Source organism: Schistocerca nitens, chromosome 2, assembly GCF_023898315.1.
Source record: "Schistocerca nitens isolate TAMUIC-IGC-003100 chromosome 2, iqSchNite1.1, whole genome shotgun sequence".
Taxonomy (NCBI): Eukaryota; Metazoa; Arthropoda; class Insecta; order Orthoptera; family Acrididae; genus Schistocerca; species Schistocerca nitens.
In genome coordinates this window covers 1,051,876,267-1,052,020,445 of record NC_064615.1, presented here as the reverse complement: position 1 = coordinate 1,052,020,445, position 144,179 = coordinate 1,051,876,267, and the positions used below count along the sequence as shown (strand labels likewise).

The 144,179-nt window shown below is 44.3% G+C and overlaps 1 protein-coding gene across 2 annotated transcripts; it reads left to right on the top strand.

Annotated features, from left to right (window-relative positions):
* The first annotated feature begins 32,591 nt into the window (after positions 1–32,591).
* LOC126234785 (elastase-1-like) lies at positions 32,592–137,505 on the top strand. 2 transcript variants are annotated; one of them, XM_049943533.1, is made up of 7 exons: positions 32,592–32,705; positions 37,308–37,406; positions 60,312–60,442; positions 76,513–76,604; positions 84,907–85,019; positions 105,897–106,090; positions 137,320–137,505. In XM_049943533.1, exons 1-7 carry the CDS (start codon positions 32,657–32,659, stop codon positions 137,458–137,460), a joined length of 819 nt encoding a protein of 272 aa, XP_049799490.1. In that variant the 5' UTR covers positions 32,592–32,656; the 3' UTR covers positions 137,461–137,505. The 2 variants fall into 2 exon arrangements, with proteins under 2 accessions (XP_049799490.1, XP_049799491.1); XM_049943534.1 differs by lacking the exons at positions 32,592–32,705; positions 37,308–37,406 and adding an exon at positions 59,174–59,253.
* The last annotated feature ends 6,674 nt before the right edge of the window (positions 137,506–144,179 follow it).

The window sequence follows — 144,179 nt, the reverse complement described above, 5'->3', positions numbered from 1 at the left end:
ACCTGCGACCGCAGCAGCCGCATGGTTCCGGCCTGAAGTGCCTAAAACCGCTCGGCCACAGCGGCCGGCTCTGTGTAAATATAACGTAACATTTAAAAAATGATTCAAATGGCTCTGAGCACTATGGGACTTAACTTCTGAGGTCATCAGTCCCCTAAAACTTAGAACTACCAAAACCTAACTAACCTAAGAACATCACACACATCCATGCCCGAGGCAGGATTCGAACCTGCGACCGTAGCGGTCGCGCGGTTCCAGACTGTAGGGCCTAGAACCGCTCGGTCACTCCGGCCGGCCTAACGTAACATTTACAATACAAATGTGTTCGTTTCTTAATCCTTTACGTCTGTATCCTATTTGTGGCCATGAAAGTAGAACGTGTTACAGTGGTTCTAAACTGTGTTTCATCCGTACACGGCCAACCGTTGCATGGCACAGGATACCCAGACTTCTGGTAAGCAGGTTTTACACTTGCGTCCCACACACGCATGTTGTGCCACATGTGACTGGCCTCCTGATAACCGTGTACCGGCGCCGAGTTCACGAACGCCATATGAGCGTGAAACGACCTCGGACGTATGTGTGTTCCATCAGCACTACTTACGTTATCTTGTCCATACTCAGCTGTGTGCGCGAAGCGCTCTAACAGCGGCACGGCTGCCGCCCGTGAAGTGTGCATATCCAAGCGGCGAGCCACATATTTCTGAAACTACCAACCGAAGCAAAGTGGTCTGGAAACTGGTTAACTAGCACAGAGAAAGACCCACTGTCCCATTAAATTCTTGCATCCCTGATGATTTTAACAATTATTTTATTGGTGTTGTTGGGAATGACGTAGCTGAAGTATCAGATTTAGAAATTGATATCACAAACAACATAAGCAATAGCAATAGTTGCACCTTGAGCAGGTGGAAGAAAATGCTTCTTGAGGACATAGCTATAATTCTGGAAGGTTTTCAACCCTCTGTTAGCTCAGATATACACGGCATGTAATGCGCTGTTCTGAAGGGAATTGTATCTGATATTGCTGAAACTTTGGATTCTGTCATTAACCGACGCCTTGACGTTGGTACTTCTCCAGACATCTTAAAAGTGGCAAAAACAATGCCAGTCTATAAAAAAGATGATGATAACAGCTGTAGATCAATTTCTGTAATACCTGCACTAGCAAAAGTGATTGAAACTATAATGAAGAACCAACTGCGACGTTATTTCGAAGAAAATAATCTCTTCTTGGATAACCAATATAGATTTAGAAAAGGTTGGTTCAAATTGCTCTGAGCATTATGGGACTCAACATCTGAGGTCATCAGTCGCCTAGAACCTAGAACTACTTAAACCTAACTAACCGAAGGACATCACAGACATTCATGCCCGAGGCAGGATTTGAACCTGCGACCGTAGCAGTCGCGCGGTTCCGGAATGATGCGCCTAGAACCGCTCGGCACCGCGGCCGGCTTTAGAAGAGGAAAATCTACCGTCTGTGCAATGCTTGATCTGATTGCATTTCTCGTAAAACACTGTTGGAAAAGTTAAAATCTTATGGAATGAAGATTAACGTTTTTGAGACTGTCGTATTACATAAGAGACAGGCGGTAGTGTATTTGTATCAAGGGGACGATGTCTCGTGAAATGGCACTCGAACATGGTGTACCATAGGGCTCCATACTTGGCCCTCTGCTCTTTTTAATATCTGTGAAATGCCTTAAGTTTGATGGTCATACCCTGCTCTTTGCAGATGATACAGTATTAATGACTGAGGGTAGAAATTTATCTGAGGCACTAAAGACCGCTGCTATTGTGTTTGGAGTTGCCAAAAAGTGGTTCAAAAAAGCAAAATGAAATTACATAAAGATAAAACCCAGGAAACATTATGCAACCTTGGTGTTTGTGGACTCATACGCAAATATTAATAGTGCCAAAGTTCTGGGAATCACGACTGACAATAAGCTGACGTTGTCCGAACACACTGCACATACGTGTTACAAGCTCTCAAGAGAAGTTAGCTCCCCAAGAAACACAAATGTGTTATAACAGATCAGTACTTAATCACAATATAATATGCGCTTTTCCACAGCAACGTCGCATCTGGATTGCTGCTATGTGGACACTCTATTGGAAGTAAAAATATATCGCTCGTACAAAATAATACTGCAAGAATAATATCTTCCAGCAAGAAATATGACCACTGCAGACCTATTTTCAAGCATTTGGGAACAATGACAATATTTAGCCAGTACGTTCTCAAATCACTTCTCTATATGAAAGAAGATCAAGGATCCTTCTGCAAGAGGCAAGAGATTCACAACCACGACGCACGAAATGAGGCCGATATTGATATTCCAACCTGTCCCGTAGGTAAGACACTGGACAGTTTTCCTACAGCAGCTCTGAAGATGTTCACGCACCTACCACTGGATGCTCTAACATTATCACTGGCGATGTTCAGCGCTAGACCGACGTTTGCGCTCAAGTAGCAGCCACTATATTCTGTAAACGTGTTTTTCTCTGCAAGTGGAATTGTAGACTGGTCAACATGATACCATCACGTGTGAAGCCACTAACCGGAAACATTAAAGAATTGCAAATTGTCGTTTATAACCATTATAACATCAATGTTGTGTAGTGCTTCTTGTCTGTTATTTTGCAAGGGGAGGCCATGGCGTTGGGATCACAGATTTGCTTCAGACTTTGTAAACCCTTAGTAGGGCATTAAAACAACATAATGTGCAATTGGTAAACTGCACTACTGAGGCATTTACGGGAAAGTCGCAGGAGAAGTTTTACGCGTTTATTATGGGGCTTATGTATCCGTAGGTTGCTGCTGGACGTTAGAGTTCATGGTGGTCAAGTGAATAGCGTTCGAGTTTCGTAACATGAATGTGTATGAGGCGAAGGTTCAACCCCTACTCCGCCTGTATTATTGATCTCTTTTACCCGCCTTTGGCACTGTAACGGCTTGGACGTGCCTAGCGCACCGGCCGCGCCCCGTTTAGCGCGAGCTTTGTTTACTTCCGTGAGGCTTCGCATAGCGGTGCATCGATTACTACAGATGACGGTGGCTCTTTCCTACCGGAAGGCGAGTATCAAGTTCACGATCGACGCACAATACACAAGACGAAAGGTACACCAAATCGAACGTTTCAGGCGCGAAATGTGGAACTAGATCCCCTGGAGCTGATGGAATTCACCTGTCCGTACCGGCCAGTGTCGTATACGTAAATCTCATAGACGGTGCAGCATGCGACAGGCTGATTCGACTCCATCCACCGACGTTTCCTTTTTTTTGCCAGGCCTACGGGAACGTGGGAATGTACGTGTATTCGAACATTCGTTCGAATTTCCTGTGGACATGGTTATTGCAGCACTTCGCCCCTATGTCACGGCCCTTAGTCATGCTGCGGAGGCCGGCCGAAGTGGCCGTGCGGTTCTCGGCGCTTCAGTCTGGAACCGCGAGACCGCTACGGCCGCAGGTTCGAATCCTGCTTCGGGCATGGATGTGTGTGATGTCCGTAGGTTAGTTAGGTTTAACTAGTTCTAAGTTCTAGGGGACTAATGACCTCGGAAGTTGACTCCCATAGTGCTCAGAGCCATGCTGCGGAGAAATGGACCAGCTTCGAGCCGTATCCCGTACTCAGCGGAGTGCGCCAAATAAGAACTGAACTCCGGAAGCACATAACATCTTACGTGATAATAGGTGGCTGCGGAGACATCGTTCTATGCGATGGTCAACTGAAAACCTGCTCTGGCTGCGGGCAGGAAGGCCATGTACCAACTGAATATCTTTGGCGACGTCTCTTACAGCTACCTGGGCACACCCAGCACCCGCCACAGCACATGACATCGATGCCTATTACGTACTTGAAAGCGCTACGGAACGACGGGGGCGACGCTTATGACAGGCCTTTCCCCATAGAGTCTACGAGTATCGCTCCCGATCCCACGTCACTGACGGCGGAAATGACCTCTTCACACGACCAGCCAGACACTCGACAACAACTGGGAGCCATGTTCCTTCCACGCTCAGGCGAACCCATCTTCAGATATGGAAGCGGTTTCGCAAGAGTATCGCACTGAACAGTATCCCTTAGCAGGCTTGGAGGCTCCACTACGAAAACATCGCTCTAAGAAGACGAGCAGCACAACCGAGGCGATGATCAAGACAGTGGGGAAAATCATGATTCGTTTCCACCAACTGGCCAGGCGACGTCAGACCCACAGCGTCTGTGCTACAGACCGTGGAAAAACTGCCACATCAAAGAGATGCGATGGATACAATTATGCAACAGGATGATGTCCCACTTGCAGATGAATGCCCGTCAACAGCGGGAGTTCTCGTCAACTCATTAGGAGATTCGGCACCAGAAATGGGCCAAACTGATGAGATGCAGGAGGTCGACATTCAATCATTGGCTCCCACTGACAAAGAGTCGCGAGGGAACCTTATCCATGGTGGCCAATGAGGCGGTGTCGTGTGGTCTCCATCCAGGAAGAATGCTCCGTAGACAGCCGGTTCGTTGGTGCGCGACTTTCTAGCAACGCACACCCAATACGGTGTCACACGTCTACCGTTTTGGTACAGTTAACATTAACGGTATTGGCACCGCAGTAAAGATCCAAATGCTGCCAGATATTCTGCGGACATCGGACGTCGACATAGTTTTTATGCAGGAGGTACGAAATGATACCCCAATAGAGTTTTACGGTTATGACGTCTATCGTTTGACTGGTTACCACGGCAGCGGTGGCACAGAAAAACTGTGACGAGAAGGAATAGTAGCGACCCGTAGTGTTTTGTCCGCTCAGTGAATATTTACGCACCGTCTGACTCGACGAAGAGACACGAACACACAGCCTTTTACACAGAGGAAGTGTCGTAGCTATTTCGAGGACGTCAGGAGAATTAAACTGTCGGCGTAGACTGTAGCTGTGATCTCCGGCCCGAGGGGCAACGTCCGCACTTTGTCCCTTGACCCGGCGTTACAGATGCTGGTCCGGGACCTTGCACTGCATGGGATATGGGAAATGACGCACGGCAACAGCCCAGATGTACGTAATTTACAAGCCACCCAGCCAGTCGGCTAGACACGGTATATGCGTTATGTGGGCAACAGACCACTAGGCTTACATCTACACTATCGCTCTGCCACGACAAAAGACAAGGCGCAGTAGGGGCCCATGGAAGCTTAGCGTTACCCACCTGTGGAAAGAGAACTGTTTATGGGAGGTTGAAGACACATGGCGTCAATGTCAACGACGTCACCGTGCGTACCGTTCAATGCTTAAATGGTTGTTCTGCTGTGTCAAACGGTCTTTAAGCAGATCGTTCACACGATATGGTCAAGATATGACACACTGGCAACGGCCGACTTCCGAATTTTATTTCACAGACCTACGTGAGGTGGCGACGGAACCACCGTCACACTATCGTCAGCAGGCTGTCCAACGTATCAAAGCACAACTGCGCTGTCTTACGGCAGAGATGATTGAAGGAGTTAAAGAACGTGGGAGGATACTCAATGGATTACGCAACGAACGGCCGTCATTACACTAGATAGTGAGAGAAAGAAGGCAGCGGCGACGTACACTTATACGGGATGTCGAAATGGCCGATGGATCGCGGGCCACGTTTCAGAAGGATGTCGCACGTGCTTTCACTCACCACTATCGCTGTTTCTATGCGGAGGACCAGCTGGACAGAGTAGGACTCGCAGACGAACTTCGCGAAATGCCAGCGGCGGGGCATCCCACTGAAGTGGACAGCCTTATGGCCGAAATCACCATAGATCATCTGGACGCTGCCCTAAAGTGTGGTGCGTTAAACAAATCTCCTGGACTGGGTGGGCTCCCTCTTGAGTTCTACCGCACCTTTGCTACTCTGACGGGACCGACGTGGCTACAGACTACAAAGAACTCTTAACACATACCTTACGTGTCCCTGCCGAGATCACAGAGCGTATCATGATACCCGTTCCAAAACACAGTGTTGGTCGTAGACCACAGGACTACCGGCCTTTGACATTGTTGAATCGAGACTACAAAATCTTTGCACGTACCCTTCGTGCCAGCCGTCAGGCGGTGATAAAGGACAAAATGCATTAAGATCAAACGTGTCTAGGTGGGGACAGCAATATACAAGTAGCGCTAGGAACACGCAGAGGTCTCATATCACTGATATCGGCATGTAGACGACGAGGAGCCCTAGTGGCAGTCGATTACGATCCGACTTTTGAGTAGACCATGTGTTACTACGCCAGATCGTGGACCGCGTGGGAATCTCTCCTACGTTTGTAGACATTCGAGAGCCTTGGTGAGCGGTGCTAGCTCAGAACCTATCAAGATTCAGCAATCAGTGTGCCAAGGTTTTCCCCTTTCGGCCATCTTGTTTGCAGTCGCTCTTCAACCTGCAAAACACGGCCTCCGACGATGCCTTGAAGGCGTTCAACTACGGACCGCATCTTTCCAACACCGCGCATACGCCGAATTCGTCGTTCTCTTGGTCAAGTCAGGAGGTGAAGTGCTGGAATGGCTTCAGCAACATGGAACAGTGACGGGTAGTGTTATTAACCTACAAAAGACCAGATGGATAAAAGTGGGCAGAGAGCTGCCACCAGAGACAGCAGTGCCCATCACCGAGGTCCCAACTCTCAAGTGTTTGGGAGAGGTGTTCCACGGAAACATGCGGCGGATAATTACCGGTGGCTACTACGACAGATTCGCGCATTAGTACGAAAACACTAACTGCGTGCCACAGATATGTTCCAGCGCGCACATTATGTCAACGTCTACATGGCACCAACAATAAGTTACTTTGCAAACATACTACCGTAGCCTACCACGAGCGCGTCAAGACTACAGTCGGCCTTCGGACATTTTGTGAGTTCTGACCTTCTCATTCAGATCCGCTACGATACCTTGGCGCTGCCACCTAGAATAGGAAGCATCGGACTCGTAAATTTGAGGAATAGGGTGCGTGCGGTATATCTTAGTCCGGTGGAACACTATTGGAGAACTGAGTACGTCACCTTAATGGGCGCTGTGATCAACGAAGTAGTCCCCCATTCACTCCGTCCACGAGTCAATGTTGGCCACATCACGGCACCGCTCGCACACCTTCGGGACTTCTTCGTCGATTACAGTTACGTTCAGGACAGTTTGCCGGAGACCAAGCTGCCCACAACGAAAGACGTGTATCGAAGCTTCCTTCAGCAACAATCTCGCAATGTGGTCTACCAGAAGTACTCGCCGATACAGTGGCACAGAATATGGACAGCGTTTCATTTTCCCTCTCTCCCTGTACAGGTACGTGCATTGTGGTATGTAGTAGTGAAAGTGAAAGTCCCGAACCGTCAACGACTGCACACTGACCTGGTCGACACGCCGATGTGCCTCCACTGCGCGGTCGTCGACTCTGACAAGCACCGTTTGGTTTGTGGCAAGGCAATCGACTGTTGGTTTCTAACAAGCCAAATTCTGGTCCTTTTACTGCGTACGACGCACACGGCGATCAAAGCTGACGACCTGTTCCTGGAGGAAGGATACTTTCCCACCGCCAGGACAAACGCCGTAGATTGGATAAGGCGGATGTGATTTATTATCTGTAGTCCACCGATGACAAGAACGTCATCTGGTACATACTGCAAGGGCAACACGTGATCTTGTGGCAACAAGGGAAATATAGAATTTGTTTTCCCAATTACTTGGCTTCGTTATTCACGGACCCTACAGTTCACTGGGGTGTTCGGTGTGAGAAGTGAAATGAGAAGATAGCTCAACGTTCAGGAACTTACAGTCATGCCTGATGGACTCACGGGTCTACATTGTATCGTTTTTACGTTAGCGAGAAGCCGACATGGATACACCACAACTGGGCCGTTGCATGGCGCCGTCTTCCTTAGATGTCGTTGGGAGCCGTTACCGCGTTTGGCAGTGTTGAATGGCACCTGCAGCTTCTGCATGTTGTGTTCTGCACTTATAAAAGGCAAAAACCTCAATAAACACAAAAACTCAAATAAAAATTAAAAATGAAAATAAATAAACAATACAAAAACATTTCATCCCTTGGCCCACATGCCCAGAAAATGAAGGGAGGAGACACTGTGGCCAGGCCTCAGGCAGCGACTCCTGCGCGCCCTGCCTCTGCCAACCCATGACCTGATCCCTTGAGGGGGGGAAAAACTGTTGTGATCTACAATTTTTGTTCGGTTTAGAAGAAAGACATAACAACAAAAACAGAGCTTCGTAGCACGAACGTGTATGAAGCGACGGTTCGACTCCCGTTCAGCCTTTATTATTAATCTATTTTTCCATCACTGGTTGTATTATTTAATTTGTATGACATTTGAGAGGTAATGTAATGAAAAAACACGTCTATTTGTATGACGTTTCAATTTATGTTTTACATGTCTGTATGACGCATACCATCCTGTGATGTGTGATATCAAGAGCATATCCGACGAGCAATTGTACATTACTCTTGTATTCTGGTACAGTGTGGCTTACTACATTACTTATTGTGTATAATAACGTCATTTGCATCATTATTTATCGAGGTTGACTTGGGCTTCCCAAGCGTGTCCCACGTCAATGAAAATTTATTTATAAATAGTAAATAGTCAAATAACATATGAAATTCACTACAACTCCATGAGAATCTACGTGTTTACCTCTCAAATGTGATATAATTAAAGAAAGGGACTAGTGACGAAAAAATGTAGATTAAGAAATAAGTGTTTTAGCTCTTCCTCGAGCATATTGCATAGCGCAAACGCTAACCACTTTTTTCCCTTCATATTGTTCTTTACTGTTCATTGCGTTTGTTCTTGGCGTCTCCCATGACAACCGATCAAATTCGTCGTTGATTGAGTCACTCAGTTATTTTAAGGCAGCTAAACATTTGACCGAACACGCTGAGCTACATTGCCGCCTCCACTTGACCGCAGTGACTTCTTGCACTTTGCGCAGACGTTATGTACATGGCAGACGCGTAAAACTTCTCTTTGCGATTGTCTCTGAACTGCCAGAGTAGTGCACCTTGCTACTTGCACGTTATGTTGTTCTAATGGCCTACTAAAGGTGTACAAAGCTTGAAGTAAACCCGTGATCCCAACGTCGTGGCATCCCCTTGTTAGTTTCAGTAAAGGTTTTAACATACAATCGCTAAGATGCGACGCAGTCGTCTGGCCATGGCCAGTGAACGATGTTGACTTAGCAATAGCAATATGTTCTAGTACTGGTCGCCTTATTTTTGTTTTACAGTATCCATTTCAGTATGGTAGTTCAAATTGTAATATTGCATTCATTTTACATATTATATATTATTTACTATTGTAAACGTCCTCTGTCTGTCCAGCCATGGCTTGTGAATGACACAGAACTGGTATTTTAAAGGTAATGTTTTAAATCTCTTGCCTTTAATGTGCAGTTTTATAGTCGATTTCCTCAGAGCGTGTCTCAGGTACAGCATGCAGTACGGAATCTGACTGTGAAATAATCATGTGGAGGTACTCGTGAAAGCTGGATCAAACATGGTAATCAGAAGCCTTTATAGTCCACCTACATGAGCCGTAGAGTCAGACTGCTTCACCGAAAATTGGAGAAAATCGTAAGTTTCCCGATCATGCTGTTGCAGTAGGGGGAGACATCCATTTGCCATGATCTGCAGAGTGGGACCGTTATTCAGTTAAAACTGTTGCCAGAACCAATGATTCGTGTATAACCCTTTTGAATGTCTTGTCCGGAAATTCCTTCGAGCACTAAAAAAATAGAGTCATGAGTGTAACGCCTTAGATCTCTCAGTAACTAATATGCCCAAACTTTTCGAATCACTTCATGTAAGGGACGGTAGTGTCTGTCGGTCGTATGGGTGTTGTAGCATCGGTGACGAGGCCTTACAAGGAACGTTATGAAAGGTAGGAGAATATTCGTGCTTAGCAAGAGTGACAGGAAACAAACTGCAGAGTGTTTGAGTAGTCAACATCAAACATCCAACTTTTGGGAATGAAGATGTGAATGACAAATGAATATAATTCAAAGGCATTGTGCAGTTTCGTCTTCAACTGACATCTAGCCACTTTTAAAACATGAAAATCACTCGTAAACCATCGCCTAGCTTTACGTTTCCTCCCAAAAAGCCGTCCGCAGTATTCTGACAGTTTCTGCTGCTGATTTCCCTAACCTAACAAGAAACAGAATCGGATGGTAGCACGTTGGTATTTGACGTCCGCTGTTGAAAATTCGCCGAGCAGGTGAAACAGCTCTTCCAAAAACAGTCGCACTGATCACCATAGTGTTTCCACACCAACGCCGGTAGTGCAACTAATACAAAATGGTGTCTAGCGAAGTCAAGGAGAGGCTGAATTAGTAACTACTTTTCTGGTAACTGATGGAAAAAGCTTCACATTACGTTTTGGTCACCCCTTGTATTCGAACAAAGGTCTTTACCTTTGACGACGAGAGAGAAAGTATTTATCTTCATGGGGGAAAAGTAAAGAAGTGAAAATAAAATATCCTTTCTGTGAAGAAATGCTGAAGTAAGGAATGATGAAAGTGAAGTATGAAGTTAAGTCGGGAGACACATCGGACAACTCAGCTGGGAGAAGACATAGCTCTGGATTCGGGTCAATGCTTTGCATACGATTTCAGCTTGTCGAGCGTATCGCTGCACAGCGATGGATTCCGTGTTGAAATAGCATCAGAAGTTTACACACTGCTCACAATCTGTTGCATAAGATATACAAAATTCCTGCCTTTTGTAATCACTTAGTGTGGTGTCACCGCTAGACACCACACTTGCTAGGTGGTAACTTAAATCGGCCGCGGTCCTGTAGTACATGTCGGACCCGCGTGTCGCCACTGTGTAATCGCAAACCTAGCGCCACCACATGGCAGGTCACAAGACACGGACATGACCTCGTCCCAGTTGTACGGACGACATAGCTTGCGACCAGACGTACGAAGCTTTCCTCTCATTTGCCGAGAGACAGATTGAATAGCCTTCAGCTTAGTCCATAGCTACTACCTAGCAAGGCGCCATTTGTATCAGTGCTTGTAGCTTACTACTATTCAAGAGATGTATTCCAACAAGAGAATAAAAGTTAAGTAACATCTACGTACTTTTCTTCTTATTCATTAATAAGTCTCATGTTCCAGAACTTCAAGCCCGTCTGCGTTAGTTTAGCGTGCACCTAGCTACCTCATTGTGTCTATGCTGTATGAGCTAGACACAACACTTAGCACGTGCACCAATGTGTTAAATTGGAGTTACCAGTTATGTAAAATAAGCACGTATCACTACTATTGACATATCACGTATCACTAAATACAAAAACTTAGATTTCTATAAAACGAGTGATAATCGGCATAATACGTGGAACATATCCTGATACAGTATTTTAACAACACGACGCCCATCAAATATACAGGGCTATTACAAATGATTGAAGCGATTTCATAAATTCACTGTAGCTCCATTCATTGACATATGGTCACGACACACTATAGATACGTAGAAAAACTCATAAAGTTTTGTTCGGCTGAAGCCGCACTTCAGGTTTCTGCCGCCAGAGCGCTTGAGAGCGCAGTCAGACAAAATGGCGACAGGAGCCGAGAAAGCGTATGTCGTGCTTGAAATGCACTCACATCAGTCAGTCATAACAGTGCAACGACACTTCAGGACGAAGTTCAACAAAGATCCACCAACTGATAACTCCATTCGGCGATGGTATGCGCAGTTTAAAGCTTCTGGATGTCTCTGTAAGGGTAAATCAACGGGTCGGCCTGCAGTGAGCGAAGAAACGGTTGAACGCGTGCGGGCAAGTTTCTCGCGTAGCCGCGGAAGTCGACGAATAAAGCAACCAGGGAGCTAAACGTACCACAGCCGACGATTTGGAAAATCTTACGGAAAAGGCTAAAGCAGAAGCCTTACCGTTTACAATTGCTACAAGCCCTGACACCCGATGACAAAGTCAAACGCTTTGAATTTTCGGCGCGGTTGCAACAGCTCATGGAAGAGGATGCGTTCAGTGCGAAACTTGTTTTCAATGATGAAGCAACATTTTTTCTTAATGGTGGAGTGAACAGACACAATGTGCGAATCAGGGCGGTAGAGAATCCTCACGCATTCGTGCAGCAAATTCGCAATTCACCAAAAGTTAACATGTTTTGTGCAATCTCACGGTTTAAAGTTTACGGCCCCTTTTTCTTCTGCGAAAAAAACGTTACAGGACACGTGTATCTGGACATGCTCGAAAATTAGCTCATGCCACAACTGGAGACCGACAGCGCCGACTTCGTCTTTCAACAGGATGGTGCTCCACCGCACTTCCATCATGATGTTCGGCATTTCTTAAACAGGAGATTGGAAAACCGATGGATCGGTCGTGGTGGAGATTATGATCAGCAATTCATGTCATGGCCTCCACGCTCTCCCGACTTAACCCCATGCTATTTCTTTCTGTGGGGTTATGTGAAAGATTCAGTGTTTAAACCTCCTCTATCAAGAAACGTGCCAGAACTGCGAGCTCGCATCAACGATGCTTTCAAACTCATTGATGGGGACATGCTGCGCAGAGTGTGGGAGGAACTTAATTATCGGCTTGATGTCTGCCGAATCACTAAAGGGGCACATATCGAACATTTGTGAATGCCTAAAAAAACTTTTTGAGTTTTTGTATGTGTGTGCAAAGCATTGTGAAAATATCTCAAATAATAAAGTTATTGTAGAGCTGTGAAATCGCTTCAATCATTTGTAATAACCCTGTACTTAACATTCAGAAAATTCCATTTAAGTAGACAGAACGCTAAGAAACGTGGTGCATGGTAATTTTCAAATGGTTAGATGGTACACGCAGCAACCACTGATGGTGCGAAATGAATGGTTTGGAAAACTGCTCTCATAGCTGGTACTTTAACTTGGATCACTAGAAGGAATTTGTTAAATCCATTAAGTGCTTCTCAAGGGACTCAACTTCTTAAGAAAGAAAGTATTGTACGTTTGATTGAACAGCTGACATCACAGCGCTGAGCAATGGTGGGGTATAGCGCACACCCACAGAAGAACAGCATTGCGTGGATATATAAATTCTGCGAAAAGATGGCGATGGCCCACTTACATGTTCCTCAACAGAATCCCGTCTGTACTGGCTTTCTGTCTTCTTGCTAGAGCTCGAGAAAGTTCAGGCACTCTTCGAAAGCAAGTATCACTTTAAGATGTTAGTTAAACAGCAAGCAACACTTAACGAAGCACAAGCAGCCACTCAGAACGAGTTCACACGTCGCGAATAAGTATCGCAATGGTGCCAGGCAACTGCTCGTGACGTATCGCTTGTTATTTAATTGTTAGGAGTGTCTTCCAGGCCTATTACAGAAAGTGACAATCGCTTTGACTGTACCACAGCTTTACATGGATCATACGAAATACGCAACTGATTTACCGCTACAGGGATTCTTCAGATTATTAACAACAGCAGATTACTAAACCATCAGAGTTGGAATTTATCTCTTCAAACACTGAACAAGCTAATAATGAATATAAACGTTGCAGTAAAAACTATCATTTTCCATTTTTTTATATAGCTGAAACGTCTCACTTTACAAGTTTCTTGAAATGGAGATAAAAAACTGCAGTGCAACAAAAGTAGAATCGACACCTGTAGCCTTAACGATATTTTTAAATGACTGCAGCACTTCACTTTGTCTAGAAATGTACGATCATGCTCAAACGTATCTGAACAAGCCGAACTGCATTCAGCTGATTTCTATGTATTCCACGTAACGTAACGTTCTTGCACGCCTTCTAATCTCTCCTCAGTACAGTCGTTTGACTATGCAAAATGGTTATTATACGAGAGCATTCCTTATGGCAATCAGGCCCTATCCACATTAATGCCTCGATAACGCAAATATCAGGAAACAAGTTATTAGAGACGATGCAGTCTTCACAGCTTGTAAAATCAAATGTAATACAATATATCTCGCGTAAAATTGATCCTACCCACAAATACAAGCTCTTGATGGGTTGGAATGAGTTTGGTGCATTAAAGACTCTCATAGCATTTACCAATCATGACACAGACAACAGGATCTGAAGGACTGGTCTCCTAGAAAGAAATGCGGTCCTACGACAAACGATGCCGTCAACTCGCACCACACAGTCACGGTTGCAGAATGAAGTGGTTCATGAGCATGCGGATTTTATGCTGCCCGTTTTCTGCAATTCTGCATGCAGACATGTCATTGGAGATGGAAAGGGGCTTCGTCTGTCCAAAACGACGATCCATGGCTATTCATGGACCACTTAAATGCGAGCAATATATTCCAGAGCGAACGTTTGTCTCGCTGGCTCGTCCAGGAAGCAGCTCCTGAGCATGGGCGATTTTGTGTGGATAGCAATGATGGCTGTTTCGTAGGACTTTGTGCACCATATTCGCAGATATATCCCACGTTAAGGCGATTCCCTATGCGGTGCATGTTTGCACACCACTCCTCGACCTCTGCTGCAATGCTGTGTCAGCATCTTCGACGTCGAATCAGCTGCTTTCCTCCGTCTGGCACACGGCACTCCAAACAATCTGTCTTTTCGAGTTTTGTAATCATTTCCTCCAGAGCCGTAGCAGACATCAGACCATTGCCTTTTTCATAGCCTCGAGTGTTCGAAGTTTCCGCAGGGCTAATGGAGCAGAGTCGCTGTTCTTGTAAAATAGCTCTTCCACTAGTGCACGATCCTTAATGCAGAGAGTCATGCAAGGCGTTTCGGATGCAAACTGAGGAACAACCGTATGCCGCGCGTCTGTTGGTGAGCATATTTGATGCTTACAGAGCCATCTATTGGTCAAATTTTCTTTAGTTTTTTCTGCTCCATGACGCTTCCCCCTGGAGTAATATGCTGTTCAAATTTGACGTAATTCTGAGCAGTGGCTCTCCTCCTACAGAGTTTTGAAACTGGAACCTTAATTATGGACATTTTTATACGAAATGGTTACCAGAACGACAACTGGAGAAGTTTCCTCTCTACGGCAATCAGTGCTAATAAAAATTAATTATACGATAATGCAAACATGAAGAAACAAGTTATTAGTGATGGTGTAGTCTTCACAGCTTATAAAATCAAATTTAATACAGTAAATGACATTTCTGAAAGCAAGTCCGCAACTAAATTAAATGACGAAAAATTTTATAAAGTGTGGGGATCCCAGATTCGTACTCAGTAAATATTGTCCCCCTTAACTTACCGCGAAAGGTCTTAAATATGGTTTCATTCACAAGTAACAAAATGTGCGCACGTTTTAACTTGAAATGGTGCCGCGTGAACTTTCGTCTTGGGCAGGGATTCGAACGCGAAACCAAATCGATTATCAACCAAGCACAGGCAGAGGTGAATATTAAAAAATGTTTTACATTAAATGGATTTGAGCCCTGCACATATAATCATTATTTTCTAGCCACGAATAGATGTTAAATATCGGTTTATTTAATCAGTAGCGAGACGTTTGCGTTTATAGCGTTGTGAAAAGTTTTGTTCTGACTCGGAGTCGAACATGTACATATCATCGTTGTTGAGTACACAAGAAGAGAAGTTAACTATCGAATTCTTTGCTATCAGTAGCTAGGCGTGTTATGATTAAAACTGAAATGTTGCAATGGAAAGTTTTGTATCTGATCGGGAGTTGAAACAAGCACCATTCGTTATTGTTCACAAAACATGGAAAGATGTTAAAAATCATTATTTTTCACCAGTAGTTTGGTATTCTCATGCTTCATCTTGAAATGACATGATGAAAATGTTTGTGCCATACTAGTATTCAAACCTTTACATGCGTCTTTCGTGAGGACACTGAGGAGTTTGGAATCTTCGGAAAACAGCGGCATGATGAAACTGTATCTTCCCAAAGGGGAGCTTCGGTTAAGAAGAGATCTGAGTCTGACTACCAGACCAGTACCAATATTTTCAGTATCTGGAGTTCACATACAATGAGAAATGAATAACCTGTGACCACACATGACGATTGGTTCACTAATAAAATGAAATCTCTGGTGTAAGAAAGCTCTCTGGTTACAGAGTTTCTACTTGCGACATCCACCTCTGTCATGGTTCGACCTATACTGACTCTCCTTCAGTCGGTAGCAAAGAGACATTATGTGTCACGTTTAACGTGGTTCTGGAACCACGGTGGAATCCTACGTTGTTCAGCTGGCGATACCAGAGGTGAGGAGCGTATGTTTGTGCCTATTAAAAATGTTTGCCTGAGGTGTGGACTAAACCCAGCGCTTAGGAGCGTAGCATGGGGTTTACCTTAAGTGAAGTTCAGGCTGGAGACTGTGTAGATGTAGAGCCCAACATTTTATGAACATTTTATTTACCCGTTTAAATTAACCAGTTTAACAAGATCGAAATCACTATTGTAAAATCAAAGATTCTTTGCGGGCCAAACCTGAAATGTGCATGAATAACACAAAACATCATCTTACAATAGCAACAATAATTAATACACGTAATTCAGTCTAGGCCCCTCACAGGCAACCCAAATGCGACGTAACAGATTACAATATACGGTCTTTGGCCTTCATTTATTATGGCAATAGTGACTTACTATAGCAGAAAATGTTCGCATATCTATAATAAAAAACAGTAAAATCACTACTAGCTACTGCAGGCCTGGCTTGTACTAGCTCCACCAATAGCATAGACATCAACTACCAATACACAAGTCAGCTACCCATGCTTATATCTAAGTGATTAGGAATTTACTGGCCTTGAGAGTAATCACCTCTAGTCTCAACACACTTCTCACATCGGCTGTAAAACTATTGGAAACTCTCAGCAAACACTTCTTGTGGAATGGCTCGAAGCACCGTGGTCACGCAATCTTGGATATCCGCTTCGTTACACCTGGTGCGACAAATACGCTCCTGAGACCAAGTGACAGTCAATCGTACATTGGCGGATTATTTTCCAAACTTCAGGACCTTCAAAATACTGTCCATCAGACATAACACACTTGTTCCAACGTTTTTCCCGTTGGCGCAAAAGTAATTCGCCTGAAGTTATGCTGTTTAGGGCGATTTTTTTCACTTTTTCTACATTTTGAAACTGCATCCCTTTGACGTTTATTTTCATTTTCGGAAATAAAAAAATTGCACAGGGAGCTATTTCCGGGAATTATGGTGTGTGAAAAGCGTTGTCATTTGGTTCTTATCAAAACACGGCCTGACACATAACGCTTTATATGCAGGGACGTTGTATTGTTGAAAAAGCCAATCTTATAATAGTACAATGAGCGTCCTTTTACCCTCCATGCTTTACACAATCGTTTTATCTCTTCAAGGTAGTAATGTTTGTTTACTGAGGTACCGTGGGGAACTAATTCATGGTGGACGAGCCTCTTGATGTCGAAAAACAAACCATCATCTTCCTCACAAAGCATCTCTCCTGCCTTGCTTTTCTTGGTTTTGGTGATGAAGGAGTCTTCCACTGGCTGGACTGTTGCTTGGTTTCTGGGTCGTATCCATAATACTATGATTCGTCATCTGTGATAACTTATGAGTCAAAACCTGCAACGATTTCTAACTGTTCTTCCAGTTCGCGGCATACACGTAAAACGTTGGCTCTCTGGGTGTCAGAAAGCACATACACACAAACGGAAAAGCTTTTACAGTAATACTTTTCATCTTCTGATCTTCAGTCACAATTCGTTGGCATGAGCTCCATTTCCTGGAAGTTGAGGGACGTCCCGGTCGTGATTCGTCTTTCAACTGATATCTAGCCACTTTTAAAATGTGAAAATCACTAGTAAACCATCGCTTGGCACTGAGGTTCTTCCCCAAAAGTAGTCCGAAGTATTCTGGCAGTGTTTGCTGCTGATTTTCCTGATAGGACACAGAATATTATGGTAGTACGTTGGTATTTAATGTCAGCCGCTGAAAATTCGTCAAATACTTTAAACAGCGCTTCCAAGAACAGTGAGATTGTCCACAATAATGTTTCCACACAGTACCGGTTGAGCAGCTGATACAAAATGGTGTCTTGTGAAGGCAAAGAGAGGCTGAATTAGTAACCTTTGTCCTGTTAACTGATGGCGAAAGATTCGTGTTACTTTTTGGTCACCCGTAGTATTCGAACAAAGGTCTTTACCATTGGCGACGACGGAGGAAGTAATTATCTTCTTGGGGGGGAAAAGTAAAGAAGTGACAATAAAATATTATTTCTGTGAGAAAATGCTGGAGCGAAGAAGGATGAAACTAAAGTATGATGTTTAGCTAGGAGAGACACTCGGACAACCCAGCTGGTCGCGTTGCCAGAGAAGACACAGCTCTGGTTTCGAGTCAACGCTTTCCACACGATTTCAGCTTGACTGGGAGTTCTATTACAGCAAACATGTCGCTGCAGAGAGACGATTCATTCATGAAAGAGAATGAGAAGTTTACACATTTGATTGACTCTAGGTTGCATAAGACGTTTAAAGTTATGTCTGTTGTAATCACTTCGCACACACAACGATGACTTAAATCACAGTTATATAGCCAGTTACTTGTTATGCAAATTATGCATGTATCACTACAACTAATAAAACACCTAGCACAAAATAAAAAAAAAAAGAACATTACATTTCTGTAAAATGAGTGATAATCGGCATAATAGGCGAAACGTAACCTGATACAGGTTTGCAACAGCATGACGACCGCCAAAAGCACTATTAAGCCAAAAGCATTATGACCACTGTCCGCTGTGAGGTTGGATGTCGCCTGGTCGCGTTGCGGTAAGTAAAGTATGTCAGTAGCTCAACGACTGTACCTGCGACACAGGCCGCAAATGGAGAAATCTGATGACATAAGCGGCTTTGGCAAAGATGATATTACTATACCCAGAGCCTGTGAACGAGTATTTCTAAAACGGCGTAGCTGGTCGAATGTTCGCTTGCTGCTGTACTGAGCATCCATGGAAAGTGGTACAAGGACGAAATCGGATAGTTTTTAAAACCGCTCACGTAGCTTGTACTTAAAGTTGGATCACTGCAGGGAATTGGTAAAACCAGTTAAACAGATTTGAAACGGCTCAATTGCTTTAAAAAAAGGTATTATACTTTCGATTAAACAACTGACGTGACAGCGATCAGTCGTAAAGTACAGCGCACGCCCACAGCAGAACATCATTGCATGGATATATATAAATTCTGAGTGAAGGTGGTGACCGCCCACTTACTTGTTTCTCAACAGAGTCCCGTCTGATATTACCTTTCTGTCTTCTTTGTAGAACTCGAGAAAGTTCAGGCACTCTTCGAAAACAAGTATCTCTGTAAGATGTTAGTTAAATAGCACGCAACACTTAATAAAGCACAAGCAACCACTCAGAACGAGTTGACGCGTCGCGAATAAGTATCGCAGTGATGCCAGGCAACCGCACGTGACGTATCGCGCGTTATTTTATTGTTGGAAGCGTCGTCAGCGGCCTGTTATAAAACCTGGCAACCGCTTTGACTGTACCACCGCATTTTATAGATCATATGTAATACGTAACCGATTTACGACGATCGTGATTCTTGAAATTATCAGTAACAGAAGGTTATTAATCCATCAACATGGGAACTTACCACTTCAAGTACAGAACAAGCTAGTAATGATCGTAAACTTTGCCCTAAAATCTATCTCTTTCCATTTCTGTAACGTAAATGATACGTCTCACTTTACAAGTTTATTGAAATCCAGATAAAAAAACCACAGCACAACAACGGTAGAACTGAATGTTTTTAAATAACTACAACACATCACTTTGTCTAGGAATTTACTGGCATGCTCAAACGTATCTGAACAAACCGAACTGCATCCAACTGATTTCTATGCAACCCACATGACGTAACGTTCTTGCACGCCTTCTAATTTCTCTTCGGTACTGTCGTTTCACTATGCACGAGAACATTCCTTATCCAGATTAATACTTCGATAATGCAGATATTAGGAAACAAATTTTTGGTGATGATGCTGTCTTCACAGCTTGTAAAATCAAATTTAATTCAATAAATCACGCTTCAAAGAGCAAGTTTGAAATTTAAATTACATCACAAAAGTTTTACAAAGGACTGGAACCTTGGACTCCTGTCCAGCAACTATTGACTCTGTTAACTAACCACGGAAGATCTTAAATATGCTTCCGTTCACAAGGAACAAAATGTACTCATGTTTAAAACTGAAATGACGTGGCGTAAATCTTTGTATTGGACAGGGTTTCGAACCCATAACCTAATCTATTGTTAACCAAGCACAATGAAAAGTTAAATTTTAAAACTTTTCACCAGTATCGAGATGACTAAAGCTGAAATGATGAGACTAGAAAGTTTTGCCTTACTGGAATTTGAACCTTGGACCCACTGCCGTTATTTTCTAGCAAGGATAGGCTTCAAATATCTGTTTACTTAGTCATTAGCGAGGGGAGGGTGCGTTTGAACTTATTGCGTTACGTCCTGACTCGGAGTCGAACCCGTATATACCATCACTGTTGAGTCCATACGAAGAGGCGTCAACTATCGAATTCATTTTCATCAGCAGCAAAGTGAGTCGTGTTCAAAACTTGAATCTGTCAAGAAGTCGAAACTAGCCTCGATCACTATTGTTGACAACACATGGAGAGACATTAAAATTCATAATTATTTTCACCGGTAGGTTAGTATGTTCAGGCAACAGCTTGAAACCACACGATGAAAATGTCTGTGCCATACCAGTATTCGCACCTAGAACACGCCTTTCGTCGTGCCCTTGATACGTTTGGGAATCTTGGGGCAACAGTGAAATGATGAAACTGTATGTTTTCAAAGGGATCAGTCCCAGTGAAAGAAACCTCTGTGGTGACAAAATTTCTACATGTCGTGACATCCGCCTCTGTCATGGCCCAAACTACACTGAATCTCCTCCTCGGTAGCAAAGGCACATCACGTTTAATCTGGATTTGCAACACTACATTGTTTGGCTGGTGTTGTCGGAGGCGAAGAGCGTCTGTTTCTGCCTGTTGTAAAAGGTTGCTTAAAGCGTGAAATGAACCCGCCCCTTAAGGATCTAGCATGGGATTTAGGTTGCATGGGATTCAAGCTGAGGGTTGTGTAGACGTAAGACTCGATATTTTTATCAACACTTTGTTTATCAAGCAAAAGACCAATTTAACAACATGAAAAACGTTATCGTAAAACTAAAAATTCTTTGTCGGACTATAAACTTAAACCAGGCTTAAACAAAAATTAATACAAACGACTCAGTCCAGCCCCACACAGGCAACTCAAATGCGATGTGACGCTTTAGAATAGGGTCTATGGCCAGCAATAATTGTGGGAATACTTATTATACCAGAAAATATTCACGTACCTATAATAGAAAACTAAGTAAAATTGCTTGTGTCTGAAATTTCTTCCTGATGTCAACATTCTCTGAAGAGGTCAATTTAGCTCGAATTTTTACCTTTCTGGACTTCACACCGTTATGTCGTTGCTTAGTATCAGTAGTAAACCGCCCTTTAAAAAATTAGTACAAATGAGTTGACTATTTTAGATTAAATTTCATATTAATATGTTAGCCGATTTCAATTAGCAACTGAGGGGAGTAAGCGGTTCATTAATAATTCAAATTAGAAATATCGTTATATGAAGTGTGCAATCATGTTGCACAACAAATTGTTGAAAATTTTCTTATCTCCTGTTTTCGAAAAGTTACGACATTTATTCGTCATGATTATTTAAAATGATAGCTTTACTTCAAAACTATCCTAGACATCAATAAAAATACCTAATTCTAAGTAATTTGTTCGTAATTAACTAAAATTAATTTAAGTTTTTGTGCTCACTGAAATTTTGTATGAAATTAAGTAAACTCTTCCAAAGTGGATATCAAAATATGTAGGGCAATATGTGGCCCATTTTTTGGTGTAGTAACTGAAAACATATGCTCACTGTTAATTGTTATTTTGTAGATCTTACATTTAACGATGTATTCAACTGTTTAGTTTTATATAAAAGGGAAGTGGCACATGAACCACGTGGGCAGAGGCCGAGTCAGTAAGGACGTAGTACTCGAACTACGGGGCAGCTAGTGAGAGAGTCAGTCAGTGAGTCTGCATTCCAGAATGACATTTTCACTCTGCAGCAGAGTGTGCGCTGATATGAAACTTCCTGGCAGATTAAAACTGTGTGCCCGACCGAGACTCGAACTCGGGACCTTTGCCTTTCGCGGGCAAGTGCTCTACCATCTGAGCTACCGAAGCACGACTCACGCCCGGTACTCACAGCAAAGGTCCCGAGTTCGAGTCTCGGTCGGGCGCACAGTTTTAATCTGCCAGGAAGTTTCATATGAGTCTGCATTGTTGTCTTTCGGACGTTGTTTGTGTGAGACTCTTCCGGAGGCTCTCAGACTATATTTCTACATCAATGTGTATACTGTCTCGTTATAATATAAAACAAGGAAAGTGTTATCCACTGTGTTTCTATTAAAAATTAGTACATCAGCGACGACGGACTCTGGACTTTCTGAAGCATAAAACCCCGCGACTATCAAAGTTGAGTATCTCATCACATGGAGCAGCTAAGTTATTACGTGAACTTTTATTAACTGTTCTTGATATTTTCTAGTTTTCACTCGTCTTCGTACTTGTGAATGATGGAGGCCCAAACTACTAAGTTGCTCCGATGGTAGGATTGAGAATTCACTATTTCCGCTGTCCAGTTACAGACAGAACTAAAAAATGTATATTTTATTCACACTCAGCGTCTGTGATAATTAAAATTCTTCCCTTATCTCACACATGTGGCATTTTATGTAGTGGTACAAAATCCAAGAACGCGTGACCACGGTGCTTCGATTCTACAAGAAACGTTTGCTGACAGTTTCCAACAGATTTACAACTGACGTCACAAGTGTGTTGCAATTACTGGTTTTTGCTCTAAAGATCAGCAAAGGTATTTTGTTTGTGACTCTTGTTTTCTTTATTTTCCGAGACAGTTCCCCGAATATTTCAGACGCACCTTGTATAAATAATTCATTCAAGTAAGAGAATCTAACAATTAACAATACACATGAACGAACCACTGGTACATTTTTTTAATTCAAATACTAGCTTTAGTCAGCGAGATAATGTTGTGGAGGTTACAGCTTGTGAAACGAATGTGTGAACATCTTCCTTCTTCCTCACATAGGCACCTACTGCAAGTATACTTGGTACCATACATTTGTGAAAGTAAACTTGATACACATATCCTTAAACATCTCATGAAAATGCCTCCTCCGAAATGGAGCAGAAACTGCTTCATTATTTACTTCGCTACAATAAACAATCTAACTGAGATGACAGTACATCTGTAATTACGTAATGGCTACTACACTGGAGCGCCAAAGGAACTGGTATAGGCATGCGTATTCGAACACCCGATATACGCAAACACGCAGAATACGGTCCCGCGTTCGGCAGCGCCTATATAAGGCAACAAACAAGTGTCTGGTGCAGTTGTTAGATCGGTTACTGCTGCTACAATGGCAGATTGTTATAGTTTAAGTGAATTTGAACTGGAGTGATAGTCGGCACATGAGCGATGGGAGACAGCATCTCCGATGTAGCAATGAAGTGGGGATTTTCCCGTAAGATAATTGCACGACTTTATCGTGGGTATCAGGAAGCCGGTAAAACATCATCCCCGACATCGCTGCGCCCGCAAAAAGATCCTGCAAGAACGGGACCAACGACGACTGCAGAGAATCGTTCAACGTGACAAAAGTGCAACCCTTCTCCAAATCGCTGCAGATTTCAGTGCTGGACCATCAACAAGTGTCAGGGTGCGAACCATTCAACGAAACATCATCGATAAGGGCTTTCGGAGCCGATGGCCCGCTAGTGTACTCTTGATGACTGCACGACACAAAGCTTTACGCTTCGCCTGGTCCCGGCCAACCCGACACTGGACTGTTGGTAACTGGAAACATGTTGCCTGGTCGAACGAGTCTCGTTTCAAATTGTATCGAGCGGATGGAAGTGTACCGTTATGGAGACAACCTCATGAATCCGTGGACCCTGCATGCCAGAAGGGGACTGTTCAAGCTGGTGGAGGCTCTGTAGAGTGTGAGGCGCGTGCAGTTGGAGTGATATGGGAACCCCGATACTTGTAGATACGACTCTGACAGGTGACACGTACACTGTATGATCACCAACATCCATTCATGTGCAGTGTTTATTCCGACGGACTTCGGCAACTCCAGCAGGACAGCGATACCCCACACGTCCAGAATTGCTACAGATTAGCTCCACGAACACTCTTCTGAGTTTAAAGACTTCCGCTGGTCCTCAAACTCCCGACACATAACATTATTGAGCATATCAGGGATGCCTTGCAAAGTGCTGTTCAGAAGAGATCTCCACCCCTGTACTCTTACCGATTTATGGAAACCCTGCAGCATTCATGATGATAATTCCCTCTAGCACTACTTCAGACGTTAGTCGAGTCCGCCACGTCGTGTTGCGGCCGTTCTGTGTGCTCGCGGTGGTCCTACACGATATTAGGCAGGTGTACAGTTTCCTTAGCTCTTCAGTGTACATTGTGGTACGGCAGTGGTCAGACGCAAAACACTGGCAGCCTAAAGTCTTCCAATCTCTACTGTTTCTTGGGTAAGGAGTCTACCAATCTAGTGGTACGTAAGCAGTAGGTATAGTGTACACCCTTTGACTTGGTTGATTTTATAATGGGTTTCAGGATATGAGTGAAGCAAATGTCAGTAGGGAGAGGAATGGTGCAGGGGAAGCACATTTTGTAACAATTATCTACCATCAATATGGATAATTAGCTTTCTTTTCTGAGGAGGAGTTGTAGGTAGCACTCACGATGCGCTGAGAACGACTTCATCTTTCTAGAAATATAAATGAAACGTTGTTAGAATTAAGTGGTACCAGTTGTCTCATTCGTTCACAATTTCGGGGTTTAATAAGTCACTTGCTATAACTAGCGACGGCCAGAGGGGGCCCTCCCGTGGCAGGCGGGCCCCTCCCCACTACCGCTGACGTCACACGCGCCAATTAACGCGCCGCGCTCAAGCGACGCGCCAGCGGAGCATTAATGAAAGCATTTTTTTTTAATGGTAGGATTAAGGTGTAGGAAAAGATACTTTATTGTCTGTAATAGAACACACAGTCTCCATTGATCTTTATTTTACAATTATCATGGCCAACTTTGGCCAATATAAATAGGTACTCCTCGGAATTGAGTTTCATCTTTCTTCTTTCAGAAAGAGTAAATGGCTTATCTGGAACAAGAGTCCCGTAGGGACCTTTAGCAAGTAAGCCTGTAGACTCTGCTATACTCCACGTCTTCCAAGCCAATATGTTAGCATCAGGGAAAGCTTCAAGGCCACCCACCATAAGCAGTTTGATTGCACAACAACAGGTATAGCACACAAAAATTTGGCAATTAGCAAATTAAAACTTAACAGTTGGAAACTATGAAATCATCCTTGCTTTTGCTTACCGACACGGAAATTCACTTGCAATTACATAGAGCAAACTCTCGAATCATGTCTTCTTTCTTCAGCTGAAGCGCCTTGTCGCTTTCGATTGAAAGAATAGCGAGCCCGTTAAGGTTCAAATGGCTCGGAACTGTATGGGACTTAACATCTGAGGTCATCAATCATCTAGAACTTAGAACTACTTAAACCTAACTAACCTAAGGACGTCACACACATCCATGGCTGAGGCAGCATTCGAACCTGTGACCATAACGGTGGCGTGATTCCAGACTGTAGCGCCTAGAACCGCTCGGCCACCACGGCCGGCGAGCCCGTTAAGGGAGTCCCGCGAAATGGTAGATCTTAGATAGTTGTTAGTAAGATTTAATTTTGAGAAACATCTCTCTCCAGACGCTACGGTAACAGGTAACGCCAGAAAAATACGACAGGCTGTGGTGGGCCTAAGGTCTTCACTGTAGGAGGAATCGTAAACCGCAGCAGTTTTAATTCTGACACGAGTTCAAATAAACCTACATGAGCTAGTTCTATCAACTTCAGGTAATATCCATTGTCAGGTTGGTAAATTGTTGACGAAGATACTCGAAACAATGAATTCGTTTGTGCTATTTCCACCACTGTAATTATTCTTGTTAAAACATCTCGCCTATGTTTTTTTCTAGACTTATTAGCACTTCGCTCATGTCGTCAATGGCGCAGTTATTTTTAGCCTGTGTTTCAGTTCCATCCATTTTCTGAAGGACGAAATGTGACCCTCTGAATTTCCATGTTTTCGAAGGTCATTACTGCAATTGCTCCATGAATTAAATCCTTCAGGTTTCCTGAGTTTTCTTTCCCTATATTGTGGGAATATAACGTTGAAAATTCGGCAACAGAAGCTGTAGGCGACATCTTTAGATTTAGAGTAAATGAGTGAAGTTCTTGAACTAATTTCACCGTTTGGTAATAATTTATAGAAGCAAAAATATTTGGAAAAGCGCTTTCCATCTTCGTTTCTTGGGAATGTGACAGATAAAGGAATTTACGCAGGACCCTTTTGTACCATAATTTCCGTCACTGAAGCATTAATAATGTTTCGCCATTTTCCCGGATCATTCAGATCAATTGCTAGTCCCCAAGGTTCGCCTAGATTTGATTCGGAGGGCGCAAGTGAAATTTTTTTCGAATCTAATGCTGCAGTTTCAGATGATGAAAACAGTACCAGTGGCTGAAACTCGTCATCAGAAGAAATAGACTGCTCGTCGTCTTTACTCAGAACATCTCATTCTGAAGTTTCTTCCACTCTGCTTTCACCCATCGTTGGGCTAATCGACTCCGCCTTCGATGTTTGGTCAAACGACTGCGATGAACAGGTGCACAAAAATTTTTCTAGGTCACCTTTTCGTGGTTGTTGGAATTTTTCGCGGAATTTTCTTTCACGCCTTTTTTTCCAGCTCCACCTTCGAATTTACGTCCTATGTCTTTATCACAGCTTGCGATGATGCATAATCGGTTAACTTAATAAAACAGAAATAAATTACACTAAAACTTCTAGAGTGCCTCTCAGACGTTTCAACCTTATATAAGCAGACAATAACCAAAGAAAAACCCACCTCTTTTATGCTGATGTTCACAAAACCAAAAACTCTGCACACCATCAACCTGTACACAAAGAGGCTTACAAACATTTCGAATGCGACTGGTGTCCCTTCGCAATCGCCAACAGTCCGTTCGGTTTGGATGAGGAACAAAGCCGAAGAGAGCAGCAGTCTTACAGAAACGCACAAAGCGGCAATGTGTGCTTCTCAGTTTTAGCTGACTGTAGCGCTGATTCAAGCGTTGCCAGATTTCGCCCAACAAAAGACTGGCATACTATGTTTGCGCTTGTCCCTCTGCTCCTCTGCTCACCAATGGATGTAGTAATACATCCATGATTAGACCAGAGAAAATCTCGGTTAGCACCATAGTGCAAGCAAAAATTCGTTTGCACATTTTCCTTGCATTCATGAAATTTTTTCCTTGCTCTGTCTAACAACGCCCTTCGCACGTTCGACGCGTGGCCATTCCAAGTGTGAGGCCACTTCAAGTGCGATGCCTATAGCGACTGCTACAGTCAATATACCTACGCAGTGGCCCTGTGTGTATGTGTTTTGTTTATTAAATTTTTGGAAAAAACTACTTACTTATGAAACGGCCTAATACAATTAACTTCATTTAATGCGTTCTTGCATATAACAGTGTGACTCAACTTGAACACCAGACTAACAGAATGCCAACCTTGACTCCAGAAGTACTGTGATTGTGCTCCTTGCGGTCTGCTGAAACCATTCCTGGCCCTCCAGCAATGCTGTGTGGGCGACCGGAGAATACAGCATCCACTCCAACAGATTGTAGTCCACACACCACATCGGCCCATGCTGACCATGCCCATACGGTGTTGATGTACACGCCAGTTCGGTGAGGATGTTCGACTTCCCACAGAACTGCCTTCCTTGGCGTCTCTCTAGCAACACCTGTCACTGCAAAGGCGAACCTGCAGTGTAGTGTCCTGCGGGCGGCAGGAAAGAACTAACAGTCAACTTTGAACAAACTTTATTGTACTTAAAAAACCACCTTCTTGACATGCACTAACTTTTAACCACAAGAACAACAGAAAAACTCCACAATTCTTGTGGTAGCAAAACCAGATAAGAATACAAGATAATGAAAGAAAATAATGAGCAAAATCTACTCTACCAATTTCAAGATGCAACATGATACTGAATGCTACGGCGGGTGTATACTATGCTAGAGCTTCCAAAGTACTGGCTGGAGCTGTTCTAGTGGGTGGTGAGCACTGGCAGTCCGTCCGGGAATGCTTATAACACCGACTTGGCGGAGTGCTACATGATCTGGCGAAGTAGATCCGTGTTTATTCAGGAAGCCTGTTATGGTTTACATCCATTGGCGATGTTTCGATCTGAGCTCTTGGAAGGAAGTCGGCAGCTTATCTCGCTTGCCTGTTGTGCAGGCCCTCTAACAGATAAGGGGCCGCTACGACATGCAACCTCGGCCGCCACCACAGCCTTCCGCACCCCGCACTGAATGTCCACAGAGCACCGCTCGCCTGCGCATGACTCTAAATGAATAGCTCGATAAAGGCTAGGGTCATGCCACACATGTCTGCTTTCATGCTCAGCAGCTAACCTTACGTTGTGATTCTGCAGTCAAACCGCCTCTGTATTGGCTACAACTGCAAATTAACAAAATAAATATAAACATTAAATAAAATACACATCAAGAATTAACAAAAAGGGTTCTATCCTAATGTCAGTAACTGACGTAGATGACATAAGAGAAATCTGTTATATAATGTCTTTTCAAGAAAGTGGATCTCAAATAGGCGGAAAGTGGTCCTACGATAACCAGTTATTAGAGACAGAATGATAACCTTATTAAAAACAGTGAAGCTGAGTAGAGAGCGTTTCGCTGGCTGAAGTGGCCGAGCAGTTCTAGGCGCTACAGTCTGGAACAGCGCGACTGCTTCGATCGCAGGTTCGAATCCTGCCTCAGGCATGGATGTGTGTGCTGTCCTTAGGTTAGTTAGGTTTAAGTAGTTCTGAGTTCTAGGGGACTGATGACCTCAGACGTTAAGTCCCATAGTGCTCAGAGCCATTTGAACCATTTTGACAGCGTTTCGAGATTGGTAGCAAAACCCCGTAACTAAACAGTCATCAAAGAGATGCGAAGAAGTAGGACCATTTGGTGGTCACTACACACGAAGCATTTGCTATCTCCAAATTATTCCGAATTCAGTATGATAGTTTGCATAATACCACACGAGGGATAACGAGCAGAAACTGATATTACGTCCGTTCCCAATTTCATAATACAGTCCGTAAGTGATAATGAGTAGATACGGATGTTATGTCTATTCCCAACTTCATAATACAGTCGGATAAGTTAGGGTTCTGCCCTGGAGCACATTCAGATCTCGTGAGAGTTAGTCCCTTTGAAACGTAAAATATTGTAGTGGCCGTACACCTCCCAGAAACCATCACCGACACGGCCGAATGACGCACGCTGCCACAGGCAGGGCTGCAGTCTTCCAGATCTAACATAAAAGTTTCTTCTTCCGGACTCCACTTAAGATGTCCCTTCGCTCCCTAGAACGCACCCAGGTGGAAGCATGCCGACTCCATTGCCGTGGCCTGCCGCGCTACCTTTCTCTGTGAAGGATTCGTGGTGCGAACAGACCGATCGTAGTGGTCCCACAGATTCTCGACTGGGTTTACGTCCGGGGAGTCTGATGAGCGATGGAGTAAACGCATCCCGGAACTCTTCGAACCAGGCACGTGCACCGCAGTCTGTGAAACACATTGCTCGGTAGATGCCATCCTGCCGAGGAATAACAAACTGTATGTTGGGCTGGACATGGTCCACAAGGAGGCATGCCTGTACTGATTCAGTCTGTCTTCCAGAAACACAGTTACCCACACCATTGGGCTCCCTCTTTCTTCCTGGACCATTCACACTGTTGTCGCAATGTGTGTGCTTTGAGGTGTTTCAAGGCTTGAACACCAACGGCCATCTGTCCATAAAACGTTATTCATCTCAGAAGGCCACCTGTTGCCACTCAATGGACGTCCAGTTCCGGTACTCGCGTGCAAATTCCAGCCTCCGTCGATGATGAACAGCAGTCAGTATGGGTGTATGAACCAGGCGCCTGCTGCGGAGGCCCATATGCAGTAACATTCGCTGAACGAGAGTTGAGGAGACACTGTTAGTAAACCCTTGGTTCAGCTGGGCTGCCAGCTGCACCGCAGTTGCACGTCTAGCCGCACTGTCTCAGGCGCCTTGCCACGGTCCGTACGGCTGCCCCTCTCGGAGGTTCGAGTCCTCCCTCGGGCATGGGTGTGTGTATGTGTCGTCCTTAGCGTAAGTCAGTTTGAGTTACATTAAGTAGTGTGTAAGCTTAGGGACCGATGACCTCAGCAGTAAGGTGCCATAAGACCTTACCACAAATTTCCAAAAAAAGTTGCACGTCTCTTCGCTCGTACAAACCTCTGTAGCCATCTTTCACACTTGTCACCTATGGCCCATGGTGCACATCAGCCTCGGCACAGGTTTTGAAATGAGTCTTTTTGCCACGCACTGTATACTTTAACGACTGTGGCACGCTAAATGTGTACGAACTTAGGCGTTCCGGAAATACTTCCACCCTTGGCCCAAAGGCCAATGATCATGCCCTGTTGGCGTCAGATGTATCTCTCCCCTTTCACACAACGACTGCACTGTTCTTCGCGTCCTCCAGATTCTCTTTACACACTACTGGCCATTAAAATTGCCACACCACGAAGATGACACCTACAACGTGCTGACATGAGGAAAGTTTCCGACCGATTTCTCATACACGAACAGCAGTTGACCGGCGTTGCCTGGTGAAACGTTGTTGTGATGCCCCGTGTAAGGAGGAGAAATGCGTACCACCACGTTTCCGACTTTGATAAAGGTCGGATTGTAGCCTATCGCGATTGCGGTTTATCGTATCGCGACATTGCTGCTTGCGATGGTCGAGATCCAATGACTGTTAGCAGAATGTGGAATAGGTGTGTTGAGGAGGGTAATACGTAACGCCGTGCTGGGTCCCAACCGCCTCGTATCACTAGCAGTCGAGATGACAGGCATCTTATCCGCATGGCTGTAACGGATCATGCAGCCACGTCTCGATCCCTCAGTCAACAGATGGGGACGTTTCCGAGACAACAACCATCTGCACGAACAGTTCGACGACGTTTGCAGCAGCATGGACTATGATCTCGGAGACCATGGCTGCGGTTACCCTTGACGCTGCATCACAGACAGGAGCGCCTGCGATGGTGTACTAACGACGAACCCGAGTGCACGAACGGCAAAACGTCATTTTTTCGGATGAATCCAGTTTCTGTTTGCAGCATCATGATGGTCGCATCAGTGTTTGGCGACATCGCGGTGAACCCACATTCGAAGCGTGTATTCGTCATCGCCGTACTGGCGTATCATCCGGCGTGATGGTATGGGGTGCCATTGGTTACACTTCTCGGTCACCTCTTGTTCACATTGACGGCACTTTGAACAGTGGACTTTACATTTCAGATGTGTTACGACCCGTGGCTCTACCCTTCATTCGATGCCTGCGAAACCACACATTTCAGCAGGATAATGCACGACCGCATGTTACATGACCTGTACGGGTCTTTCTGGATACAGAAAATGTTCGACTGCTGCCCTGGCCAGCACATTCTCCAGATCTCTCACCAACTGAAAGCGTCTGGTCAATGGTGGCCGAGAAACTGGCTCGTTACAAATCGCCAGTCACTACTCTTGATGAACTGTGGTATCGTGTTGTAGCTGCATGGCCAGCTGTACCTGTACATGCCATCCAAGCTCTGTTTAACTCAATGCGCAGGCGCATCAAGACCGTTATTATGGCCAGAGGTGGTTGTTCTGGGTGCTGATTTGGTCAGGAGATATGCACCCAAATTGCGTGAAAATGTAATCACAATCAGTTCTAGTATAATATATTTGTCCAATGAATACCCGTTCATCATCAGCATTTCTTCTTGGTGTAGCAATTTTAATGGCCAGTAGTGTATATCCTCCATTGCTTGTGTTGCCACATACCGTTAGTGGGTGGTTAACAAACGTTGACGTCGAACATATGTGGTGTTCACATGAATGTGGCTGCACCGTGAATAAGTACAAGGAAGTTAACTGCGTCGAATCATGGGCTGACGAAAGATATACAACCGATTGACGAAAGAAGGAATTATAAAGACGTTCAGTAAAAGACAGGAATACGGCAATACGTGTAACTTGGGAATGAGGCAAGGAGGAAATGCGCGGAAGCGAATTCACACTAGCTATCTGAAGTCGAAAAGGAATGGTCATCGAAAGAAATGATTCAGCGTATGGAACAACAACCTTCGGTGAAATTAAAAGCAAATGCATCGGTATCTTGAATAGGAACTTACTTATGCAATTAAGATTGAGCAACCATTAATGACTTTTTGGTTATCTCGTCAATAAAGCGTAATTTCTATATGGAACTGAGATTACCTGTCGATAACGAAACTAATGTGAATTGTTATTAGGGGGACTTTGACTTCTCAGTAACGTCTCATCTCGAGTTGCCGAGGCCAGTGTATAAGAGAACTGTCAGACGACGTTTGTCAGCCTTCTCAAGATGCTACGAGACTTTCTGCTGCTGTCCGCCGTCGCCGTTTGCGTGCTAGGTAAGTCTGGGTAGACGCGATCAGCTGCATAGTGGAGGCTCGCGGAGTTTCTGCAGCACACTTATCACTGAATAGTTACGATATTGTTGGTGTTTATTTACATTTTCAAAGAGAGGAAAAGTTCCGTTTTGATTATATTTGTAATGGAGAGATGTAGCTCTTGACTTTGTGCCACAAGTTCAAATGGTTCAAATGCCTCTGAGCACTATGGGACTTAACATCTGAGGTCATCAGTCCCTAGAACTTAGAACGACTTAAACCTAAGTAACCTAAGGACATCACACACATCCATGCCCAAAACAGGATTCTAACCTGCGACCGTAGTGGTCGCGCGGTTCCAGACTGAAGCGCCTAGAACCACTCGGCCACATTGGTCGGCGTGCCACAAGTGTATTTTGTTTGTTTCTTAGTTTCTAAGCTGTTGAACGGTGTAATTTTTACCAGCGGTTTATACTTTTAAAGGTAAAGAGTAACGTTATCATACTATAGTTCGATTAAAATTACGTGGCAGATGTCTTCTGTCATTTGCCGTTACAGTGTTGCCACATCGGGTGCCAGCTACCTCTCGGTTATAGCCGACACACAAACACGGCGGGTCACTTCACAAATGCTGTGAATGTGTAACGCGGAGCAATGTTAGAAGTGACCGCTGCGAGGTATGCCGGAAATGAAAGATGTTGAGTCGACAACTGATTTTTAGTGACCAGTGACTGAACTGTAGCAGATGATGCGTTTTGTAGCCCTGAATTTTAAACTCATGTCCTAAGCTAACCAGAAACTCGTGAGGTGTAATGTATCCCAGATAACGGCAGTCAGCAATCTGAGGCACAGCTAAAATGACTATCGCTTCGTTCACGGCGATTAAAGACATCCTCTACGGCCAAGCTCAAGGCAGAAAATATTCAGTTTCAGCGCTAAAAGCAAACCGTAATACCTCTTATCATTGGTTACCTGAAACTATCCTCTGGCTACTTGAGCTTTCATGTTACCCACCGATGAGCAGTCCTCAGACGTATTTGATTACAGATTACAGGCGACATAGACAGATTCCAAACGAAAAACAAATGATAGGAAGTAAAATATGCGTAAATAAAAATGTCAATACTATGATGATAATGACGAGGCAGATAATTATAAATAAGAAATTACATGTAAACGCCGGCCGGTGTGGCCGTGCGGTTCTAGGCGCTTCAGTCTGGAACCGCGTGACCGCTAGGATCGCAGGTTCGAATCCTGCCTCGGACATGGATGTGTGTGATGTCCTTAGGTTAGTTAGGTTTAATTAGTTCTAAATTCTAGACGAATGATGACCTCAGAAGTTAAGTCGCATAGTGCCCAGAGCCATTTGAACCATTACAATTAAACCATTTAGACGAATGAAAATAGTAACAAAACTCTGCTGATTAGATTTAGAAATATAAAAATTTCATTACGTTTAACGAGATTCTAACCTACGATTTTCCTTGCATCAGGCTTACAAGCATTGCGCTACGCCACGCTGCTGAGCTAACTAGCCGCATTCTTCAGTACAAAGGGAAACCAGTCCAAAGTTGCAAATGTTACTTTTTTTATACGCTCGATGACTACACAGGTATCTACTGTAACAGTTGTGCCAATAACAGAAGTTGCTGACCCACAACTACTCCAGCATGCTGGAAGTTCGCAGCTTTATTTATGGTTTTGGTAACCCAGTGGCAACGATGAATTGCACCCTTCAAAAATTAGACTTCGCGCAAAGTCGTGAGAAGCTTACCTAACGTAAGCCGAAACATCCGTGGTTATGATAGCTGTATATGTTATGTTGAATGGAATCTTGTGGGGGAGTGTCCGGTAGTATTCGGTTATTGCTATGTACGAAACGAGGGTGTTTCATCAGCATCGTTGTTTGTGTTTGTTGTTTTTAGTATGGTTGTCATGTGTGATGAAATAAAAGCGCCGGAACCGTGATTTGGGATCCAAAAAAATCAAGATAGAATACCGGACAAAAGGAACTGGACATGACCTGACCAGTTGTTGTGGCAGTTTGTCAGAGCGAACGGTGCGGCCGTACTGTTGAGCGCTCTGATTGAAGGAAACCAGCTTCAATGCCTTAAGTACCAACTACCAAGTAATTTTAATCGGGCTATAGTATTAATATTTAGGTAATCTAATGTAGATTGGACCGTAGTAACGAATTCCGCTCACTCAAGACGGTCCCTGTTCCATCATGTTTTATCGTGCAGTGTCAGTCGGATAGTATGGACCGTACTAAAGCTGGGTAATAAAGGACTTACAAGTAAAATTTTTTTGCTTGTTTTTAAGGCAGGATACTAAGGTCGACGAAGAAGCTCCCTGGGGAGTGACGAAGGGAATGGTCGAAGACTGCATACAGCAAGCCATTTCAAGTGTTTTCGAAGATGTGGTCGGTAGGGCTGCGCCCTATCGGTTTAATGTTTCTAGATCTACACTACACAGGGGATTGAAATACGTTGAAGGGAGTCAGTAGACAGCTATGAATCTTTACAAGGGGTTTCTCAAAACAACATTTGAAGGAAGTTACGAAGAAATGGTTGTAGTAAACACGAGAGATTTAGACTGCCAGTGAATGCCGTGAGCAAAGATTTGGTTTCAAAAGTTGGCTTACGAGACGGCATAAAGTTTGAAAGTGCCTCACAGAATTACCAGAGAAAAGAAATTAGCAGGTAAAGTGTTGTGGGTTGGCAGGCGCCAACCCACGGGGTTTGAAGGAAGCCGAAAGGCACGCGTTTAAGCTTACGCAGGCTGACGCGAGGTCTGGAACAGGACAACGTATTATGACTTCAGAAAAAAAGGTGGTACTTGGTGGAATACATAACTTTAGTCCATTAATGTTGAACGTAGCTCTTGTCTGTACATTCTTTACAATACCAATAGCAACTGATAATGGCGCCTTGCTAGGTCGTAGCAAATGACGTAGCTGAAGGCTATGCTAACTATCGTCTCGGCAAATGAGAGCGTATTTTGTCAGTGAACCATCGCTAGCAAAGTCGGCCGTACAACTGGGGCGAGTGCTAGGAAATCTCTCTAGACCTGCCGTGTGGCGGCGCTCGGTCTGCAATCACTGATAGTGGCGACACGCGGGTCCGACGTATACTAACGGACCGCGGCCGATTTAAAGGCTACCACCTAGCAAGTGTGGTGTCTGGCGGTGACACCACATAAAGCTTTCTACGAAAACTTTGGGGAAGAACCCAGAACTGTATTACAGAACATGGCAGTCTATAAGTTTAATGCATTGTGTCGGGTTCAATGGACCACAGGTTGAAAACCTTTTAAACCAACTGTTCTTAATTGTCTTTCACTTCCGATATAAAAAGAGGTTATTTTGTTTATGAACTACGAAAGCACCTTTTTTATTTCAAGGAATCTGGATTTTCTTGTATGGCCTGTACTACCCGACAGTTTTATTATCACTTAGAAACGAAAGTCTCGGACTATTTTTTCTTGCTGTCTGTCATTTTCGTTAGAATCATTCCTTCAGCATTTAGATCGAAACAACTGTTCAAGTAAAGGTTACATGCAGTTATACCTTATTTCAAAACAACAGCGGCCGTTCCTTCATTCTAAGGAATACCAGCTGAGGATTTAATGTCGTCTGTGTGCGACTGTCTGCTACCAAGCACTACCCGTAGGAGGTTTAACGATGGACTACTTCTTGCAATGATCACTGCTGAGGAATCAGCCCAAGTCCTGCACCGTTGCAACAGACTAAAGCATCAGCCAACAGCTGTTTGGCGACAGAAAATAGGAAGGCACAGACGACCGTCTTTGCATGAGCTACTTCCTTTCAAAGGAACTTTTAATGCTCACACTGTTCTCTCTATGAGAAATTCCATAGTTAATAATGGCTGTTTTACATTTTTTTTCAAATTGCTTATACACACGCCTCTGCTCAAAGTTTATATTCACTTTGATTTTAAAACTGGTTTAATTCTAGTATAAAATCAGGTACTAAACTGTAACGGTTTCACGACAAAACTCAACATTTTACATGTATCAGTTCATTGAAGTTTTGACATTACCTCGATGTTCCTTAAGCTGACCAAAGCTTCGACTGTTGATATTCTGTTTTTAGGATTTCCACTGGCTATCTATACATTTTTCCCAAACTTTGTTTACCTATTTCTACCGCTTTTCCTTTCATACAATACATGTTTCCTACTGAGTACAGGTTCTTTGACTGTTGCCAAGTGGCTAATATTTTCCGGTGTCCAATAATACTCTTTACAATAATAAAATATATGATGGGCTCACCAAATACTATTTACCGTACCGGAAAGGAAACGAGTTCAGAAGTTTGCTGTATTTCACTAATCCGGGAAGTTACAGTGATCGGGCCGGCCGCTGTGGCCGAGCCGTTCTAGGTGCTTCATTCTGGAACAGCGCAGATTCGAATCCTGCCTCGGGCATGGATCTGTGTGATGTACTTAGGTTCGTTAAGTTTAAGTGGTTCTAAGTGTAGGGGACTGATGAACTCAGAAGTTATGTCTCATAGTGCTTAGAGCCATTTTGACCTTTTTTTTCTTTTTTTTACAGTGATCGGCAACTGCGAGGTGTGCACTAGTTGTCTTTCCTTTGTTACAGGCATGAGGCTGCCCCTGCATCGCGTGGTACACACTGGACCCACGAGGGGTCTGGGTGTGGGTGCCGGTCGTATCTATGGAGGTCAGGAAGCTGCCAGCGGTGAGTACTGGAACCAGATGAACAGTGACTGTAAACTAAAATGTAGACTTTCACGGCCGGAAGCGTCATGTCCATTATTATTATCCGGGCTGTTATGCCGTAGTCGGTTGACAAATTTTGTCTCAATTCCCAAAGTTTCGGCCCGTATGCGGGAGACATCTTCAAGGGGGTCAGTAGGTCGATGGAAGGTCCAACACACCCACTGGATCGCTACTGACTGCCGCTAAATTCCGTGTCCGCGCTCTCCCGCGCCGCGGCGTGACGTCACGTGTTTTGAAAACGTCAGTGTAATTGGCCGCTGTGCGCTGCCGCCGATCGTCGTTGCCCTCACCCAGTATTGGACGGGTGGTACACATCTTCTTTAACACCGGCATCCATACACCGTTTAATTTCACGCCCTCCTCCTTTAGATTGAAATTATTCGGGTGTTTAGCGATTTCCATTGCTTCCCTGTAGAGCATTTCGTAATATGCGCTTGTGGCAGCTAGTACTTGCGTCTCCTAGAAACGAATATGGTGGTTCCCCGGCTGGAAAGCATGCTCCGCAACAGCTGATCGTTCCGTTTCAACTCTTCTAAATTGCCCTTGTGCTCTTCCAAACGTTTTGAAACAGTTCTTTTAGTGGTACCCACATAAACATCTTCACAGCTGCATGGGACCCTATACACTCCAGCTTTTTCCAATGGTTTGCGAGCGTCCTTGGCAGGCTTAAGGTATTCCTGTATCTTCCTGGTGGGCTTGTAAGTTACGGTAATATTCCGCTTCGTCAAGATCCTCCCTATTCGTTCCGTTACATTTTTAACAAACGGCAGGAAAACCTTAGATTTTGCAGTAGCCTGTACGTCACTATGATTTCTGCGTGGCTGTCTCAACGCACGTTTTATTTCGGCGGGCGAATATCCGTTCTTCATTAGTGCATTGTGGAGATGTTCCATCTCCGCGTCGAGCAACTCAGGTTCACAAATATTTCTAGCTCTGTCCGCTAACATCTTGATAACACCCCGCTTCTGTTGTGGGTGGTGGTTCGAATCCCGGTGCAAATAACGGTTCGTGTGCATGGGTTTACTGTATACTGAGTGGCCCAAACTACCATTTTCGTTTCTAAAAACCAGCACATCGAGGAAATGTTATTTGCCGTCTACCTCCTCCTCCATTGTAAACTGAATTCTCGAGTTTATACTATTCAGATGTTCGTGGAACCGACTTTGTTCCTCCCTGCCATGTCTCCACAGCACAAACCTGTCACCCACGTATCGGAACCATACATTTGGTTTTTTGCTGGCAGTACCTAATGTCTGTTCTTCGAATTACTCCATAAAGAAGTTTTCAATTACAGGACTTAGGGGGCTTCCCATAGCCACGCCATCCGTTTGCTCAAAAAAAAAAAATGTTCATTCCACTTGAAGTATGTGGTCGTCAAACAACAATTAAACAGTTCTGATATATCGGCAGGAAAAATTCGATCCAGCTGTTCCAATACATCATTAAGTGGAACCATGGTAAACAGCGATACCACATCGAAGCTGACCAATATGTCCTCCGGCTGGACCACTATGCCTTTCAAGCTGCTGATGAAATGTGTCGAATTCTTTATATAAGAGCCCGAACGGCCCACATGGGGTTTTAACAGCGTAGTCAAAAACTTGGCTACGAGTAGGTGGGCGAACCAATGGCACTTACAAGGGAACATCGCCATCGCACCCCCCTCAGATTTAGTTATAAGTTGGCACAGTGGATAGGCCTTGAAAAACTGAACACAGATCAATCGAGAAAACGGGAAGAAGTTGTGTGGAACCATGAAAAAATAAGCAAAATATACAAACTGGGTCGTCCATGCGTAAGATAGGCAATATTAAGGGGAATGTGAGGCGAAGAGCGCCGTGGTCACGTGGTTAGCGTGAACCGCTGTGGAGCGAGAGGTCTTTAGTTCAAATCTGCCCTCGAGTGAAAATTTGCTTTCTTTATTTTCGCAAAGTTATGATCTGTCCGTTCGTTCATTGACGTCTCTGTTCACTGTAATAAGTTTATTGTCTGTGTTTTGCGACCGCACCGCAAAACCGTGCGATTAGTTGACGAAAGGACGTGCCTCTCCAATGGGAACCGAAAACATTTGATCACAAGGTCATAAGTCAACCGATTCCTCCACAGGAAAACACGTCTGATATATTCTATACGACACTGGTGACAGCATGTGCGTCACATGACAAGAATATGTTGTCGACCCACCTAACTACACTCCTGGAAATTGAAATAAGAACACCGTGAATTCATTGTCCCAGGAAGGGGAAACTTTATTGACACATTCCTGGGGTCAGATACAGCACATGATCACACTGACAGAACCACAGGCACATAGACACAGGCAACAGAGCATGCACAATGGCGGCACTAGTACAGTGTATATCCACCTTTCGCAGCAATGCAGGCTGCTATTCTCCCATGGAGACGATCGTAGAGATGCTGGATGTAGTCCTGTGGAACGGCTTGCCATGCCATTTCCACCTGGCGCCTCAGTTGGACCAGCGTTCGTGCTGGACGTGCAGACCGCGTGAGACGACGCTTCATCCAGTCCCAAACATGCTCAATGGGGGACAGATCCGGAGATCTTGCTGGCCAGGGTAGTTGACTTACACCTTCTAGAGCACGTTGGGTGGCACGGGATACATGCGGACGTGCATTGTCCTGTTAGAACAGCAAGTTCCCTTGCCGGTCTAGGAATGGTAGAACGATGGGTTCGATGACGGTTTGGATGTACCGTGCACTATTCAGTGTCCCCTCGACGATCACCAGTGGTGTACGGCCAGTGTAGGAGATCGCTCCCCACACCATGATGCCGGGTGTTGGTCCTGTGTGCCTCGGTCGTATGCAGTCCTGATTGTGGCGCTCACCTGCACGGCGCCAAACACGCATACGACCATCATTGGCACCAAGGCAGAAGCGACTCTCATCGCTGAAGACGACACGTCTCCATTCGTCCCTCCATTCACGCCTGTCGCGACACCACTGGAGGCGGGCTGCACGATGTTGGGGCGTGAGCGGAAGACGGCCTAACGGTGTGCGGGACCGTAGCCCAGCTTCATGGAGACGGTTGCGAATGGTCCTCGCCGATTCCCCAGGAGCAACAGTGTCCCTAATTTGCTGGGAAGTGGCGGTGCGGTCCCCTACGGCACTGCGTAGGATCCTACGGTCTTGGCGTGCATCCGTGCGTCGCTGCGGTTCGGTCCCAGGTCGACGGGCACGTGCACCTTCCGCCGACCACTGGCGACAACATCGATGTACTGTGGAGACCTCACGCCCCACGTGTTGAGCAATTCGGCGGTACGTCCACCCGGCCTCCCGCATGCCCACTATACGCCCTCGCTCAAAGTCCGTCAACTGCACATATGGTTCACGTCCACGCTGTCGCGGCATGCTACCAGTGTTAAAGACTGCGATGGAGATCCATATGCCACGGCAAACTGGCTGACACTGACGGCGGCGGTGCACATATGCTGCGCAGCTAGCGCCATTCGACGGCCAACACCGCGGTTCCTGGTGTGTCCGCTGTGCCGTGCGTGTGATCATTGCTTGTACAGCCGTCTCGCAGTGTCCGGAGCAAGTATGGTAGGTCTGACACACCGGTGTCAATGTGTTCTTTTTTCCATTTCCAGGAGTGTAGTACACTTGACGAATGGGTAAAAAGATTCTTCTACCTTGCCCGATTTAGGTTTTCTTGTGGATGTAATAATCACTCCAAAAAAGTGATGAAAACATAAGAGTTTTTCACATAAACTGAAAATAAAAAGTTAAATTTTTCGGTTGAGAGAAGATTCGAACTAAACACCCCTCGTTTCGCAGCTGTTCACGCTAACCACGGAACCACGGCGCTCCTCGCTTCACAGTGCCCTTAATATTGCGTATATTACACATTGACGACCCAGTTTGTATATTTTGCTTTTTTTTTCATAGTTCCACACAACTTCTTCCTGTTTTCTCGATCGATCTGTGTTCAGTTTTTCAAGGCCTATCCACGATGCCAACTTATAACTAAATCTGAGGGGGGTGCGATGCGGAGGTTCCCTTGTTAGTATCGGTCTTAACGGTACATTTTCTTTATGAATTTTGGGCAATCCATAAAGCCGCGGTGGTAGCGCAACCGAATTGCACAGACCTTTCTGTACACTCTCCTCAATGGAGGACTTTTTTTATTAACCTCGACACATTTCTAACAAGGGAACTTCCCCATCGCACCCCCCTCAGATTTAATTACAAGTTGGCACAGTGGATAGGTCTTGAAAAACTGAACACAGATCAATCGAGAAAACAGGAAGAAGTCGTGTGGAACTATGAAAAAAAATAAGCAAAATATACAAACTGAGTAGTTCATGCGCAATATAAGCAACATCAAGGACACTGTGAACTATGAAGTGCTGTGGTCCCGTGGTCAGCGTGAGCAGCTGCGAAGCGAAAGGTCATAGGTTCAAGCCTCCGTCCGGTGAAAAACTTTTTAGTTTCAGACAATTATCAAAGTTTAGGCACTCACACATAATCAACTTCGCTCTCCAAAATTCCGGGACTTGTTCAGATTTGCTTGGACACAAGCAGGATTTGACGGTCTACACACGGTAAAATTTGAAAACGTTAAAAACATGTTTTGACAGAGCACAGGGAAAATTGTGCTACTGTGAAACTGTTGCATTCATTTGTTGCAGTTCATGTGACAAACTCTTATGTTTTCATCACTTTTTTTGGAGTGATTATCACATCCACAAGAAAACCTAAATCGGGCAAGGTAGAAGAATCTTTTTACCCATTCGCCAAGTGTACAAGTTAGATGTGTCGACAACATATTTCTGTCAGGTGACGCATATGCCGTCACCAGTGTCGTATAGAATATATCAGACGTGTTGTCCTGTGGAAGAATCGGTTGACCTATGACCTTGCGAGCAAATGTTTTCGGTGCCCATTGGAGAGGCACGTCCTTTCGTCTACTTATCGCACGGTTTTGCGGCGCGGTGGCAAAACACAGGCACTAAACTTATTACAGTGAACAGAGACGTCAATGAACGAACGGACGGATCATAACTTTGCGAGAGTAAAGAAAGTAAAATTTTCACTCGATGGAATACTTGAGCCAAGGACCTCTCATTCCGGAGCTGCTCGCGCTAACCACGGGACCATGGCGCTCGTGAGATCACAATATCCTTAATGTTTCTTATGTTGCGCATGGACTACTCAGTTCGTATATTTTGCTTATTTTTTTCATAGTTTCACACAACTTCTTCCTGTTTTCTCGACTGATCTGTGTCCAGTTTCTCAAGGCCTATCTACTGTGCCAACTTAAAACAAAATCTGAGGGGGGTGCGATGGGGAGGTTTCCTTGTAAGAATGTTGTTAGTGGGGTCCTTATTCAGCTTCCTATATGCTTGCGGGTCCAGTAGATCAGTAATTTTACTCTGATAGTCGGCCACATCCATAACCACCGTTGCGCTTCCTTTGTCAGCTGGGAGAATCAAAATACTATCGTCGTCATTCAGGAGTTTTAAAGCTCTTCTCTGACCCACAGTTATATTACTCTTCGGCGGTTTTGCATTGGCTAATATTCTCACTGTTACTATACGGATTTCTTCAGCTGTTACAGAATCCACACTGCGAATTCCTGCTTCTACACTGGCTATAATTTCTTCCGTGGGCACAAAACGCGGACTAACAGCAAAATTTCCTCCCTTGGCAAGCACAGATGTCTCATAGTCAGATAACGAACGTTTGGATAAACTGATGACGGTTCGGGAAATGTCTAAATAGGTCTGAATAGGTACCAAAGTATCAAACTTCTTCTTCTCTCTACTAGACGTTGTCAACACACGCTTCCACATGGTATCGTGCAGTAGTCTATCAATTTTATCCCAGTCACCGCTGCACAGTTTATTACTGATAGTAATATGGAGAGACATTAACTTACAGTTTGTGCTTTTCAAGTGTCGTCGGGTCTGCTGAATGCGCTCTCGTAGTAAGGCCTCCTCAGTCCGTTTGAAAATGCGTTGTGCCTTTCCCGAATAGAACAGTCGCTTTATCTTCAGAAACTTCGGTATAACGCCGACGGCTCTGCAACGAGACAGGAATGTGAGGGAACACAAAAGCTGCACTCTCTTCTTCTGGAGTCTTTTCAGGCGTCGCACTTCTCTTGACATCTCCTCCCCGTAGAGGCGTCTGATACTAAAATGTAGACTTTCACGGCCGGAAATGTCATGTCCATTACGATTATCCGAGCTGTTATGCCGTGGTCGGTTGATGAATTTTGTCTCAATTCTCAGCCCCCTTGAAGATGTTCCCGCAGACGGGGACGAAACGTTGGAAATTGAGACAAAATTCATCAACCGACCACGGCATATTAGCCAGGATAATCATAATGGACAGTGACTGTAAAGTTAGTGGCAGCTGTGTAATATGGCAGCTGCGTTATCAGTGTTAATTGGCTAGAACAGTTAATCGGGTCTGTCAACATAAACTGGTATCTCTGAAGTATTACATGTGGCGAGTGTAGGGCTTAATGTTGCCAGAAGGAGAGGAACAAGGCCTCTCTGTTGTGGTTGGAACACTTCTGCGGAGAGATGTTTGTGCAGAATCTCGGGCTCATGTTGGGATAAGCGGCTTTTTCCAGACAGAATCAGATACATTCATAAAACCTGATTGTGGCGTCAGACCGACCTGTAGGTTATCCCGAGTTTTAGGCGACGTTGGAACGTGACAGTCTGGCTTTGAGCTAGCGAAGCCAACGAAGGTAAGAACTAAATCCTCCCTAAAGTGCACTGGACTCCACAGTAGGGCTGTTGATAAAATATCGATATTTCAAGAGCGGATAATGATATTTCTTAAATATCAATATATCGAATTCCTGATATTTTTAAAAACATCAACAGTCCTACTCCACAGAAATGTCAACACAGACCTTCTTCGCACAAGTGCCATTCGGCCCCACTGCCACAGCTTCACTCCACTTTCCGTGAAATGTGAACTAGACACTTAATAAATACAGCCTCGCCCAAGAGTTGAAGGCTTGGTAGTAGTGTGATGCTATTGTTCATTTCGAATCAATCAAAACTGGTACTGCGTAAATGTCTGGACTACAAAATCTGGGGTATAACGAGCTACTCGTTGAGTAGAAGATGCTAAGTCAAAGTTTCCATTAACAGTTATTATTAACAAAGCAGAATATGTTGTAACACGAGAACTAGAGTCACTTATAAATGTAACTCAGTCTTTTGTTACTAGACAAGTGGAATGAATACAGAATGTTAAGTATTTTGGCATATGTGGTGTCACCGCCAGACACCACACTTGCTAGGTAGTAGCCTTTAAATCGGCCGCGGTCCGGTAGTATACGTCGGACCCGCGTGTCGCCACTGTCAGTAATTGCAGACCGAGCGCCACCACACGGCAGGTCTAGAGAGACGTCCTGGCACTCGCCCCAATTGTACAGCCGACGTAGCTAGCAACAGACACTGACGAAGACTCTCTCATTTGCCGAAAAGATAGTTAGCATAGCCTTCAGCTAAGTCAATTGCTACGACCTAGCAAGGCGCCGTATTCAATTGCTATAATACTTCTGTATCATCAAGAGCGATGTTCTACAATTATGAACTAAAGTTAAGTATTCCAGAAGCTACGTACTTTTCTTTATAGCATTCATTACGTATCCTGTTTCAGACCTCACGCCAGCCTGCGTGAGCTTATAGCGTGCATTTCGGTCTCCTCTAACCACACGGTGTTGGCACTTCTGCCGACACTTCAGCATATGGCTCCCTGAATACTTGCATTCAGATATAGACAGTGAAAACCCTCCCCCTTTGAGACCAGGAAGGACCGGAGTGGGGTAATACCTTGGATCTGGTAGCTTTGATGGACTCACGGGTTCGGGAGTGGAAAACCACTGAACAGTTTCTAGCTAAGAGATTTAATTGACAAACAAGGTATACACAGCTTATTACTGAGCAATAAAATATCCCAAGAATTTTGATGGATAGTCAGCTCGTGGGCAATAACTCTCTGAAAATGCGCGATAATTTATGACATAAATTATCTAATGGGCGGTAGGCCACTTGAAAATACTCAGTCGATTTATAGATCAAAATACTTATGAAACAGCAACGACAGAATTGAACATATACAACCACTAGTTTTTTAAGCAACCAATACAGCAGTGACTCAAGATGTCAGGTAGGGGTCCGCGTTTAAAACTTGAACCGGCAAATTTCAAATGGCTTACGGGCACTAACTCACATATAAACGGTTTTAGTTTTATTATTAAAATACCGAACTTTCGCTCATTTGCAAATAATTGACTCCTACGAGCACTGTCTCACTAAAAAAAGGAAATTACTCAAAACGCCGGGTGGGAGGTCGTTACTGAAAACTGATTAACAAAAAAATGGTTCAAATGGCTCTGAGCACTATGGGACTTAACATCTATGGTCATCAGTCCCCGAGAACTTAGAACTACTTAAACCTAACTAACCTAAGGACATCACACAACACCCAGTCATCACGACTGATTAACAACAAGTAAATAGATCACAGGCGCTAGCCCATTCAAACATAATTAAATCTGTTATTCAAATACCTGGCTCTTGCCCATTTGCAAATTACCGATTCCTATGAGCAATAGCTCATTTAAACAAACACAGAAGTAAATTATTCAATATGTCGGGAACTAAGGTGCTCTTGAAAATTACACCAGCAACAAGTAAATAGGTGACAGGTACTAGCCCATTCCAACACAGCTTAATTTGTTACTGAAATTCCGCGCTGGAGCTGGTTTGCAAACAATCAGTTCCCAATAGCGCTAACTCATTTAAAAAAAAGAAAAAAAATGAATGAAGGATCTGCTTTTTACTACCCTAGTACGACTGACATTCATCTGTGTCTACACATCTGTGCCCAGTGACCCAGCGGATGCTACCATGACGCCACACAAGGCAACATCTACGCCCAGGCTGCCACTGGCATCCCAGCCCGGAATAAACAATTCTGAGTCAACTGAACACTGTTTGTATTAAAGCTATCTCAATGGGGCCTGGAACCTAAAAATGATGAAATTTTGGATTTTCAGTTTACTGTGAAACAAAATGCTACAGCATTTCCTCTTTAAAATGATATATTAATCTTCCCTGTAGCTCAACCCCAAGTATTAAAGATATTATTTTCAGTAATGTGCTATAGTGGGTTTGTCGCGAGCTGTCATTTCTGAGGATTCGTGGTCATTGAAAACATCCTTATTCAAAACTCCCCGCCTTTCCAAAGAGTTTGTATTATGTACGTGGCGCAAAATTCTTGTGCTGGCAATTGCTTTGTCTGCATATCACATTCTTTGGATACTGTTGTTTACATTCAGCATTTGCTGGTTAGTTCACGATTTCTATTGCATTTCTACTGGGTAACAGGAACTTATCAAACATGCCTCGATTTAGTAGCAGGAAGAAGCCTGCTGGGAAGTGTACCAGTGGAACTGTAACAAGGGAAATAATTCTGAAAGTAGAAAAGTTATTCACAAAGAGAAATCTACTTCTGTATCCAATACTATCAAGACGTTGTATGGAACAGCTGCAGTTTATTGAAGGAGTGTAGTGAGGATAATGTGAACAAAATACGAAATTAACACTCATAACTCTCAAAGGTGATAGAAAGTTCAGTATTGTGTTAGGAACGTTGGAAATTGAGTATGTCAATAAATTTCAAGTGACACATGGGAGGCCGGCGGTGGTGGCAGAGCGGATGTAGGCGCTACAGTCTGGAACCGCGCGACCGCTGCGGTCGCAGGTTCGAATCCTGCCTCGGGCATGGATGTATGTGATGTCCTTAGGTCTTTTTTTTTTTTGGTCATCAGTCTACTGACTGGTTTGATGCGGTCCGCCACGAATTCCTTTCCTGTGCTAACCTCTTCATCTCAGAGTAGCACTTGCAACCTACGTCCTCAATTATTTGCTTGACGTATTCCAATCTCTGTCTTCCTCTACAGTTCTTGCCCTCTACAGCTCCCTCTAGTACCATGGAAGTCATTCCCTCATGTCTTAGCAGACGTCCTATCATCCTGTCCCTTCTCCTTATCAGTGTTTTCCACATATTCCTTTCCTCTCCGATTCTGCGTAGAACCTCCTCATTCCTTACCTTATCAGTCCACCGAACATTCGTCTATAGCACCACATCTCAAATGCTTCGATTCTCTTCTGTTCCGGTTTTCCCACAGTCCATGTTTCACTACCATACAATGCTGTACTCCAGACGTACATCCTCAGAAATTTCTTCCTCAAATTAAGGTCGGTATTTGATATTAGTAGACTTCTCTTGGCCAGAAATGCCTTTTTTTGCCTTAGCGAGTCTACTTTTGATGTCCTCCTTGCTCCGTCCGTCATTGGTTATTTTACTGCCTAGGTAGCAGAATTCCTTAACTTCATTGACTTCGTGACCATCAATCCTGATGTTAAGTTTCTCGCTTTTCTCATTTCTACTACTTCTCATTACCTTCGTCTTTCTCCGATTTACTCTCAAACCATACTGTGTACTCATTAGACTGTTCATTCCGTTCAGCAGATCATTTAATTCTTCTTCACTTTCACTCAGGATAGCAATGTCATCAGCGAATCGTATCATTGATATCCTTTCGCCTTGTATTTTAATTCCACTCCTGAACCTTTCTTTTATTTCCATCATTGCTTCCTCGATGTACAGATTGAATAGTAGGTGCGAAAGGCTACAGCCTTGTCTTACACCCTTCTTAATACGAGCACTTCGTTCTTGATCGTCCACTCTTATTATTCCCTCTTGGTTGTTGTACATATTGTGTATGACCCGTCTCTCCCTATAGCTTACCCCTACTTTTTTCAGAATCTCGAACAGCTTGCACCATTTTATATTGTCGAACGCTTTTTCCAGGTCGACAAATCCTATGAAAGTGTCCTGATTATTCTTTAGTCTTGCTTCCATTATTAGCCGTAACGTCAGAATTGCCTCTCTCGTAGCTTTACTTTTCCTAAAGCCAAACTGATCGTCACCTAGCGCATTCTCAATTTTCTTCTCCATTCTTCTGTATATTATTCTTGTAAGCAGCTTCGATGCATGAGCTGTTAAGCTGATTGTGCGATAATTCTCGCACTTGTCAGCTCTTGCCGTCTTCGGAATTGTGTGGATGATGCTTTTCCGAAAGTCAGATGGTATGTCGCCAGACTCATATATTCTACACACCAACGTGAATAGTCGTTTTGTTGCCACTTCTCCCAATGATTTAAGAAATTCTGATGGAATGTTATCTATCCCTTCTGCCTTATTTGACCGTAAGTCCTCCAAAGCTCTTTTAAATTCAGATTCTAATACTGGATCCCCTATGTCTTCTAAATCGACTCCTGTTTCTTCTTCTATCACATCAGACAAATCTTCACCCTCATAGAGGCTTTCAATGTATTCTTTCCACCTATCTGCTCTCTCCTCTGCATTTAACAATGGAATTCCCGTTGCACTCTTAATGTTACCACCGTTGCTTTTAATGTCACCAAAGTTTGTTTTGACTTTCCTGTATGCTGAGTCTGTACTTCCGACAATCATATCTTTTTCGATGTCGTCACATTTTTCCTGCAGCCATTTCGTCTTAGCTTCCCTGCACTTCCTATTTATTTCATTCCTCAGCGACTTGTATTTCTGTATTCCTGATTTTCCCGGAACATGTTTGTGCTTCCTCCTTTCATCAATCAACTGAAGTATTTCTTCTGTTACCCATGGTTTCTTCGCAGCTACCTTCTTTGTACCTACGTTTTCCTTCCCAACTTCTGTGATGGCCCTTTTTAGAGATGTCCATTCCTCTTCAACTGTACTGCCTACTGCGCTATTCCTTATTGCTGTATGTATAGCGTTCGAGAACTTCAAACGTATCTCGTCATTCCTTAGTACTTCCGTATCCCTTAGGTTAGTTAGGTTTAATTAGTTCTAAGTTCTAGGGGACTGATGGCCTTAGAAGTTAAGTCCCATAGTGTTCAGAGCCATTTGACACATAGGAGTTGCAGCAGAAATCTGTCTCCATAATATTAACTGTCATCACAGTGTTTCATTTTGATCAGAATATGTTGAAATAGGCCAATTTGAGACTGATAGGCGAGAAAAGAAAATACTATGGTATAAATATTAGATGTGTTTATGCTCTAAGATCAGTTGGTAAGGATTCGTCTGCAGGTCAAATATTTTGCGGTGTAATGAATTTACCGCTACCACCAACAAAATCATTAAAGTATCACTTGAGTGTTGGATCCTGTGTTAAAGAATCCTTGAAAGAAGCGGTCTGGCGGTAAACGAAGAAATTCCAGATGTTCAGAATCCTCAGCACCTGACTATAAGACACAATACTCACGGTAATCATGCAATGGAGAACGCTGTAATGGCACTCTACTATCACACCCTATCGACCGACAAAGAACCACAGTACAGTAGGAAACCAGTTCCTGGCACAAGTACAACAAATATCAGGTATCCGAAATTGTATAGAAGCGTCATCACAGTCTACCAAAAGCTGTCATAGAGACTCCGCCCGAACAGACCATGAAGGCCCAACGGTACCTACCGGCCGCCGTGTCATCCTCAATCCATAGGCGTCACTGGATGCAGATGTGGAGGAGCATGTGGTCAGCACACCGCTCTCCCAGCCCTATGCCAGTTTACGAGATCGGAGCCGCTACTTCTCAATCAAGTAGCTCCTCAGTTTGCGTCAAAAGGGCTGAGTGCACCCCGCTTCCAAACAGCGCTCGGCGCACCGTCTGGTCACCCACCCCAGTGTTAGCCCAGCCTGACAGCGCTTAACTGCGGTGATCTGACGGAACCGGTTCTACCACTGCGACAAGGCCGTTGCCCATCACAGAAACTATAAAAACCAATTTTCAGAGAAATTTCTGCAACTGACCTGTTGAAGAAATGTTTCCATGGACGTACACAAAGCAAAATGAGACTGTGAATAATGTAATTTGGACCAGATCCCAAAAAAATGTGTTTGTGCAAATTCATGTTCTTCATTTTGGAGCATATGAAGGCGTTTCTAAGTATAGCAAAGTTATCGTTATAAAATGTAATGTGCTGCAAAGGTTGGAAAATGTGCCCGTAAAGTATAGGGTGAGTGCAACTCGGTATACAATGAGAGGAAACGGGCTGCCGAAAAGAAAGAAAAGGCGTGTGATAGGCAAGCCAAACAAAGAATGAAAGGTGTGAAAAGAAGGCTAGTTGGGGAGATGTCTACTGACAGTGAAACCACCTCTTATGGAGCTGGACTCCACTAAAATGTTAGTTAACTTCGAACCTTGTTTTTCACAAGTTCACTTTTTTGCCATATACGGAATATTTTCTCCTAAACTATTAGAGATACGCAGTTCAAACTTTCAGGCAATGTAAACAGCCTCCGTAAACACCTTGTATCATAGCCCTTCTGTCATTCTCAATCTATGACAGATTTTGTTTCAAAGATATTATCCCTAAAATGAGTCAATTATTTTCAGTAACAAAATAATTAATATCTTCCCAGAAAATCGCAATAAATTTGAATCCCTATGGTACATGATGATAAATACACTCCTGGAAATTGAAATAAGAACACCGTGAATTCATTGTCCCAGGTAGGGGAAACTTTATTGACACATTCCTGGGGTCAGATACATCACATGATCACACTGACAGAACCACAGGCACATAGACACAGGCAACAGAGCATGCACATTGTCGGCACTAGTACAGTGTATATCCACCTTTCGCAGCAATGCAGGCTGCTATTCTCCCATGGAGACGATCGTAGAGATGCTGGATGTAGTCCTGTGGAACGGCTTGCCATGCCATTTCCACCTGGCGCCTCAGTTGGACCAGCGTTCGTGCTGGACGTGCAGACCGCGTGAGACGACGCTTCATCCAGTCCCAAACATGCTCAATGGGGGACAGATCCGGAGATCTTGCTGGCCAGGGTAGTTGACTTACACCTTCTAGAGCACGTTGGGTGGCACGGGATACATGCGGACGTGCATTGTCCTGTTGGAACAGAAAGTTCCCTTGCCGGTCTAGGAATGGTAGAACGATGGGTTCGATGACGGTTTGGATGTACCGTGCACTATTCAGTGTCCCCTCGACGATCACCAGTGGTGTACGGCCAGTGTAGGAGATCGCTCCCCACACCATGATGCCGGGTGTTGGCCCTGTGGGCCTCGGTCGTATGCAGTCCTGATTGTGGCGCTCACCTGCACGGCGCCAAACACGCATACGACCATCATTGGCACCAAGGCAGAAGCGACTCTCATCGCTGAAGACGACACGTCTCCATTCGTCCCTCCATTCACGCCTGTCGCGACACCACTGGAGGCGGGCTGCACGATGTTGGGGCGTGAGCGGAAGACGGCCTAACGGTGTGCGGGACCGTAGCCCAGCTTCATGGAGACGGTTGCGAATGGTCCTCGCCGATACCCCAGGAGCAACAGTGTCCCTAATTTGCTGGGAAGTGGCGGTGCGGTCCCCTACGGCACTGCGTAGGATCCTACGGTCTTGGCGTGCATCCGTGCGTCGCTGCGGTCCGGTCCCAGGTCGACGGGCACGTGCACCTTCCGCCGACCACTGGCGACAACATCGATGTACTGTGGAGACCTCACGCCCCACGTGTTGAGCAATTCGGCGGTACGTCCACCCGGCCTCCCGCATGCCCACTATACGCCCTCGCTCAAAGTCCGTCAACTGCACATACGGTTCACGTCCACGCTGTCGCGGCATGCTACCAGTGTTAAAGACTGCGATGGAGCTCCGTATGCCACGGCAAACTGGCTGACACTGACGGCGGCGGTGCACAAATGCTGCGCAGCTAGCGCCATTCGACGGCCAACACCGCGGTTCCTGGTGTGTCCGCTGTGCCGTGCGTGTGATCATTGCTTGTACAGCCCTCTAGCAGTGTCCGGAGCAAGTATGGTGGGTCTGACACACCGGTGTCAATGTGTTCTTTTTTCCATTTCCAGGAGTGTATATGTACTGCGCTACTGTAAAAGTTTCATCATTCTGGTGTAAATAGTTCATAAGAAAATGTTCCCTATATTTAACATTGAAGGTACAGGACCATCCAGGTCCTCTTGATAATCGTAAATTACATGTCACGGAATGCGCGGCCCCTCCCGCCGGAGGTTGGAGTCCCCCCTCGGGCATAGGTGTTTGTGTTGTTCTTAGCATAAGTTAGTTTAAGTAGTGTGTAAGTCTATGGTCCGATGACCTCAGCAGCTACGCGCCTTAGAAATTCACACACACACACACACATACATACACACACACACACACACACACACACACACACACACACACACACACACGCTTCTTCCACAATCATACAGAGCAAAAAGACACTGAACTGTAAACAGACTTTTTAGAGTGAGATACGTTTGTTTCATCAAACGGAAAAGGGAAATTATGTGTGGAGGCAGAAAAATCATTATGAATAGGTGCCTGAACAATCCTTCAAAACATCACATCTAACAATGTCACACAGCTCTTTCGTTTTCAGTGACAACCACGTGGCCACTTAAGATCCATGAATCAGTGAGAGTCTTCTAATGTCAAGTGATGCTGGTCTCTCGATATGGGGGAATTAATAAATCTATGATGTGAACTTTCGCCAGCCTGAAGGAACTTTGATTCATAATCCACTACCATATGGAGGAACTTTGATTCATAATCCACTGGCATAGGGAACCACAACTGCACGCTTTGACTGTCACGGCACTGCGGAATATGTCCATGGCGTATTTGTGCCAGAAATACGTCATTTGTAATTTTCGATTAGCCAACGATCGGTGCCATTTACCTACGTGTTACACGATTATTTTTTCGGAAACAGTTCCATGATGTATGTAAAACTATAATTCAAAGATTCATTCGATTAGAATGATTAATCAGTACTTAGAAATATGATATCCATATCGGTACTAGTGACTGTGGGTAACTGACTAGTATAATTTATTTTGTGGCGGCGTTCGTAGCGAGAAACAATTCGCTGTAGAAACGGCTTACGAAGTCACCGCCACACTTTTAATAGCGGGCCGACCGGTCCGCTGGAACAGTGAACAGAAAGATGAAAACCCAAACACTCTGATTAAATAAAAGTCGGTACTTATCTTTATTAACGAAGATACGGAAACACAGTAGTGAACTCCGTGTCTACAGAGATCTGTCTAGTTCGAGTCGGAGCGGCTAGGTCAGCGTCGGCTGACGACAAACAACAACTCTGCTGCGATGAACACACAACTGACTAGCAAGTACACAATTCGGTGGCGAGTATACAACTGAGCGGCGAGTACAGAACTGTCCTAGCGCTCGCGACTCCAGCGCTTAAGAAGCCAGAAGCCAGCGGTGGCGCGCGCAGGCTTGCGGCGATTTCCTGTCTCGCTGGCGCTGCTTATGCGGACGGCGTCCGGACTTTGATGCTGCCAACCTTTTGGCAGCGGGCTCGGGTGGCATTACTGGCTAGGATATAACAATTTACTCTTCGTTTGTTCTTTTATTCCGATTCACGTGTCTTTCATAAAGGAGCAGAATGGATAGAGGTGGCAGAGTCGTCGAGTCACAGAGGCCACCGTACTAGATTCTCAGAAGGCAGCGCCGGGAGGTGAGAAGGTCACCTCAAAACGCTGCAAACAAACCACAAGTATTATCGCCTGTGGCGCAAGGTACCTCCCCCTCCCAGGCATCACCACTTTTACAACCTAGAAGTCGAATGAGAAGGAAAGCCGTTTTTAGTGAAGTTCAGGAAGGCACTCTCCGGATACTGCCGGACGCTATATATTCTGAAACTTCCTGGCAGATTAAAACTGTGTGCCCGACCGAGACTCGAACTCGGGACCTTTGCCTTTCGCGGGCAAGTGCTCTACCATCTGAGCTAACGAAGTACGACTCACGCTCGGTACTCACAGCTTCACTTCTGCCAGTACCTCGTCTCCTACCCTCCAAACTTTACGGAAGCTCTCCTGCGAACCTTGCAGAACTAGCACTCCGCAGTATCCTTTCTTTCAGGAGTGCTAGATCTGCAAGGTTCGCAGGAGAGCTTCTGTAAAGTTTGGAAGGTAGGAGACGAGGTACTGGCAGAAGTAAAGTTGTGGGTACCGGGCGTGAGTCGTGCTTCGGTAGCTCAGTTGGTAGAGCACTTGCCCGCGAAAGGCAAAGGTCCCGAGTTCGAGTCTCTGTCGGGCACACAGTTTTAATCTGCCAGGAAGTTTCATATTAGCGCACACTCCGCTGCAGAGTGAAAATCTCATTCTGGCTATATATTCTACTTGGGAAACTGAATGGGGTCCGACAGTTTTGAGACACTTCATAGGCGTGAGACGCTGCTGAACGTTGGCTTCAGAACTAATGTTTAACACAGCATAGAAACTGCCATAGCCGGCTAATATGGATAAAGTAGAGGTTTGACAGAGAAACTCGACTGTGCCGGCGAGGACCCTCCTCATTGGCCACAGAGAGAATTGGAAAGAGAGTGAAATGCCTTTAGCCGGCCGAAGTGGCCGAGAGGTTCTAGGCGCTTCAGTTTGGAACCGCGCGACCGCTACGGTCGCAGATTCTAATCCTGACTCGGGCATGGATGTGTGTGATGTCCTTAGGTTAGTTAGGTTTAAGTAGTTCTATGTTCTAGTTGACTGATGACCTCAGATGTAAAGTCCCATAGTGCTCAGAGCCATTTGAACTATTTTTGAAATGCCTTTAAATGGTAGAACTCTCGTTGCTGGTTGACCGCCTGACGGATAGGCAAGTGAAAGGGAGGGGCGATTTCTACGGATAAAGAGTGAAAACGCTGAAATGCGAGGTATCCTTTTAGGGATCACTTGGCAAGAAATTACTTCTCTATAGAGAGTCTCCACTGTTTCATCTAGATCTCAGATTGTGCTGCAACGCCGCCATACAAGGTGTATCGAGGTACTTACAAAGATTTCTGGCTGATCTGCACTTAACTATTGTCAGGGGTCGCTGCAGCAACTTCAGCATCAACCTACAGTTTAGTGTGGTGAGATAAACATCGCAAATGAGGGACGATGCCGAAAGATTTTATTATTATTACACTCCTGGAAATGGAAAAAAGAACACATTGACACCGGTGTGTCAGACCCACCATACTTGCTCCGGACACTGCTAGAGGGCTGTACAAGCAATGATCACACGCACGGCACAGCGGACACACCAGGAACCGCGGTGTTGGCCGTCGAATGGCGCTAGCTGCGCAGCATTTGTGCACCGCCGCCGTCAGTGTCAGCCAGTTTGCCGTGGCATACGGAGCTCCATCGCAGTCTTTAACACTGGTAGCATGCCGCGACAGCGTGGACGTGAACCGTATGTGCAGTTGACGGACTTTGAGCGAGGGCGTATAGTGGGCATGCGGGAGGCCGGGTGGACGTACCGCCGAATTGCTCAACACGTGGGGCGTGAGGTCTCCACAGTACATCGATGTTGTCGCCAGTGGTCGGCGGAAGGTGCACATGCCCGTCGACCTGGGACCGGGCCGCAGCGACGCACGGATGCACGCCAAGACCGTAGGATCCTACGCAGTGCCGTAGGGGACCGCACCGCCACTTCCCAGCAAATTAGGGACACTGTTGCTCCTGGGGTATCGGCGAGAACCATTCGCAACCGTCTCCATGAAGCTGGGCTACGGTCCCGCACACCGTTAGGCCGTCTTCCGCTCACGCCCCAACATCGTGCAGCCCGCCTCCAGTGGTGTCGCGACAGGCGTGAATGGAGAGACGAATGGAGACGTGTCGTCTTCAGCGATGAGAGTCGCTTCTGCCTTGGTGCCAATGATGGTCGTATGCGTGTTTGGCGCCGTGCAGGTGAGCGCCACAATCAGGACTGCATACGACCGAGGCACACAGGGCCAACACCCGGCACCATGGTGTGGGGAGCGATCTCCTACACTGGCCGTACACCACTGGTGATCGTCGAGGGGACACTGAATAGTGCACGGTACATCCAAACCGTCATCGAACCCATCGTTCTACCATTCCTAGACCGGCAAGGGAACTTTCTGTTCCAACAGGACAATGCACGTCCGCATGTATCCCGTGCCACCCAACGTGCTCTAGAAGGTGTAAGTCAACTACCCTGGCCAGCAAGATCTCCGGATCTGTCCCCCATTGAGCATGTTTGGGACTGGATGAAGCGTCGTCTCACGCGGTCTGCACGTCCAGCACGAACGCTGGTCCAACTGAGGCGCCAGGTGGAAATGGCATGGCAAGCCGTTCCACAGGACTACATCCAGCATCTCTACGATCGTCTCCATGGGAGAATAGCAGCCTGCATTGCTGCGAAAGGTGGATATACACTGTACTAGTGCCGACATTGTGCATGCTCTGTTGCCTGTGTCTACGTGCCTGTGGTTCTGTCAGTGTGATCATGTGATGTATCTGACCCCAGGAATGTGTCAATAAAGTTTCCCCTTCCTGGGACAATGAATTCACGGTGTTCGTATTTCAATTTCCAGGAGTGTATTATTATTATTTTTATGTAGTATTCTGCCTAGTTGCAGGTCTATTGTGTCTAGACAAGACAGCCTAGACACAATGAGAGGAAGCCGAAAGGCACGCGCTTAAACTCACGCAGGCTGGCGTGAGGTCTGAAACAGGATACGTAATGAATGCTATAAAGAAAAGTACGTAGCTTCTGGAATGCTTAACTTTAATCCACATTTGTAGAACATCGCTCTTGATGATACATTAATAGAATCTCAATATCAATTGAATACGGCGCCTTGCTAGGTCGTAGCAAATGTAGCTGAAGGCTATGCTAACTATCGTCTCGGCAAATGAGAGCGTATTTGTCAGTGAACCTTTCCTTGCAAAGTCGGCTGTACAACTCGGGGCGAGTGCCAGAACGTCTCTCTAGACCTGCCGTGTGGTGGCGCTCGGTCTGCGATCACTGACTGTGGCGACACGCGGGTCCGACGTATACTACCGGACCGCGGCCGATTTAAAGGCTACCACCTAGCAAGTGTGGGGTCTGGCGGTGACACCACAATGTCTTCGTACGGAGAATTTCTGATTCCACTGTTCCCTGTCATCGGCTTCTTCCTTCAGTCTGTTGTATCCCCTTCCATCTTTCATGTCGTCCATATGTTGAATTCTTCTTCGTCTTCCTCGTCCTGCGTTTCCTCTGGGTTTCCCTTCCATGACATCATGTAAGAGTCCCTCGTACATGTCCAATCCAGTTGGCCTTTCTCTGAAGAATTGTACGCAGATTACTTCTCTTCTCTCCTACTCTTCGCAGTACATCGTCATTTTTTATGCGATCTCTCCACTTGATCTTTTCCATTCTCCTCCAGCACCACATTTCAAAGCTCTCTAAGTATTTTTTCTCCTTCTTTCTCATGGTCCATGTCTCTGCTCCATACAGTGCAGTGCTCCAAATGTAGCACTTTATCACTTTTTTCCTCAGTGCCAAACTCAACTTGCTGGTCAGCAGAGTCCTCTTCTTGTTGAAACCAGCTTTGGCCGTGGTGATTCTTGCTCATATTTCGTTGGTGCAGTGGGCATCCTTTGTGATAAAAATTTCCAGGTATTCACACTTTCCAGTTCCCGATTGTCAACAGTTATCTTCAAGTGTTTCTTACGTTTTGATATGCGCATCACTTTTGATTTTTCGACGTTGATTTCCATGCCGTATTTTCTTCCCGTTTCCACATTGTTCATCATCTCTTGCAGCTGTCTCTGATTTTTGGCGAGCACTACCAGGTCGCCTGCATACTTGATGGTGTTGATGAGACGTCCTCTTACTTTGAAGTTTCCGCATCCTTTCAGCGCTTCTCTCACCAGCATTTCTCCATACAGGTTGAAGAGACTTGGCGACAGACAACATCCTTGTCTCACTCCCCTTCCTATTCGTTTCTCCATAGTTCAGTCGTACCTTTACCCTTTGTCCTCGATGGTGAGTGTTCATCGGAGGCGAGGTTATCATCTGGAGTGCCCCAGGGAAGTGTGGTGGGTCCGCTGTTGTTTTCTATCTACATAAATGATCTTTTGGATAGGGTGGATGGCAATGTGCGGCTGTTTGCTGATGATGCTGTGGTGTACGGGAAGGTGTCGTCGTTGAGTGGCTGTAGGAGGATACAAGATGACTTGGACAGGATTTGTGATTGGCGTTAAGAATGGCAGCTAACTCTAAACATAGATAAATGTAAATTAATGCAGATGAATAGGAAAAAGAATCCCGTAATGTTTGAATAATCCCTTAGTAGGGTAGCGCTTGACACAGTCACGTCGATTAAATATTTGGGCGTAACATTGCAGAGCGATATGAAGCGGGACAAGCATGTAATGGCAGTTGTGGGGAAGGCGGATAGTCGTCTTCGGTTCATTGGTACAATTTTGGGAAGATGTGGTTCATCTGTAAAGGAGACCGCTTATAAAACACTAATACCACCTATTCTTGAGTACTGGTCGAACGTTTGGGATCCCTTTCAGGTGGGATTGAGGGAGGGCATAGAAGCAATTCAGAGGCGGGCTGCTAGATTTGTTACTGGTAGGTTTGATCATCACGCGAGTGTTACGGAAATGCTTCAGGAACTCGGGTGGGAGTCTCTGGAGGAAAGGAGGCGTTCTTTTCGTGAATCGCTACTGAGGAAATTTAGAGAACCAGCATTTGAGGCTGACAGCAGTACAATTTGACTGCCGCCAACTTACATTTCGCGGAAAGACCACAAAGATAAGATAAGAGAGATTAGGGCTCGTACAGAGGCATCTATGCAGTCACTTTTTCCTCGTTCTGTTTGGGAGTGGAACAGGGAAAGAAGATGCTAGTTGTGGTACGAGGTAGCCTCCGCCACGCACCGTATGGTGGATTGCGAAGTATGTATGTAGATGTAGATGTAGGTACAAGTTCCATATAACTCTCCGATCTCTCCAGTTGATTCCTATTTACTTAAGGATGTTCATCAATATATTCCAATATAAAAGCCATTTTATGCACTTTCATAGCTTCAAGCCTCACTTTGAAAACCTGCATACACATTTAGTGACCTGCTTACTGTCAAGTCCGACCACCGGTTCAATGCGTCCCCTTCTTTAGCATAACCTATTTTTTCTACTAAACTCACGACAATCACAGAACGGCTTTACGACTGAAATTTGTTTCATTTGCGTGATTAGGAAGCCAACAGCCTTGCCGCAGTGGTAGTACCGGTTCCGTCAGATCACCGAAGTTAAGCGCTGTCGGGCTGGGCTAACACTGGGATGGGTGACCATCCGATGTGCCGAGCGCTGTTTGCAAGCGGGGTGAGGCAAACTCAGGAGCTACTTGATTGAGAAGTAGTGGCTCCGGTCCCGTAAACTGACATACGGCCAGAAGAGCGGTGTGCTGACCACACGCCCCTCCATATCCGTATCCAGTGATGCATGTGGACTGAGCATGACACGTCGGAAGGTCGGTACCGTTGGGCCTTCATGGACTGTTCGGGAGGAGTTTTTGATTAGGAGAGTCGTAACCCAGACCCTTTTAGCAGATGTGCCTAGATTTTACAAGAGTAATATTATTATTGCTTGTCAAACGTTTCATTCATCGAACTAAACCGAATCAATTGTGATTATTGTTTCAGTTAATTCTCACTTAATTCATTATTTCGGTCAGTTATCGTATGTCAGATACAGGCCCCAATTTCCATACTTCCAATTTTGAATGACGCCGAGCGGTTCTAGGCGCTACAGTTTGGAACCACGTGACCGCTACGGTCGCAGGTTCGAATCCTGCCTCGGGCATGGATGTATGTGATGTCCTTAGGTTAGGTTAGGCTTAAGTAGTTCTAATTTCTAGGGGACTGATGACCTCAGAAGTTAAGTCCCATAGTGCTCAGAGTCATTTGAACCATTTTCAATGACGTGCCTGTAAGCCCTCGTATGCAATGTTGCAGGGCAGTTTCCGTACCAGGTGTCACTGCAGGTCTCTGCCCTCGGTACCAGGCACCATAGCTGCGGCGGAGCCCTCATTTCCATCTCTGCCGTCCTCACCGCCGCCCACTGTGCTCAGAACTCCACATACTACGTAAGTATATGACTCTAAAATGTACAGCTCTGCGACACTATTTTTCAATGCGTTTACTGTTGTAGATGATGTTTGACCTCTAGTGATCCTGCAGTTTGTTCGCTCGACCGTGAGAACGAGTAGCAAGTTGCCTACAGACATTTGTCGACAACGTCGTCGTCTACGCAGTCCTTATTGAGAGAAGGCCATATGCCGTCTGTGTGAGAAGGAAGAAAATAACCCAAGTTAGTCTGAGTTCACCACAGTTATGAAAACGAAGCTGATATTTTGTGTATGTATGTATTAAACCGGGGACCTAGAAACGACGGAGAGGCTTCGTCTCGCTGTAGGCCCCAGTGGATTACAACCCCACAACAGGCCAAGCAGTCCACCCACCCCACCACCGACCCACACCCAAACCAGTGTTATTGTGCGGTTCTGCCCCCAGTGGACCCCCTCCCCCCTAACCCCTCCCCAGGAACGTCTCATACCAGCCCAGTGTAACCCCAAATGTTTGCATGGTAGAGTAATTACATTGTACGCATACATGCAAATGGTGTTTGTGCAGCAATTGCTGACACAGTGTAACTGAGGCGGAATAAAGGGAGCCAGCGCGCATTCGCCGAGGTAGACGGAAAACAGCCTTAAAAACCATCGACAGGCTGGCCATCACACCGGACTTCGACCCTAATCCTCTGGGCGAATTCGTGTCAGGGACCGGCATGTCTTCCCGCTCGGGAAGCAGCGCGTTAGACCGCGCGGCTAGCCGTGCGGGTTAAGCCGATATTAGTCTCCTTTGATCTGAGTAAGGAAACACTGACGATACATCGTCTTCTCATTAACTGTTTCTTTAGCGAAATTTGAGTGCCTTCGGTTAACTGGCTATCATTATTATTCCAGCATATGTAACTTCCACCATATCGCATAAACAGTGCGGGAACTATACTCGCTGTCCCAGAAATTCTGCGAGAAACTTCGAAGAGTTGTAGAGTGTATCTTGAGGTACAAACCGAGGATGGGAACCCACGTCCGGGAAAGTTATCCGCCGACGCTACAGAGCGTGGAAGTTACAGACGCCGGTGCCTGCCACCCATTCGGCAGCAAACCTCAATTGGTACACTGAAGGACAGTAGGTGGAACTCCAGGAGTTTTGTTAACAGTGATAGCAACTACAACCCTCTAAAATCTACAATGTCTTTCTGTATCCAGAAAGAAAATAAACTACAGATGGAAACCCGCGCGCGAAACTGTCATTCATCAAGGACGCAGAGTATAGCAGTCACAGATAGCTTCATCTTCTCCACTGACGATCCTGGCAATCATTCACGATACTGAATAACAAGCAACGTTGGAGATCGTTCCACCAATGGTCCGTCAGCGTATGAAGTCACGTTTGCTTCCGTATGGGAGCCCGCCTAGAACAGGTGTCAACCCTAAAACTTCGACGAAATACGTAAATTTCGAGAATTAAAATTTCACCTTGCAACCGAGTGTGAACTGATCTGAAACTTCCTGGCGTAATAAAACTGTGTACCGGACCGAGACTCGAATCTGGGACCTTCGCTTTTCGGGAGCAAGAGTTCTACCGACTGAGCTCACCAAACATGCCTCAAGACCCTTCCTTAAGGGGCTCCGGAACGCCCTATACTTGCAATGTCAAAATAACGCTTATAAATTACATCTTTCCTCACAAAGTATTTGAGGTAGGAAGTTGAACTTTTTACAGATTATTTATTGGAATATGGGCTACAACTTAACACAGGGATTTTACAAAATTTTAGTTCAGTTATTAAAGATGATTTTTTTTCAATTGTAATGAAAATTCACAACATTTTTTCCAATTTTTTATTTATATATTCAAAAATATACAGTTTTTTGGAAAAAGGCTGCAGAAGGTACTGTGTAACATTTACTGAAAGTTTGAAACAAATATGTTTGGAAGATCCTTAGAAAACATGTAATTAGTATGAGAAAATAAAAGTTTTGGGAATCGAGCGACAAAGATTGGATTAACTTTTTAGTGCATTCCAGGTCCATAGGATGGATTATCTTCATCCTCTGCAAACTCCTCCTCCAGCTTCCTCTTGTTCCTCCTCCTGTTTACTCTTGCTTGTATTTCTAGACTCTTTACAGCCCTGTCTGCAGCCCGAAGGCGTTCCTTGTCTAAAGCAAGCATCGCTCGTACCATGTTAGAACCTATCTTCATTCCCATATTTCTAAATACCTTGCACCTTACAATGTTGCCATCATTGAAAGTCGCAACAGCATCATACACACCAAAGTGAAGTGTTTCTATTCCAACAAATACAGTCTTGGGGATTCTCGACCATATAACACTATTTACACTTTCATTGGGGTTTTGAGTTTTTTCGTGAATACACTTTTTCAACAGTTCAGGTGCTGCTAAGTCTCTGAAAATAGGTTTTATCACCTCCATTATTGCATGAGGCAGACTATGCTTATGAGTGTACACTTCACCAGTTAGCAATCCTTTGTTATATTTACACCAACTGTCTTCTTCTTTGGGACACAAGCTATGTTGGGGATTTTCATCGTCTTTATTGTTTACAGTAATAACACATACCTTTGGCTTTCCATCATTTCTCCTTTTCTTAAAAGCCTTCAGATGATTTCTAATAACTTTACTTTTACTCATTATTATACTTCAACAAAACAGAGACTCAAGAAACAGAATTAATTACGAATATTTTCGAGATAACGACAGAGTAAATAAACATGAAACAATCGACAATCACACCAGCGATATATATTGAACCATCACAGGTTAGCCACAACACATACTTTATCTCACATCACTAAAATGTACCTGATGAACACGGACGTTAATAATAACACCATTTGACAGCAGTTTAACAGCGCCACAGTGGGTCAAGCCCATGTAGAACACATTTCAAAAAAAATTTAAAAATAGTTGTAGTCTTCGGAATTGAATAAATTATATATCTATTAAAAGGTAATAGTCTGCAGATTCAGAAAACGCAAAAAAGTAAAACTTGAACTTTTCATGATTTTGAGCCTTTCCGGAGCCCCTTAAAGCTATAAATTCGGCAGTATCTTATCTCCACCTTCCAAATTTCAAAGAAGCTCTCCTGCGTAACGTACGAGACCTGCACCCCTGGAAGAAAGGATACTGAGGGGACATGGCCTAGCCATGGCTTGGGGAGACGTATCCAGAGTGAAATTTTCACTCTGCAGCGGAGTGTGTGCAGATATGAAACTTCCTGGCAGATTAAAACTGTGTGTCCGACCGAGATTCGAACTCGGGATCTTCGCCTTTCGTGAGCAAGCGCTCTACTGACTTGCCAGCGAAAGGCGAAGGTCCCAAGTTCGAGTCTGCGTCGGACACATAGTTTTTATATGTCAGGTAGTTGCATGTAAAGTTTCGCATTAAAACGACCATATCGCCTTAATTCGTGGAAATAAGGTCACTATTTTCTTAGCCAGATACGTATGATTCTTAAAGACTCGCCAAATCGCTTCAAAATACCTTCTGCCGCGTTTATCGTTAATGCGAAAAAGTCGTTGTCGTTCCTCTATAAATATCTCACATCTAATATGATTTCAACAGACTTGCTCATGATGAAGGAAGACAAAACATGAACTTTGCGTAAACATAAAAATTGACAGTAAAAGCGTGTGGAGTCGTACAAAGAACAGTGTAACGCGTTAGGTTGATCGTAGCTTCAGAAGCTGTAGGTGTGAGTGCTGTCTTCGATTCACCACGAGATTGATACAAACGGGAAAGTATATTTACCCAAAACGACAATTTTAATAATGAATTGGTTTGTAGGACTGTGTTGGAATACTGCACTGAAGCAGAGCAACGTTCGTGCCCAACTGATATCCAGAATTCAGAATGGGAAGTCTGAAACGCCCGTTACTCGCTTTCTAAAAAACTTTAGTTTTACGTTCAATAAATGTACCAAGAGACAAACTTCGTGTGGAGAGAAGGGATATTGCCTACCAGAGAGGTACACTTTTGCGCATAGTGCATTTGTAGCATAGGTAGGACAAAAGGCCTGTTCTAAACTTGCCATTCGCAAAGCCATAAGATTTTGCTATGTGCAGTAACATTTGATTTTTTGCACTTTCCGCGCCCATACTGTTCGCAAAATGTGTAGTGGACTGCCGGCCGCTGTGGCCGAGCGGTTCTAGGCGCTTCAGTCCGGAACCGCGCTGCTGCTACGGTCGCAGGTTCGAATCCTGCCTCGGGCATGGATACTTAGGTTTAAGTAGTTCTAAGTCTAGAGGACTGATGACATCAGATGTTAAGTCCCATAGTGCTTAGGCTTTTTTCTTTTTGGGACTGCCTATGGGTCATTCGCCTTCCATAGCTGAGGCGCTAGCCACTCACAGACCGGCGACGTTTACTGGCTAATTACAGTATACGAGGACTTGAGACTGTAACCAACCTTCTACCGGGGACAATATACATTTCTGTCATAACGAGCTCGTAATCTGTAGCATATAGCATATTTCAGTCTTAAGTAAGTTACCTACGTCTTGCAATTAACCAGATCTAAGACGCTCTTTTTGATAATAAGCCGATATTATTTCTTCAGGGCAGTTGTTGCTATTCCATAGAAGTTTAGTGCAAAAATGATACTTATGTCATTTGACTGAACTTTGTTTTCTATTATGTGACCAGGCTGTAAATGATGGGCATGCAGTCACACAATGTTCCATGAAATGACTCGTTCACATAATCACGGTATATAGTGGGAAGTGGGCCATGAAACAAAACTAATTCTTGTCCAATAGCCACGCGACAAGTTGTTGTGTTCTGTCTTTCTCTGTCTACAAGTCTTTCTCCATTCCCCAACATCGAGGCGATGTTGACCGCCAAGCTAAAGGCGCCCAGTTTCGTCTATACCGTGTGGGGCGGACACACAAACTGCCCCCGTCCCCGTCTACCAATCCGCAGTCGATTATACGAAAAAATGACAGGGCAATGACGAGTTCAGACTCTGCCTCTCGGTCTGGTGCGCCACACCATTGACCACGACCAAACCTGTGTACTACAAACTATTACGTGTCAGAAAATCCGAAATTAATGTGTCATACCCTTCAGTTATAATCAGTTTACTCTCACAAAATCTAAATGGAACAATGTGTGAGAAATAAAGCACTCATAACTGACAATGAATTTCTTCCTGTATGTAAAACTGGTTAAGCCAAAATGTTCCAGGAAGTGTCATTGAAAAAAAAAAACAACATAGTACATAATCATAAAATTGGCCAGCACTTTGTTGTAATTTAGGTGAAAATCGGAAATAATACAGGGTGATTCTTAAGTCACTATACATTTTGTACTCAAACAAATTTTACGAACAAATATGTAATGGCACTGCAACTTACGTTACAATGGGACATAATTTCGGTACATTTCAATGTGACCACCTTGCATGTCTAGGCACACCCCCCAACCACTGTAACCACTGTAGACCGAAAAACCTGCCCAAACATATCTGGTGTAATCGCAGCAGCTGCGGCTCGAATACGCTGCGTTAAGTGTTCAGTGCTGCAGATCTTCACCTGGTATACCTTAGACTTAATAAACCCCCATGCGAAAAAGTCTAAGTTTGTCAAGTCAGGAGAGTGTGGTGCCCAAATCCGTGGAGAGGCTCGACCAGTCCATCTGCCGGGAAATGCTTGATTCAGATAATCCCGAACAACGAGGGCAAAATAGGATGGTGCACCATCCTGTTGAAAAACAGCAGTATCCCTAGTCCCATCAGATATCAACTGGGGCTCCAAAAACTGTTCCAACATATCTAGGTATGTAGTTCCAGTAACGGTTTGTTCTGCGAAGAAGAAGGGCCCGTACCCTGTTGACCTCGTTATCCCTAACCACACGTTCACTTTTGCTGTCCCGTTGCCACTCCTGCAGCACACTAGGTTGTTCGTGTGCCCAGATCCTACAATTGTGTCTTTTCACATGTCCACAGGTATGAAATGTAGCTTCATCACTGAACAAGACATTTTGCATCTAATTATCATTTTACACAGCTTGTAGCAGGGCATGACACATAGCTTGTCTGGCTGCGTAGTCCTCCGCTTCAAGCTTATGTACAAGCTGGATATGGTACGCACGTTTGTGCAGTTTGTAACGAAGAACTCTCCATACAGTGGTTTGCGGAATACCAAGCTCCCTACTAAGTCTCCTGGTAGATGCGGAAGTGCTACCTGTTATCGCGTCCTGCACACTTTGCACGGTGTCTGGCGTTATGGCCGGCTTCCCTGGACGTTCTTCATCTGCAACGCTACCAAAACACTGGGAAATATTGACGAGGGTCTTGATAGCAAGCCTGGTGTGGCCTGTTTTCCGGAATCGACGGGCAAAGTCTGTCCGCACATGTTCATACGTCATTCCACGAAGACGAGCAGAAACAACAGCGATTCGGTCTTCTTCCATTAGCATTCTGTCGTAGCACCTGCAAGAAACAAATATTCCCTTACTATATCACTGAATGTACAGTGACTTACTATATCACTGAAATTTATACTAACTTTAGAATCACCCTGTATAACCTTTATGGGTAATAGAAGTGAGGTGTTAATTTCAACCGCTGTTACATTTAAAAGTATTTAATATTACCCTGCCCTCTACAGATCAATAGAATGTAGTTGGTATCCAGCGGGACAGCCCGGCATACAGGCGCAGGATGCGAGTGGCCTTTCAGAAAACCATCCACCGCCATCTCTCTCCCTCCTCCCACCACACCGCCAGCAGCGATGGAAATTTCCGAGTTCCAGTGCGGCGTCCGTAGCTAAGACGAATTTGCGCAGCAGGAATGTGGCTACATGTACAGTGACGTGGTCGATAGAGGAAAGTACGCGCTGCCCTTAAAACACTGCCATGAGTGGCACCATGCGAGATATGTAGCGCCTGCTCTTCCGTGCACTGATACTTCTGAAATAATGTCGGTCAAATTGTGCCTGCAACTACTGAAATATGTATTTCCACATTTCTGTTATGACACACGTTTCGTTTTATCCACTTAAAACACAGCCAATGCTCGGTTTTTTAGCTTTTAATGTGGATGTGATGTCTGCATCGACGTTACAGGTTAATGTTGCCCATTTCCGGTGGAGATGTGAATAAAAAGTGAAAGTCTGAGACCTTTAGCGGTGAACAACGACACAAAATGCTTACATTCAAGCCTACTAGCAAAGTACAATATTTTTCGGACGGCCAGTGACACAGTCACGGACAATGGCCCCACGGAAGGGGTGCGGGGGCTGTTTTCTCCCCTTTCCTCGCCTCACCCATCACAGGCTACCTTCTCAGTTACCTTCTGTCTCTCTTTCTGTCACTGTCTTTTTAACTAAATAAAACATAGCGCGTACACCGTGCAGTAGCCGCGTACATGCTAGTGTGCAGTAACACCGGCCCGCTACAGAAAAAACACGGGTATACCGTCACGAAGTTTGATACCACAGTAACGAAACAAAATTTCTCATTTAGAACTTATCTACAATTTGCGATATTCCTTTTTTAATACGAACAGCTAACAATAGCACATTATCGTAGTATAGGAAATTGGACAAGTCTGTGCAGCTTAGGTGACTGACAATCACCACTGAATGTTCACCATTTCTCTTTTTCGTGCTTGATTGGGCCATAGGTACTACATTTTTCCAGGAAAGTAACTACTTGCACAATACAACGTGTATACTTACTGCTAAGTACGTGGTCTGTTCAGAAAAACAACTTTCCCTATATCGTCTAACGATAGGGACAATGATTCGTTCACGGAAAAAAAATCTCGGCAAGAAGAAAGAGTAAATAATAACAAGCGATTGCTCATTTTGAAAGCAGAACTACCGTGCTACAGAAACTGTCACCCTTTCTGTCAATAGCTAATAAATGACTTAGAACCCTTTCCCAAATATGAGAAAGTCGTAACAAACTTTGTAGTATATTTTAAGTCGCAGTGAATTAGAAATAGTCAGATACGGCCAGACACTGCTAATACATTTTCTGTTGAAGACCAATTGGTACTCAGAGATATAGTCAATTTTTGTATACTTCATTTGCTACTTATGTCGCGTATCAATTTTTGTGCTAATACGTTTCTGGTGAAACAATGGTCCCAATTTCGAAGAACCAACGTCACCGTGTGGCAACGGCCTTGGAGCTGTGGATACACCGGTTCCCGTCATATCACCGAAGTTAAGCGCTGTCGGGAGTGGCCGACACTTGGATGGGTGACCATCCGGCCACCATGCGCCGTTGCCATTTTTCGGGGTGCACTCAGCCTCGGGATGCCAATTGAGAAACTACTCGACCGAATAGTAGCGGCTCTTGTCAAACAAAACCACCATAACGACCGGGAGAGCGGTATGCTGACCACACGCCCCTCCTATCCGCATCCTTAACTGAGGATGACACGGCGGCCGGATGGTACCGATAGGCCCCTTGGAGTGAGGGCGAGTGTTATCGTAGAACAGGGAACTGGACAAGTTTGTGCAGCTTAGGTGACTGACAACCACCACTGAATGTTCACCATTTCTCTTTTTAGCCCGCATCTCGTGGTCGTGCGGTAGCGTTCTCGCTTCCCACGCCCGGGTTCCCGGGTTCGATTCCCGGCGGGGTCAGGGATTTTCTCTGCCTCGTGATGGCTGGGTGTTGTGTGCTGTCCTTAGGTTAGTTAGGTTTAAGTAGTTCTAAGTTCTAGGGGACTTATGACCAAAGCAGTTGAGTCCCATAGTGCTCAGAGCCATTTGAAGCCATTTCTCTTTTTCCTGCTCGATTGGCCCATAGGCATAGCAGTTGTAAACGTCTGCATCACTTCGATCCCAGGCATCTTTACGTCAAAAAACGACTGCAATAAATTCATATGCAGAATCGTCAGCCATTGCTCTTTATCCTGGTATTATCTCCAGTGATCCCCAGACACACTACTTTAGGGGTACCGCAGACGAGAAACCGCGCAAGCAGCAGCAGCGCCAGCCAGCCTGATTGACTGCAGGGCAGCCGCCCAGTGAACTTTGGGCTGGCCAGTGACGTCAGAGTTTCCAGGGAGGCACGCCGTGATAATCGCTCGTCCCGGCGGACCTAGGCGAGCAGCGATGCTGCAGCTTTACTGCGCCCTCAAACTCCAAGTGGTCGATTGTATGAGACAGATTAGAACAAGAAACGAAGTGGGGAGTGTATGTTGTATAAACGTTAATCGCTAATCTCTGCCGTGAACTGGACTCACGTTTCCCTAGTAAAATTTCGAAAGCCTAACAAAATTTACCTTTTGCGGAATTTGAAGATGATTAAATGACACAGTCTTTCTTCGATCTGCCTCTTTCCAAGGTCAGACCATATAGTTTATCATGCCAGAATACTGGTGGAAATGAGAACACTGGTCGAAACGGTCATTGTTATTGGAGGGTGCAGGCTTAGCTCGTTCGGACATAAAAAAATGAGACATACTGTAGAGAGCGGTGTGCTGACAAGATGTTCCTCCATATCCTCCGCATCCGCTGACGTGTATAGACTGAGGATGTTCAGTGGTAGGTCAGCACCTTTGGGCGTTCCGAGGGGTGTTCGGACGGAGTTTAGTTTTAGAGAGCACAATGAATTGTATTCACTTTCATCACCTTTCCGGGCTATCTCTTATCGCTTCGCTAAGGACATGCAGTTACGTAAGGATCGAAAGATTAGCATTAAAACAAGAAAAGCTGGAGAATAACAACCAACCAAGTGAAAAAAACTGGTGGCTTGAAAGAAGATTTGGGAAACATACGTGCACCCCTATTTGAAGGTCCACGGAAGTCATTAAAACAGTTTATTTAGTGTCTGTCAGTAAATTTAATAAAAGAATGTGGTTGCAGTAGTGTATTCACAGAACCTACTTGCACTTAGGTGAAAGCAGGTAAGCATCGTGTGTGTGTGTGTGTGTGTGTGTGTGTGTGTGTGTGTGTGTGTGTGTGTGCGTGTGTGTGTGTGTGTGTGTGTGTGGGTGGGTGGGTGGGTGGGTGGGTGGGTGGGGAGGGGGGGGAGGGAGGGTGGACGAATGCTGTCGCAGCCTGTAGCAAAGGTGTATAAATATTTTAGTACCGCACGCTGCAAATCTCTCACAGTGACTGTGTATAACGGGCCACACAAGAGGGGAGAAAACGTTGCTTTTTAGACAAATATTCACTTTAATAAACAAGTATACTTCACAAAACAAAGGGTCCGACCTTCCTTTTCGAGAACGAGGGAAAGGTGAGAAAAAAATACCAGAACGAACGTGACGTACCGGCCGCCATCAGACCAATAGCGGGCAGCCCTGCTATATAACGTCGAGAGCTACCGACACCTGCGATTGCCTATCTTGCACAACCTGTACAACTAGTAAAGAATCTAGCTCATGTATAAAACAGCTTTAAACGTCTGATTGCTTTATAAATGAGTTAATGTGTTAAACATTTGACTTCAAGCATGTATGCGAGAAAAAGTTTAGAGAAGGTTTGAAATTATGCTGAAAGTTTGCTGGAAGTCACTAAGTGCTTAAAATCCTGAAATACGCACGAATTCACTACGCTAAAGTTTCTGTAGAGAGAGTAAACGTGTACAGCTATAGCGTAATTCTTGTATAGTTTCGTGTAATATGATGTTATTCTGGAAACTCGGTTTTCACTTATTTACTGTAGACATTTGCCTCTGTTTGATTTTGTGCACCTTCTGCCTGACGAATTCGTTGGGCTGCTGGGTCTCAGAATCCGGTGTCGTGACGTCAGAGCAAGTGCAGAGACACCTAATCGCCAACCGCAGCTCCAAGTAATACGCATGACAGTAGGTTCTTTGAACCATAATGAACAATCCTGTAGAAGAGAGGACACCAAGCTTGGATGTATATTTTTAAGCAGTCTCTTGTTTGAAGTGTTTAGATAGATGTAAGAGAGAGAGAGAGAGAGAGAGAGAGAGAGAGAGAGAGAGAGCGAACTTTTCGGTACCTCCGCATTTGTAATCAGACGTCAAAAAAGTTTCGCATCACCTCGGTTCCGAGAGTTCCGGAACATGTCCAGAAAATTGGAATAGAGATCAACATAGACATCATTTCCACCCTTTTTATTCCTCATGAAAACCACACATTGCGTGTTGTACCACCAGACAGCGAGACTTTCTGAGGTGGGGCCCAGTTTGCTATACACACCGGTACCTCTAATACGCAGTAGCACATCCTCTTGTATTGATGCTTGCCTGTATTCGTCGTGGCATGCTATCCACAAGTTCATCAAGGCACTGTTGGTCCAGATTGTCCCTCACCCCAACGGCGATTCGGCGTAGGTCCCTCAGAGTGTTTGGTGGGTCACGTCGCCCATAAAAGCCCTTTTCAATTTGTCCCAGGTATGTTCGATAGGGCTCGTGTCTGCACAACATGCTGGCCACTCCAGTCGAGCGATTTCTTTATCCTGAAGGAAGTCATTCACAAGATGTGTACGATGGGAGCGTGAATTGTCGTCCATGAAGTCGAATGCGTCGCCAATATGCTGTCAATATGGTTGCGTTATTGGTCGGAGGGTGGCATTCACGTATTGTACAGCCGCTGCGGCACCTTCCATAACCACCAGCGGCGTTAGTCGGCCCCACATAATGCCACCCCAAAACAGCAGGGAACCTTCACCTTGCTGCACTCGCTGGACAGTGTGTCTAAGACGTTCAGCCTGACCGAGTTGCCTCCAAACACGTCTCCGACGGTTGTCTGGTTGAAAGCATATGCGACACTCATCGGTGAAGAGAAAATGGCTCTGAGAACTATGGGACTTAACAGCTATGGTCATCAGTCTCCTAGAACTTAGAACTACTTAAACCTAACTAACCTAAGGACAGCACACAACACCCAGCCATCACGAGGCAGAGAAAATCCCTGACCCCGCCGGGAATCGAACCCGGGAACCCGGGTCGGTGAAGAGAAAGTGATGCCAATCCTGAGCGCTGCATGCTGTCGTGGTTGCAAAGATGGAGCTCGCCATGTATGTTGGGAGTGAAGTTGCAGCCTACTGCGCACAGCTTGAGTCGTAACACGACGCCCTATGGCTGCACGAAAAGCATTATCCTATATGGTGGCGTTGCTGTCAGGGTTCGTCCAAGCAATAATCCGGAGGTAGCGGTCATCCACTGCATTAGTAGCCTTTGGGCGGTCTGAGCGAGGCGTGTCACCGACAGTTACTGTCTCTCTGTATCTACTCCATGTCCGAACAACATCGCTTTGGTTCACTCCGAGACGCCTGGACACTTCTCTTTTTGAGAGCCCTTCCTGGCAGGAACAATGCGGAAGAGATCGAACCGCGTTATTGACCGTCTAGGCATGGTTGAACTACAGACAACACGAGCCGTGTACCTCCTTCCTGGTGGAATGACTGGAACTGATCGGCTGTCGGACCCCTCCATCTAATAGGCACTGCTCATGCATGGTTATTTACGTCTTTGGACGGGTTTAGTGACACCTCTGAACAGTCAAAGAGACTGTGTCTGTGATACAATATCCAGGAATTCTGGAAACCGGAGTGTTGCAAAACTTTTTTTGATGTGTGTATTTACTGCGAAGCGCTTGAGCCAGTACAGAGCTTCCTCCACAGACTTCGAATAGCAATTTACTGACTGACGTCTCCGTTTAGTGGAACGAAAGCTGTTCGTGGTCGATTTGAAGATGGTCTGTCTGTCGCATCGGTTTCACCATTGGTAGTATCGCAAGCGAGGTGCTCGCGGAGTAAATCAAACATTTTCTTACTTCACACGAGCTCCGTTGACAGACTGACTTTTTATGAAATATCGGTTTACGCTACATTAAGCATGAGAAGAAAGTAGCAACAAATTTTAATCTGTAAGCCGTATAGTATTCTTGCCTTAGTGTGATATGACTGAACACAACAGAAAAAGTTGACATTCATGTTGCATATATATATATATATATATATATATATATATATATATATATATATATATATATATATGGAGATTTTTAAAGTGCAGTACTATTAGTAAGAGAGAGCTGTCTTCTGTTATCACTGACGTTTCAAGAATGCAAGTGCCTGGTACTGACTTTGTCCAACTGTAGTTTGTATGAGGACAGCAGCGCCATCTTCTGAATGGAGGCTTTTCTAGTTTACTCTTTTTTATTTCTTTTTTTCTTCTTTTTTTACTTCATTTCATATTCACAACGGGCAGGAAAGACGTTTTCTAAGCTCACATGTCTCTCGTTTTTCTTCGATGCCAGATCCCAGCGAGCTTAGAATACAAGCTACATCCCAGCGAATACGCGGGAGGGAGTTCCAGTACCGAATAGGTATTGTTTTTCAAGATGCGGTAAACCTTGGAAACGCTTCAATCGGATCCAGTGAAATTTGGATTTCCTTTTATATCTTTGTTACAGTAAAGGAGTTGATGAGTCGCTACTTTGGTGGTGTACCAGAAGCGTAGATGACTGTTAGGCGCAAGCATTGCAAATGTTAATATTATCTGTCTTACTGTTAGATGCAATAAGATGTGACACGGTTGTCTTTTATGTAACAAGCCTGCTTAAAGACGATGATAGAAGGAAATGTAGTATCCATAATATAACGGAGCAAGGGAAGTAAACTTACTTCTTTTCAAGTGCTCTTTTCATTGGTTCATCAGTCTTCTCACTGTCGTGTGGCAGTCTGGTAGTCTCAAGTAGCAGATGATAGAAGGAAATGTAGTATCCATAATATAACGGAGCAAGGGAAGCAAACTTACTTCTTTTCAAGTGCTCTTTTCTTTGGTTCATCAGTCTTCTCACTGTCGTGTGGCAGTCTGGTAGTCTCAAGTAGCAGTTACACCAAAACTCCTTAATTATTCGTTCTGCATATTCCAATCTGTGTCTTCTCCGACAATATTTGTCCTCTATAGCTCTCGCTGTTATCATGGAAGTTATTTTCTGATGTCCTATAACATTGTCCTTTATGTCTGTTAGTGTATTTCACACACGTTGTTGTCTTTTCCTTGCCGATTCTTTGGAGACATCCTTTCTGACATACCACTTATTTTCAACATTTCAGACCCATAGATTCTTCTCTTTCCCGATTTCTCACAGTCCATGAATAGCTTCCGTATGTGTTTGTTCTGCAGAGATCTGAAAAATCTTATCTCAGATCAATGTCTGCCACTAGTAAGTATCTTATGGAGACGAATACTGTTTTTGCTGCATGCTACTATGCTTCTTATGCACTCATCGTTCCGTTCGTCATGTGTTTTTTTTCTTCACATGGTAACGGAATTCTTCCACTTCATATACTGGCATCAAATATTGATATACTCTAACGAAGTAGTTTTTGGTTGTGCAAGTATGTAGCACAACATTTGGTTTTTGTGAATCTGGGCCACAGGCAACATGGAGAAGAAGGACGGGAAAGCATTTGAGATGTTACTGTAGAAGAAATTCTAAATGAGTAGGTACAGAAGGAAATGCAGCTGATCCACAAACAACAGGAGAGGAAGAAAGTCAACGGAAAACGTGGATCAGAAGTAGGAGCTGGCTGTTCGGGCTTCAGATGGGGATGGATAAAACCGATCGCTTGAAATCGATACCGGTGTTTCAGTTTAGAATAATTGGTATTTTTCGGTATTGGATATAACACGTATTCTGTTTTTGCTAATAACGGGTAAAAAACCGGTGCCGCACGTAAGTTTCCCATAGCAGTGTTGCTCCAGTTTTTGGTTATTAAAACAAAACTTTTTAAACAACGTCTAATGTTTAGTCGAAAATTTCCACTATTTTGAAATATTGGGTTGTCATAAAAAGTGAGAAACGCAATCAATGTTATTTCACGAACAAGGCCGACAGTTAGAAGCAACCAACAAACATGTGACACAAGAATCGGTGTTGCGATGCTGAGACAATAGTGTACCTATTGCGGTGTATGTGCACACGAGTGTGTAACAGCCTACACCGGGTTGAAAGAAAATAATTGTATCTGATTGCAAAAAAGGGTTTTTCATTTGAAACAATTACAGAAAAAGAATGCCACAAATTTTACACAAAATCTTATTATATGTCTGCCATTTCTATGAAAGAATAAAAAAGAAAGGAAATTACTAAAACAGAAAAAAATTAAAAACTTTGCAGCTCACTCATACTTTACAAGCAAAAGAGAAAGCAACTGGTCTGCTTTCTGTGTTTATGTAATATTCCTTTATCTGCCTGCAGATCCTTGGAAACGGACAACTTAGCACGAAACTATAAGAGCTGTCCAAACCAAGCATTCACCCTTTACCACTGACTATTTATAGTGCTCAGATGGATGTATGATCCTCAATTACAACATAATTTTTGAGCAGAGTTTCAAAAAATTAGGAATGAAACAGGAGAATATTGGAGTTTCTTTTTTAGTATTTAACCCTATATTAATGTTCAAATGAGTGTGAAATCTTATGAGACTTAACTGCTAAGGTCATCAGTCCCTAAGCTTACACACTACTTAACCTAAATTACCCTAATGACAAACACATACACCCATGCCCGACGGAGGACTCAAACCTCCGCCGGGACCAGCCGCACAGTCCATGACTGCAGCGGCTAGACCGCTCGGCTAATCCCGCGCGGCCTACATTAATCTTCGCGAAAGCTGCAGAAAGTAGATTGTCTTAGTTTTCTTTTATTTACTTGTTTTATTTGATATTTTGAGTCTGCGTGTCTTGAAACGTGTAATGCAGACTTCTTAAAGTTTTTCAGTCTTTGTTCGATGTCTGCGTTTGTCATTGGAAATAATAAAAATAAGAAACGCCGAAAAGCGAATATTTCAGAATCTGGTTGTTTTGTCCGGTTTAAAGAGTCGTATTAAATTTGAGATGGAAAAAAAAGGTATGTCCGAAATCCCGTGTTGCAGCGATAACCACGATCTATAGCGTGTAAAACGCGTCCACATGCAGTTAAATGTAGTAGTAAACAGGAAGGTTTATAGCGGCACACAAAGACTGCGGCGTACAAAGACTGGAATTTGTAAAACGGTCTGCAGGACAGGTTGTATACTAAGATGAGAAGAACAGCACAAGACAGGCACAGATGAGTGTAAAAAGGAAGACGAAAGTGTAACAGGTTGAGGAATTTTTTCTTGTTTGCTGTTGACAGGCGGTGGCCGGAGAACTGAAGCTCAGTACTGACGAGGGCACCGAACAGACGTCACTGGTGGCAGAGCAGATCGTGCACCCTGACTATCCAGGGTGAGTAAAGACGTGAACTTAACCTCTCCTTCTGGGGTGAATTTTTGACCACTATCCGTGCAAAGTGTGCGTGTTAGAGACTGTTTTAAAATAATTATTTTGGGGGAATCTGTACTGCGCAACACAATAGAAGGGCCGCTTTCCGAAATCCTCTGACTCCCACTGCGACGCAGAAGTTCGAAGTTAGGTTCGAAGATGCCGACAACTTACCTCTGTTATGGTGTAGAAGCATGGTGCCCTGCACCGTCACCATCGGTATTGGCAATGGTTCAGACAGCAAGGTGTCGGCACGGGCGAAGAAAAGGCGACGCTCAGAAGTTCCTGTGAACTGCAGGATGGGTTAATAATGTCACATTGGCAGCAAACGACGCTAAAATTTAGTCCAAGGCCCCCGTGGACGTGTCATAGGAAACCCGTGACACCCCTCTTACGCACTTTGCACCCCTTCTGTTGACGCTTCTGCGCTATATATACAGGGTGTCCGAAAAGTCTTTTCCTGATTACATAAATTGATAACTCAGGCTAGAAGTAAGATACAATTATGAAACTGGTGTCTAATTATTTACAAACTACCAAAGTTTTTTTCACACACCAGTAAAATTCCACATGAACACCCTTGGTAACGCATAGAACATCTAGGTGATATTCAATTTCCGTCCACACATTAGCCAACATCACTGGAGGGATCGATTCAACGACTGTGGTTATCCGTTGCCGCAGGGTTTCAAGATCTGGTACACGTGTTCGGTAGACCTCGTCCTTGTCATAACCCCATAAAAAGAAGTCTAATGGGGTTATGTCAGGAGAGCGTGGAGGCCAAACCGTTGGCCCATCACGACCAATCCATCGCCCAGGAAAGGTCTAATCGAGATAGGCACGGTCGTCCAAACCCCAATGCGGTGCACCGTCTTGCTGAAACAAAACATCGGGTTCATACTGAAGCAGCTGAGGAACAGCATACAGTTACAACGTGTCCAGATACACTGCAGATGTGATGGTAGCCTCAGCGAAGAAGAATGGCCCGATAATTCGATCGTGCAGTAGCGCGCACCAAACATTCACCTTTGGACTGCCTCCGGTGCACTCCATGACCTCGCCAGGGGGTTGTGAACCCCAAATGCGCACATTATGGCGGTTCACTACTCCACTGACAAAAAAAATCGCTTCGTCGAAAAAGGCAATTCGTCTGAGATAACAATCATCGTCCTCAATACGTGATAGTATTTCGACCGCAAAGTCATATCGACGTGTACTGTCATTGGGCAACAAGGCCTGAACGATTTGCACTTTGTATGCAGGAAACAATAAACGTTTATGTAAAATGTCATGGTGAGAGCTTTTTGGCATCTGTAATTCACATGAGGCCCTGCGCACCGATTTCTTTGGACCTAAGACTGCCTTACAGCTTCCACCCTGTCTGCTGAGGTTCACGGTCGACCAGACTTCGGAAGGTCAGCAACCGATCCTGTGTTCTTGAAGCTCTCATACCAGGCTTTAATGCTGTTGACATCAGGTGGATTCCTTCCAAATGTTGTCTGGGAGTGTCTCTGCACTGTGGTTGGTGATCGTGTCTCACACTGTGCCTTCTCCTGATTCGTTAACATGGCTTCTTGGGCACTGCACCTCATCCACTACTTACGTACTGCGAACCTAAAACAGAAAAAAAAAATTTTGATAGTTGTAAACAAGTCCACGCAAGTTTCATATTTGTATCGTACTTCTAGCCTGAGTTATCAATTTAGGTAATCAGGGAAAGACTTCTCGGACACCCTGAAATTGAAATAAGAACACCGTGAATTCATTGTCCCAGGAAGGGGAAACTTTATTGACACATTCCTGGGGTCAGATACATCACATGATCACACTGACAGAACCACAGGCACATAGACACAGGCAACAGAGCATGCACAATGTCGGCACTAGTACAGTGTATATCCACCTTTCGCAGCAATGCAGGCTGCTATTCTCCCATGGAGACGATCGTAGAGATGCTGGATGTAGTCCTGTGGAACGGCTTGCCATGCCATTTCCACCTGGCGCCTCAGTTGGACCAGCGTTCGTGCTGGACGTGCAGACCGCGTGAGACGACGCTTCATCCAGTCCCAAACATGCTCAATGGGGGACAGATCCGGAGATCTTGCTGGCCAGGGTAGTTGACTTACACCTTCTAGAGCACGTTGGGTGGCACGGGATACATGCGGATGTGCATTGTGCTGTTGGAACAGCAAGTTCCCTTGCCGGTCTAGGAATGGTAGAACGATGGGTTCGATGACGGTTTGGATGTACCGTGCACTATTCAGTGTCCCCTCGACGATCACCAGTGGTGTACGGCCAGTGTAGGAGATCGCTCCCCACACCATGATGCCGGGTGTTGGCCCTGTGTGCCTCGGTCGTATGCAGTCCTGATTGTGGCGCTCACCTGCACGGCGCCAAACACGCATACGACCATCATTGGCACCAAGGCAGAAGCGACTCTCATCGCTGAAGACGACACGTCTCCATTCGTCCCTCCATTCACGCCTGTCGCGACACCACTGGAGGCGGGCTGCACGATGTTGGGGCGTGAGCGGAAGACGGCCTAACGGTGTGCGGGACGGTAGCCCAGCTTCATGGAGACGGTTGCGAATGGTCCTCGCCGATACCCCAGGAGCAACAGTGTCCCTAATTTGCTGGGAAGTGGTGGTGCGGTCCCCTGCGGGACTGCGTAGGATCCTACGGTCTTGGCGTGCATCCGTGCGTCGCTGCGGACCGTGCAGGTCGACGGGCACGTGCACCTTCCGGCGACCACTGGCGACAACATCGATGTACTGTGGAGACCTCACGCCCCACGTGTTGAGCAATTCGGCGGTACGTCCACCCGGCCTCCCGCATGCCCACTATACGCCCTCACACAAAGTCCGTCAACTGCACATACGGTTCACGTCCACGCTGTCGCGGCATGCTACCAGTGTTAAAGACTGCGATGGAGCTCCGTATGCCACGGCAAACTGGCTGACACTGACGGCGGCGGTGCACAAATGCTGCGCAGCTAGCGCCATTAGACGGCCAACACCGCGGTTCCTGGTGTGTCCGCTGTGCCGTGCGTGTGATCATTGCTTGTACAGCCGTCTCGCAGTGTCCGGAGCAAGTATGGTGGGTCTGACACACTGGTGTCAATGTGTTCTTTTTTTCATTTCCAGGAGTGTATATATATCGATTTTCTTACGGCTGACCTAGGAAAACGTTTCAGACACACCACCGCCCAAGGCGTCAACGGGTGTCATAAACTGCGTCAACGAAACTACTCCTTCGCTTTTGGCGTTGATTCCCACACATTTGAAAACAACATTTCGCAGCGCGATGAACCCTTCTCTAACGGAGCGGTTCTAGGCGCTACAGTCTCGAACCCCGCGACTGCTACGGTCGCAGGTTCGAATCCTGCCTCGGGCAAGGATGTGTGTGATGTCCTTAGGTTAGGTTAGGTTTAAGTAGTTCTAATTTCTAATGGACTGATGACCTCAGAAGTTAAGTCGCATAGTGCTCAGAGCCATCTGAACCTTCTCTACGGACGTTATGGGGCTACAACCCCATTAAACGTCATCGCACCTTTGTGGAGTGTCACGAGACAGCGTTTTTTTATGGTTTAGAGGGTGGAACCACTAATAACCCTTCTAAGCAATTCCGCGAAATTTGAAGGCTATCCGAAGTAGCAAAAGCTGTTCACCTCTCCTGATTCGCGCCCTCCTGCGGCGTGAGACATTGACACATGAGTGAATAAAACGGTATAGAGTTTCTCGAAATCCCTCCAGTTCGGCAACATTCTCGATTCCACCCGCGCACCTTCGTTCGGACCTTAGAAATGTTTCCTGTACAGAGACAGCCATTCACTGATTCCTAGCTGCCGCTGTGACAGCCATCCTCTCCGACACCCCTTAGATTTCACAGGCAGGCGCTAATTCAGAGACATAGCGCCATTCAGATGAGGTTTGTCGAAATGTTTGTCTGTCCCGCTGGTACCTAAGAATCAGTGAATGGCTAGCTCTGTAGAGGAATATTTTTGAAGCGACCGACAACGGCGTGCGAAAATGAAAATCTCAGAGGGGCCCTTTATCATTTTATTCACGCATATGTACATGTCTCACCCGCGGACCTAGTGGTTTCGCCTGTGAAGGCATTGCTAATTAGGCATATAAAATTTTTTTCGTGATTTTCTTTGGATTTCTATTCTTTTTCTTTTGTTCATATGGGCATTTCTAATTGTGATTATCTAACATTCTACTGTGGTTTTTAAATGTAAAGATGTAATTGTGATTATTTCGTTTGCCAATGGATAAATATGTTTCTTGCTTTGTACCTGTGGTATAGTTTGTAAAGTTCTCTTTTGGAATATTATTAATTGTGAAAAATGCAGTCAATACCATCTGTAAAGATTTATGTAATTTACTATAACGACATAACATCTATAGACAGGGGACAGCGATAGTGATATCGATAGTCGAACGGTTGTTGTGTAGTAGAGGGGATGGTGGATGGTGTGTCTGTGAAGCGTGCGTGGAAAAAGAGTACTGTGTTTTATGAAAAGCATACGTCATTGTATGGACAGTGATACCGAACTATCATATTGTTAATTCTGTTTACCACTGCAGTATGTAATGCCATCACCAGCGAACTTTAAGGGCAAATAAACCAGACTGTGAAAGTTCCGCTAACAATACTTTGTTGTGGCCGACACGAACAGTGCTTTTATGCGAATGAACTTTGCTGGTATTGGTTTTGGGTGGTGGAACTGTTGTCTATCACATTCTATCAAGCCGTGAAAGTGAAGACTTTAATTAACTGTGCAATATAAATGACTTTCAGTGACGTTGTCGACGTTTGAAATGCGAGAACAGAGTGGACATTGTTTACGGTGTGCTTCACACACAAGAACAATTCTATGAACTGTGTATTTGTGGCTAAGACTATAAGAATGTGACGAACTGTGTAATTATGGACGATAGCGTCACGGACAGTGCATAAAGTGTAAAAACGAGCGATGTCTGCGTCATGTTCTTTGAAAGAGAGGACATGTCAACAATGGTCGTATACTGGCGCCTTGTGGTTTATTAATCACCACGGGGTTAATGATACAGCTGTGCCGGAACTTTATTTGCGTTTCACCGGAGAAGATTAACCAGCAGAACTGCCTATATCCTGCTCTTATCATCGTAACCCGCCGACATCGTGCTGCCCAAAGCAACGCTTCGTATGCAACAAAAAGTTAAGAGATTTCGCCGAACGCTATCCCCTGACCTAGAAACTGTCTTTTTCTATTAAAAGTATAAGAATTACAGACTCTAGTGAAATAAATTCTTTGTTTAGTTTATGTTTGCTTTCTGCTAACGAAAATAAAATTACAATCAGTGATTTAAAAGTTGCCTGGTAGTCATTGTTGAAACACCAGTAAATATAAATTTCTTCCTCTCATTAGAACTAATTCTCCTTGCATGTCAAAATTATTGTAGTTATTTTATGTAGTTTTATGTATTGTTATGAGACTAGATATATGACAGTGACTAATAAGAGTATTTTGTCGCGAAATATGGCGTCGCGCGAAAATTACGGCGACCGCCATAATTCCTTGAGTTCTGACCAATAACGTAAAAGGTGCTATTCCCGTATTGGTGCAAGTCCTGACGTGAGCGTCGGCTGTCAAATCACGCAGGGACTGTTTACCCAGTAATAAAAGTTTTTGATATTCTATTGCTACGAATCGTAGTATTAAGAGACACTGGTTATACTCAAAAGTGGGTAGATGTATGCTGACCCCCCCCCAGTGTTCATGCAATTATTAACAGTATTATGTGTGATTTACGAAATTTTGTCACTTTTTCTAATTCCTTTCAGATATTGTCTTAGATGTCTTTAAAGTTTCAGAGAATATATACACAATTTTGTCGGTTCAGGTTGATTTCAGAGCAGTTTCTCGTGAATATTCGAGTTTTAAGTTCATAAACAAAGTGGGATCGTGACCAATTGAGAAGTATAACAAAGAGTGTGGTTTTCCAACTAGAATTTTGGATGACTTCACAGTATAGATTTTGATAATTATTTTTCCTGTGGGTTGAGGTCATCACACGCCCCGTACACAAAAGCAAAAATTGCGGTCGTACTCCAAAAGGATCCGATACGTCCAGTGGGGTTATAAGTACAGGATGTCCTGAGGGACAGGTTGAATCGTGCAGGAGGGTTCAACAGAGTCAAAAGTTGTCAAGAACGTCGTCCTGTTGCTCTTTACACTGTGAACTGCCGCTTTAGATTGCAAAATGTGTGGGATCAAAGCCTCAGAGAAGCGGTGGTTTCATTGATGCCTTGTATGCCACCCTCTGAGGACTTCTCGTACCGATTCTGAGCGGCGGTGTGTTTGAAATGTTTTCCTCGGTCACTCATAAGAATGCTGTGTGATTACGTCGCTGGACGTTAGGATTCTGTCCTATATCGCAGAGGCGTCAAGAGAAGGGGCGAAATGTGTGTAATAGGGGACTTGACGACCCTCCCATTGTCTGACATGTCTGCAGTGGTATTGGGAAAAATTGTGGTGAAGTCTGGTGCCTAGGTAACATCATTACCCACCTAACAGCTCACATGAACTTCGCGGTTGTGGCCTTTTTATCGTAAGTGTCGACGTTTGGTTGTTTGAAGCGTCGCCGACCCTGGGGGTGACGTCACATGACGCCACGCTTTTGCACCGTTACAGAGGAACATTGTCGACGCCATTCACCAAATTTGAAACTGTTACTGGTTTTTGCGAATGTGGCCCATTAATTGTGTTGCGCAGTGCAATTGAAACTGACGTGACAATTGATTATTAACCTGGGGTTACCGATGTGAAGAACGCGGTATTTATGAGGCACTTCAAAAATACAAATGTGTGTGAAATCTTATAGAACTTAACTGCTAAGGTCATCAGTCCCTAAGCTTACACACAACTTAAAGGGGGTAGGACGTCAAACGGGCCGACTTGGAGCATGAGAGTCACCACAGGACATTTTAATTTCTACTGTCTATACTTTTACAAATAAATTCATAAAACTTTGTCACCATGACCAGGAAGGATTGAGGATTCACACTCATGGCAGTGGAAGTTCAAAAACGTAGCAAAATATCTTTTTTTACATGTGAAATTTCATCATTCTTTTCACTTATTACCGGCTGCATTTGTTGCTATAGGTACACTTTTCTTCCTAAGTAAGAGAGATTCTTTGATGAATTTTTCATAGCATACAAACAGTAGTTACAGGTGTATGAAAGTCTAAAATTTTCCAAATCTATTAAAAAACTGTGGAGAAATTGAGATAATTAACTATAAAACTTGAATTTTTTTCTAAACATGAAGTTTAAAATATTACTGTTCATTCATTTTTTCATAAATTAAATAACTTCTCGAGTTTCATACACCTGTAACTATGGTTTGTATGCTGTGCAAAAGTCATCGAAGAATCTCTCTTACTTAGGAAGAAAAGTGTACCTATAGCAACAAATGCAGCCAGTAGTAAGTGAAAAAATAATGAAATTTCACATGTAAAAAAATGTCTTTTATTACGTTTTAGACCTTCCACTGCTATGAGTATGAATCCTGAATCCTTCCTAGTCACGCTGTTAAAGTTTTATGAATTTATTTGTAAAAGTATAGACAGTGGAAATTGAAATGTCCTGTGGTGCCTCTCCTGCTCCACGTCGACCCGTTTGACGTCCTACCCCCCTTAACCTGAATTATCCTAAGGACAAACACACACACCCATGCACGAGGGAGGACTCGAACTTCCGGCGGGACCAGCCGCGCAGGCCATGACTGCAGCGCCTAAGACCGCTCGGCTAATCCCGCGCGGCTGAGGCAGTTCATATAATTAATGATGACGGTGGAACAGGAAGACACTGCATGAGTTTTCCGTAGGCAGTATCTTTAGTAGTTGACCGCATCTTAACAGTGATTGTAGATGCAGGAGTTCAGGGCAAAGTTCAGGCAAACAGAATGTGGTGCTTCCCTAAGGCCGATAGCTGACGGCCACTGATAGGATCTCTTACCTGTCGGTCTTTCAAAAGGTGGATATTCTTTCCTGTTTCTAGTATCGTTTGCCATAATTTAATACCGGCTGTTGCTGTTTTCTTCGCTGGTAAATAACCGCCATCTACACCTTATTAAGGCTCGAATGAACGGCTGTGATATGATAATTTTTAAAATTTGTTTCAATCGGTTATTTCAACAATAATTAGAGTACGTGAAGTGTCCTTATCGACAAGCCGACTCTCACTTAAAAGATACCATTTTCTATTAATCCTACAGAGATAACGTACTTACTGTCAACGACATCGCCATCTTCAAGCTGGACACCGCATTATCTCTGAACTCCTGCGTGCAGACCATTCAGCTGCCCAGTGCGGGATCCATCCCTCAGTGTAAGTACCCTCTCTGCACCAGTGTAGCAACTGTAGAAATTAAGAGTAAGAATCTTATCAGATCTCTTACGAATATTATCAGCACTTCTCTTACTTGTACTTCATAATTTCCTTTAAATTTGTGATAACTTGCGCTTGGAGTAATAAGCAAGACACTCAGAGTAATTTCATATCGGATGGGGTTTACCGACTGTAACCGAGGCTCCAAGACGCCAAGTGGAATAAGAGCAATTTAGAAAATAAACTTCAGCGAGTTATAGTCACTCTGGCTGGGTGTAACCTGCTGTTTCCACTTCATTTGTACATTGATTGTTAATAGCAAAGGCTGAAGTCCATTAAATATACAAAAGCGTGTCCATGTTTAAGGACTCCTTAAGAAGGCATTGAATTTTCCTCCAAACTTTCTATACAATAAATTATAACAGAACAACACAAGGTAAATCTGAATTATTTATATTTTCGTAAACTACAGTGCAAAAATACAAAACTTCGCATCCTTGAAGCATCTAACGTTATGGCTCAGTATTTTCCGTCATATTTCAGTTGCTGGTAGTGGTGTTGTCTTCCATGATCACTTGGGCTGTCCTCTTGGTGAATCAGACTTAGAAGAACTGCTTCGAAGATTGGTGGGATGAAAAACAGTAAGACTAAAAGTTTCCTCTATTTCACTCATTTTATTTCCCTCTAAGGTTAATCCAAGGTTCAAAATGGCTCTGAGCACTATGGGACTTAATATCTGAGGTCATCAGTCCCTTAGGACTTAGAACTACTTAAACCTAAGGACAGCACACACATCCATGCCCGAGGCAGGATTCGAACCTGCGACCGTAGCGGTCTCGCGGTTCCGGACTGAAGCGCCTAGAACCGATCGGCCACATCGGCCGGCGTGGATCCAAGGGTTTGTACAACTTTCTCTTGGCATCGTATGCTGTTGCTAAAATGTACACCAGCACACAATGTAGAGTGATGATCGGAGGCCAGGCAACGTCTTCCTGACGTACTTGCAGGCTTAATTAAAAAAAAGGCTCTGAGCACTATGGGACTTAACATCTATGGTCATCAGTCCCCTTAGAACTGACCCCGCCGGGAATCGAACCCGGGAACCCGGGCGTGGGAAAGGCTTAATTAATCTTGGTCTCTCACTTAATTACTGTGGACATCATCACTAACAGAATTAAGTGCAGGTAGGGAGATTACAAAGCTATGTAAATAACTCGTACACAGACTCAAAGATGCAGATATATTTAATAAAACGCTCAGTTACATATAGCAGATGCTCACCGTATCAATTAATGTCACAGTACGTACGTGAGTGGCAAAGGACTCTTAAATTCCTTAGCGCGTTCAGGTAACCAAAGCAGCGCTTACCTCCAGTTCAGCAGGACTAAATCACTCGTAACGAATGCAGAAATACACGAGAAAACAAGGGCGGATGAGACAGTGAGTTTCTGCCAAATGACGCTAAGGCGGCGGTAGAACGCTTAGCTTTACCTAAGTGCCAGCTTGGATCACTCCGAGATTCGGCTGCGATCATACATTCGAGCTATCATCGTAATAATTATAAGGCAAGTTGTCGCTTCGAGCATCTAACAAATACTTAGTTTTGGTATTGATAACAGGCAGCTTTCATTATACTTCTGTCCGCATTCGAGCTATCATCGTAATAATTATAAGGCAAGTTGTCGCTTCGAGCATCTAACAAATACTTAGTTTTGGTATTGATAACAGACAGCTTTCATTATACTTCTGTCCGCAGCTCGTGGTCGTGCGGTAGCGTTCTCGCTTCCCACGCCCGGGTTCCCGGGTTCGATTCCCGGCGGAGTCAGGGATTTTCTCTGCCTCGTGATGACTGGGTGTTGTGTGATGTCCTTAGGTTAGTTAGGTTTAAGAAGTTCTAAGTTCTAGGGGACTGATGACCATAGATGTTAAGTCCCATAGTGCTCAGAGCCATTATACGTCTGATGCTTCAGCACTCAGGAATACTACAACATGGTCCCTAAACTTTTGACCAAAAATGAAGAACCTGTAGTATCTACTCCACTGAAGGTTCCTGAAGTGTGGAAGTGTGGAAAGAAGATAATTTTGTTTTAAGGAACTAATAAGGGCTCATCTTGAATTATGATAATAATTCTGAGTCGGAAATAAGTGAAACAGATGAGGAGGATGACAAATAAATATAAGCTTGTTTAATAACAAATAAAAGTACTTGTCCCGCATATATGACTTGTTTCCTTATTCATATTTTTACAGGCTCAGATGGTGAGTCTGTCTTTAGGCGAATGCTCGGAAGCGAAGATATGTTAGTTTCTAACATATTGAATAGTATTCTTGAGTCATTATCAGCTGAAGAAATTAGCATTTACTGTTCGTCCCTTATTCAGATCTGTATATTCATGCGATCAGTTATTTTCAAGAATGAATCCTTATCAACATTAAACTGGGAAGTCACCCTATCATCGAAAACCTGAGATCATGCCGCAAATTAAAAATAAAATGCATCCTTGACTTACCCAACTCACCAAGAAGAAATAAAATCAATGTTCACATTACTTTTCATCAGCCATTGTCATTATTTAGTTTTATGGATAACTTACAATTTAATTTTATCAATAAATAATACTGCTGTTATGTTTGATAATTAGTTTTATTCAAGATACGTAATGTTTAACCAACTGGAGTGAAAGGTTATGCGGCGTCGAGTAGTGAGAAAGGTATGTTGCGATGGTCTGGACATATAGAGACGATGAACTAAACGAGGTACTCGAAACATACAAGACGAGTGGAGATAGGAGAGTTGGATCAATTCGACCTCAGTCAGACTTGAGGACGATTGTAGCAAAGGCCGACTTAGGAGTGCCATTGTCAATAATACTCTACCTGCTTACAGAGTTTAAGTTTAAAAAATCGTCTCTCGAAAGAAATTCCAGTGGTTGTACGGTTGATATTTGGCTCTGTTGATTAATGAGCTTTCCTACCACTGAGTTGGTGGAAATGTACGGCAGCAATGACGATAATATGACTCTGTGGCTATAGTGTGTCTGTAAACTGAAGAGCGAGCACCGGGAAGTAGCCTTACCTAGAAGAACGCTACAACAGCCGTACAGGATGACTTACAAGGAGTACACTCGTGGTCTATGGGTGAACCCGCACTAGGCAGTGGCGCAGTTTGGATCTGTTGCCCGGCTGCTAGCGCATATGGAACACGAAGTGTTTATATTGCTGATACTCGCGCTTGTTGTTCACCGAATAGACCGCAATGGCACATAATTTCAGAAAGACTGTGACACAATTTATGTTTGACAACGAATATGCCGGTCCATATGTTTTTGAAATAGAGCATCTTTTGGGCAATGAAATTAGCTTACCTGCTACAGATACAGTTTGGACACACCTACCCAGTGTACGCAGCATAATGTACGTCAACATGACCGATGAAGTTGCATGTGAAAGAACTTTCCAAAGGGGATTTAAATTTCGACACTCTGATGGCCATGTCAGCGATGTTGCAGTGTCTCTTCAGGTGTCGGAGTGAGGGTTGTACGGATCTTTGAACTGCCTTTGAGGTACCAGAATTGATGGTTATGGAATCATTGCGACCATATGGGACGCTACTCAGTCACACGTCTGAACGCTGGGCGAGTTTTAGCACCTATCCCGTGCTAAAGGGCGTCCGATAGGTGCGGATCACCCTTAACAATTATACGTGTTTGAAGATGTGGAGGTATCGTCATTTACGGTGGCCAGCCGCGGACATGTTCTCACTGCGGTGGAGAAGAAAATGTCCGCTCGGAGTGCGTACGACGCTAAATCATGCAACTGCCATGTGGAGAAGCGTCATAGTGAGAAGTTTTCACGCTACTGTCGATGACCTATGTGTCGGTGAACCGCCGGAAGGGGTTGCCAAGATCGGAGCCTGACACGGATATGTTGATGCAAGAGCATACCGAGTCAGGGGCGCAGGGAGGTGACAAGCAAGATGTCCCTACACCCTCTTCACAGCAGATAAGGGAGGAACATACGGAAGCCTCACAAGTAGCATGGACGTAAGAATGTGGCGGCAGCTGTGGATCACCGAGCGCCCGATTAATAACGGCGGCAGAGGAAGGGGGCGAAAACAACGCTCGCAAGAAGCGCCGCCATACTGCGGACGACTCATCCTCCCCTAGCCTAGGGGTCACAGAGGATCTTCGAGCCGAACAGACGTCTGACATAGAACACGTGTCTTTTGAGGACGTCGAAATGATTTCTTCGGATGGTGACCGGATGTCAGTGACCATTGTGACTGGGCAGAGCAAGTCGAAGAGGTAGACGAGTTGGCAGCCCCATTTGATGACGGCTCACATACAGGACGCCACCACAGGACAAGAACAATATAGAGTGAAGCCCGTTGGTGGGCAACCCTCCCAGCACTAATAGTAGACATAGTGTTCGGAGTTTACAGTGACATGACACGAACATGACGACGACAACGAACCTAGCATATAAGGTGGGAACTTTGAACTTTAATACCGTAAGATTTATTGCAAAGTTGCAAATTTTCCGGAACATGATCTACGTCACGGACGTGGATACCCTGCTGATGTAAGAAACCTGCAATGTTGCCTTTCGAGGGCGCCGACACTAGACGTAGGACGTGGCACAGTGATCTTGGTCCAGGAAGACCTCGATTATCTTACTTCGGCCCGGTGTTTTGACGATGACCGTGAACGGTATTCGTATTGTCAACATGTATGCACCCTCCGAATATGAAAATCAGCGGGCGCGGGCGCAATTCTACTCATAGGAGATTGCACCACTCTTCCGTGGCACACATGATCACATCTTGATAGGAGGGGATTTTAATTGTGTTTTCTCACGCCAAAGGCTCAAACCCCGAATTTTAACTCCTACAATGCGCCACGCTCGATGTGCCGATACGTAACACTGATGGGCACATAGAAAAAGACGCACGGGGAACGTGAGGGTTGCACGTTTTTTTTTTTGCTAGCTACTCGGCTGATTTGTGTTTATGATGGACTACGAGATCATGTGCTGGCTGCTGAATGCTGGCCCACAGCTTTTACGGGTCACCTTGCATACTTAAATACGTTAACCCTCCGACGGTAGCAGGTCTGGAAACTTAGTTCATCCTTATTGGTGGACCCCGAATGTCACCTGCGGAATGAAGAACCGTGGTAGACATGCACAGTACGGTTCTTTCACGGTGGCTGCAATGCGCAAAACCGGTGATACGAAGGTCTCTTGTAAATTACGGCAAGGAAAAAGTGAGATGGCTCAGGGATTCACTTGAATATTACTACAGGGTGCTTCGTGACCTCTTCTTCAGGGCTCCATCGCCCTAGCGTTAAGCGGAAGTCTATGGCATTATGGTGTGCATTTTATCGATCATGGACGTCGATTGGAGGGACTGTGCTCGGTGTTTGGACAACTCGACGGAGAACGCATTTCCATGCATCGTATGTCCATGGGGAATGCAAGTAATCGCCAATCATTGATTACAGTGCTCTACGATGGGGATAGTCGGACCTTGACGTATAACAGGTGAGGCGTCATCATGGCATCAATGTTGTCAAACTTAAATACCCAATGAGGGATCTGGCGTGCTTTCTATACGCCTCTCCTCACCACGGCAGCGAGATCGTCTTGGTATACATTTATTAACAGCAAGACAGTCACGCTGATCATTTTCGCGACATTCATATGATCGATTACGCACTCTGCCTCATGTGTGGCATGCAGGATACCGACGAACATTGTCTGCAATGCAGTGAGGCGAAGAATGTTTGGCGGCTGACGCAACGCATTGTGGCACTACTCCAGCGCACCAACAGCTCCACGATCACGACGGACATTTTATTCTTCCTCAGTTTGGTCTTTTTCCTCTCACAGAAAACGTCCGCAATCCGCTCGATTACAGGACACACATTGCAGTACGTGCTCTCGCAGTCCATGGTATTGGGAATGCATTATTGGCTCTATCTACTAGGACACCACGAGATCATCCGACGTGACTCTAAATACAAAACGCAGCTTGTGAACTTTCTAGACAGCATGTTTCATGATCCCCCAGAGAGATGGGGAGTCCTAGGTTTGCGCAGTTTCATGAGCTAGGATATTCTTCCAAGTGGAGTGCCGAGGATGTCACTTCGACCCTACATTTCTTTCTTTTCTTTTTAAGATGTGGCTGTTTTTTCCTGGAATATAAAAATTAAAATAAAAACAAGAGGTTCAGGGCACTCTCTTACCCTGCAATTATCAAGGGAATGAGGGTGCAGAAAGTCACTGCATTAAATACATGTTAAGTGTATTGACGAGACATGTGGCCTGTGATTGAAAAAGTGTTATGATAATCTCTCCATTGGCAAAAGATTCTGGAATAGTCCCCCATTCAGATATTCGGGAGGTGAATGCCAAGGGGGAAGTGACCATGAGAGAAAGATTCAATAACCAGCGAAAGGATAACGTTCTACGGGGTCTGAAATGTCAGAAACTTGAACGTGGTAAGGAAGCCAGAAAATCTGGAAAAGGAAGTGCTAAGGCTCAATATAGACATAGTGGGGGTAAGTGAAGTGAAATGGAAAGAAGACAAGAATTTCTGGTCAGGTGAGCATAGGATAACATAAAAAAAATGGTAGAATGGAATAGGATTCGTTATGAATAGGAAAGTAGTGCAAAGAATGAGTTAATGGGAAAAGCTCAGTGAACAACGATAGTTCAGTTATATATGGTCGCAAGCCGAGTATGAGAAGATAGAGAATGTGTAAGAGGATATTGAACGAATAATTCAGTATGTAAAGGGAGATGAAATTGTAATACTCATGGGCGACTGGAATGCAGATGTAGAAGGAGCAGAAGAAAGGGTTACGGGAGAATATGGACTTGATACTAGGAGTGAGAAAAGCGAAAGATTAATTGAGTTCTGCAATAAATTTCAGCTTGTAACAGCGAATATACTTAAGAATCACAAGAGGAGAACGTATACTTGCAAAATGTCAGGAGATACGGGAAGATTTCAAGTAGATTATACCATGGTCAGGCAGAGATTTGCTCATTGTCTCTTTGTCCCTCTGTCATTGTCTCCTGTGTGTCATTGTCTCCTGTGTCACAGAAACAGTCTCCTTCGTTCTGTCCTACTACTATAGTCTCCTCTCACTTTCACTGTCTCTCCCTTACTCTTTCTTGCTGCTAATATCTTATTCCTTACTTGGTAGTGTCACTGACTCTTCTGTCATTTTATCTATCTTCCTCGTTGACACTGTCATACAACCTGGCTATTACTCACTTCCACTTTATCTTCCTCTTCACTTCTGCTTCTCCCTCTCGTTCCCTTTCACTGACACTGTCTTCTTCACTCTTTCCTAGCACTGTTCTGTCATTGTCAACTATGTTCCACTGCCACAGTGTCCCTCTCTTTCTCTCACACTGCCATTGTCAGCTTCGCTCTTTCTCTAAGACTACTATCTTTCAGTATTTATTACCTTTCTGTCCCTTTGCCACTGCCACTCTCTTCTTCTCTTTCAGCGTAAAAAGGCGCGAATATGTTCGCATTCCAAAATTTTTCTGAACATTTTGAAAGATAGTGAGGAGGGCAAAATGACGCAGCTGCTACTCCATTTTTCAGTCACCGGCCTTTGAACAAAAGGGAATATATTCGAATTTTCTCTTCTGGTTTACTGCTCGTTGCCTGCTTTTCTCTTCTGCAGTGGCACATGTAACTTATATGAAAGGAAATGTACCAAAAAGAAGCATGCTCTTTGGGGAAGCGTCGTTGACTAGTATTCAAAGCGTTCTCCGCCTACAGTTCGAAACCAGCCACGCTTGAAATTTGATTAATAATCAGCATTGTCCCATATAAAATGTCAACCTTATTCTCCCAACGGCCTTGTCAAAGAGTAGCGGACGGAGGTTCAGGAGACTCAATTGTTCTTGGCATGGGAAATTGCCCCTAAAGGCGGAAGAATCAGCAGCGATCAAAGGCATGAGGATGCAGAAGGCATTGAAACCACTGCATTAAAGATCCATAATGTCTATCTACAGCACATGTGGCATGTAATAGAGAAAGTGTCATGAGGATCTCCCCATTGGCAAAAGATTCCGGAATAGTCCGTCATTCGGTTCTCCGGGAGGGAACTGCCAAGAGGTGACCATGAGAAAAAGACTGAATAACCAACGAAAGGATAACGTTCTACGAGTTGGGACGCGGTATGTCAAAAGTGTGAATGCAGTAGGAAAGCTAAAGAATCTGAAAAAGGATTGGCTAAGGCTCAGTCTAGGTATTTTGGGGCCCAGTGAAGTCAAATGGAAAGAAGACAAGGATTTTGGTCAGATGAGTATAGTGTAATATAAACAGCAGCCGAAAATGGTATATCAGGAGTAGCTTCCGTTATGAATAGAAAGGTAGGGCATAGTGTGTGCTACAGTGACCAGTTCAGTGTTCGTATCAGAATCGAGGGCAAGCCAACACCGACAACGATAGTGTAGGTATACATGCCAACATCGCAAGCTGAAGATGAAGAGGTACAGAAAGTATATGAGAATACCGAATGGCTAATACAGTACATCAAGAGAGATGAAAATGTAATGGTCATGGGGGACTGGAATGCAGTTGTAGGGCAATGAGTAGAATAAAAGGTTACAGGACAATATGTGCCTGGGGCAAGAAATGACAGAGGGGAAATACTAAAAGAATTCCGTAATAAATTTCAGCTAGTAATCTCAAGAGGAGGAAGTATACTTAGAAAAGATCGGGTGATGAGGGGAGATTTCAGCTAAATTACATCATGGTCAGACAGAGATTCCGAAATCAGATACTGGATTTTAAGGCGTACCCAGGAGCAGCAATCTACTAAGACCACATTATAGTAGTGGCGCAGAGTAAGCTGAAAATAAAGAGATTAGTAAGGAAGGATCAATACGCAAAGAAGTGGGATACGAAGTACGGAGGGATGGCGAAACACGCTTGAAGTTCTCTAAGGACATAGATACAGCAATAAGGAATAGCGCAGTAGGCAGTATAGTTGAAGAGGATGGAAACCTCTAAAAAGGCCAATTACAGAAGTTGGAAAGAAAAACACAGGTACAAAGAAGGCAACTGCGAGATAAACATGGGTAACAGAAGAAATACTTCAGCTGATCGATGAAAGAAGGAAGTACAAAAATGTTCAGGAATACAAGACGCTGAGCAGTGAAATAAATGGGAAGTGCAGGGAAGCTAAGACGAAATGGCTGCACGGAAAATCTGAAGGGATCGAAAAAGAAACGATTGTCGGAAGGACTGACTCACCATATAGAAAAGTCAAAATAACCATCGGTGACATTAAAAGCGAGGATGGTAGCATAAACGGTGCAACGGGAATTTCACTGGCAAATGTAGAGGAAGGAGCGGATAAGTGGAAAGAGTACATTGAAGTCCTCTATGAGATGAAAGGTTTATTTGATGTGATAGATGAAAGAAACAGGAGCCAATTTAGAAGAGAGAGGGAATCCAGTTTTAGAATCAGAATTTAAGAGAGCTTTGGATGACTTAAGATCAAATAAGGCAGAAGGGGTGGATACCGCTCCATCAGAATTTCTAAAATCATTGGAGGAAGTGGCAACAAAATAACTCTTCACGTTGGGGTGTAGAATATAAGAGTCTGGCGACATACCATCATCCACGTAATTCCGAAGATTGCAAGAACTGACAAATGCGAGAATAATCACACAGTTAGCTTAACGGCTCATGTATTCTGGTTGCTAACAAGAATAATATAGAAAAGAATGGAAAAGACAATTGAGGAAGGAAGTGCTAAATGACCATCAGTTTGGCTTTAGAAAAGGTAAAGGCACCCGAGAGGCACTTCTGACGTTGCGGTTGATAATGGAAGCAAGACTAAAGAAAAATCAAGACACATTCATTGGACTGGTCGACCTGAAAAACGCGTACGACAATGTAAAATGGTCCACGGTGTTCGAATCCTGAGAAAACTAGAGGTAGGCTGTAGGGAGAGACGGATAATATAAAATATGTACAAGAGCCAAGGTGGAATAATAAGAGTGTACGTCGAAGAACGAAGTGCTCGGATTAAAAAGAGTGTAAGACAGGGATATAGTCTGCCCCCCCCCCCCCAACCCCCTCACTCATCAACCTGTACATTGAAAAAGCAATGCTGGAAATTAAAAAAAGGTTGAGGAGTGGAATTACTTTTCAAGTGAAAGGATATTGATATCACTGATGATATTGCTGTCCTGAGTGAAACTGAAGAAGAGTTACATGATCTGCTGAATGGACTGATCAATCTAATGAGTATAGAATATGGAATGAGAGTAAATCAAAGAAAGACGAAGGTAATGAGAAGCAGTAGAAATGAGAACAGCGGGAAACTTAACATCAGGACTTACGTTCACAAAGCTGATGAAGTTAAGCAACCTGTTACCTAGGCAGCAAAATGACTAATGACGGACGTGACAAGGAGGACATCAAAAGGAGGGCATTCCTGGCCAATAGAAGTCTATTAGTATCAAACATAGGTCCTAATTTGAGGATGAAATTTCTGAGAATGTAATTCTGGAGCACATTATTGTATGACAGTGAAACATGGATTGTGGGAAAACCGGAACACAAGAGAATTGAAGTATTTGAGATGTAATGCTACAGAAGAGTTTTGAAAAGTAGGTGGAATGATAAGGTAAGGAATGAGGAGGTTCTGCGCAGAATCGGAGAGGGATATGTGGTAAACACTGACAAGGAGAAGGGACAGGATGAGAGGACATCTGTTAAGCATTTCTACGTGCTACGCCTCTTTATGAGCTACGTTTTAAGTGCATATTTTACGTGTACAGGTATCTTAAATTTTAATCTCTATATCAAACGGAAAAAATATGAAGTAAAATTTTAAGTTTATTCGAGATCAGAATCATAGGAACACATCGCAAATATTTTTTGGCTTTCTGAAGAACGGTCCCTGAGTCAATGGGGTCTTCATAAGTCGCATCAAGCCCACCTAGGTAACATTAAACGCAAAAGAGCCAAGTGATTTGCTCCGTTTGCCTAAGCAAGGGGAAGTGTGTAATATTCATAACTTGACCCTGTATTATAAGACAGCTACACTAAGACGATCCACCTATTGGCTACACACTTCGTTATCAAAAGTATCCGAACACCTGGCTGCAAATGACTTAGAAGTTCGCGGTGCCCTCCATCGGTAATGCTGGAATTCAATATGGTGTTGGCCCACCCTAAGTCTTGATGACAGCCTCCAATCTCGCAGGCATACGTTCAATCAGGTGCTGGAAGTTTTCTTGGGGAATGGCAGCCCATTCTCCACGGAGTGCTGCACTGAGGAAAGGTATAGATGTCGGTCGGTGAGGCCTGGCACGAACTCGGCGTTCCAAAACATCCCAAAAGTGTTCTGTCTGATTCAGGTCAGGACTCTGTGCAGGTCAGTCCATTACATATATGGTATTGTCGTTTAACCACTCCGTCACAGGCCGTGCATTATGAACAGGTGCTCGATCATGTTGAAAGATGCAATCGCCATCCCCGAATTGTTCTTCAACATTGGGAAGCTAGAAGGTGCTTAAAACATCAATGTAGCACTGATCGCGATAGTGCCACGCAAAACAACAAAGGATGCAAGCAGCCTCCATGAAAAACACGACCACATCAAAACACCACCGCCTCCGAATTTTACTGTTGGCACTGCACACGCTGGCAGATGACCTACGCCGGGCATTCGCCATACCCACACCCTGCCATCGGATCGCCACATTGTGTGCCGTGTTTCGTCACTCCACACAACGTTTTTCCACTGATCAATCGTCCAGTGTTTACGCTCATTACACCGAGCGAGGGGTGGTTTGGCATTTACCGTTGTGACGTGCGGCTTACGAGCAGCCGCTCGACCATGAAATCCAAGTTTTCTCACCTCCCACCTTAACTGTTATTGTAGTTGCAGTGATTCCTGATGCCGTGTAGAATTCCTGTGTGATCGTCTGGATAGATGTCTGCCTATTAGACATTTCGACCCTCTTCTACTGTCAGCGGTCTCTGTCAGCCAGCAGACGAGGTCGGCCTGTACGCTTTTGTGCTGTGCGTGTCCCTTCATGTTTCCATTTCACTATCACATCGGAAACAGTGGACCTAGGGATGTTTAAGAATGTGGAAATCACGCGTACAGACATATGGCACAAGTGACACCCAATTACCTGACCACGTTCGAAGAGCCGGCCGGTGTGGCCGTGCGGTTCTAAGCGCGTCAGTTTGGAACCGCGTGACCGCTAACATTTCATCTTTCTTATGAGACTCTGCGGTGGAGGTCAGAACCGCGCCATCCAGCGTTTAGGGTTTTCTTATGTGTGGCCGAGGAAGATATTTCGGGGACACGGTCGCTCCGAATAGACGTGAAAAGGTCTCATGGTACGGCATAAAGGGCATCAATGAAGCTACACCTTTCTCTGGGGCGTTTGTTGCCACACATTTCGCGGTCGAAATCGGCACTTTGCAGTGCGATGAGCCGCAGGAAGATGTTGTTGCCCACCTTTGACACTGCTGACACCCTCGGATGTTTCAACCCTTCTCTAAGGGCAATGTAGGACTGCATCCCCATTGAACGTCATAGAACTGCTTTGGGGGGCAGCCCGATTGCAGTTTTCGTTCTCGTTCACTGGTCGATATCATTAGGGAACGTTCAAAACCATCTCCGAAGCAACAAAGGCTACTCGTGATCTTTCAGCCTGTTTGGCCCCCTCCTGTGGTGCCATCATGAGAGTGTGCAACATTAACATGTGCGTAAATGAACCGACAAAGGATCCCTCTAAGGGACCCCTAGTTCGGCAACACCTTCATGGCCACCTATGCACCACTTTTGAGCGCGTTACAAATGTACCTAAAACATGTGTGGTTACAAATCCTGCTTCAAGATAGCAATTTCTCTTTACTGATTACCGGTTTCGGCTCATTGCCGAACCATTCTGAGATCAGCCTAAATGTTGTTCACTGTGTGACACTCATTACAAATCGTCGTATTTCTTTAGAGCTAAGTCGCCGTAGCTAAATAATAAATCGTAGAGTGAAAATCTTAGTTGGTTATGTAAACAGACAACGTTAATAACTAATCAAGTATTGCTGCAGTAATGGTTTTGCCATATACCATTGCTGTCGATCACTTGTTCGTATTTTTGGCAAAATGGGCACTGTAACAGCATTTTACAAGTGATTAACGTTCTCAGTTTACGATTTTCACTTTAGGATTTTTTGTTTAACATATGCGACTTACTAAACTTCGTTCGAACAGGCCTTGAAGGCCCAAAGTACATCTACATCTACATCACACTCCGCAAGCCACCTAATAGTGTGTGGCGGAGGGTACTTTCGGTACCTCTATCTGATCCCTCCAATCCTGTTCCACTACCGAATAGTGTGTGGGAAGAAAGATTGACGGTAAGCCTCTGTATCGGCTCTAATTTCTCGAATTTTCTCCTCGTCGTCAATACTCGAGATGTTTGTGGGATGTATACGTTGTCTGACTCCTCCTAAAAATTGTCCCGAAAGTTCAGTAGTAAATCTCTCAGTGATGCACAACGTCTCTCTTGAAACGTCTGCCAGTGGAGTTTGTTTAGCATCTGCGTAACGCTCTCTCGCCAGCTAAACGATCCCGTGACGAAACGTACCGCTCTTCGTTAGATCTTCTCTATCTCCAATATCAGCCCTACTGATAGGGATCCCAGATAGATTAACAATACTCAAGAATCGGGCGAACAAGCGCCTTATAACCCTCTTCTTTCGTGGAGGAGTTACATTTCCCTAAGATTCTTCCGATGAATCTGGGCCTTGTGTCTGTTTTTCCCACTATCTGTTTTATAAGGTCATTCCATTTAAGGTCGCTCTGGATAGTTAGGCCTAGATATTTTACAGCAGACGATGTCTCCAGTTGTTTGTCATCAATAGTATAGCTGTACAGTAGTGGATTTCTTTTCCTATGTATACGCAATATGATACATTTATTTACGTTCAGGGTCAACTGCCAGACTATGCACCATTTATCAATTCTCTGCAAGTCGTTCGGCAAATTATTACTATCTTCTTGGGTTGCTACTTTGGTATAAACAACTGCATCATCTGTGAATAGACTTAAAGAGCATCCGACGCTTTCTACTACATCATTTATATACAGGGTGGTCCATTGATCGTGACCGGGCCAAATATCTCGCGAAATAAGCGTCAAACGAAAAACTACAAAGCCCGAAACTTGTGTAGTGTGAAGAGGGAAAACAGATGGCGCTGTGGTTCGCCCGCCAGATGGCGCTGCCATAGGTCAAACGGATATCAACAGCGTTTTTTTTTTAAATAGGAACCCCCATTTTTATTACATATTCGTGTAGTACTTAAAGAAATATGAATGTTTTAGATGGTGCTGTAACAGTCACAAACGTATGGCTCACAATTTTAGACGAACAGTTGGTAACATGTATGTTTTTTAAATTAAAATACAGAACGTAGGTACGTTTGAACATTTTATTTCGGTTGTTCCAATGTGATACATGTTCCTCTGTGAACGTATCATTTCTGAGAACGCATGCTGTTACAGCGTGATTACCTGTAAATACCACATTAATGCGATAAATCTCAAAAAATGGTTCAAATGGCTCTGAGCACAATGGGACTTAACAGCTTAGGTCATCAGTCACCTAGAACTTAGAACTACTTAAACCTAACTAACCTAAAGACATCACACACATCCATGCCCGAGGCAGGATTCGAACCTGCGACCGTAGCAGTCCCGCGGTTCCGGACTGCAGCGCCTAGAACCGCAAGGCCACCGCGGCCGGCTGATAAATGCTCAAAATGATGTCCGTCAACCTCAATGCATTTGGCAATACGTGTAACGACATTCCTCTCAACAGCAAGTAGTTGGCCTTCCGTAATGTTCGCACTTGCATTGACAATACGTTGACGCATGTTGTCAGGCGTTGTCGGTGGATCACGATGGCAAATATCCTTCAGCTTTCCCCACAGAAAGAAATCCGGGGACGACAGATCCGGTGAACGTGCGGACCATGGTATGGTGCTTCGACGACCAATCCACCTGTCATGAAACATGCTGTTCAATACCGCTTCAACCGTATGCGAGCTATGTGCCGGACATACATCATGTTGGAAGTACATCGCCATTCTGTCATGCAGTGAAACATCTTGTAGTAACATCGGTAGAACATTACGTAGAAAATCAGCATACATTGCAACATTTAGATTGCCATCGATAAAATGGGGGCCAATTACCTTTCCTCCCATAATGCTGCACCATACATTAACCCGCCAAGGTCGCTGATGTTCTACTTATCGCAGGACTCGTGGATTTTCCGTTGCCCAGTAGTGGATATTATGCCGGTTTACGTTACCGCTGTTTGTGAATGACGCTTCGTCGCTAAATAGTACGCGTGAAAGAAAATCTGTCATCGTCCGGTAATTTATCTTGTGCCCAGTGGCAGAACTGTACACGACGTTCAAAGTCGTCGCCATGCATTTCCTGGTGCATAGAAATATGGTACGGGTGCAATCGATGTAGCATTCTCAACACCGACGTTTTTGAGGTTCCCGATTCTCGCGCAATTTGTCTGCTACTGATGTGCGGATTAGCCGCGACAGCAGCTAAAACACCTAATGGGCATCATCATTTGTTGCAGGTCGTGGTTGACGTTTCACATGTGGCTTAACACTTCCTCTTCCCTTAAATAACGTATCTATCAGGCGAACGGCCCGTACACTTGGATGATGTCGTTCAGGATACCGAGCAGCATACATAGCACACGCCCGTTGTGCATTCTCATCACAACAGCCATACATCAACACGATATCGACCTTTTCCGCAATTGGTAAACGGTCCATTTCAACACGGGTAATGTATCACGAAGCAAATACCGTCCGCACTGGCTGAATGTTACGTGATACCATGTACAGGGTGTTTCAAAAATGATCGGTATATTTGAAACGGCAATAAAAACTAAACGAGCAGCGATAGAAATACACCGTTTGTTGCAATATGCTTGGGACAATAGTACATTTTCAGGCAGACAAACTTTCGAAATTACAGTAGTTACAGTTTTCAACAACAGATGGCGCTGCGGTCTGGGAAACTCTATAGTACGATATTTTCCACATATCCACCATGCGTAGCAATAATATGGCGTAGTCTCTGAATGAAATTACCCGAAACCTTTGACAACGTGTCTGGCGGAATGGCTTCACATGCAGATGAGATGTACTGCTTCAGCTGTTCAATTGTTTCTGGATTCTGGCGGTACACCTGGTCTTTCAAGTGTCCCCACAGAAAGAAGTCACAGGGGTTCATGTCTGGCGAATAGGGAGGCCAATCCACGCCGCCTCCTGTATGTTTCGGATAGCCCAAAGCAATCACACGATCATCGAAATATTCATTCAGGAAATTAAAGACGTCGGCCGTGCGATGTGGCCGGGCACCATCTTGCATAAACCACGAGGTGTTCGCAGTGTCGTCTAAGGCAGTTTGTACCGCCACAAATTCACGAAGAATGTCCAGATAGCGTGATGCAGTAATCGTTTCGGATCTGAAAAATGGGCCAATGATTCCTTTGGAAGAAATGGCGGCCCAGACCAGTACTTTTTGAGGATGCAGGGACGATGGGACCGCAACAGGGGGCTTTTCGGTTCCCCATATGCGCCAGTTCTGTTTATTGACGAAACCGTCCAGGTAAAAATAAGCTTCGTCAGTAAACCAAATGCTGCCCACATGCATATCGCCGTCATCAATCCTGTGCACTATATCGTTAGCGAATGTCTCTCGTGCAGCAATGGTAGCGGCGCTGAGGGGTTGCCGCGTTTGAATTTTGTATGGATAGAGGTGTAAACTCTGGCGCATGAGACGATACGTGGACGTTGGCGTCATTTGGACCGGAGCTGCAACACGGCGAACGGAAACCCGAGGCCACTGTTGGATCACCTGCTGCACTAGCTGCGCGTTGCCCTCTGTGGTTGCCGTACGCGGTCGCCCTACCTTTCCAGCACGTTCATCCGTCACGTTCCCAGTCCGTTGAAATTTTTCAAACAGATCCTTTATTGTATCGCTTTTCGGTCCTTTGGTTACATTAAACCTCCGTTGAAAACTTCGTCTTGTTGCAACAACACTGTGTTCTAGGCGGTGGAATTCCAATACCAGAAAAATCCTCTGTTCTAAAGAATAAACCATGTTGTCTACAGCACATGTGTACGTTGTGAACAGCACACGCTTACAGCAGAAAGACGACGTACAGAATGGCGCACCCACAGACTGCGTTGTCTTCTATATCTTTCACATCACTTGCAGCGCCATCTGTTGTTGAAAATTGTAACTACTGTAATTTCGAAAGTTTGTCCGCCTGAAAATGTACTGTTGTCCCAAGCATATTGCAACAAACGGTGTATTTCTATCGCTGCTCGTTTAGGTTTTATTGCCGTTTCAAATATACCGGTCATTTTTGAAACACCCTGTACTAATACGTTTGGGACTATTATAGCGCCATCTATCACCAAGCGAAAAAAGTGGCCCAACTAAAACATTCAGATTTATTTACGTACTACACGAAAATGTAATAAAAATAGGGGTTACTATTTAAATAAACGCACTTGATATCCGTTTGACCAATGACAGCGCCATCTAGCCGGCCAACCATAGCGCCATGTGGTTTCCCCCATCAAGCTAGACGAGTTTCGTTCTTTGTAGTTTTTTCGTTTGACGCTTATTTCGTGAGATATTTGGCCCGGTCACGATCAATGGACCACCCTGTATATTGTGAACAGCAACGGTCCTATCACTCTTCCCTGTGGTAATCCGGATATTACCTTTATATCTGTCGATTTAGTACCGTTAAGAGCGACGTGTTGACTTCTATCTGCAAGAAAGTCTTGAATGCAATCGCAGGTCCGGTCGGATGCTCCGTAAGCTCGTATATATGGAAATTGAAATAAGAACACCGTGAATTCATTGTCCCAGGAAGGGGAAACTTTATTGACACATTCCTGGGGTCAGATACATCACATGATCACACTGACAGAACCACAGGCACATAGACACAGGCAACAGAGCATGCACAATGTCGGCACTAGTACAGTGTATATCCACCTTTCGCAGCAATGCAGGCTGCTATTCTCCCATGGAGACGATCGTAGAGATGCTGGATGTAGTCCTGTGGAACGGCTTGCCATGCCATTTCCACCTGGCGCCTCAGTTGGACCAGCGTTCGTGCTGGACGTGCAGACCGCGTGAGACGACGCTTCATCCAGTCCCAAACATGCTCAATGGGGGACAGATCCGGAGATCTTGCTGGCCAGGGTAGTTGACTTACACCTTCTAGAGCACGTTGGGTGGCACGGGATACATGCGGACGTGCATTGTCCTGTTGGAACAGCAAGTTCCCATGCCGGTCTAGGAATGGTAGAACGATGGGTTCGATGACGGTTTGGATGTACCGTGCACTATTCAGTGTCCCCTCGACGATCACCAGTGGTGTACGGCCAGTGTAGGAGATCGCTCCCCACACCATGATGCCGGGTGTTGGCCCTGTGTGCCTCGGTCGTATGCAGTCCTGATTGTGGCGCTCACCTGCACGGCGCCAAACACGCATACGACCATCATTGGCACCAAGGCAGAAGCGACTCTCATCGCTGAAGACGACACGTCTCCATTCGTCCCTCCATTCACGCCTGTCGCGACACCACTGGAGGCGGGCTGCACGATGTTGGGGCGTGAGCGGAAGACGGCCTAACGGTGTGCGGGACCGTAGCCCAGCTTCATGGAGACGGTTGCGAATGGTCCTCGCCGATACCCCAGGAGCAACAGTGTCCCTAATTTGCTGGGAAGTGGCGGTGCGGTCCCCTACGGCACTGCGTAGGATCCTACGGTCTTGGCGTGCATCCGTGCGTCGCTGCGGTCCGGTCCCAGGTCGACGGGCACGTGCACCTTCCGGCGACCACTGGCGACAACATCGATGTACTGTGGAGACCTCACGCCCCACGTGTTGAGCAATTCGGCGGTACGTCCACCCGGCCTCCCGCATGCCCACTATACGCCCTCGCTCAAAGTCCGTCAACTGCACATACGGTTCACGTCCACGCTGTCGCGGCATGCTACCAGTGTTAAAGACTGCGATGGAGCTCCGTATGCCACGGCAAACTGGCTGACACTGACGGCGGCGGTGCACAAATGCTGCGCAGCTAGCGCCATTCGACGGCCAACACCGCGGTTCCTGGTGTGTCCGCTGTGCCGTGCGTGTGATCATTGCTTGTACAGCCCTCTCGCAGTGTCCGGAGCAAGTATGGTGGGTCTGACACACCTCTGTCAATGTGTTCTTTTTTCCATTTCCAGGAGTGTATATATTGTATAACGTCAATGTGGGACGGTGTTAAATGCCTTGCTGAAATCTAGGAACACGGCATCTCACAGTACCCACCAGCCGCCGTGTCATCCTGAGCCCACAGGCCTCACTGGATGCGTATATGGAGGGCCATGTGGTTAGCACACCGCTTTCCCGGCCATTGTCAATTTTAGTGACCGGAGCCGCTACTTCCCGATAAAATTGCTCCTCAATTGGCCCCGCAAGGGCTGAGTGCACTCTGCTTGCCAACAGCGCTCGATAGCCCGAACGGCTGCCCATGTACCTGTATGTACTAGCCAAGCCCGACAGCGCTTAACTTTGGTGATCTAACGGGAACCGGTGTTACAGCTGCTGCAAGATCGTTAGCTAACTAGGCCGGTTTAGATGGTTCAAATGGCTCTGAGCACTATGCGACTTAACGTCTGAGGTCATCAGTCGGCTACGGTCGCAGGTTCGAATCCTGCCTCGGGCATGGGTGTGTGTGATGTCCTTAGGTTAGTTAGGTTTAATTAGTTCTAGGCGACTGATGACCTCAGAAGTTAAGTCGCATAGTGCTCAGAGCCATTTTTTTCATCAGTCGGCTAGAACTTAGAACTAATTAAAGCTAACTACCCTAAGCACATCACACACATCCATGCCCGAGGCAGGATTCGAACCTGCGACCGTAGCGGTCGCTCGGCTCCAGAATGGAGCGCCTAGAACCGCACGGCCACTCAGGCCGGAGCCGGTTTGGATCTAAAAAAATACTATGATGGGTAATGAGTGTCACACACTGATCACCATTTTAGACTGGTCTGAATATAGCTTGGTAGTGAGCCGAGGACAGTAATCAGTAAAGAAAAACTGCGATTTTTATGCGCACATGTATTAAATCAACAGATCGCATATCTCCCCCCACTCACAGTGTCAAAGAATAATAAATGCACTTATCAGAAACTTGGGTGTCAAGTCAGTTCGTGGCTGCTCTAGTGCCTGAAGATAAACGAATTCCACCCAAAGGATGTCCAAGGGCTTGTCTAACCCTGGGTGTAGCAGTTCTGACCTCCATCGGAGAGTCGACAAAAGTAGAGGTAAGACGCGCTGTGACGACAATACCATCCTGTGGTACGTCCATGGTGGCACTGGGGAGAACTATGGCGAAATTTGGTGCCAATGCGACGTCATTGACCCATCTTACACCACACATGAACTTCTGTGCTATCTCCCTTGATTTTTCTTTCTTTCTTTTTTTGTCGCATATGTTGACTCCTTGCTGTTTGAAGCGTCGTTGTGTCTGAGGATGATGTCACAGGGCGCCACGGATTTGCATCACCACAGACGAAGGCTGTACTCACCTTTGAGAAAAATTTCACACCTATGTGTCGTAATGGGAGCCAATTACGGTGTTTCGAAAAATTAAACCTTTATTATGTTGCGCAGAGTAATGACGTAGAAATTATCTTTATGTGTAGCAAATCTCTGTGACGTTCTGCTTGGGCTACACTACTTACACATAACCTTCGACCTGTCTAGCGGGCTCAGTCGCGATCATATCCGGCTGGGGCAGCACGCCTACTGAGCCTACGTCGGACGCCCTGCTTTGGCTGGAGCTCCCCATCATAGACCTGAACACCTGCCAACAGGCGTTGGGAGCCATCGGGGATGACCAGGTGGTGGACACCATGGTGTGCACAGCCCCAGGCACGAACGGCGGCGGCGTCTGCAATGTGAGTACCTCGCCCACACAATATACACCTTCTCTCTCTTTTATACTGTAACGTGTAAGTAAACTAAGGACCGTTTGCTTGTATTTCAATGTTAGCAGGTAAGAACAAATGTCCTAGAAATACAGATACACCTCTTGACTGTTTATTGTTTTTATCCAGCGGTCAGCAAATTACGGCATCGAAAATCACTTCTCAAAGTACTGTAGTATCTTTTACCCGGCAACACACCAGTAACGCAAGGTTATTATAAAGGATGATTCAAAAAGAATACCACAACTTTAGGAATTTAAAACTCCGCAACGACAAAAGGCAGAGCTAAGCACTATCTGTCGGCGAATTAAGGGAGCTATAAAGTTTCATTTAGTTGTACATTTGTTCGCCATTTCAGCCAATAAAGTTTTTGGTCCCTTTTTCTTCGAAGGTGCTACTGTAACTGGACTACAGTATCTGGAGATGTTAGAGAATTGGCTGTTCCCTCAGCTCGAACAAGAAGCACAACAATTCATATTTCAGCAGGATGGAGCGCTACCACATTGGCACTTATCTGTCCGTAACTACCTGAACGTCAACTACCCGAGGCGATGGATCGGCCGCCAGGCAGCCCGTGACAGAGTACTTCATCACTGGCCTCCAAGAAGCCCTGATCTTACCCCCTGCGATTTTTTCTTATGGGGGTATGTTAAGGATATGGTGTTTCGGCCACCTCTCCCAGCCACCATTGATGATTGGAAACGAGAAATAACAGCAGCTATCCAAACTGTTACGCCTGATATGCTACAGAGAGTGTGGAACGAGTTGGAGTATCGGGTTGATATTGCTCGTGTGTCTGGAGGGGGCCATATTGAACATCTCTGAACTTGTTTTTGAGTGAAAAAAAACCTTTTTAAATACTCTTTGTAATGATGTATAACAGAAGGTTATATTATGTTTCTTTCATTAAATACACATTTTTAAAGTTGTGGTATTCTTTTTGAATCACCCTGTATTTACATGTTATACTGGATGCGATGACAGCATAAATACCTTTGAAATACGAGGTCTGTAAAAAAAAATCCGGAACATCGGTAATTTCGCTACAGCGGTTGGAATCCATGCACCTGCCTGTGTTTAAGAGTAACTGCCGGAAGATTCAGTGTTTTATGTCTGTTAGGTATTGTTCAGTGCTGTACTGAGTAGAACGTGTGTCGCTCAGTTTGCGAATTTGGAGATGGCAGAGGCAGGGGAGCGAGCCAACCGCCTTGCCGCAGTGGTATCACCGGTTCCTGTCAGATCACCGAAGTTAAGCGGTATCGGGCTGGGCTAGCATTTGGATGGGTGACCATCCGGTCTGCTGAGCGCTCTTGGCAAGCGGGGTGCACTCAGCCCTTGTTAGGCAAACTGAGGAGCTACGTGACTCAGAAGTAGCGGCTCCGGCCTCGGAAACTGACATATGGCTGGGAGAGCGATGTGCTGACCACATGCCCCTCCATATCCGCATCCAGTGACGCCTGTGGGCTGAGGATGACACGGCGACCGGTCGGTACGGTTGGACATTCCAAGGCCCGTTCGGACGGAGAGTTAGAGGAGAAACGCGTCTGCATTAAGTTTTGTGTGAAACTCAAGACACTCCAAATGATGGAGGTGGTGAGTGATTAAGACGTACTCGGTGTTACGAATGGTTTAAAAATGGCCAGGACGCCCTTCGACGTCTACCGGCGACACTCAGGACAGAAACGTCAACGAAATTGTGCCTGTCAATCGAAGCCTCACTGCCCGAGAGATAGCAGAAGGATGCAATCTTTCAGTTGGTTCATGGCATGAAATCTTGGCACAGCATCTTGGAATGCATCGTGTTGCCGCGAAGTTCGTCCCACAGCTCATGAGTCAAGAACAGAAAGACCTTCGCCTCGCTATCTGCGAAGAGCTGTTGGATCGTGTGAATGAGAACGAGATGTTCCTTAAGAAAATGATAGTGATGAGACGTGGCTCTACTGTTATGTTGTCGAGACCATGGTTCTATTTTCGCACTGGGTCGGGAAAAGTTCTCCTAGGCCAAAAAAAATGTCGTCAGGTAAGGTCAAATGTCAAAGACATGCTGACATTTTTCCTTGAGTTTGAAGGAATTCGTGCCACAGGTACAAATTGTTTATCAGTGGTAGTATTGGGGCGTGATGCAATGCCGGCAAGAAAATGATACAAGGAAATATGACGAGACAATTCATGACTCTTTCATCACGATAACGCACCCGCACATTCATTCCTGTTAGTGGGTGATTATTGCACAAAAAACGAAATCACTGTACTGCCTCATTTTCTGCACTCTCCAGACCTAGCCCCTGGGAACTCTTTTTATTTACAAAGTTGAGAACCCTGTTGAAGGAACGAAGGTTTGCAACGTATTCCGTCTCCCTTACTCCATCTCTCACTTTTTTACTACTGGAGTTAATTTTATTCGGCTTGTGGTTTTATTTATTTAGATACGATTATAATATATGTGTAACAACAAGTAAGTTGGTACATGAAACTTTCTGGCAGATTAAAACTGTGTGCCCGACCGAGACTCGAACTCGGGACCTTTGCCTTTGCCCGCGAAAGGCAAAGGTCCCGGGTTCGTGTCTCGGTCGGGCACACAGTTTTAATCTGCCAGGAAGTTTCATACCAGCGCACACTCCGCTGCAGAGTGAAAATCTCATTCTGGAAGTTGGTACATGGTTACTAGTAAGTTTGCTTTACGATATTAAAGTTTGGATTTGCAATGTTCAGACTGCTATAAAACTGAAACTGAGAGCTGATGGCAGTACACGAAAGTATTTGTAACAAGTTGCTATGGTTTTGATTCAGTTTTATTACACTGTCTTTACTTGGTAATTCTTCCTTCATAAAAAGCAAGTAACTTTGAGTAATGTCGAGTAACTATTTCACTTTGTCTGTATGATTCACACTAGCACACATATGTTAAGTTCAGACATGGAATGGGAGAGGGAATAAACACTTTTATCATAAATATGGCACACCGTGGATCAAATTATTGCTTTTCAATACCTGCTCTGGATAATCATGTAGGGAACATTCACTTGCTACTGTAACGTAATCAAAAATGAAAGAAAACTCTATCTGAACTCACTACCTTGCATCCTATTCAGAAAAGTCAGTAACGAAATTAAATGATCGTTACAGCACTGGATTTTTGAATATGCAGTGGATTTTTGAATACTGTTAATTAGAACAGGCGCGCGGCTAGCCTACGTTCTCTTAAACTCAGGAAAAAAGTGTAAAATATTGCTTTAGTTTCACAGAGCAGACCTTGCCACAAAATGTGAAAATCGTAAAGTCATCACACAGTTATTCGTTATATTTTTGTGCCCGCATAGAACATGTAGCACAGTACCTTCCAAATCAAACTGAGATATGCACTGAATAATATAATATAGTCTGCCGGCACTGCTGGAAGGTGTAAGAAAATGTTAAATATTATTATGTTACCTCGCTGTACCGGCGAGACGACTGCGATGCTAAAGTAATTTTTTTTAAATGTGCCGCGTCTGCAGCCGTTGTCTTCGCAGATTGGTACAGCGGCTTCCGCTAAATTTAATGCTGAAAATGTCTAAATCATTTATGGGACGAATGGCTGGCAACTTTACATATTATTTTAAAAACATATTTGCTCAAACTCTATATATTCAAACAAAATGCATTAATTTTACACACCTTTTTACAACGCCTAATGGCGAATCTCAAGTTTCATGTGTGGTGTCACCGCCAGACACCACACTTGCATGGTGGTAGCCTTTGAATCGGCCGCGGTCCGTTGGTATACGTCGGACCCGCGTGTCGCCGCTATCAGTGATTGCAGACCGAGCGCCGCCACACGGCAGGTCTAGTCTAGAGAGACTCGCTAGCACTCGCCCCAGTTGTACAGCCGACTTGGCTAGCGATGGTTCACTGTCTACATACGCTCTCATTTGCAGAGACGACAGTTTAGCATAGCCTTCAGCTACGTCATTTACTACGTCCTAGCAAGGCACCATATTCAGTTACTATAATTACTTCAAGAATGTAATTTGAACAGATAATATTGGGAGCGACGTTCATCATTAATGGATTAAATTTAAGTATCAAACTAATTACGTCCGCTTTCTGAATTCTAATTCCTTGTCATGTTCCAGACCTCACGTCAGTATACTTCTTCCCTCCTCACGCCAGCCTGCGTGAGCTAAAACGCGTGCATTTCGGCCTCCACTCGTAACACGGTGTTGGCTCTTCTGCTAACACAAAAAAAAAAAATGAACAAGAGACTCACGGCCAGCATATACACTCCTGGAAATGGAAAAAAGAACACATTGACACCGGTGTGTCAGACCCATCATACTTGCTCCGGACACTGCGAGAGGGCTGTACAAGCAATGATCACACGCACGGCACTGCGGACACACCAGGAACCGCGGTGTTGGCCGTCGAATGGCGCTAGTTGCGCAGCATTTGTGCACCGCCGCCGTCAGTGTTAGCCAGTTTGCCGTGGCATACGGAGCTCCATCGCAGTCTTTAACACTGGTAGCATGCCGCGACAGCGTGGACGTGAACCGTATGTGCAGTTGACGGACTTTGAGCGAGGGCATATAGTGGGCATGCGAGAGGCCGGGTGGACGTACCGCCGAATTGCTCAACACGTGGGGCGTGACGTCTCCACAGTTCATCGATGTTGTCGCCAGTGGTCGGCGGAAGGTGCACGTGCCCGTCGACCTGGGACCGGACCGCAGCGACGCACGGATGCACGCCAAGACCGTAGGATCCTACGCAGTGCCGTAGGGGACCGCGCCGCCACTTCCCAGCAAATTAGGGACACTGTTGCTCCTGGGGTATCGGCGAGGATCATTCGCAACCGTCTCCATGAAGCTGGGCTACGGTCCCGCACACCGTTAGGCCGTCTTCCGCTCACGCCCCAACATCGTGCAGCCCGCCTCCAGTGGTGTCGCGACAGGCGTGAATGGAGGGACGAATGGAGACGTGTCGTCTTCAGCGATGAGAGTCGCTTCTGCCTTGGTGCCAATGATGGTCGTATGCGTGTTTGGCGCCGTGCAGGTGAGCGCCACAATCAGGACTGCATACGACCGAGGCACACAGGGCCAACACCCGGCATCATGGTGTGGGGAGCGATCTCCTACACTGGCCGTACACCACTGGTGATCGTCGATGGGACACTGAATAGTGCACGGTACATCCAAACCGTCATCGAACCTATCGTTCTACCATTCCTAGACCGGCAAGGGAACTTGCTGTTCCAACAGGACAATGCACGTCCGCATGTATCCCGTGCCACCCAACGTGCTCTAGAAGGTGTAAGTCAACTACCCTGGCCAGCAAGATCTCCGGATCTGTCCCCCATTGAGCATGTTTGGGACTGGATGAAGCGTCGTCTCACGCGGTCTGCACGTCCAGCACGAACGCTGGTCCAACTGAGGCGCCAGTTGGAAATGGCATGGCAAGCCGTTCCACAGGACTACATCCAGCATCTCTACGATCGTCTCCATGGGAGAATAGCAGCCTGCATTGCTGCGAAACGTGGATATACACTGTACTAGTGCCGACATTGTGCATGCTCTGTTGCCTGTGTCTATGTGCCTGTGGTTCTGTCAGTTTGATCATGTGATGTATCTGACCCCAGGAATGTGTCAATAAAGTTTCCCCTTCCTGGGACAATGAATTCACGGTGTTCTTATTTCAATTTCCAGGAGTGTACATTCGCTTAACACGCAAGTATTACTCGTAACGAAACTGAAAGAGAATAGCGAACCTATTACAATGCTTTTTACTATTTATACATGTACTGAATTTTCCTTTTTATGTGAGGCACAGATCATAATCACTAATTCATTTAACAAGAATACGATTTTCAAAGATAATAATATGTCATGGATTCAAAGTTAAAAAATGCATAAAACGTCAAATAATTATGAATGTTCTACATGCACACATAATATATTCGTGAAATGTTTACACAGTCTTGCTTTATTGCTTCACTTGGTCATGTTTATTCGTGTTTAAATTATTTCTCTTTCGCTGTGTGCGTGGCACTATATCGATACATGTTAACTGGTCTTACACACACGGAAACATCACACGCTTTTTATGACGACTTGCCAGGAGACGCTACATCGCCCCCCTGGCATCATACGGCGAACATCATATGTTTGCCTGTCTGATGCCACTTGCGTCGACAAATAAAAGTGCATCACTTTATATAATAATAGTCCCTCAGGCAATCAGTTAGTCACAGTTTCTTCATTACACGGTAGTGTAGTGACACTTCCTCCACATTGCGAGATGACCTCACCTAGTCCCAGGAACTAATTTGTTGAGGCCCCCCTATCCAGATGCAGGGTGATCGGGAAACCTGGGAAAACTGCACCGGGGCCCAGGTCGTCTCGCGAGTTTCCCAGATTTGTGTCTGCATGAATGTTCAACACATATCCTGTTACACGACACAATTTTCACAATATAATAGTCCTACGTAGTTGGCACGGATAGAATGTTAGTGTCCTTGTTGTTTACATAGTTCCGCGTAGTCAGCGCGTACACAATAAAGCGCGCCCCACTAAGCACAACAGCGCAGGCGCAGCGCTCGTCCGTCTCCGCACTACGAGATGGCGCTGTCTTAGAGACGGACCAAATTCTGCTTCCGCCGATCCGTGTATTAATATGTAACGCAGCCAATGAGATTGCTGCTAATGTAGAACCTTTTCTCCGCTCAGATCACACTCGCGCAGTGATACCTTAATGCTCGATGTATTTTAATGAGTGTACAGACCTCTGATTAGTCAGTCTGCATTAGTCTGTATGAGTCTGCATTTATCTGCACCTGTCTGTACCAGTCTACATTAGTATGTACGGGTGACGGGTATGACAGGTATGTATGTACCAGTCTATAGTCAAGTATCAGTCTGTGCCTAATAAGATTATCATATACCTGTACATAGGCATGAAGAGAAATGACTAGACTTTTTGTCAAGTATCAGAGTTATGTGAGAATAAGATTAACGTACCAATACCAAAGGAACTTCCGATTGTCAATTGTAAATAGCATCCAGAGTCAAGTTAAGTAATTTTATGTTGTTATTATTTTAATAAATGTGTGTGAAAATTAATCAAGTTCTGTTTAAAGTTCGTCACCGTCAATCTGCTACTCTAAGCGTGCAAGTGGCATTTCTATCGTCTGACCTAACGGCAGAAGATAAACCCGCCACGATAAGACCACGAGACATATTGCTGACACTCGCCAACTTCATTAGTGACAAGTCAAATAAGCTGATGGTGTGTGTACCGAAGGTCTTACAGTACGCACACCACAGTCCTACTACGATTGTCATATTTAGGGAAACTTAGATTGCATTGGTTTATCACACTGTCCAAGCACAGATCCTAATGTTGGCATACACAAGACTGCCATACTGTCTATTAGTTTATCATTACTCACAACAGTTAAAATTGTTCACACTCCAAAGTCTTACCGTGCGTTAACGCTGATTTCACTTCTATCGTGTGTGCAAAAATTTAAACACACAACGTCTAATATGTTCAGGGCTCACGTCCTGCACGTTACTCAATGAGATTAAGGTTCATTCGAAAGCCAAAATATTTGTTTTGAGTCACAAGATCTAATTCACTTGCACGAGAAAAATAATGTTCTGTTGCATAACAAATGCTCAGTTTATACCTATTTCGTCACGGTAGGAAAGAATGTATGTGCCCGCCTGAGGCTAAGTTCAAACATGTGATTACACGCTGACGTGTTAGCACGATGATCGTCGGCACGTTGTTGAGGTTGGTCGTAGCCGTCGGTCGTTGCAGGCGTCGGGTGGTGAGTGCGTGGCGTGGCGGCGCGTCGGCTGGACTGTGTAGATTCCAGCCGCGGGCGACGCAGCACGCAGCAAGCGAAGCGGCAGCGGAGGCGTTGACGTGGGCGGCACCGGCGTAGCGGCTGCTGTGTTGACATTGCCGGCGCATGCGCAGGCGCAGTAGGTACCGGATCAGCTGATTCGGCTCCGACCGGCAATTGTTTAGGTCGGCCATTAGCTGACCGTCTGGATCACGTCAGGCGGCGGCTGCTGGTCCGCCCCACTCTCCGACGGAAGCATGAAACATAATGTCAACACACAGTCTACCGCTTTACGTGGCTACTTTTTAGCTGTGGGGAGAAATACACGTGGTTGAACACTGATTTGTTTGTCCGAGTACGCCTTCCGTCGACCGAACTGCACAGGGTTGTTCACGGTTACGGATTCATGGCCTATACAACTGCACGTACTGTGACACTTTTCTCAAAGTACATCACACGCGGAGTTGAAATACACATATTTCCATTGTATTCCCCGTTGAAGTACCTATTGGTGTCTGTCAACACGCGAAGATCCATTGAACACACACACTTTCTCCTTGCGATCGACACAGATATCGTCCCGCGCGGATACTTCAACTTTATATTCATGTACATAATCAGGTTTTTTCAGTTTGGGAGTGCCACTCGTGCACTGTTCGTTCCCAAAATGATAACCTTTTTTCTTATTGCACAAGATGTAGACGCAACAGTCTTGTCTGTCCCTGCTACACATACAGGGTGAAAAGTATTTAAACCGACAAACTCTGGGAGGTTGTAGAGCACATCAAAACAAATATATTTCCCTAATGTCATTTTTTCCTATGTTGTTGTTGTTGTCTTCAGTCCTGAGACTGGTTTGATGCAGCTCTCCATGCTACTCTATCCTGTGCAAGCTTCTTCATCTCCCAGTACTTACTGAAACCTACATCCTTCTGAATCTGCTTAGTGTATTCATCTCTTGGTCTCCCTCTACGATTTTTACCCTCCACGCTGCCCTCCAATGCTAAATTTGTGATCCCTTGATGCCTCAGAACATGTCCTATCAACCGCTCCCTTCTTCTTGTCAAGTTGTGCCACAAACTCCTTTTCTCCCCAATTCTATTCTATACCTCCTCATTAGTTACGTGATCTACCCATGTAATCTTCAGCATTCTTCTGTAGCACCACATTTCGAAAGCTTCTATTCTCTTCTTGTCCAAACTATTTATCGTCCATGTTTCACTTCCATACATGGCTACACTCCATACAAATACTTTCAGAAACGACTTCCTGACACTCGATGCTAACAAATTTCTTTTCTTCAGAAACGCTTTCCTTGCCATTGCCAGTCTACATTTTATGTCCTGTCTACTTCGACCATCATCGGTTATTTTGCTCCCCAATAGCAAAACTACTTTACTACTTTTTTGCTTTTATTGATGTTCATCTTATATCCTCCTTTCAAGACACTGTCCATTCCGTTCAACTGCTCTTCCAAGTCCTTTGCTGTCTCTGACAGAATTACAATGTCATCGGCGAACCTCAACGTTTTTATTTCTTCTCCATGGACTTTAATACCTACTCCGAATTGTTCTTTTGTTTTCTTTACTGCTTGCTCAATATACAGATTGAATATCATCGGGGACAGGCTACAACCCTGTCTCACTCCCTTCCCAACTGCTGCTTCCCTTTCATGCCCCTCGACTCTTATAACTGCCATCTGGTTTCCGTACAAATTGTAAATAGCCTTTCGCTCCCTGTATTTTACCCCTGCCACCTTTAGAATTTGAAAGAGAGTATTCCAGTCAATATTGTCAAAAGATTTCTCTAAGTCTACAAATGCTAGAAATGCAGGTTTGCCTTTCCTTAATCTATTTTCTAAGATAAGTCGTAGGGTCAGTATTACCTCACGTGTTCCAACATTTCTACGGAATCCCAACTGATCTTCCCCGATGTCAGCTTCTACCAGTTTTCCATCCGTCTGTAAAGAGTTCGCGTTAGTATTTTGCAGCTGTGACTTATTAAACTGATAGTTCGGTAATTTTCACATCTGTCAACACCTGCTTTCTTTGGGATTGTTATTATTATATTCTTCTTGAAGTCTGAGGGTATTTCGCCTGTCTCATATATCTTGCTCACCAGATGGTAGAGTTTTGTCAGGACTGGCTCTCCCAAGGCTGTCTGCAGTTCTAATAGAATGTTGTCTACTCCGGGGGCCTTGTTTCGACTCAGGTCTTTCAGTGCTCTGTCAAACTCTTCACGCAGTATCATATCTCCCATTTCATCTTCATCTACATCCTCTTCCATTTCCATAATATTGTCCTCAAGTACATCGCCCTTGTATAGACCCTCTATATACTCCTTCCACCTTTCTGCATTCCCTTCTTTGCTTCGAACTGGGTTTCCATTTGTGCTCTTGATATTCATACAAGTGGCTCTCTTTTCTTCAAAGGTCTCTTTAATTTTCCTGTAGGCAGTATCTATCTTACCCGTAGTGAGATAAGCCTCTACATCCTTACATTTGTCCTCTAGCCATCCCTGCTTAGCCATTTTGCACTTCCTGTCGATCTCATTTGTGAGACGTTTGTATTCCCTTTGGCCTGCTTAATTTACTGCGTTTTTATATTTTCTCCTTTCATCAGTTAAATTCAATATTTCTTCTGTTACCCAAGGATTTCTAGTAGCCCTCGTCTTTTTACCTACTTGATCCACTGCTGCCTTCACTACTTCATCCCTCAGAGCTACCCATTCTTCTTCTAGTGTATTTCTTTCCCCCATTCCTGTCAACTGTTCCCTTATGCTCTCCCTGAAACTATGTACAACCTCTGGTTTAGTCAGTTTATCCAGGTCTCATCTCCTTAAATTCCCACCTTTTTGCAGTTTCTTCAGTTTTAATCTACAGTTCATAACCAATAGATTGTGGTCAGAGTCCACATCTGCCCCTGGAAATGTCTTACAATTTAAAACCTGGTTCCTAAATGTCTGTCTTACCATTATATAATCTATCTGATACCTTCTAGTATCTCCAGGCTTCTTCCATGTATACAACATTCTTTTATGATTCTTGTACCAAGTGTTAGCTATGGCTAAGTTACAGTCTGTGCAAAACTCTACCAGACGGCTTCCTCTTTCATTTCTCTCACCCAATCCATATTCACCCACTATGTTTCCTTCTCTCGCTTTTCCTACTCTCGAATTCCAGTCACCCATGACTATTAAATTTTCGTCTCCATTCACTACCTGAATAATTTCTTTTATCTCATGATACATTTCATCAATTTCTTCATCATCTGCAGAGCTAGTTGGCATATAAACTTGTACTACTGTATTAGGCATGGGCTTCGTGTCTATCTTGGCCACAATAATGCGTTCACTATTCTGTTTGTAGTAGCTTACCCGCACTCCTATTTTTTTATTCATTATTAAACCTACTCCTGCATTACCCCTATTTGATTTTGTATTTATAACCCTGTATTCACCGGACCAAAAGTCTTGTTCCTCCTGCCACCGAACTTCACTAAATCCCACTATATCTAAATTTAACCTATCCATTTCCATTTTTAAATTTTCTAACCTACCTGCCCGATAAAGGGATCTGACATTCCACGCTCCGATCAGTAGAACGCCACTTTTCTTTCTTCTGATAACGACGTCCTCTTGAGTAGTCCCCGCCCGAAGATCCGAATGGGGGACTATTTTACCTCCGGAATATTTTACCCATCATCATTTAACCTTACAGTGAAGCTGCATGCGCTCGGGAAAAATTACAGCTGTAGTTTCCCCTTGCTTTCAGCCGTTCACAGTAGCAGCACAACAAGGCCATTTTGGTTAGTGTTGCAAGGCCAGATCAGTCAATCATCCAGACTGTTGCCCCTGCAACTACCGAAAAGGCTGCTGCCCCTCTTCAGGAACCACACGTTTGTCTGGCCTCTCAACAGTTACCCCTCCGTTGTGGTTGCACCTACGGTACGGCCATCTGTATCGCAGAGGCACGCAAGCCTCCCCACCAACGGTAAGGTCCATGGTTCATGGTTTCTATGAGAATTATTTAAACCGGTGGAGGCTGTATTACGTACAACGTAGCGCACCACAACAGCGGGTTTATCAACAACAATATCCTAATCGCCGTATACCGCATCATACGACCTTTGCTGCTGTGTACCAACGTGTGCGTGAGACCGGGTCATTTAGCAGATTACCTGGACAGGCACGCCGTCGTACGGTAAGAACGCTGCAATTTGAGGAAACTGTCTTGCAGCACTTAAATCAGCACTCGAGCAATTGCACGTAACATGGGGACGAATCAGACGAATGTAAGAACAGTCCTTCGAGAGCAATTGTTACGTCCATTTCACTTACAACGTGTTCACAACCTGGAACCAGTTGATTATTCACCCAGAGCACAGTTTTCGCAGTGGTACCTGGAACTGTGTGAAATGCACCCTACATTTTCATCCTCTGTGTTGTTTACCGATGAAGCAACGTTCGGGCGTGATGGAGTCTTCAACATGCACAACTTCCATTTCACTTACAGCGTGTCCACAACCTGGAACCAGTTGATTATTCACCCAGAGCACAGTTTTCGCAGTGGTACCTGGAACTGTGTGAAATGCACCCTACATTTTCATCCTCTGTGTTGTTTACCGACGAAGCAACGTTCGGGCGTGATGGAGTCTTCAACATGCACAACTTCCATTTCACTTACAGCGTGTCCACAACCTGGAACCAGTTGATTATTCACCCAGAGCACAGTTTTCGCAGTGGTACCTGGAACTGTGTGAAATGCACCCTACATTTTCATCCTCTGTGTTGTTTACCGACGAAGCAACGTTCGGGCGTGATGGAGTCTTCGACATGCACAACTTCCATTTCACTTACAGCGTGTCCACAACCTGGAACCAGTTGATTATTCACCCAGAGCACAGTTTTCGCAGTGGTACCTGGAACTGTGTGAAATGCACCCTACATTTTCATCCTCTGTGTGGTTTACCGACGAAGCAACGTTCGGGCGTGATGGAGTCTTCAACATGCACAACTTCCATTTCACTTACAGCGTGTCCACAACCTGGAACCAGTTGATTATTCACCCAGAGCACAGTTTTCGCAGTGGTACCTGGAACTGTGTGAAATGCACCCTACATTTTCATCCTCTGTGTTGTTTACCGACGAAGCAACGTTCGGGCGTGATGGAGTCTTCGACATGCACAACTTCCATTTCACTTACAGCGTGTCCACAACCTGGAACCAGTTGATTATTCACCCAGAGCACAGTTTTCGCAGTGGTACCTGGAACTGTGTGAAATGCACCCTACATTTTCATCCTCTGTGTGGTTTACCGACGAAGCAACGTTCGGGCGTGATGGAGTCTTCAACATGCACAACTTCCATTTCACTTACAGCGTGTCCACAACCTGGAACCAGTTGATTATTCACCCAGAGCACAGTTTTCGCAGTGGTACCTGGAACTGTGTGAAATGCACCCTACATTTTCATCCTCTGTGTTGTTTACCGACGAAGCAACGTTCGGGCGTGATGGAGTCTTCGACATGCACAACTTCCATTTCACTTACAGCGTGTCCACAACCTGGAACCAGTTGATTATTCACCCAGAGCACAGTTTTCGCAGTGGTACCTGGAACTGTGTGAAATGCACCCTACATTTTCATCCTCTGTGTGGTTTACCGACGAAGCAACGTTCGGGCGTGATGGAGTCTTCGACATGCACAACTTCCATTTCACTTACAGCGTGTCCACAACCTGGAACCAGTTGATTATTCACCCAGAGCACAGTTTTCGCAGTGGTACCTGGAACTGTGTGAAATGCACCCTACATTTTCATCCTCTGTGTTGTTTACCGACGAAGCAACGTTCGGGCGTGATGGAATCTTCGACATGCACAACTTCCATTTCACTTACAGCGTGTCCACAACCTGGAACCAGTTGATTATTCACCCAGAGCACAGTTTTCGCAGTGGTACCTGGAACTGTGTGAAATGCACCCTACATTTTCATCCTCTGTGTGGTTTACCGACGAAGCAACGTTCGGGCGTGATGGAGTCTTCGACATGCACAACTTCCATTTCACTTACAGCGTGTCCACAACCTGGAACCAGTTGATTATTCACCCAGAGCACAGTTTTCGCAGTGGTACCTGGAACTGTGTGAAATGCACCCTACATTTTCATCCTCTGTGTTGTTTACCGATGAAGCAACGTTCGGGCGTGATGGAGTCTTCAACATGCACAACTTCCATTTCACTTACAGCGTGTCCACAACCTGGAACCAGTTGATTATTCACCCAGAGCACAGTTTTCGCAGTGGTACCTGGAACTGTGTGAAATGCACCCTACATTTTCATCCTCTGTGTTGTTTACCGACGAAGCAACGTTCGGGCGTGATGGAGTCTTCGACATGCACAACTTCCATTTCACTTACAGCGTGTCCACAACCTGGAACCAGTTGATTATTCACCCAGAGCACAGTTTTCGCAGTGGTACCTGGAACTGTGTGAAATGCACCCTACATTTTCATCCTCTGTGTTGTTTACCGACGAAGCAACGTTCGGGCGTGATGGAGTCTTCGACATGCACAACTTCCATTTCACTTACAGCGTGTCCACAACCTGGAACCAGTTGATTATTCACCCAGAGCACAGTTTTCGCAGTGGTACCTGGAACTGTGTGAAATGCACCCTACATTTTCATCCTCTGTGTGGTTTACCGACGAAGCAACGTTCGGGCGTGATGGAGTCTTCAACATGCACAACTTCCATTTCACTTACAGCGTGTCCACAACCTGGAACCAGTTGATTATTCACCCAGAGCACAGTTTTCGCAGTGGTACCTGGAACTGTGTGAAATGCACCCTACATTTTCATCCTCTGTGTTGTTTACCGACGAAGCAACGTTCGGGCGTGATGGAGTCTTCGACATGCACAACTTCCATTTCACTTACAGCGTGTCCACAACCTGGAACCAGTTGATTATTCACCCAGAGCACAGTTTTCGCAGTGGTACCTGGAACTGTGTGAAATGCACCCTACATTTTCATCCTCTGTGTGGTTTACCGACGAAGCAACGTTCGGGCGTGATGGAGTCTTCGACATGCACAACTTCCATTTCACTTACAGCGTGTCCACAACCTGGAACCAGTTGATTATTCACCCAGAGCACAGTTTTCGCAGTGGTACCTGGAACTGTGTGAAATGCACCCTACATTTTCATCCTCTGTGTGGTTTACCGACGAAGCAACGTTCGGGCGTAATGGAGTCTTCAACATGCACAATTCGCATGTTTGGAGTGAGGATAACCCACATGCTACAGTTACTAGCGCTCATCAAGTGCGGTACTTCGTTAATGTGTGGGTCGGTGTTCTTGGGGACTGTTTGATTGGTCCGTATCTGCTACCTAGGCCATTAAATGCCAGGCACTATTACAATTTACTCGCCAGAGCATTGGCAGAATTGCTGGAAGACGTCCCGCTCCCTACTAGACAACGCATGTGGACCCAATATGACGGGGCACCGGCACATTTCAGTCGTCGTGTGCGTCGATTGCTGGACCGACGATTCCCAGAAACGTGGATTGACAGAGATGGTCCTGTACCATGGTCTGCTCGATCCCCAGATATGTCCCCTCTGGACTTTTTTGTGTGGGGAGAGATGCGCAACCTTGTTTACTCAACTCCTGTTGCATCAGAAGAGGATCTGGTTGCCCGGATAGATGCAGCAGCAGGAACAATTTAGGATACTCCTGGGGTTTTTGCCCGTGTCAGACAGAACATGATCCGACGGTGTTACCTTTATTTACATGTCAATGGAGGCATTTCTGAAAATCTACTGTAATAGAAATTGGTTTGTGGTAATGTGTTGTCTCTTGGTCATAGGAAAATGGAAAGTGTTTGTTGGTTTAAGTAATTTGCCGCCAGAGAAATCTTCCTCTACCGGTTTAAATACTCCTTATAGGAAAAAATGACATTAGGGAAAAATATTTGTTTTGATGCCTCCTACAACCTCCCAGAGTTTGTCGGTTGAAATACTTTTCACCCTGTATAATGCCTAATATTTACATCACTGGCGTTAGAACACACAGTTCTTTTTTACCAATAACAATATTGTTACCACAGTTAAATGCTCATCATTGTGAGTCCATAAAATTTGCAAAGTTCATTGAGCGTAACATTTACAGCTACAATGATTTCAGTACATACTTTTACATTAGTCGAGGTGTGTGATTTTTTTAAAGAATTGTGTAGTTACCAGAAAATCATCCACTAACGAGTCCCTTAGTGTGCACTCAGTTTGACTTGGGCGTATTTGTGCAATAACTTATTTAATGTGACTTTTTGACACATTGTCTTTATGTTGAATACAATGCAGTCGTTAGTGCAGATCAAATATTTGATGCCCGCGTATGAAATTATCATTACTGTGTCAAAGACACCAGCTTCAATTGAAGCATAAGGCGCACACTGTAGTGTATGCTATCAAGTTCGGTACCATGCATAGTAAAATATGCTTAGTTCCCTTCTTTCAAACTGCCTCTGGTGGTGATAGTACATTTATGCAGAGTATGAAGGCATATCTTGGCATAGCACATAAATAAAAACAAAACATCTTAATACTTTTATAGTAAAATGAACACAATGTTTTTCAAGCTTTTGAAACTAATATTATTGATTTCCTTCCTATTGCTAAGGCAAGATAGTTTAAAAATCTTTAAGAAGTGAATATGCCTATAAGGCACCTAAATAGTCTTTCACTCAAGGCTTAAAAGTTTACTTTCTCAATGGAATTCTGGCTTGAGGAGCCATAGGTTTTGAATATGTTAATACCTTCTTGTACAACACATTTCATAGGAAATTGGTTAACTATCTTCTATGACAGGATGGATTCATATTACATTACACTTACAATACGTAATCCTTAACATCTAAAGCACAAAATAAATCATCCTATAACTACTATTTACAAGGTTTATTGTATAAACAACTTGACGTCTTTGCGGGGGTACAGTCCCTTAATTTTACCTGTTTGTGGGTGTGCCAACAAGTAACAGCACCCGTGTGGAACCTGTATTATTTCCCATGCCAGCACCTTAAGTATTTCCTGCGCCACTGCTTCCTTCTTTGACCATGGTATGGAGTACGCAGCACAACAATACGTTTTGTGGGATTTCACTTCTATAGTGTATTGATAACCTCTTATTATTACGGGGAGTTCAGAGAATGCATCAGTATATTTCAGCAATAACTTTGTCAACTGTTGTTGTTGTACAGGATCTAACTTTTCTGATTCCCGTACCTTACGAGCAAAAGCATCTACATTTACGTCAAAATCGCTATCTTTTTTGCTTGAGTAGTACAGGTCGTTAGCTGTGAAGTCATTATTTACGTGCAACACATATGGGTATTTATGTTTAATATTGATAAGGTTGCAGCACGGTTTTGACATTTCCTTGGTCCGTACCATAGGCAATTCAATCCTCTCCCCCTTATCAATAATGCTCGGATTCCCAGCAGACAGGTCGATAATTGCGTCCCTTTCGCGTAAGAAATCGACGCTCAGTATGCAGTTCACCCGTAAACCTTTAACTACGAGAAGCGTGCTCGTTATGGCAATGTTCTCAATGTTTATCTGTACCTGCACCTGGTGCGCAATTGATTGGGCTTTCGCACTGATTGCTCCGGAAACACGACAATTGTTGACTGGGAAGGTCGGCACTCTTCGTTCCTTCGTCAGTACTGTGTAAAAGTCAAAACTTATGACACTTACTGATGCCCCCGTATCAATGATAATGTTTACGGCTACGTCGTAAACACATACTGCTATCACAGCCTGCACCGTGTTATCTACACCTTCCACACACACGTGTGGCTCGTCTAACAGTTCTTGCTCTATCTTCATACCGTTATTGTATCGCATCATGTTTACTCCCGGAATGTATGTGGTTGTGCTCTCTCTCTTAACCACGGCCAACGACGGAGAGCATATCGCGGCCGCACTTTGTTTGTTGGATGTTGTTGTTGTTGTGAAGTGCACGGATGTGCTTCCTCCGTGACCTGAACGATGTTCACATGTGACTTACTAGGCCTCCACGGTTGTGCTATAGGCACGTTTTGCTGTGGTTGCCTACATGTGTCGTAGCCCTGCTGGTTTGTACGCTCCGGGTCGCGACGTGGACTGGCATTCCAATTCCTGTTATTTTCAGAATAGTAATGCCACTGACCTCTGTCATTCCGCCATCTGTTTGCGTTGGATGGTCCGGGCTCGAACCGGTCATCGTACCTCCGCTTTTTGCCATTCGATGGTGAACTATAACCATTTGGGTTGCGTTTATTGTTTATATTTTATTCTTGTCGCTTGCCCCCGCCCCCGCCGTTACCTTGGCTTGGGTGCGGTTCGTTGCCATTCCTATCGGCTTTTCCATGAGAGCCATTGTTTTTACTGTGCTCATAGGCTTTTCTAGCATCCTCTTGAATTAAATCGATAGAGTCTAAGATGGACAAGAAGTGCTCCATGTCGGTCTCTGGCACATGGATTAGCTTCTCTTTAATGTTAGTCGGCAAATGAGATTTCAACAGCCGGATAATGTCTCTGGGTGGGATCGTTTCATCCCAGTAGCGGGTTTTATTGATGTACTTCTCGAAGTACTTTCGCAAACTGCCAAGGCGTGGGGAATACTGTTCCGGGTTATATACTTCCTTCCTTAGGCGCTCCTGCATACAAGAGGACCAGTATTTTGAAAGGAAAGCCTTTTCAAATTGCTCGTAAGTTCTGCATCTATCCGCTGGCTCTGTAGCCCAGAGCGCAGCATCTCCTTGTATATACGATATTACATAATGGATCTTTTGTTGGGCGTTCCACACGCTAGGCAATATGTTGTGAAAGCTCTTAATGAATACTACTGGGTGCGCCGATTTCCGGTCTTTAGTAAGTGTTTGAAATTGGCGATTTTTAATCAAGGTGTCTTCGACTATCATTTTTGTATTAGCCGTAGGCGCGCCTGGCGCGTAGGTTACTTGCTCAGAGGGTGTGATGCAGCTTCTGGCATTGTTGTTGTTGTTGTGGTCTTCAGTCCTGAGACTGGTTTGATGCAGCTCTCCATGCTACTCTGTCCTGTGCAAGCTTCTTCATCTCCCAGTACCTACTGCAACCTACATCCTTCTGAATCTGCTTAGTGTATTCATCTCTTGGTCTCCCCCTACGATTTTTACCCTCCACGATGCCCTCCAATACTAAATTGGTGATCCCTTGATGCCTCAAAACATGTCCTACCAACCGATCCCTTCTTCTGGTCAAGTTGTGCCACAAACTCCTCTTCTCCCCAATCCTATTCAGTACCTCCTCATTAGTTATGTGATCTACCCATCTAATCTTCAGCATTCTTCTGTAGCACCACATTTCGAAAGCTTCTATTCTCTTCTTGTCCAAACTATTTACCGTCCATGTTTCACTTCCATACATGGCTACATTCCATACAAATACTTTCAGAAATGACTTCCTAACACTTAAATCTATACTCGATGTTAACAAATTTCTCTTCTTCAGAAACGATTTCCTTGCCATTGCCAGTCTACATTTTATATCCTCTCTACTTCGACCATCATCGGTTATTTTGCTCCACAAATAGCAAAACTCCTTTACAACTTTAAGTGTCTCATTTCCTAATCTAATACCCTCAACATCACCCGACTTAATTCGACTACATTCCATTATCCTCGTTTTGCTTTTGTTGATGTTCATCTTATATCCTCCCTTCAAGACACCATCCATTCCGATCAACTGCTCTTCCAAGTCCTTTGCAGTCTCTGACAGAATTACAATGTCATCGGCGAACCTCAAAGTTTTTATTTCTTTTCCATGGATTTTAATACCTACTCCGAATTTTTCTTTTGTTTCCTTTACTGCTTGCTCAATATACAGATTGAATAACATCGGAGAGAGGCTACAACCCTGTCTTACTCCCTTCCCAACCGCTGCTTCCGTTTCATGTCCCTCGACTCTTATAACTGCCATCTGCTTTCTGTACAAATTGTAAATAGCCTTTCGCTCCCTGTATTTTACCCCTGCCACCTTTAGAATTTGAAAGAGAGTATTCCAGTCAACACTGTCAAAAGCTTTCTACAAATGCTAGAAACGTAGGTTTGCCTTTCCTTAATCTTTCTTCTAAGGTAAGTCGTAAGGTCAGTGTTGCCTCACGTGTTCCAGTATTTCTACGGAATCCAAACTGATCTTCCCCGAGGCCGGCTTCTACTAGTTTTTCCATTCGTCTGTAAAGAATTCGTGTTAGTATTTTGCAGCTGTGGCTTATTAAACTGATTGTCCGGTAATTTTCACATCTGTCAACACCTGCTTTCTTTGGGATTGGAATTATTATATTCTTCTTGAAGTCTGAGGGTATTTCAGCTGTTTCATACATCTTGCTGGCATTGTCGGAGTTAAATTCAGCATTATTGCTACGCCCAGCGTTAGCAACTGCGGTACCAAAAACATTAGTTGTGTGTGGCACATAATCCCTTTCACTAGCCTTGTGCACACCTGACTAACTCTTTTCCAAGTCGGCTAACCTTTTTGTCACCTCTAATAAGCCTTGAATAGAACTACTACCCAAACCAATGCCACCATCTGGCATTGGTATTTTCGATGGTTCTACATTTAAGGTGCTGGTAGACGATGGCACGGTCTCTTGTGCCGCCGCCCCCGCATCATCAGTACTCTGGGGGTTAGTTGCAAAAAAAGTTTCAAATGGCTCTGAGCACTATGGGATTTAACATCTGAGGTCATCAGTCCCCTAGAACTTAGAACTACTTAAACCTAACTAACCTAAGGACATCACACACATCCATGCCCGAGGCAGGATTGGAACCTGCGACCGTAGCGATCGCGCAGTTCCAGACTGAAGCGCCTAGAACCGCTCGGCCACAACGGCCGGCGGTTAGTTGCAGCCCCTACCTCTACTACCACAACGTGGTGGGGTTGCTGTTCTTCTGTGTTCAGCTTTACTACCATAATTATGGTTTCAACCGTGAACAAAGATCCTGTCAATCACTTTCAACACACGAAATAACACAAAATATTTACCAAATTATATGCACAAAACAATAAACACTTACAGAAAGGAAGTGAACACTAATAGACTACTTTCTATTCTGCAACAATTACACATACACACCAGATACGACCTGAAAGTGGTCAAGTATCACGCATTCTGCACGCAAACTGACTACACTGTAGTCTTACCTTTTTGCTCTATAATTCTGGGCGCAGCTTTCCCAGGATTTCACTGTGGCAGGTCGTACTGTGCTCTGACTCTTATAGTCAGTCTGGTACCTCTCCGTGATTGAAGATTACATGTAAATATACCACGTATATCAGTACACAATAATGGTTACTCAATTATACAAATACATAAAAGTTAATTACACAAATACATACATACATTTATAAATTATTCTCTGTAAAAGAAATACATTGGATTAGCTATTGTGCACATATATAGTGGCCACTGCAACTGTTCGTCGCACCACGTTAGGCGCCAGTTATTCCGTCTCCCTTACTCCACCTCTCACTTTTTTACTACTTGAGTTAATTTTATTCGGCTTGTGGTTTTATTTATTTAGATATGATTATATATGTGTAGCAGCAAGTAAGTTGGTACATGGTAACTAGTAACTTTGCTTTACGATATTAAAGTTTGGATTTACAATGTTCAGACTGATATAAAACTGAAACTGGGAGCTGATGGCAGTACACGAAATTATTTGTAACAAGTTACTATTGTTTTGATTCAATGTTATTGCACTGTCTTTACTTGGTAATTCTTCCTTCATAAAAGGAAGTACCTTTGAGTAATGCTGAGTAAATATTTCGCCTTGGCTGTATGAGTCACACTAGCACACATATGTTAAATTCAGACATGGAGTGGGAGAGGGAATAAACACTTTTATCATAAATGTGGCACACCGTGGATCAAATTATTGCTTTTCCACACCTGCTCTAGATAATCATGTAGGGAACATTCACTTGCTACTGTAACCTAATCAAGAAAGAAAGAAAACTGTACCTGAACTCACTACCTTATGTTGGTTACGTTATGCAGTGGATTTTTGAATACTGTTAATTAGCACAGGCGCGCGGCTAGCCCGCGTTCTCTTAAACTCAGCTGAAAAATTAATATATTGCTTTTGTTTCACAGAGCAGAGCTTTCCACAAAATGTGAAAATGATAAAGTCATCACACAGTTATTCGTTATATTTTTGTGCCCGCATACAACATGTCGCACAGTACCTTCCAGATCAAACTGAGAAATGCACTTAATAATATAATATAGTCTGCCGGCACTGCTGGAAGGTGTAAGAAAATGTCAAATATTATTATGTTACCTCGCTGTACCGGCGAGACGACTGCGATGCCAAAATAAATTTTTTTTAAATGTGCCGCGTCTGCAGCCGTTGTCTTCGCAGATTGGTACAGCGGCTTCCGCTAAATTTAATACTGAATATGTCTAAATCATTTATGGGACGAATGGCTGGCAATTTTACATATTATTTTAAAAACATATTTGCTCAAACTCTATATATTCAAACAAAATGCATTAATTTTACACACCTTTTTACAACGCCTAATGGCGGATCTCAAGTTTCATGTGTGGCGTCACCGCCAGACACCACACTTGCAAGGTCGCGGACGCGGTCCGTTGGTAAACGTCGGACCCGCGTGTCGCCGCTATCAGTGATTGCAGACCGAGCGCCGCCACACGGCAGGTCTAGTCTAGAGAGACTCCCTAGCACTCGCCCCAGTTGTACAGCCGACTTGGCTAGCGATGGTTCACTGTCTACATACGCTCTCATTTGCAGAGACGACAGTTTAGCATAGCCTTCAGCTACGTCATTTACTACGTCCTAGCAAGGCACCATATTCAGTTACTATAATTACTTCAAGAATGTATTTTGAACAGATAATATTGGGACTCATGTACCGTTAAGAGCAACGTTCATCATTAATGGATTAAAGTTAAGTATCAAACTAATTACGTCCGCTTTCTGAATTCTAATTCCTTGTCATGTTCCAGACCTCACGTCAGTATACTTCTTCCCTCCTCACGCCAGCCTGCGTGAGCTAAAACGCGTGCATTTCGGCCTCCACTCGTAACACGGTGTTGGCTCTTCTGCTAACACAAAAAAATGAACAAGAGACTCACGGCCAGCATATACATTCGCTTAACACGCAAGTATTACTCGTAACGAAACCCAAAGAGAATAGCGAACCTATTACAATGCTTTTTACTATTTATACATGAACTGAATTGTCCTTTTTATCTGTGGCGCAGATCATAATCACTAATTCTTTTATCAAGAATACGATTTTCAAAGATAATAATATGTCATGGATTCAAAGTTAAAAAATGCATAAAACGTCAAATAATTATGAATGTTCTACATGCACACATAATATATTCGTGAAATGTTTACACAGTCTTGCTTTATTGCTTCACTTGGTCACGTTTAAATGGTCATGTTTAAATTATTTCTCTTTCACCGTGTGCGTGGCACTATATCGATACATGTTAACTGGTCTTACAAACACGGAAAAAATTCTATCGCACGCTTTTTATGACGACTGGCCAAGAGACGCTACAAACGATAGAGGAGATAAAAGAAAATTCGTAGACGGTGCTTCGCGAGATCAACAAGAGGCGTGCCAAGACTGCTTCCGAAAATGGAAACGGTGTTGAGAGCAGTGTATCAATTTTGGAGGAGGAGAGAATTTCGAAGGAGACCATGCACAATAACGTATAGGTAACCGTCGAAAAATTTTGGAAACGAAGTCCAAATTTAACCAACACAACTGTCGACTATGTGGAAGTGAGACATCACCAGAAGTGACTTATTGCGAAAGGGTCACATCGAATATTAATGTGTAGTTGGGATTAAATAAACATTGTATGTTTGGTTCATTCTTTTATAGTGTCTTTCTCGAAAGGTTGGCGAACTATGCTGTTCCACAGCTTCCGCCCAACGTCATCGTCCAGCGGGATGGTGCTCTATCCCACTATTATGGGGATGTTAACACATGTTTCCTGAGCTTTGGATCGGAATGGGAAGGTTTTTTTTTGTCTCATTGCTTCGCCCCCTCCGTCTCCCGATGTGACTGCGCTGGATGTCAGTGCATGGAGATTTGAGAGGACATTGTTTACAAAACAAAATTTCGAGATCTGATAATTTTGAGATAACGGATCTACGCCAGAGTAGAGGCCGTAGCACTAATCATCCTTATGAACATATGGCAATAAGTGGCGTACCGTTTCGACATTTTCTGAGCTATAGACGGTACCAAGATTGAACTGTACCAACGCACGGAAAAATATTTTAGTTCCTGTGACCAGTGTTGGACAAATAAAGTTATTAATCTTAGTAGGTACTGAAATATAAACAAATGTTTTTGTATACCTCTAGCGTGGCCAAATGTATTTTTTATCGTTTGTGTGAAGCCTTTTTGGAAAGCAAGTGCCGTTTGCTTACTTTTAAGCACTGGCATCGCAGGATAAAATTGCTCGAATGCAGCACCATATTTTGACTGTTTCAGAAGTCACGTAAGTCATTCTTCGTACTCGGTAGAGATATGACTGTGTCTGAAAGCAAACAACAACGGCTTCGAAAATCGTTAAATACGACAGCTGCGAACGATGTGCTGATTTTCGATTTTTGTGCACAAAACGGTCTAATTGACAACTATTTCATTTCCATTGTTCTTGGGCCTACAGTCTGAATAAAGGAGTTATTAGACAACGCTACTAATACTATAAAAATGGCCGTGCTAATATGTGTGATGAATAACAGAGTGGCAGATGTGTTCAGATCGATGAATTGTGCAACACTTGGAACAGATACTGTGATCTGATGGACGACTGACGTTTGCTGTTCTGGATAATGAATTCCCTCAGGTTCAACGCCATCTATTTATACGACTGTCACGGAAGTGCTCGGATGTCGGAAAATGTGTGCGCGATGGATACAGAGAATACACATCGAGCAACAAAGAAGAACATGTATCTAACAACTGAAATTTTTTGGACTTCTATCGAAAAAATTTCCTCATTATTATGGGCGACGAGGCGTGTGTCCTAATCTAAACCAAAGTCAAAGCAATAGTCGATGCTGTGTCACCGTTCATCTTCGCCACAACCTCACTCGAATCGGAAAGTGATGAGTGCTGTTTTGTGGCACGAAAATCGGGTTCTTGTGGTTGATTTTACTGAAAGTGGTTCCACAATTACAACAGAGAGGCGCTACGAAATACTCACAAAACTGATATGTGCCATTCAGAAATATCCTTATGGGGATTTGTCATTTGATATTTATTCCTCCGCGACAACTAAGGTCTGCACGCAGCTGCCATGTTCATCATTTCCGGTGGGAACTTTTCGATTACCTATGCATTCTACAGTCCAGAATCCAGCGAATGTTACTTCTTGTTTTACTTGAAACAATGAATTAGTTTAGAATGGCTTGGAACAGAAAGGAATGCAGGGCAGCCGTTGCCAGCTCGTACAAGTCATGTGCAGAGGGTCTGAAGAAATTAGTGGGACTTTAAGAAAAGCACTTAGAAATGAACGGCGATTACATAGAAAAGTGATCTAGGTTTGTAGGAAAAATTAAGTTTCTTCTGACGAAAGTATTTCTTATTGCTGGAGGGGCCCTTACTTTTCAAATATGCAGTCCTTCAACAGGTAACTGCATGAGATAAGAATCTAACGGTAGTGAGCGCAATATACCCCTAGATCTATAGCCACTGTGTAGAACTACAGCGACCTGTAGTGATGGGGGACTGATGACCTTCGCTGTTTAGTCCCCCTTAAACATCCCAACAACCACCACCACCACCTGTAGTGATGACAATGGTTATCTCTGTATAGGGTGTCCTTGAAATGTTGTGTCGAACATCAAGGGGTTGTAGAGAGTGTCTTTAGGAACAAACTGAGAACGAAAACCAATGTCCAGAAACGTCATTTAACACGCTGCAGAGTGTAGAGGACGACGTTCTCTAGTGTCGTTGGATGATGTTTCCGGACACGTGTTCCTATCCTCGATTTGTTCCTCAAGAGACCCTCTATAACACCAAGAAGTTGTTGCAACTTTTCCGAGACATCCTGTAGACGCAAGCACTGTGAAATGGTACATAGGAAGGAGTGGGGCTAAAAATCATTTTGGGTCATCCAGATTTCCCTAAATCGATTGAGATGAGTTCTGGGGTAGTTCTTTTAGAAAGGATACTGTCAGTTTCCCCATTATTTTCGTATTTGAATTAGTGCCCAGATAATCTCCACGTTTATTGAATGTTCAACTCTAATTTTCCTGTTTACACCTTCAGATGCATATGTACTTCCTGTATTGCGGCTCATTAAAGAATTTTGTCAGCCTTAATTGTATCTTGTCTTGTAAATATGCATTTACTCGCATACTTTGTTTGTATCATCATATTATATTGATGTAATATCAGTATGCAAATTATATAGATGTAAATACTGTCGATGTAAAAGCATTTGTCACTTTACCTATGTTACGTCACAGAAATTGTTAGAACTAGTGAAGTATCTCCATATACAAATAACACAAACCCTCATTCATGGTAAACAAATCCGCCAGAGTTGTAAGATACAGTGGCGGATATGTTTACTGGGAACTTGTCGCAGATCGGTTGTGAATCTCCCACAAATAAAAATTGATGTTATAAGGCCTTATATCTTGGCTGACCTTTTTGTAGGGAATTTAAAGGAGTTAAATTCTGTACTGGATACGTTTTCACTAGAGGCCTTAGTTTCCGAATTATTCAAGAAAAACCTACAAAAGTGACATTCAAATGCGTTTTTCTTGGATAACTCGGAAGCTGTGGCCTCTAGCGAAAACGTATACCAGTACAAAATCTAACTACATTACGATTCCTACAAAAAGAACCTGTTCACTTTTTCTGCAAAAGTAATGCTTTGCACATAGGGAGTGAGAGAATATGAAAAACTTGTGTGTGGTTTCTCAAGGCATTGGGGACTGCATAAAACGCATCGATAGGGGCAGGTGAATCACGCTCTATGGTTTATCTGATATACACCCAGTCGTTGGTCGTTGCTTGGGGAGTGGAAGGATCAGACAATGGGAAACTAAGCACCATTCGTAAGAAAACACAGTTCGTTAAACACCATGGTGCTGTGACACGTTAATAAAAATATAGGAATTACAAGAATACGATAAACAAATCAAGTGGCTTGATGAGGTACAATCAGCCCGTTCTTCAGCAGCGTATCAGGAGACAGACCTCAAATCCTGGCATCTCCCAGTAGTCCGTACGCAACACCACACACACTGGTTGAGTAACGCAAGCAACGGAAACTTCTAAAGCACATATGCGAAATGTCTTAAAATAAATACAACAAGTGCAAAATAGATGCAATGGTTCCTTGCTCTGTAGACTCGACCTCCTATTCACTCCTCAGCTTACGGAGACTGCTGATCCGATGTATTCTGTGGTGCCGCACAATGGGCCAACTCCTTTCAAAACCTGAAAAAGAAAAGGAAAAATGTTGAGCAGATTGCACTACTGCAAACTCGTCCAATCCTGCAGTATCGTTCTAGTCTCAAGTCTACATGATACATGCCGTGACAGTTGTCAGTAAACAGTGAATCGGACAACTACATCTTATTCAGATAATGTTTGTGTGGCCTGTTTGGTACTCGGGTTGCCCACAAGTAATGCACCGCATTTTTTTTCTTCAACAATTCTTTATTGAACATAGTGAGAATTGCACACACGAAAGAATGGTATTTTATCCCACACTCAATTTTTCCATGCAATCTCAATCCCGTTCTATGACCTTTCGACCTTTCTCCAGCACGAAACAAGGGGGAGGGGGGGGGGCGGTTTCCCCGTCGGTACCAAACCTTGTCCTTGTGGCGGAGCCAGTGCATGACTGTGTGAATCACCTGCTCGTCGTCCTCAACATATTTCCCACGAAGGGCATCCTTTAATGATTCAAACAAGTGAAAGTCCGAAGTTGTTAGGTCACGACTGTCAGGTGTGACAGCCGTGGATGGTCTCCTTTACCTCTGCAAATCGTGGAGCTCCACCAAACCGCCTTCTGATGACCTCACCCTCCGTGCCCAGCGACTAACTGTACTTCTATCGACAGCATACGCTCCATAGTCTATGCCCAGGCGTTTGTGCATATTCCCCTCTACCACACCAAGAAGTTGTTGTAACATTTCTGGGACAACCTGTAGACGTGAGCACGGTGAAATGGCACATCGTAAGAAGTGAGAAATTCAATGACGGCACGTTGCTTGTAATGTACATCACCTACAGACGCCATTTTAAAACTGTCCTGCGGCCACGCCATCTGTCAGAAGTGAAGGAACTTGGCGCGCTGACTCAGGAGATTTCAAATAATAGATATGTGAACGTCTCACATTTGTAAAATTGTTTTCGGCTGAAGAACAAAATCCGATGCATTACTTCCTGGGCAACCCTCGTATGTGACAACGTCCACCTTTGTAGATGTGAGGTCAACGCGACAGATAGCTAACAGAAAGTGCCCGGGTGTCAATTACCAGTCAGGTCGGAGATTTAATCCGTTCGGGGACGAGGTGTTGTGTTGTCCTTACATTCGTATCGTCGTTATTGACAAGGAACTCGTCTCAAACATAGACGTATTATCTTTCAAGGAGTGAGACAGCTGCACGGGCACGGCCCGATAGCCAATGAATCGAAATTAGAAAAAAAAGGTTTACAGCGATCCTGCTTGGTTGTCAGGTTTAAATAAGACCGGTAGCACTCCAGAAGGTATGTTTACCACATTTTTAACCGGTGTAATGAGGTATATCAACTTAAAACTAAAGTACTATCGATATTATCCGAAGACGTTGGCTACAAAATTTGCGTGGCTCCACTTTTGTGAATGGTTCTCCTACTGCCCTAATCGTATAATTCTTTACGTGCAGGTATTTGTGCAGTTTAGTGGACAGCTATTTTTCTACCTTGTGGCAGCGGCACACGATAAATATGGGTCCTTCATTCTTGCAATTGTCTCATAAATTATCTGCACAAAATTATGCTATTAGAGTTTTCTGGAGAACACTCGGAGACCTATTTGAAATCGTGATCAAAATTTTGTTTTTGTAAACTGCCAAATGATTGTTTTACAAATTAAAATTGATGTTAGTAATATTTTTTTCGTGAAACGCTGCAGAACTATTCAAACTGTTTACAGAGAACTGTAGAACTAAAACATATCTATTAAGACTTTTGAAAAAATTAATTAATGAAAATCGGTTGCCAGCTTCCAGGGACTCAGAATTTTGCACTAATGCCGATGTCAATATCGTTCCACAAAATTTTGATACATGGATACGTCGTATTTGAAACTACTCTGCTGCCGATTGGTCGACGTCTGAGGATGTGCAGGAAGCTCGGAATAAGGATACCAGCCTCACCGACAAGATTTTTGCACTCAAATATTCCCGCGAGAAAACGATGCAGGTCGTATTCCATTGGCCTCTGGCATCTTCGGTTCAATTCACCTCGAAAGTAAAGAAAACGACAACTGACAAGGGGAGGCCGACAATTGTGAAATTCAGATTCGATTCATACTGCGCATAATAAAAGCTGATGGCCAGAGGTGTAATGTGGCAAAGCACCAAGATGCACTTCTCAGCCGTTGTCGAGAAATTCGAGTTAGAAGAAACCTTTGCCGTGAAATACTCTCTACGTTTTGTAATTTTCTACAGCGTCCCGGCAATCAGTTGCAACAATTATGCATATAATAAGTTGATGAAAGTTGTTTGTCGTGGAAAAATAATACTTGAAATAAAACACAATATCACAAATAATATTCAAGTGGATACAATTTATTGATAAGTACGGTATACAGTCGCACATAATTAACAATTGGTGACCAGAAGTAGCTGGAGTATCGCACGAACCAGAGTGATCGTTGTCACAGAAACATGGAAAGCAGAAAACAGCACGACATCGAGCACATGTGATAAACGATGCGTTTTTACAAGAACAATTGTTTTTTAAATTATCTGTTGGGAAACACACCTGATTGACATTCTGAAAAATTGTTCTAACGTTCGTCAGGTTTGATGCATATACATTTGAATTACAAAAAACATTTACTGAAAAAAAGGTTGCATGGCGCGAGATTCGATCCGGCGACCTTCGGATTACGAACCCAAGTGCTTACCGCTGCGCAACGACGCTGTAGAAAATTACTAATCGTAGAAAGTATTTCACCGCAACGATTTCTTTTAACTCGATTTTCTCGACAACGGGTGAGAAGTGGATCTTGGTGCTTTGCCACATTACACTTCTGGCCATGAGCTTTTAGTATGCGCAGTATGAATCGAATCTGAATTTCACAATTGGCGGCCTCCCCTTGTGAGTAAGTACTTGAGGTAAAAAAAAATTCTGTGTGTTGAATCATCATGGCAGCGACACTTCTGAAAGCAATAAAGATACAAGAGACGAATTTGACTATGATTACGATTGAAAAATCTTTAATATCGAATAAAACGTTCAAATGAGGAAATTTACACTTCTAATTCGTTATCGGCGGCGTCATAGTACCTTCTCCCCGAAATTTTACTCAAATCTGCTAATTTTAGCCGGCCGGTGTGGCCGTGCGGTTCTAGGCGCTTCAGTCTGGAACCGTGTGACCGCTACGGCCGCAGGTTCGAATCCTGCCTCGGGCATGGATGTGTGTGATGTCCTTAGGTTAGTTAGGTTTAAGTAGTTCTAAGTTCTAGGGGACTGATGACCTCAGAAGTTAAGTCCCATAGTACTCAGAGCCATTTGAACCATTTTTTGCTGATTTTATAATTTTTGATCCCTCAAATTGGATTCGCTATTCTGAACTTTGTTATTTCGACATGGAATTCCTAATCAGCGACCCAGAGAATCTAGCACCACCAAGTTTTGTAGGATTTTATATCCATTTATTTATTATGTCCAGAATTAGAAGCGAGTTAGCCCTTTGTGTGCCAACACCGACGGTGGCTGTGTGTCCGTTGTCCCAACCGCAAAGCTCGCTATCTGGGTTGCTAAACGCTTTCTCCGCTCTTCAAGTAAACATGCCTTAGTCCAAACTGACCACCTTCTTCGTCTGCAGCCAAGCTAAGAGATCTCGGCGCACGGTGTGCGCGCCCACTAGCGACCATCATTCTTAGGAGTAAGATCTGTGGAATCCAGGAGCGTGACTCAAGTAATCGATCTTCGAGGCACGGCTCAGTATCCTGAACATAATACCGATCTTCCAGCTAGCGCGCCTAAGAAGGCTTGCCCATGTTTGATTCTGGATGATTTTGCAGCCCTTTATACATATTGCTGACTGTCCTTCTGTGTTTGCAGGGCGACTCCGGCGGTCCTCTGGTGCTGAACGGTGAAGTCATCGGCCTGTCGTCGTGGACTATCTATCCGTGCGGTTCAGACGGTCCATCTGGTTTCACTAGGGTTTCTGCTTACATTGATTTCATCAGCCAGTACATGTAATTGACTTATCACGAACAAAATAAATTTGAGAAATCTGACCTGAAATGAACTTTAGTACTGTGACGTCAGAGCTTTTCAGTGCTAGCATTTAGACCTGTTTAGTGAAATCATTTGACCCGTGCAGCTTGATACATCTTAAGCTGATATATAGCAGCACTGTGCTTCAGTTCTTAAAGATAGAACCGAAAACAACAAAATCAGAGCCGCGACCAAAGGATCAATACGTCGTCTACAATGGTTTTTTAGTCGACCAACTGCTCCGTTACTGATAGCTCTGTTTCTTTAAAATCATTGTCGCCATTAGACTGTTGTTTATTTACAGGGTTAGATTTACACTTACACAATGATGATTTCGGCTTCAAAATGCCATTATCAAGTGTTTTCTGAAGGAGGGTTACATGTGATAGTCAAATACATAAGAAGTGATATAACCGTATAAGAATCGATATTTGTAATGCTTACTTACACTCTCCGTCTTCCGGCCACGAGTGGCCTACCGGGACCGTCCGACCGCCGTGTCATCCCCAGTGGAGAATGCGGATAGGAGGGGCGTGGGGTCAGCACACCGCTCTCCCGGTCGTTATGATAGTATCCTTGATCGGAGCCGCTACTATTCGGTCGAGTAGCTCCTCAATTGGCATCACGAGGCTGAGTGCATCCCGAAAAATGGCAACAGCGCATGGCGGCCTGGATGGTCACCCATCCAAGTGCCGACCACGCCCGACAGCGCTTAACTTCGGTGATCTCACGGGCACCGGCGTATCCCCTGCGGCAAGGCCGTTGCCAATGCTTACTTACAAGTGTTGTAAATTACCTAAGATGGCATACTCTCGTATTAAAATACACTATTAGACACATCGTCTAAGAGTCGATATTTCTGGCAGAGCCTACTGCATTGTTTCATTACTGAGTACACCATATTGACTGAATGACAGTTGGCTAAGTGTCAAATTGTCTTGGTCAAAGAAATTGTTTTTACCTTTTTTAGTCTTTGGACTCAGTCTCCGGTAACATAAACAGTAACAAACCTCTCGATAATATTCGCTGCATCCACAAATATATTAGTCCAGCTAGTCATTGACGTTGTTTAAAGTACATTTTAATAGGTAAATATACAGCTTTGTTCGTGAAATTAACACATGGCCAACTCTGAGTTGTGTAATTTAACGTCAATTCAGAATTAATACAATACTGTGCAATTACTTATTCTACACAGTAATTAATTAACCAGTGAGGTTTGAAGCGATATTTATGATTTATATATTACTTGTTATGTACATCACTGTTGTCGTCTAACCTGCTTCACAAAACACTTGATAATGGCACTTTGAAGCCGAAATAATGATTGTGTAAGTGTAGATGTAACACTGTAAATAAACAACAGTCTAATGGTGGTACTGACTTTAAAGAAATGTATTATGACAGTGGCCCCGCATTATGAAAAAGTGATTAATAGCTCTGTTGCCGGCCGGAGTGTCCGAGCGGTTCTAGGCGCTTCACTCAGGAACCGCACGACTGCTACAGTCGCAGGTTCGAGTCCTGCCTCGGGCATGGATGTGTGTGATGTCCTTCGGTTAGTTAGGTTTAAGCAGTTCTAGGGGACTGATGACCTAAGATGTTAAGTCCCATAGGTGCTCAGAGCCATTTGAACCATTATGAATAGCTCTGTTATTGGGACTAGCTTGATTTTGTCGCGAAGACAAAATGTAGAGAAACGTTGACACATGGGTTTTAATTATATCTGCGATGAGTTACTCATATCTGGGCTAGCTTTGTGCCGGAAATATGCGTAACGCTGTAACAATAACTATAGTCCAGGTTGGGCGGCTATTTTCTTCCACTTGTAATCTTTGTTTCTGCTTTCAGAATCGTGGCGATCTATTACAACAGAAATCAATGGTCAATTTGAGTACGCCATCGGAAGGAGAAATCTTTATATTCACCAAAGATTTCTTCTACCTATTGCGTATTAGGTTCATCAGTGCTACAGGAAAGACTCAAGGAGTTCGACGTTATGGTTACATTAATTTTTTTGTGATTCTGTTATCTTATTAATCAAAATGGCAAAAAAGGAATTGCTACAGGAGAAAAGTAAGTTTATAGCATGCATGTCTAATCGAAAGAAATATGCTTAGGCAAATCTTGGAGGAACGACAAGTAACTGTTTGTACATGAGGAGCTCAAATTTCATGACATCAACAAAACTAGGGAAGATTGAAAGCTGTTAGGAAAATACAGAACGGCTACGTAGAGGAAAGAAACTCGAAGATAATTTTGTGAAAGAGAAATAGGAAGTGGATAGAGACGAGGTCCGAAAAAAGTGCTGCAGGAGCATTGTAGGATGTGAGTCATCCACGGATGCAAAACGCTAATATCAATTATCTATAGGAGAGTGTAACGACTGGTAGAAGTCGATCTGTTGGAAAAAGTTTGACTCCCGGAGAAATGTGTGAAAACGTGAGGCAATATTAAACCCATGGATTGTCTTAAAAGATATAATGAAGAAACATAAATCTTCATTTATACAACTTGTACATTCAGGACTAACTTTAGAAAATGTTGACTAGAAAAAGCCTCTTTTGAATTCTGAAGTTATCAGAGCTAAAGTACAGAGAGAGAAAAGTTATCTACGTGCTGCACAGAAGCTAAACTGAAGCTGTGAGCGTAGAATGACATGAACGGGATACTGTAGTTATGAAGGACGTGGGAAAGGTTGTACATTTTAACCCGCTAGTTTTCAATTTGTCCGTTTCAAACTGTAGGTTTGAAAAAGGAATTAAAGTTGTAGGAGGAGAAATTAAACTCTAAGATCCGCCGAAGACAGAATAATTCGGGCAGAGATGGAAAAACTAGGAAGATCATTAAAAAATTGAAAGAATATCGTTTTGGAAAGAGACGAGGTGAATATCAACAAAAGGGTACTGAATTATTTTGCTTTCAACGTATCAGAATTTCTTCACTTCGTCTACTACATGTCCCCAGTTTGAACGCAATGTTTATCGTTTATCTCATTTCTGCTACTCATCAGTCTATGTTCTCTTTCATTTGATTTCAAAGGTACTGTAATTCTCCTTTGCCCTCACAAAATATGACAGTGTAATGAGTGATTAATATGCTTCCATTTTAATACAACTTCTGTTACTTTTAATTCCTAAAGCACATCAAGTACATCTTCCATATACAGACTGAACAGTATAGTAGAAAACTGCATCCCTGCTTTATACGCCTTTTTGATGAGAGTACTTGTTTTGTCTTTGACGATAAATGTATCTGCAGTTTTAAAACCTCTGGCGCCCTATGCATACACGCATATTCAAGAAAACAAAGGCAGTGTAGTTTCTCATAGCGCCACTTCTCGGTGATCACTTGCATTTCTGTGAGCCTAGTTGGCAACTGAATCCCCACTTCGATCTAGATTTCATTGCAATTGACGCTGGATACTATTTCAAAAGTTGTAAGTTGGCTTACTGACTTTTTAATTATGTTGAATGGTAATGCATACTACCTGATAAAGAACATCCAGACATGTGTTAGTGGACGTTATTGGCTGTGTACATCCTTCTCTCTTATGACGACTTCAGATCCGCTTTGGACACTCTCAATGAAGTATCTGAATGTCTATGGAGGAAAATCTGAATACAGAACTGAAATCGCAGTAAAAAAGACGAGTCTAATAAAATCATCATATTGACACAACAAATACAACGGAAATTATTATCACGATATATGACCTTTGTAAACATATTGGACACAAAAGCTATCACAGTGAACAGTAGTAACATATTATATAGAACACCCTTGGCCGCATAAAATCACTTTTATTCGTAAGTGGTGACCGGTTTTGAGCCGACATGGATCATCTTTCGACCTTACTCCGTAATTTATTACATAAAAGAATAGAGGCAAACATGTAATATATACTAAAAATAATACATACTAAATATATATACTAAAAATAAGTTGTGTATGTAATAAACGTTTTAAACAATTTGCGGAGATTTATGAATTTAATGCATGTTAAACATTGTGAGATAATTAACTGGTAAGTTATATTTTACATTTGGCACAAAATGGAATGGCATGTGTTAGTCAAATGTAGTGATTAATGCAGCTCGCCATTTTTCCTCTGCGTTACTCAAACTGTCTTATAAATTTTCTTGTTAGATAAACATAAGCAAATTGAAATAATAGTACAAGTCTTCTATGCAGAAGCTAATCTTTCATGCATCTCTGGAGGACTCTGCCCTGACACTCACTCACTATTTGACAAATAATTTATTGATAACAATAAATCTGTACTTGACCTTAATAAATATACTCATTTAATAGCTGACTTCATGCCCCATCCAGTGTGTCATGTACATATATAGTACGCCTGTAGCTTTTCTACCGTTGTTATAAACAATTTTACACATATATGTTTGTAAAATGTTGTACAGAACAACACTTCCATTCATAAGCGGTGACTGGTTTCAATATGATGTCTTTGGGCCATACTTCGTAGTTTAGAGTACAAAAAATTATCAGATGTTATGCACAGTGATGACATACGAAGATGGTGGCACAGAGCAGGAGATGCGGATAAGACCCACTAACGTCAACTACTGACTATTTGGCGGTGTCACGGAGTGAAACTGCAAATGCCCCGCCCATGGCCTATCACCCTATGTGATCTTCAGGCAATAGGACACAACACATGTGACATGTAAGGTAGCATGTATGTAAATACTGGTCTTGATAGACAATGTTTACATATATTTTCTATGTTGGTATCATACAGCATGTAATGCTTGGCGTTGAAGGATGACTTTCAACAAGGCAAATATGAAGACCATATGAGGCTGAATCTAATGCACCATGGCGGCAGTATAGCATCTTCGATCGCTATTGGAATTCCAGTATCCCAACTTTGGTGTACGCAAAATCCAGCAGGGGGCATTCCTGTAACTTGTTAACTGGTGCCACTGGCTGTCATTTACGCCAAATTTTAACTGTAGAACACATAAATGGTTATTTAGATATAACTTACAATAACACGAGAAGGTTTATGTTGATGTCATCTGACATCTGCCTCATACATTGTGTCCTGTGATGTGAGGTGACAAGCAAGGAGTGGGGCATCTGCTACTTAGTTCTATGCCACTGCCACATATCAATCACTCGGTATTGGTGGGTGGTTGTGAAGTTCCTGCTCTGTGCTATTGCCACCATGCTTTATCACTGAGTACAACATAGTATAATTTATTTTTAATTTAGTTTTTCTTATGTTGCATGTTTTCCCTCTATTCTGTTGTACTCAAAATTGCAATGTGTCAGTTGCAGATCATCCACATCAGATCGAAAACGATCACCACTTACGAATAATAGTGAGTGATCATGCCTGTTGTGCAGGACACCCCACACAAAACCAGTATGTCATACATATCAGTTAATCATTTCTAGGCGGATTGCTTGTGAATTGGCAATACTGTCTCGAAAGCTGATTTTGGTGTACTGCACAATGTCTTTGGCCTACATTACTCATTCCCTGCAAATGCCTCTGCTATGTCCAGTACTTGACGTATTTCGTGTGTTCCTCCAAGTTTACATTAGCCTCGGTAAGACCATTATTCAAAATATCTTGTGCTTAATCCGAAAACAGATGGTGAACTTTAATCCTGTGATTAGGCAACGTTAATATTATGAGAGAACTTTCCTCGTTTTTTTACTTGAAACATTTCATTTTTTTTATTTAGCTGCATATATCATTCACTGCCCATTCATTAGGCTAGTCATAGGTCTAATCAATGCGCAATGCCACACAACAGGACACAAATGAACCCTTCTTTAGTGAACGAGGCGTAACCAGATTTAAGGTTGTGTATTCGCCCTGTGGTGGTTAGGTAATATCAAAGCGATTTCAACTGATGATGGGTATCATAATAATTATTTGTTATCTTAAACCCACAATGGAGTTGCTATTGGTTGGTTTTTTAAATAGTTGTAGTCAGTCACACCATATTTGAGTTGTATCATCCAGAACAGGACAGTAATAGCTATCGAGATCGGAGTTCCCAATGAACAGATTAGGCCTTTGGAGAATAAGAGTGGGGGTTCCGAACTTCGCTCAGCACAGCAGCAGTGGCAGTTGCAGTAGCAGCAGTACTATCATTGTGTATGAGTGCACATTTGGTGTAACAATAAGCAGCATTAAGTATGTGATACCACAGTGTACACCACCATTCTGTGTCACCACATTTTCGTGTCCCAAACTGTACATTACAAGTCAGTGCTCTCACGCATTCCTATCAGTCTTCGCAGGGCCGGCGTGTCTCTGCTACCACATGGCCATGTGGCAGTTGTCGTAGGGCTTCAGTTGTCGTTACAGCCTGTCAGCAATAGTTTCCTCATAGGCCTGTGAAGTTCAGAAGCCACTGCCTGACTACCTTGTTGGCTGACGTCTGTCCATGCTGAACCCTATCCATGCCACAGAAACTTTTCTGCGTGTAAGCCACAGGATGTCTATCCTGTAGTTGCATCAGGGCCACCACTCTTCACCTAACCTCTTCTCCTGTTTCCTGCAGTGAATGAGAGCTCAACCCAGCGCTTGCATACCTGTCTGATCCAACCTCTTTGTGATGACCCGTCAGCTACATGACGCTCAAATAAACGTCCAAGTCTTTTGTTAATTTATGTATACAGCAGTCAGTCTGCTAGCAATATTACATGCCCTTTCCACC

Excerpts from the sequence above, each read along its gene's own strand:
- LOC126234785 (XM_049943533.1), top strand. The coding sequence starts at position 32,657 with ATGCTACGAGACTTTCTGCTGCTGTCCGCCGTCGCCGTTTGCGTGCTA. Across the intron at positions 37,407-60,311 it reads AGGTCAGGAAGCTGCCAGCG|GGCAGTTTCCGTACCAGGTG; the intron begins GTGAGTACTGGA and ends GCAATGTTGCAG. Across the intron at positions 76,605-84,906 it reads GTGCACCCTGACTATCCAGG|AGATAACGTACTTACTGTCA; the intron begins GTGAGTAAAGAC and ends TTAATCCTACAG.